Below are 144179 nucleotides of genomic sequence, written 5' to 3'. Positions count from 1 at the left end.
CAACACACATAGGACTGTGTAGAGTGTTTGTGCTAGCATGTGTGTGTGTGTGTATACATGTGTATGTGTGTGTCTTCACAGTCCTCGTTGTTCCATATGGCGTAGTTGTTCTGTTTTTTTTAAATCAGATTTTACTGCTTCCATGAGTTACTTGATGTGGAATGAAGTTCCATGTAGTCATGGGTACTGTGCATTTTCTACAGTCTATACTCGACTATGGGACTGTGAAGAGAGCCCTGGTGGCATGTCTACAGTCTGTACTTGACTATGGGACTGTGAAGAGAGCCCTGGTGGCATGTAGTGATGCAGTCAATCGCTCCTCTACTGTACTTTGAGCCAGATTGAGATTGACTATTATGTAATTGATGTAAACTCCCTGTGTACATTTCAGGGCCAGCCATGCTGCTCTGGGCTAAAAATTTTGTTTCTTTTTTGGCACATATGACTGGGCAGTAGTCCAGGTGAGACAAAACCAGGGCTGGTTGGACTTGTTTTGTTGATAGCAATGTCAAAACAGAAGAGCAGTGCTCGATGACTGACAGACCTCTCCTCATCTTATCTTATCGACCATTGCATCAATACCGTTTGACCAGGACATCTTACACTCCAGCGTTACACCAAGAAGTTTAGTCTCCTCAACTTGCTCAATTTCCACATTATTCATTACATGATTGAGTTGAGGTTTAGGGCATATTACATGTCCCTTGTACAATGCTTTTAGTTTTGGAAAAATATAGGACAAGCTTGAACTGACTCCAGTTCTTTGTCAAGTGTTACATGGAGTTCACTTGCCGTGTTAGTTGACGTGTAAAATGCTAAGTCATAACATTCACAAATTAAATCCAGATCGCATTTATGTCATTCATTTGGAATGAATAATATTTGCTTAGTTCATCATCAACAGTAATTCATATATTTGCCAGCTTTATTCAGAAACATTGGCAGGTCATCAGTAAAGATTGAAATAAGTAAGGGGGCTTATTGTCACGCCCTGATCTGTTTCACCTTTCCTTGTCTCCACCTCCTCCAGGTGTCACCCATCTTCCCCACTTATTGTCTGGGTATTTATACCTGTGTTTTGTCTGTCTATGCCAGTTTGTTTTGTTTGTTCAAGCTTACCAGCATTTGTCCTTTCAGCTCCTGTCTTTTCCCAGCCTCTCTTTTCTAGTTGCCACAGCTTTTGTCGGAATGAGTGGACCAAAGCGCATCATGGTAAGTGTTCATGATAAATGTATTACTCAAAACACTCAAACAAAATAACAAAGTTGGAAAACCGAAACAGTCCTGTCAGGTGCAGACACTAAACAGAAAACAACTACCCACAAAACCCAATCGAAAAAAGACAACTTATATATGATCCCAAATCAGAGACAACGATAGACCGCTGCCTCTGATTGGGAACCACACCAACATAGAAATAAATAAACTAGAATGCCCACCCTGTCACACCCTGGCCTAACCAAAATAGAGAATGAACCCCCCCCAAAGGTTCGGACTCCGGGCGCAAAACCTGACTCTAAAGGGAGGGTCCGGGTGGGCATCCCTTCACGGCAGCGGCTCTGATGCGGGACGTAGACCCCCTCCACCCCGCAGATCCCTCCGCTTTGGTGGCGGCCCTGGTGCATGGACCTTCACTGGAGGGACCGGAGCCTCCGGCGACTGGGGAGCTGGCCCTGTTGCTGCAATAAACATTGTTACTTCGATAGTCTGCATCTGGGTCTTACCTTGGTTCTGATAGTAAAAACACAGGTATAAATACCCAGAGGATGAGTGGGGAAGTAGGGAAACACCTGGAGGGGGTGGACAAGTGAAACAGATTAGGGCGTGACACCTATACAGTTGCCCTGGGGAATGCCCAACTATTCCTGTATTATATTGGAGAGGCTTTCATTAAAGAACACCCCATGTGATCTGTTAGACAGGTAAATCTCGATCCACACTACAGCAGGGGTGTAAAGCCATAACAGCAGCAGATTATGATTGATAATGTCAAAAGATGCACTGAAGTCTAAGAAAACAGCTCTAACAATCTTCTTAATAACAATTTATTTCAGCCAATCATTAGTCATTTGTTTAAGTAACGTACATGTTAGGTGCCCTTCCCTATAAGCGTGCTGGAAGTCAGTTGTTAATTTGTTTACTGTGCAATAGCATTGGTCCTGGTCACACACCATTTTTTACAACACTTTGCTGAGGGCTGGTAACAGGCTGATTGGTAATCTGTTTGGGTCAGTAAAGGGTGCTTTGCTGTTCTTGGGTAGCTGAATTACTTTTGCTTCTCTCCAGGGCTGTAGGCACACTCTTTTCTGTAGCCTTAGACTGAAGAGATGGCAAGTAGGAGATCTAATATTGCCTACTATCATCCTCATTCTTTTTCCATGACTATCAGACACAGATGGCTTGTCATTGTTGTCAGACAACATTATTTTTTCACCTCTTCCACACTCACTTTTCGGAATTCAGAATTACAATGCTAGTCTTTCACAATTTGGTCAGTTATGCATGGATACAGTTGCAGAAGGAGGAGGAGAAGTCCCAGGGTTCTTAGCTTAGTGATGAGCTACGTGGGCACAATGGTGTTGAACACTATGTAGCCTATATAGAAAGTCTTAATGTGTGTTTTTTCCCCCACCTTTATTTAACCAGTTGAGCTAGTTGAGAACAAGTTCTCATTTGCAACTGCGACCTGGCCAAGATAAAGCATAGCAGTGTGAACAGACAACACAGAGTTACACATGGAGTAAACCATTAACAAGTCAATAACACAGTAGAAAAAAAGTCTATATACATTGTGTGCAAAAGGCATGAGGAGGTAGGCGAATAATTACAATTTTGCAGATTAACACTGGAGTGATAAATGATCAGATGGTCATGTACAGGTAGAGATATTGGTGTGCAAAAGAGCAGAAAAGTAAATAAACAAAAACAGTATGGGGATGAGGTAGGTACAAATGGGTGGGCTATTTACCGATAGACTACGTACAGCTGCAGCGATCGGTTAGCTGCTCAGATAGCAGATGTTTGAAGTTGGTGAGGGAGATAAAAGTCTCCAACTTCAGCGATTTTTGCAATTCGTTCCAGTCACAGGCAGCTGAGAACTGGAACGAAAGGCGGCAAATGAGGAGTTGGCTTTAAGTATGATAAGTGAGATACACCTGCTGGAGCGCGTGCTACGGATGGGTGTTGCCATCGTGACCAGTGAACTGAGATAAGGCGGAGCTTTACCTAGCATGGACTTGTAGATGACCTGGAGCCAGTGGGTCTGGCGACGAATATGTAGCGAGGGCCAGCCGACTAGAGCATACAAGTCGCAGTGGTGGGTGGTATAAGGTGCTTTAGTGACAAAACGGATGGCACTGTGATAAACTGCATCCAGTTTGCTGAGTAGAGTGTTGGAAGCAATTTTGTAGATGACATCGCCGAAGTCGAGGATCGGTAGGATAGTCAGTTTTACTAGGGTAAGTTTGGCGGCGTGAGTGAGGGAGGCTTTGTTGCGGAATAGAAAGCCGACTCTTGATTTGATTTTCGATTGGAGATGTTTGATATGAGTCTGGAAGGAGAGTTTACAGTCTAGCCAGACACCTAGTTACTTGTAGATGTCCACATATTCAAGGTCGGAACCATCCAGGGTGGTGATGCTGGTCAGGCGTGCGGGTGCAGGCAGCGAACGGTTGAAAAGCATGCATTTACTATGCGAAACGGACACACACATTTACAATATCTGAAATTTGGCTCGGAGAGTGAAGAGTGTGGACAAATTACCAGTAGAGAAGTGGATAGAACACTAAAACAAAACTAGGGAGCAAAGAATAATACGAATACTGCAGGAAGCTAAAGGAATAACCGGACAACAAATGTTAAAAAAAATGGAAATAGAAATATCAATAGCTACAAGATAGGTACGGGGCAACAGAGAACAACCAGTGGAGGGGCTAATGATCTTGGAGCGGGGGGTAAAGTTCTCAGCTTCAGGGTGTATAGCTGCAGGGCTATAGCGGCGTGCCAGAGCATACGGCTTGACCTTCTTGGATACCGGTCCGTGCTGCGGAAGCGAAGTGGCCTGGGCCTTACCTTTCCCGGAGAGGTCCGGGGCAATTTCCAAGCCCCCTGGAAGTCGTCCCGGAGCAGGCAGAGCTGACTTCAGGCAATGAATGTGGCAGAATGGGCTCCAGCCCCCGATGGCACCAGTAGACCTGTCAATCAAGGGATTGTGTTGCTGGAGCCAAGAGAATCCCAATACCACGGGAACCTGCAGAACCTCAATTAGCAGGAACTGGATCGTCTCGCTGTGGTTCACCGACACTCGAAGGTTGATGGGGGTGGTATGGTGGGTGTCCCCGACTTTAGAGCGTCCGTCCAGTGCTCTAACATCCATGGGAATGGAGAGAGGTTGAGTGGGGTTGCCCAGCTTGGATGCCAGGATAACGTCCATAAGACTCATATCGGCCCCCGAGTCGATGTGTATCTAGAGAGACTTGAACACCTCTTACTTGCCAATGGTGGCTCCTTTGGAGGAGATGGCATTGCAGAGCTGGTCCAAGTCTTCTGTGTCAGTCATAGCCAGTTCGTACTATCACGTTATAAATCAAATCAAATTCATTTATATATCCCTTTATACATCAGCTGATATCTCAAAGTGCTGTACAGAAACCCAGCCTAAAACCCCAAACAGCAAGCAATGCAGGTGTAGAAGCACGGTGGCTAGGAAAAACTCCCTAGAAAGGCCAAAACCTAGGAAGAAACCTAGAGAGGAACCAGGCTATGTGGGGTGGCCAGTCCTCTTCTGGCTGTGACGGGTGGAGATTATAACAGAACATGGCCAAGATGTTCAAATGTTCATAAATGACAAGCATGGTCAAATAATAATAATCACAGGCAGGGCTCAGGTCCTCCGAGAGAGAGAAAGAAAGAGAGAAAGAGAGAATTAGAGAGAGCATACTTAAATTCACACAGGACACCGGATAGAACAGGAGAAGTACTTCAGATATAACAGACTGACCCTAGCCCCCCGACATATAAACTACTGCAGCATAAATACTGGAGGCTGAGACAGGAGGGGTTAGGAGACACTGTGGCCCCATCCGAGGACACCCCCGGACAGGGCCAAACAGGAAGGATATAACCTTATAAGGTATGACCCAGGTGCAGACAGTGTTGAAGAAACAAATGTTTATTTGTTAAACAGGGGTAGGCAAACGACAGGTCCAGGCAGGCAGGGGTCAATAATCCAGGGAGGGTGTAAGACACCAGAACAGCAGGCGGGCTCAGGGTCAGATCAGGCAGAGGTCGGTAATCCAGAGTAGAGGCAAAGGTACAGGACGGCGGGCAGGCTCAGGGCAGGCAGGAAAGGTCAAAACCTGGAAACTAGGAAACAGGGACTATAGCAAAGACAGGAGCAAGGAAAAAAGCTGGTATTAACTGGCCCAGACAGAAAACACAGGTATAAGTTCACAGGGGATAATGGGGAAGATGGGTGACACCTGGGGGGGGATAGAGACAAGCACTATCTCTACGGTGAAGCATGGTGGTGGCAGTATCATGCTGTGGGGATACTTTTCAGCGGCAGGGACTTGGAGACTAGTCAGGATTGAGGGAAAGATGAACGGAGCGTTGTACAGAGAGATCCTTGATGAAAACCTGCTCCAGAGCACTCAGGACCTCAGACTGGGGTGAACTTTCATCCTCCAACAGGACAGCGAACCTAAGCAAACAGCCAAGAAAATGTAGGAGTAGCATCGGGACAAGTCTCTGAATGTCCTTGAGTGGCCCAACCAGAGCCCAGACTTGAACCCGATTTAACATCTCTGGAGAGACCTGAAAATAACTGTGCAGTGACGCTCCCCATCCAACCTGACAGAGCTTGAGAGGATCTGCGGAGAAGAACGGGAGAAACTCCCAAAATACAGGTGGGCCAAGCTTGTATCGTCATACCCAAAAAGACTTGAGGCTGTAATCACTTCCAAAGGTGCTTCAATATTGTACTGAGCAAAGGGTCTGAATACTTATGTAAATGTGATATCAGTTTTTAATTTGTAATAAATAAGCAAAAATGTCTAAATACCTGTTTTTCCTTTTAAAATGGGGTATTGCGTGTAGATTGATCATGGGGAAAAATCTTGGGAAAAATGAAGGGGAATATTTTCCGAATGCATTGTACATGCCCTTATACAAGTTATTAATAAAAAAACAGTGTGTCTTGTTCTGCTTCTATTAACTGCTCCTGCATTCGTCCCTTGTCATCAGCAACAGAGCATTAAAAAAAAATTTTTTTTAAATTCAACTACGCAAGTCAGTTAAGCTCTAATTGATTGGTGTCCCTATACCGGACAGTTGTTGTTAACGTGCGCCAATGTGACTAGATGTTGTTAATGTGCGCTAATGTGACTTGAATGATGTTGTAAGTAACTTTCCAGGGCTTATATGTGCAAAACGCTTAAATTATTGTTAATCCTACTGCATTGTCCAATTTACAATAGCTATTACAGTGAAAAAATACCATGGTGTTGTTTGAGGAGAGCATAACAACAAAAGCATTTTATCGCGGCAACTGGTTTGATACATTCACCTCTGAAGGTAAATCATGTATTTACATTCAGGGGCGGCAAGTGGTTAGAGTGTTGGACTAGTAACTTAAAGAATTAGTTCTTAACTGACTTGTCTAGTTAAATAAAGGAATAAATATTCTTGCTCTGATTTGTCATCCTGGGGGTCCCAGAGATAAAATGTACCACAGTTTTGTTTGATAAAATCCATTTTTATATTCAAATGTAGGAACTGGGTTCTACAGTGTGAACCCCTGCTGTTTCTGGACCCACAGCCACTGCGCCCGGCCATCTAGATGTGTGAAGGTTAGTGTCTTTTCTTGTAGAGAAGCTAATTATCCATCATGTATGTTCTTCCTGGTAGTGTGTAAACTTACATTTTTTATAACCATATAATTTTTGTATTTTCTCTGTAGTTATGTACTTGAAAATGCATCAATTGACCAATTCGGGACATTTGGGCAGACTTGATTTGTCAATTCTGACCTTAGTTCCTTTGTTTTGTAATAAATAGGCCACTATGTCTGAAGCCCATATGAAATCAAATCAAAATCAAATCAAATCAAATATATTTATATAGCCCTTCGTACATCAGCTGATATCTCAAAGTGCTGTACAGAAACCCAGCCTAAAACCCCAAACAGCAAGCAATGCAGGTGTAGAAGCACAAGCATATGATTTGATTATGTAAGGTGAGAGTCAGCCCTGGCAGGTGGATGGGTTAACCTGTGGCTGGGACAAACAGGTGCTGAGTGATATGAGTAATGGTGTTTCCCTTTATGCTCAGCCAAAATGCAAATCCCTGAGCAGGCTGAAATTGCATATTTACATGTGCATGATCGCATGTAAAAGGGTAGAATTTCTAGCCAAATAAAATGACTTCATGTAAACTCAACATAAAATTTGTGCTCAATGCACAAAGATTTGTGTATGTTAACTTAAGCTGCATTACTTGTTCAGCATTATAGGGTATGTAATTTTGTATACAACGTACAGTTGAAGTCGGAAGTTTACTTACACTTAGCTTGGAGTCATTAAAACTTTTTTTTCAACCACTCCACAAAATCTTCTTAACAAACTACAGTTGTGGCAAGTCGGTTAGGACATCTACTTTGTGCACAAGTCATTTGTCCAACAATTGTTTACAGACAGATTATTTCACTTATAATTCACTGTATCACAATTCCAGTGGGTCAGAAGTTTACATACACTAAGCTGACTGTGCCTTTCAAACAGCTTGGAAAATTCCAGAAAATTATGTCATGGCTTTAGAAGCTTCTGATAGGCTAATTGACATAATTTGAGTCAATCGGGGTGTACCTGTGGATGTATTTCAAGGCCTACCTTCAAACTCAGAGCCTCTTTGCTTGACATCATGGGAAAAATCAAAAAGAAATCAGCCAAGACCTCAGAAAAAAATTGTAGACCTCCACAAGTCTGGTTCATCCCTGGGAGCAATTTCCAAATATCTGAAGGTACCACGTTCATCCGTACAAACAATAGTACCCAAGTAGAAACACCATGTGACCACGCAGCCATCATACCACTCAAGAAGGAGATGCGTTCTGTCTCCTAGCGAAGAACATTCTTTGGTGGGAAAAGTGCAAATCAATCCCAGAACAACAGCAAAGCACCTTGTGAAGATGCTGGAGGAAATGGGTACAAAAGTATCTATATCCACTGTAAAACGAGTCCTATATCGACAAAACGTGAAAGGCCCCTCAGCAAGGAAGAAGCCACTGCTCCAAAACTGCCATAAAAAAGCCAGACTATGGTTTGCAACTGCACAAGGGGACAAAGATCATACTTTTTGGAGGAATGTCCTGATGTCTGATGAAACAAAAATAGAATTGTTTGGCCAAAATGACCATTGTTATGTTTGGAGGAAAAGGGGAGGCTTGCAAGCCAAAGAAAATCCTCACAACTGTGAAGCACGGGGTGGCAGCATCATGTTGTGGGGGTGCTTTGCAGCAGGAGGGACTGGTTCACTTCACAAAATAGATGGCATCATGAGGTTGGAAAATTATGTGGATATATTGATGCAACATCTCAAGACATCAGTCAGGAAGTTAAAGCTTGGTCGCAAATGGGTCTTCCAAATGGACAATGACCACAAGCAATCTTCCAAAGTTATGGAAAAATGGCTTTAGGACAGCAATGTCAAGGTATTGGAGTGGTCATCACAAAGCCCTGACCTCAATCCCATAGAAAATGTGTGGGCAGAACTGAAAAAGCATGTGCGAGCAAGGAGGCCTACAAACCTGATTCAGTTACACCAGCTCTGTCAGGAGGAATGGGCCAAAATTCACACAACTTATTGTGGGAAGCTTGTGGAAGGCTACCTGAAACGTTTGACCCAAGTTAAATAATTTAAAAGCAATGCTACAACATACTAATTGTGTGTATGTAAACTTCTGACCCACTGGGAATTTGATGAAATAAATAAAAGCTGATTAAATGACAGGAATTGTGAAAAACTGAGTTTAAATGTATTTGGCTGAGGTGCATGTAAACTTCCAACTTCAACTGTATGTATAATATTAGCACAGGTTGTCTAGATATGGGATTGGACCTATTCATTTTGCATCAGCATAATGGAATGTCTTTTTCTTCATGTTATATTGTACTTTTGAACTTAGATCCTTGTCTGTCACTTAGATTGCACAATGTTGTTCAAATATATGGGGGCTTGACTGTGGACAATCGTCTTAACTTGGCTAATAGTGTCATCTTTATGCAACATTCTGGCCCTGACAGTTCACACAAAAAAAACGTGGACCCACCTGATGTAAACTTTGGCTATTTGAAAGGCAGATTCATGTCAATTCAAAAGTCAATAAGGTTGTCGAATATAGGCTACTCTAGATGAGTGTCATCTTGTTTTGAGCACTCTTCACACCATAATGTTGGAGCCAAATCAGAATCCCTGGACAAAGGCACAGACGCTCATTCCTCCCAGATAACAACAAGCCACAGCAGGTACAATGACAACTCAATATCTTACCTTGTCTTGAAAATCCTCAGTCAATGTTATCATTTTGTAATAATAACATTGTCTATCCATGAGTATCAGCTTGCTTCCTGTGAGGATAAACTTATTTTACACTGTGTTAAACCTCTCTAGAGGTTTCTACTTACCTCTTCTCTTGATTTTCTACTCTCCCCCTCTTTGTCTTAGAACAAATTCTTCAGAGAATAAAGTAACAGAGGATATGCGGCAATGAAGGAACCAAACTCCTATTTTCACGACTCCCAGACTTAAATGAATATGATGGTCCTGGGTGTGTCCCACCTGTCTGCCAGTCTAACTGGGAACAGAGGTGTTCAACTGCCTCCTGGCCTGGTCACCAACAACTGGTACCTGTGGCTAGTGGCTGGCGGCCCTTCGGTCCAGGTGAAACAGGAGCTCTTCAACGTCAACCAGTCTGTCATGAATCTTCTACACACCACTATTGGTCACCAATGTCCTCTTCATCAAAAGTTTGATCATTCATTCGGACAGGGTACACTTTTGTCTTTGCTGAGTTTGGACCTGTTCCAGTGCTGCATCTGTGTGGAGCTCTACCTGGCGGGGATCTACCCTGTGGCCTCCCTCAAGTACAGACCCCTGAGGTACAGGGATGCATGTGTGTGGAGCTCTACCTGGCGGTGATCTACCCTGTGGTCTCTCTCAAGTAGACCCCTGAGGTACAGGGCTGCATCTGTGTGGAGCTCTACCTGGCGGTGATCTACCCTGTGGTCTCCCTCAAGTACAGACCCCTGAGGTACAGGGCAGCATCTGTGTGGAGCTCTACCTGGCGGTGATCTACCCTGTGGTCTCCCTCAAGTACAGACCCCTGAGGTACAGGGCAGCATCTGTGTGGAGCTCTACCTGGCAGTGATCTACCCTGTGGTCTCCCTCAAGTACAGACCCCTGAGGTACAGGGCAGCGTGTGTGATCATGGCATGGTTGATGACACTCGGCCTCTTCGGTTCAATGGGCGCTACCGAAGGCTGCATCGAGTTCAACGCTGGTATCTTCGCTGTGATTCTGTTCACTGATGTGTTCTGCAGTGTCTTCATACTGAGCGTGCGGTAAAAAAATTACTGTCACCTCATGCTCACAATTACGACCTATTCCTGACTGTTTTGCTTGGTTTCACAAGATCTAACCATAAAATATATATAACACAATTTTAACTTTGCAATGTCATCTCTTAACTTGTATTACATGCTGTATAGCCAGCCTGGTCTCATAGACTAGCCATAATGTAGTAAATAGGGCACACTCACATTAGTATGATATTTTACATTTTGTATAGTTACATAAGACAGAAGGTTACTTGATGGGACATTTGAGAAGTGTCTAACTTCATATTCATCATTGCCAGCATCAACATACTGTATGTGAAATTACTTATTTTTTTACATTTAAACCTTATTTAACTAGGCAAGCGCTACCAATGACATCGTCAGTGTGAATCACATGATTTTTTACTTTACTTTAACTAGGCAAGTCAGTTAATTAAGTACAAATTCTTACTTATAATGACAGACCACCCCTGTCAACTGGGACAAAGCTGGGCTAACTGTGTACCACCCTACAAGACTCCCAATCATGGCAGGATGTGATACAGCCTGGACTCGAACCAGGCACTGTAATGATGCCTCTTGCACTGAGATGCAGAGGCGTTGCGCCACTCAGGAGCTGAATCACTTATGATTGGCATTGCCTACTAATTGGATACTAATTGTGTACTAAATACCTGATGATGTCATTGGAAATGCTTTTCTTCCTATATATTTCTTACTACAAAACAGAAACTCACAATTTTCACAATTAGAAATTTGGAGGTACTCTATACACTTCACAGCCTCTCATAATGAACCGTCCGTCCATTATCGAGAACCACATAGCAGATGTTTTAACAGGGTCATGAGCAATTGAGTTTTACAGGTATTTCCTGCACCTATCTAGCTCAAATTCTAGACTTGGGATTAAAACGAGTCTATAGAGTCCATAATGTGACACTGGACATTGTTTGGAGCATTTCCGACAACGCTAACACCTTTGTTGGCCGAAACTCAGATTTCTAACACCAGTTCGGGTTGCTCGGCAACAACACAGCAGCTTGCACCATACCATCAGTCATAATAAGTGTATGGAACAAACCTAGGCTACTGTATATAGCTAGCTATATGGTGGTATTCAAGCTGAGGTTAATCAAGAAAGACAAACTAATAATTGTATTAAATAGGTAGATAACATTACCTTTTAACCTATGGCAGAGGTTAAAAAGCCATAACACACACATTTTCTCAACAACAGGTTATTGTCAATAATATCAAAGGCTGCACTGAAATCTAACAGTACAGCTCCCACAATCTTCCTATTATCAATTTCTTTCAGCCAATCAACAGTCATTTGTGTCAGTGCAGTACATGTTGACTGCATTTTCTCTATAAGTATGCTGAAAGTCTGTTGTTAATTTGTTTACAGAGATATAGCAATGCATTTGGTCAAACACCATTGTTTCCCAAGAGTTTGCGAAGAGCTGGCAGCAAGCTGATAGGTCTGCTGTTACAGCCAATAAAGACTGCTTCCCTCCAGAGCTGAGGACAAACACTTTCCTATAGGCTCAGATTAAAGATATGACAGATAGGAGTGGCTATAGAGTCAGCCACCATCCTCAGTAGGATGGTAACTGACGTCTTTTTCCACCCATCTTTTAACCTATATCCAATGACATAGTTAACCGTTTTTGTTGATTGCACTTTGGATACACGTTAACGGACAACACCCAACTTTAAATCAAAACTAGACTTTGAACTGTGCCCAGTGGGAATGCCTAATTCTGGAGTTGATTCTGATCTTCAATATTTTTGTGTTTTAAAGGAAAACTACACAGAGAAAAAAAAAAGATTTTACTCAACATGTCAGTGGTTCTGGGACCCTTCAAAAAATCAAAAAATCAAAAAGGATGTGGTTGTCAGAATTTCAAACATTATGTCCCTCCATATTATGGCTAATCCTTATACATGTCTATAAACATATGAATATTATTCAATAATCATTACCATGACTGAATGACAAGCTACTCCTTACTAGCCTACATAATATTACTTTATTACTGAATTATAACATACTATTAAAACAAACTACACATTTCACACATCAACTCTCTATATAGTATTATAACGCTAGCATTATTAACACTACAGATATGTAAATATAGTTTAGATCTTGATTAATGCATTTAATAAAAAACATTTCACTCTTTTGAAAAAGGGCGTGTGTGTAACGCTCAATGAGTGAAGAGGTGTGGAGTCAGGCGCAGAGAGCAAAAGGATGCGGGGAAAAACACGCTTTAATGTCCAGGGAAAAATAACATGAACAAAAATGGTAACAAAATAAGAAAATAAAGGACAGCGAGAAACCCGAAATACAAACATAAATCACTAACACAATACAGACGAACAAGCCCGCACAAACAGAAGCGGGCTGAACGAACTTAAATAACCCCACCCAACCAACCAAACAAGAAACAGGTGATACCAATAGACAAAACTAAACGAACACAGAACAAAGGATCGGTGGCAGCTAGTAGACCGGCGACGACGACCGCCGAGCGCCACCCGAACCAGAAGGGGAGCCACCTTCGGTATATTCGTGACAGTGTGTTTAAACATAGAATGTATGTTTTTAAATGAACATATCACATAGAGTTTACATGTATGTGAAAATCTATACTGTATTCACTGTGTGATTAGAGCTCCAGAATCCAAACAACAGACTAATACTATGTATGGCTGAAGTCCATATGATTTCATTATGGAAGGTGAAAGTGTCAGCACTTGCAGGTGGCTGGGTTAACCTGTGGCTGGGTTAGACAGGTGCTGAGGGATGATGCTTATTCAAAATGCAAATCCCTGAGCATGTTGAAATGTAATCTGTGTGTGTGTGTGTGCGTGCGTGTGTGTGTGTAACATATGCATTTAGGTCATCTGCGTTTTGTTCATGACTAGCTTGCTGTAAACGAATCATACAATGGTGCTCAATGTATCAATGCCCACAGATGTGTTTATGTAAAGAATGCAACACGTGACCTGTTAGGAAGATCACAGGACATTGGCTGAAATCACTCATACATGTAGCTGATGTTCCATCAGGTTGGACACAGCCTTCTGAAGGAGAGAGAAACACAAATATTGTGAATCAGGGTCTGACTTACCAAAACAATTAGGGTAGGTAATTTTACATTTTAACATCTCTGAGTATGTTTTCTCAGGCTAAATGTTTTACATCTCCTCTTCATGTTTCCGTTCAAACCTCCTGAGACAATGCACAATGCTTTGGCTGACAAGAGACATCACAGTATGTTTTATGTATCTTTGCAACAGTATATTGCTTCAGTATTTTGCCAACAATATATTAAAACAAGTCATTCTGATCTTCAATATTTCCGTGTTTTACAAATAATCTACACACAGACACAAATAAACTAGATTTTACTCAACATGTTAGTGTTTTGGGGATCATTGGAAGCCTAAAGCATGTGGAAGTCAGAATTTAAAATCTAATGCTTTTCTCTCTATTTACTGGCAACTCCTTATACATGTAAACTGAACAGAAACCATGACTGAATGACAAGTTACTACTTACTGGCAACTCCTTATACATGTAAACTGAACAGAAACCATGACTGAATGACAAGTTACTACTTACTGGCAACTCCTTATACATGTAAACTGAACAGAAACCATGACTGAATGACAAGTTACTACTTACTGGCAACTCCTTATACATGTAAACTGAACAGAAACCATGACTGAATGACAAGTTACTACTTACTGGCAACTCCTTATACATGTAAACTGAACAGAAACCATGACTGAATGACAAGTTACTACTTACTGACAACTCCTTATGCATGTAAACTGAACAGAAACCATGACTGAATGACAAATTACTACTAACTGACAACTCCTTATACATGTAAACTGAACAGAAACCATGACTGAATGACAAGTTACTACTTACTGGCAACTCCTTATGCATGTAAACTGAACAGAAGCCATGACTGAATGACAAGTTACTACTTACTAGCCTACATAATATTACTTTATTACTGAATTGTAACATAGCATCATAGCACATTACTATTAAAACTAACTACACATTTCACACATTAACACTCTATATAGTATTATCACTCTAGTATTAACACTACAGATATGTAAACATAGAATGTATGGTTTTAAATGTATATATCACAAATGGTTTACCAGTAAGTTTAAACCTATACTGTGTTCATTGTGCAATTAGAGAGACATCCAGAATCCAAACAACAGACTACTAATGTGTATGTCTGAGGACGATATGATTTGATTATTTAAAGTGAAAGACTCAGTCCTTGCAGGTGTCTGGATTAACCTGTGGCTGGGACAGACAGGTGCTGAGTGAGATGCTTAGGACAAAATGCACATCTCTGAGCAGGTTGAAGTTCCTTTTGTGTGTGTGTTTGTGTGCATGTATGTGCGTGCGTGCAACATACACATTTTTTTGTTTATTGATACGTTGTAATCTGATTCCTTGCAAAATAATGTCTTGATGTAAACTAATCACACAATTGTGATAATTCATAAATGCACACAGCTCTGTTTATGGGTGTGTGTGTGTGTGTGTGTGTGTGTGTGTGTGTGTGTGTGTGTGTGTGTGTGTGTGTGTGTGTGTGTGTGTGTGTGTGTGTGTGTGTTTATGTAATTAATACAACATATGATATGTTAGGAAGAACAAAGGACTGAGAGTGCTGGCTGAAACATGTAGATGATGTTCTACCAGGTCGGACACAGCCTTCTGCAGGAGGACAACCACGAAAATAATAAGGAAAGGCCTCTATTTTACCGAAACAAGTCAGGTAGGTTATTTTACATTTTAACATGTTATGTTCAGCTAACCATTTTACTTCTCCTCTTCATGTTTTCATTCAGACTTTCTGAGACAATGCACAATACTTTGACTGACATAACAGTAGACATACGTATATCTAAGTGTTTTATGTATGTTTACATCACTATATTGCATCAGTTTTTTCAATATATTAAAACCTAAAGTGATGAGTCTTGTAATCTGCCCTCTCTCATTTCTCAGTGGGCCCAGATATTGTTTCACAAGGATGAATGACTCCTCAGGAAATCACACTGACCTTGACAGATGGGATGTTTGCATAGACCAGGGCTATGTTGTGCCAAAGCTGTCCGGTGCTGCCCAGACCCTGTGCTTCCTCCTGGGGACGCCAGCTCTTGTCTGGTGCCTCTGGCTCTCTCTGAGTGGAAGTCTCTCTGGAGGTCTCAAACCCACCCAGATCTTCTCTATAAACCTCTTCACAGTGGAGCTGGTGTTCTGTGTCGAGGGTCTCCTTGAGGTGATCAGCTACCTATTCATCCCGAAGGCTACAATGTTACGTCAGACTGTGTATGTCCTGTATTACATCTCCTGGATCTGCAGGCCCCTGATCCAGAGCTGCATCTGTGTGGAGAGATACCTGGCGGTGGCACAACCTGTGGCTTTCCTCAAGTACAGACTCCGGAGGTACAGGGTGGTGTGTTCACCATGGTCTTTGTCACTCACTTTTGCATGTTCTCCAATTTCTTTATTTGGTTATGAAGAAACCTCAGGTTATGTGCTCAGTGGTGTCTATTGCCTTGGAGTGGCCGTCATTTCTCTCTGCTGCTTCTTCATCCTGCGTGTGCTGAAGCAGCCTGGTCCAGGAGAGGTAGAGGGAGGAAGAGGGGGAGAGAAGAATCAGGGGACAACAGACCCACATAAGAAGAGAGCTTTTGGGATCATCTTAACCAACCTTGTGGTTATCTTGGCGAGCTCCATCCCAGTTGTCGTTGGTTACGCCACCCTGTCATATAGTCTTGACTACAACTGCAATGTCATCCCCATGTTGCAGATCGTCAACGTCTTCAGTGTCATGGTCTCACCCCTGATTCACCTCTACAGAGAGGGAAGGCTGCCATGTCGAAGAGGGACAGAGACACGTTAGACTTACAGTTGCGGGCACTAAAAGCACAGGTTTTTTTTGACAAACGAATGCTAGGACACGACAGAGCATTGTGTTGAATATGCATTGAATTATGACATTTCTGTCAATGCCACTGCTCAGCATCACTTCTTAGTTCCTGCAGCCGTTGGTGGAAACAAGTACATGTGGCAAAGACGTAGAATAATGTGTCATTTCTTATTTGATCAAGTTCTTGTTAACATTAGAGTTGTTGTTGACTAAAGCTGCATCACTTGTTTAGCATTTATAGTGAATATTGGTTTGTTCTATTAATTATACAAGTAGTATTAGGACAGGGTGGTTTGATAGGGGATTAGACCTCTTCATTTAGCATCAGCATTAAGTCATGACTTGTGTTCTTCTTAATGTTATATTCTACTTTGAACTGAGGGTCCTTGTCTGTCACTAAGATTACATAATGATATTTAAATGTACGGGGACTGACTGTGCATGAGACTTGGCTGATGGTGTCATTGTGACTTAACATTCTAACCCAGACAGTGTACACTCCTAGAAATACATTTGGGCTCCATCTACTCTGGAGATAAAATAAAGTGTGGACCCCCTGATGTAAACATTGGCTTTTTGAATGGCTGATGCATTTCAATTTAAATGTCTATACATTACTCAAATACAGTGTAGTCTAGTCTAGATGAGTTTCATCTTGTTATGAGAACTTAGCATACTGTAGATGCCAGATCATAACGCCTGGACAGAAGTATAGATGTCCATTCTTCCCTGATAAGAACAAGTTGCAGAAGGTACAGTGAAAACTATTGTATTGAAATGCCACAGTAACTTCAGTCAATAATGTAATAATGACATTGGCCAGTTCTATTCATTGACCTGTTTTCATACTGAGGGTACTAAGAAGGTCCACGGGATGGAGAGAAGGAGAGAAAGGTTGAAAAAGAGGAGGGAAGGAACCTGAGGAAGAGAAGAGCCTCCTGTAGCGTCCAGATCATCCTACGGACCTTGATACCATCCTACGATCGTCAGGGAAATCATTCAGGATCATATTTCTTAAAGACCACTCAGGTGTATTCTGACTCCAATTACTTTCTCGTTCAACATGTTGGTTAGCTTTACTCAGCCCCTCCTCTACCTCCACAGGACTGGGAAACTGACCTGCCATCTGGGGTTAAAGAGAAGGATTACTGCACTGTAGGGGAATGTTTGTCTTGCATATATCAGGTTATCATTCTGTTCTATTTCCTTTAATCACATTGTTCCTGCTATCTAGAGGTTTTGACATGTGTAAGAAGTGGTTAATCATTCAAATAAACAGTGTGTGTAGAGAGAGCAGGGCAGAGCGGCTGATTGGTGCGTCTGTGAAATGTTGTATTTGTCGTATAGCTGTTAATTCATGTAAGTGGAAATTAGGGAGCTACATTGTGAGAATTTACTATCACCTCATGCTCACAATTCCAACCGATTCCTAAACTTTTTGCTTGGTTTGACAAATTGTAACCCCAAAAATATATACTACTATTGTTACTGCTATACTATTGAGTGGTGTTCTCTATCAAATTGTATTGCTGTTTGTTTTATAAGAAGTGTGGAATAAAGGAAATCTGATTGATTCAACAGTTCAGGTCCCTGTCTGTCTGTCACATACGATTACAGCATCTCATCAAACATGTATCGCCCGTCAGTGATGAATGCACCTGTATTGGCTCATAGCAGGATTTTAACAAAACATATGCTGAACAAAAATATAAACGCAACATGCAACAACTGCAAAGATTTGAGTGAGTTACAGTTGATAATGGGCTCCCGAGTGGCGCAGCAGTTTAAGGCATTGCATCTCAGTGTTAGAGAAGTCATTACAGACCCTGGATCGATTCCAGGCTGTATCACAACTGGCTGTGATTGGCAGTCCCATAGAGCGGCGCACAATTGGCCCAGCGTCGCCTGGGTTATGTTTTGGCCGGGTGGACAATCCTGCTGGTGGACATTCCTGCTGTCAGCATGCCAATTGCCAAATACTCCCTCAAAACATGAAACATCTGTGGCAATGTGTTGTGTCATGCTGTTTAAATCATCGTCTTGATATGCCACACCTGTCAGGTGGATGAATTATCTTGGCAAATGAGAAATGCTCACAGGGATGTAAACATATTTGTGCACAAAATTTGAGCTAAATAAGTTTTTGTGCATCTGGAACATTTCTGTGATCTTTGATTTCATTTCATGAAACATTGGACCATCACGTTACATGTTGCGTTTATATTTTTGCTCAATGTACAAACCCAGACAGGTGGTTAGTGTTGGACTAGTAACTTAAAGAATTAGTTCTTAACTGACTTGTCTAGTTAAATAAAGGAATAAATATTCTTGCTCTGATTTGTCATCCTGGGGGTCCCAGAGATAAAATGTACCACAGTTTTGTTTGATAAAATCCATTTTTATATTCAAATGTAGGAACTGGGTTCTACAGTGTGAACCCCTGCTGTTTCTGGACCCACAGCCACTGCGCCCGGCCATCTAGATGTGTGAAGGTTAGTGTCTTTTCTTGTAGAGAAGCTAATTATCCATCATGTATGTTCTTCCTGGTAGTGTGTAAACTTACATTTTTTATTACCATATCATTTTGGTATGTTCTCTATAGTTATGTACTTGAAAATGCATCAATTGACCAATTCGGGACATTTGGGCAGACTTGATTTGTCAAGTTCTGACCTTAGTTCCTTTGTTTTGTAATAAATAGGCCACTATGTCTGAAGCCCATATCAAATCAAATCAAAATCAAATCAAATGTATTTATATAGCCTTTTGTACATCAGCTGATATCTCAAAGTGCTGTACAGAAACCCAGCCTAAAACCCCAAACAGCAAGCAATGCAGGTGTAGAAGCACAAGCATATGATTTGATTATGTAAAGTGAGAGTCAGCCCTGGCAGGTGGATGGGTTAACCTGTGGCTGGGACAAACAGGTGCTGAGTGATATGAGTGATGGTGCTTCCCTTTATGCTCAGCCAAAATGCAAATCCCTGAGCAGGCTGAAATTGCATATGTACGTGTGCATGATTGCATGTAAAAGGGTAGAATTTCTAGCCAAATAAAATGACTTAATGTAAACTAATCATAACATTTGTGCTCAATGGACAAAGATTTGTGTATGTTAACTTAAGCTGCTTTACTTGTTCAGCATTATAGGGTATGTAATTTTGTATACAACGTACAGTTGAAGTCGGAAGTTTACTTACACTTAGCTTGGAGTCATTAAAACTTTTTTTTCAACCACTCCACAAATTCTTCTTAACAAACTACAGTTGTGGCAAGTCGGTTAGGACATCTACTTGGTGCATGACACAAGTAAGAATTGTTTACAGACAGATTATTTCACTTATAATTCACTGTATCACAATTCCAGTGGGTCAGAAGTTTACATACACTAGGCTGACTGTTCCTTTAAACAGCTTGGAAAAGTCCATAAAATTATGTCATGGCTTTAGAAGCTTCTGATAGGCTAATTGACATAATTTGAGTCAATCGGAGGTGTACCTGTGGATGTATTTCAAGGCCTACCTTCAAACTCAGTGCCTATTTGCTTGACATCAATGGAAAATCTAAAGAAATCAGCCAAGACCTCAGAAAAAAATTGTAGACCTCCACAAGTCTGGTTCATCCCTGGGAGCAATTTCCAAATGTCTGAAGGTACCACGTTCATCCGTACAAACAATAGTACCCAAGTAGAAACACCATGTGACCACGCAGCCATCATACCACTCAAGAAGGAGATGCGTTCTGTCTCCTAGAGAAGAATGTTCTTTGGTGGAAAAAGTGCAAATCATTCCCAGAACAACAGCAAAGAACCTTGTGAAGATGCTGGAGGAAACAGGTACAAAAGTATCTATATCCACTGTAAAACGAGTCTTATATTGACAAAACGTGAATGGCCCCTCAGCAAGGAGGAAGCCACTGCTCCAAAACTGCCATAAAAAAGCCAGACTACGGTTTGCAACTGCACATGGGGACAAATATCGTACTTTTTGGAGGAATGTCCTCTTGTCTGATGAAACAAAAATAGAATTGTTTGGCCAAAATGACCATTGTTATGTTTGGAGGAAAAGGAAGGAGGCTGGCAAGCCAAAGAAAATCCTCACAACCGTGAAGCACGGGGGTGGCAGCATCATGTTGTGGGGGTGCTTTGCAGCAGGAGGGACTGGTTCACTTCACAAAATAGATGGCATCATGAGGTTGGAAAATTATGTGGATATATATAGCGGCCCTTCTGTCCAGCTGAAACAGGAGCTCTTCAACGTCAACCAGTCTGTCATGAATCTTCTACACACCACTATTGGTCACCAATGTCCTCTTCATCAAAACTCTTCATCTACCTGGTGGTGATCTACCCTGTTTTCCTCTCTCAAGTACAGACCCCTGAGGTACAGGGAGGCATCTGTGTGGAGCTCTACCTGGTGGTGATCTACCCTGTTTTCCTCTCTCAAGTACAGACCCCTGAGGTACAGGGAGGCATCTGTGTGGAGCTCTACCTGGCGGTGATCTACCCTGTGGTCTCTCTCAAGTACAGACCCCTGAGGTACAGGGCAGCATCTGTGTGGAGCTCTACCTGGCGGTGATCTACCCTGTGTTCTCCCTCAAGTACATACCCCTGAGGTACAGGGCAGCGTGTGTGATCATGGCATGGTTGATGACACTCAGCCTCTTCGGTTCAATGGGCGCTACCGAAGGCTGCATAGAGTTCAACGCTGGTATCTTCGCTGTGATTCTGTTCACTGATGTGTTCTGCAGTGTCTTCATACTGAGCGTGCGGTAAAAAAATACTGTCACCTCATGCTCACAATTACGACCTATTCCTGACTGTTTTGCTTGGTTTCACAAGATCTAACCATAAAATATATATAACACACTTTGCAATGTCATCTCTTAACTTGTATTACATGCTGTATAGCCAGCCTGGTCTCATAGACTAGCCATAACATAGTAAATAGGGCACACTCACATTAGTATGATATTTTACATTTTGTATAGTTACATAAGACAGAAGGTTACTTGAAGGGACATTTGAGAAGTGTTTAACTTCATATTCATCATTGCCAGCATCAACATACTGTATGTGAAATTACTTATTTTTTTACATTTAAACTTTATTTAACTAGGCAAGCGCTACCAATGACATCGTCAGTGTGAATCACATGATTTTTTACTTTTATTTAACTAGGCAAGTCAGTTAATTAAGTACAAATTCTTACTTATAATGACAGACCACCCCTGTCAACTGGGACAAAGCTGGGCTAACTGTGTACCACCCTACAAGACTCCCAATCATGGCAGGATGTGATACAGCCTGGACTCGAACCAGGCACTGTAATGATGCCTCTTGCACTGAGATGCAGAGGCGCTGCGCCACTCAGGAGCTGAATCACTTATGATTGGCATTGCTTACTAATTGGATACTAATTGTGCACTAATTACCTGATGATGTCATTGGAAATGCTTATCTTCCTATATATTTCTTACTACAAAACCGAAACTCACAATTTTCACAATTAGAAATTTGGAGGTACTGAACACACTTCACAGCCATCTCCTAATGAACCGTCCGTCCATTATCGAGAACCACATAGCAGATGTTTTAACAGGGTCATTAGCAATTGAGTTTTACAGGTATTTCCTGCACCTACCTAGCTCAAATTCTAGACTTCGGATTAAAACGAGTCTATAGAGTCCATAATGTGACCATTGGACATTTTTTTGGAGCTTTTCCGACAATGCTAACACCTTTGTTGGCCGAAACTCAGATTTCTAACACCAGTTCAAATCAAATCAAATCAAATCAAATTTTATTTGTCACATACACATGGTTAGCAGATGTTAATGCGAGTGTAGCGAAATGCTTGTGCTTCTAGTTCCGACAATGCAGTAATAACGAACAAGTAATCTAACTAACAATTCCAAAAAAACTACTGTCTTATACACAGTGTAAGGGGATAAAGAATATGTACATAAGGATATATGAATGAGTGATGGTACAGAGCAGCATAGGCAAGATACAGTAGATGATATCGAGTACAGTATATACATATGAGATGAGTATGTAAACCAAGTGGCATAGTTAAAGTGGCTAGTGATACATGTATTACATAAGGATGCAGTCGATGATATAGAGTACAGTATCTACGCATGCATATGAGATGAATAATGTAGGGTAAGTAACATTATATTAGGTAGCATTGTTTAAAGTGGCTAGTGATATATTTACATCATTTCCCATCAATTCCCATGATTAAAGTGGCTGGAGTAGAGTCAGTGTCATTGACAGTGTGTTGGCAGTAGCCACTCAATGTTAGTGGTGGCTGTTTAACAGTCTGGCCTTGAGATAGAAGCTGTTTTTCAGTCTCTCGGTCCCAGCTTTGATGCACCTGTACTGACCTCGCCTTCTGGATGATAGCGGTGTGAACAGGCAGTGGCTCGGGTGGTTGATGTCCTTGATGATCTTTATGGCCTTCCTGTGACATCGGGTGGTGTAGGTGTCCTGGAGGGCAGGTAGTTTGCCCCCGGTGATGCGTTGTGCAGACCTCACTACCCTCTGGAGAGCCTTACGGTTGAGGGCGGAGCAGTTGCCGTACCAGGCGGTGATACAGCCCGCCAGGATGCTCTCGATTGTGCATCTGTAGAAGTTTGTGAGTGCTTTTGGTGACAAGCCGAATTTCTTCAGCCTCCTGAGGTTGAAGAGGCGCTGCTGCACCTTCTTCACGATGCTGTCTGTGTGAGTGGACCAATTCAGTTTGTCTGTGATGTGTATGCCGAGGAACTTAAAACTTGCTACCCTCTCCACTACTGTTCCATCGATGTGGATAGGGGGTGTTCCCTCTGCTGTTTCCTGAAGTCCACAATCATCTCCTTAGTTTTGTTGACGTTGAGTGTGAGGTTATTTTCCTGACACCACACTCCGAGGGCCCTCACCTCCTCCCTGTAGGCCGTCTCGTCATTGTTGGTAATCAAGCCTACCACTGTTGTGTCGTCCGCAAACTTGATGATTGAGTTGGAGGCGTGCGTGGCCACGCAGTCGTGGGTGAACAGGGAGTACAGGAGAGGGCTCAGAACGCACCCTTGTGGGGCCCCAGTGTTGAGGATCAGCGGGGAGGAGATGTTGTTGCCTTCCCTCACCACCTGGGGGCGGCCTGTCAGGAAGTCCAGTACCCAGTTGCACAGGGCGGGGCGAGACCCAGGGTCTCGAGCTTGATGACGAGCTTGGAGGGTACTATGGTGTTGAATGCCGAGCTGTAGTCGATGAACAGCATTCTCACATAGGTATTCCTCTTGTCCAGATGGGTTAGGGCAGTGTGCAGTGTGGTTGAGATTGCATCGTCTGTGGACCTATTTGGGCAGTAAGCAAATTGGAGTGGGTCTAGGGTGTCAGGTAGGGTGGAGGTGATATGGTCCTTGACTAGTCTCTCAAAGCACTTCATGATGACGGATGTGAGTGAGGGCGCGGCTGGGGATGCCGTCTGGGCCTGCAGCCTTGCGAGGGTTAACACGTTTAAATGTCTTACTCACCTCGGCTGCAGTGAAGGAGAGACCGCATGTTTTCATTGCAGGCCGTGTCAGTGGCACTGTATTGTCCTCAAAGCGGGCAAAAAAGTTATTTAGTCTGCCTGGGAGCAAGACATCCTGGTCCGTGACTGGGCTGGATTTCTTCCTGTAGTCCGTGATTGACTGTAGACCCTGCCACATGCCTCTTGTGTCTGAGCCGTTAAATTGAGATTCTACTTTGTCTCTGTACTGACGCTTAGCTTGTTTGATAGCCTTGCGGAGGGAATAGCTGCACTGTTTGTATTCAGTCATGTTACCAGACACCTTGCCCTGATTAAAAGCAGTGGTTCGCGCTTTCAGTTTCACACGAATGCTGCCATCAATCCACGGTTTCTGGTTAGGGAATGTTTTAATCGTTGCTATGGGAACGACATCTTCAACGCACGTTCTAATGAACTCGCACACCGAATCAGCGTATTCGTCAATATTGTTATCTGACGCAATACGAAACATCTCCCAGTCCACGTGATGGAAGCAGGCTTGGAGTGTGGAGTCAGCTTGGTCGGACCAGCGTTGGACAGACCTCAGCGTGGGAGCCTCTTGTTTTAGTTTCTGTCTGTAGGCAGGGATCAACAAAATGGAGTCGTGGTCAGCTTTTCCGAAAGGGGGCGGGGCAGGGCCTTATATGCGTTGCGGAAGTTAGAGTAACAATGATCCAAGGTCTTTCCACCCCTGGTTGCGCAATCGATATGCTGATAAAATTTAGGGAGTCTTGTTTTCAGATTAGCCTTGTTAAAATCCCCAGCTACAATGAATGCAGCCTCTGGATAAATCGTTTCCAGTTTGCAGAGAGTTAAGAGCCATCGATGTGTCTGCTTGGGGGATATATACGGCTGTGATTATAATCGAAGAGAATTCTCTTGGTAGATAATGCGGTCTACATTTGATTGTGAGGAATTCTAAATCAGGTGAACAGAAGGATTTGAGTTCCTGTATGTTTCTTTCATCACACCATGTCACGTTAGTCATAAGGCATACGCCCCCCCCCCTCTTCTTACCAGAAATATGTTTGTTTCTGTCGGCGCGATGCGTGGAGAAACCTGCTGGCTGCACCGCCTCGGATAGCGTCTCTCCAGTGAGCCATGTTTCCGTGAAGCAAAGAACGTTACAGTCTCTGATGTCCCTCTGGAATGCTACCCTTGCTCGGATTTCATATAACGCTAGTATTATTAACACTACAGATATGTAAATATATTTTAGATCGTGATTAATACATTTAATAAAAAACATTTCACTCTTATGAAAAAGGGCGTGTGTGTAACGCTCAATGAGTGAAGAGGTGTGGAGTCAGGCGCAGAGAGCAAAAGGATGTGGGGAAAAACACGCTTTAATGTCCAGGGAAAAATAACATGAACAAAAATGGTAACAAAATAAGAAAATAAAGGACAGCGAGAAACCCGAAATACAAACATAAATCACTAACACAATACAGACGAACAAGCCCGCACAAACAGAAGCGGGCTGAACGAACTTAAATAACCCCACCCAACCAACCAAACAAGAAACAGGTGATACCAATAGACAAAACTAAACGAACACAGAACAAAGGATCGGTGGCAGCTAATAGACCGGCGACGACGACCGCCGAGCGCCACCCGAACCAGAAGGGGAGCCACCTTCGGTAATATTCGTGACAGTGTGTTTAAACATAGAATGTATGTTTTTTAAATGAACATATCACATATAGTTTACATGTATGTGAAAATCTATACTGTATTCACTGTGTGATTAGAGCTCCAGAATCCAAACAACAGACTAATACTATGTATGGCTGAAGTCCATATGATTTCATTATGGAAGGTGAAAGTGTCAGCCCTTGCAGGTGGCTGGGTTAAACTGTGGCTGGGTTAGACAGGTGCTGAGGGATGATGCTTATTCAAAATGCAAATCCCTGAGCATGTTGAAATGTAATCTGTGTGTGTGTGTGTGCGTGCGTGTGTGTGTGTAACATATGCATTTAGGTCATCTGCGTTTTGTTCATGACTAGCTTGCTGTAAACGATTCATACAATGGTGCTCAATGTATCAATGCAAACAGATGTGTTTATGTAAAGAATGCAACACGTGACCTGTTAGGAAGATCACAGGACATTGGCTGAAATCACTCATACATGTAGCTGATGTTCGACCGGGTTGGACACAGCCTTCTGAAGGAGAGAGAAACACAAATATTGTGAATCAGGGTCTGACTTACCAAAACAATTAGGGTAGGTAATTTTACATTTTAACATCTCTGAGTATGTTTTCTCAGGCTAATTGTTTTACATCTCCTCTTCATGTTTCCGTTCAAACCTCCTGAGACAATGCACAATGTTTTGACTGACAAGAGACATCACAGTATATTTTATGTATCTTTGCAACAGTATATTGCTTCAGTATTTTGCCAACAATATATTAAAACAAGTCATTCTGATCTTCAATATTTCCGTGTTTTACAAATAATCTACACACAGACACAAATAAACTAGATTTTACTCAACATGTTAGGGTTTTGGGGATCATTGGAAGCCTAAAGCATGTGGAAGTCAGAATTTAAAATCTAATGCTTTTCTCTCTATTTACTGACAACTCCTTATACATGTAAACTGAACAGAAACCATGACTGAATGACAAGTTACTACTTACTGGCAACTCCTTATACATGTAAACTGAACAGAAACCATGACTGAATGACAAGTTACTACTTACTGGCAACTCCTTATACATGTAAACTGAACAGAAACCATGACTGAATGACAAGTTACTACTTACTGGCAACTCCTTATACATGTAAACTGAACAGAAACCATGACTGAATGACAAGTTACTACTTACTGGCAACTCCTTATACATGTAAACTGAACAGAAACCATGACTGAATGACAAGTTACTACTTACTGGCAACTCCTTATACATGTAAACTGAACAGAAACCATGACTGAATGACAAGTTACTACTTACTAGCCTACATAATATTACTTTAATACTGAATTATAATACCATACTGTTAAAACTAACCACACATTTCACACATTAACACTATATAGTATTATCACTCTAGTATTATTAACACTACCGACATGTAGATCTTGATTAATACATTTAATTAAAAAATATTTAACTTGTTTGATTTCTGGTGTTTAAACATAGAATGTATGGTTTTAAATGAATATATCACATATGGTTTACCTGTAAGTACAAGCCTATATTGTATTCACTATGTGATTAGAGAGACATCCAGAATCCAAACGACAGACTAGTACTGTGTATGTCTGAGGCCCATATTATTTGATTATGTAAAGTGACAGTCAGTCCTTTCAGGTGTCTGGATTAACCTGTGGCTGGGACAGACAGGTGCTGAGTGATGATGCTTAGGACAAAATGCACATCTCTGAGCAGGTTGAAGTTCCTTTTGTGTGTGTGTTTGTGTGCATGTATGTGCTTGCGTGCAACATACACGTTTTTGAATCTGTGTTTTGTTTATGATACGTTGTAATCTGATTCCTTGCAAAATAACGACTTGATGTAAACTAATCACACAATTGTGATCAATTCATAAATGCGCACAGCTCTGTTTATGGGTGTGTGTGTGTGTTGTTGTGTGTGTGTGTGTGTGTGTGTGTGTGTGTGTGTGTGTGTGTGTGTGTGTGTTTATGTAAATAATGCAACATATGATATGTTAGGAAGAACAAAGGACTGAGAGTGCTGGCTGAAACATGTAGATGATGTTCTACCAGGTCGGACACAGCCTTCTGCAGGAGGACAACCACGAAAATAATAAGGAAAGGCCTCTATTTTACCGAAACAAGTCAGGTAGGTTATTTTACATTTTAACATGTTATGTTCAGCTAACCATTTTACTTCTCCTCTTTATGTTTTCATTCAGACTTTCTGAGACAATGCACAATACTTTGACTGACATAACAGTAGACATACGTATATCTAAGTGTTTTATGTATGTTTATATCACTATATTGCATCAGTTTTTTCAATATATGAAAACCTAAAGTGATGAGTCTTGTAATCTGCCCTCTCTCATTTCTCAGTGGGCCCAGATATTGTTCCACAAGGATGAATGACTCTTCAGGAAACCACACTGACCTTGAAAAATGGGATGTTTGCATAGACCAGGGCTACGTTGTGCCAAAGCTGTCCGGTGCTGTCCAGGCCCTGTGCTCCTTACTCGGGATACCAGCTCTGGTCTGGTGTCTCTGGCTCTCTCTGAGTGGAAGTCTCTCTGGAGGTCTCAAACCCACCCAGGTCTTCCCTATTAACCTGTTTGCAGTGGAACTGGTGTTCTGTGTCCATGGTCTCCTTGAGGTGATCAGCTACCTATTCATCCCGAAGGCTATAATGTTACGTCAGACTGTGTATGTCCTGTATTACATCTCCTGGATCTGCAGGCCCCTGATCCAGAGCTGCATCTGTGTGGAGAGATACCTGGCGGTGGCACAACCTGTGTCTTTCCTCAAGTACAGACTCCGGAGGTACAGGGTGGCGTGTTCAACCATGGTCTGGCTGCTGTCGCTCGCTTTTGCATGTTCTATCATCTCTTTATTTGGTTATGAAGAAACCTCAGGTTATGTGATCGGTAGTGTCTATTGCCTTGGAGTGGCTGTCATTTCTCTCTGCTGCTTCTTCATCCTGCGTGTGCTGAAGCAGCCTGGTCCAGGAGAGGTAGAGGGGGGCAGAGAGGGAGAGAAGAATCAGGGGACAACAGACCCACATAAGAAGAGAGCTTTTGGGATCATCTTAACCAACCTTGTGGTTATCTTGGCGAGCTCCATCCCAGTTGTCGTTGGTTACGCCACCCTGTCATATAGTCTTGACTACAACTGCAATGTCATCCCCATGTTGCAGATTGTCAACGTCTTCAGTGTCCTGGTCTCACCCCTGATGCACCTCTACAGAGAGGGACGGCTGTCATGCCGTAGAGGGCCAGAGACACATTAGACTTGCAGTTGCGGGCACTAAAAGCATGTTTTATTTTGACCAACTAATGCTAGGACACGACAGAGCATTGTGTTAAATATGCATTGAATTATAACATTTCTGTCAGTTCCGCTGCTCAGTCTAACATCTTAGTTCCTGCAGCCGTTGGTGAAAAAGAAGTAGATGCGGCGAAGACGTAGAATCCATGTCTCTTATCTCTTATTTGATGAAGCTCTTCTTGTTTTAACAGCCCGTTATCATTAGAGTTGTTGTTAACTAAAGCTGCATCACTTGTTTATCTTTTATAGTGAATGTTGGTTTGTTTTATGAATTATTAATTTGTATTAATTATTAATGATACAGTTAGTACGGGGTGGCTTGATAGTGGATTAGACCTATTCATTTAACATCAGCATTAAGTCATGACTTGTGTTCTTCTTAATGTTATGTTCTACTTTCAACTGAGGGTCCTTGTCTCCCACTAAGATGACATAATGATATTTAAATGTACGGGGACTGACTGTGCATGAGACTTGGCTGATGGTGTTATTGTGACTTAACATTCTAACCCAGACAGTGTACACTCCTAGAAATACATTTGGGCTCCATCTACTCTGGAGATAAAATAAAGTGTGGACCCCCCTGATGTAAACATTGGCTTTTTGAATGGCTGATGCATTTCATTTCAATTTAAATGTCTATACATTACTCAAATACAGTCTAGTCTAGATGAGTGTCATCTTGTTATGAGAACTTAGCATACTGTAGATGCCAAATCATAACGCCTGGACAGAAGTATAGATGTCCATTCTTCCCCGATAAGAACAAGTTGCAGAAGGTACAGTGAAAACTAATGTCTTGAAATGCCACAGTAACTTCAGACAATAATGTAATAATGACATTGGCCAGTTCTATTCATTGACCTGTTTTCATACTGAGGGTACTAAGAAGGTCCACGGGATGGCAGGAAGGAGAGAAAGGTTGAAAAAGAGGAGGAAAGGAACCTGAGGAAGAGGAGAGCCTTCTGTAGCGTCCAGATCATCCTACAGACCTTGATACCATCCTACAATCGTCGGGGAAATCCTTCAGGATCATATTTCTTTGAGATCATTCAGGTGTATTCTGACTCCAATTACTTTCTCGTTCAACATGTTGGTTAGCTTTACTCAGCCCCTCCTCTACCTCCACAGGACTGGGAAACTGACCTGCCATCTGGGGTTAAAGAGAAGGATTACTGCACTGTAGGGGAATGTTTGTCTTGCATGTATCAGGTTATCATTCTGTTCTATTTCCTTTAATCACATTTTTCCTGCTATCTAGAGGTTTTGACATGTGTAAGAAGTGGTTAATCATTCAAATAAACAGTGTGTGTAGAGAGAGCAGGGCAGAGCGGCTGATTGGTGCGTCTGTGAAATGTTGTATTTGTCGTATAGCTGTTAATTCATGTAAGTGGAAATTAGGGAGCTACATTGTGAGAATTTACTATCACCTCATGCTCACAATTCCAACCGAATCCTAACTTTTTTGCTTGGTTTGACAAATTGTAACCCCAAAAATACATACTACTATTGTTACTGCTATACTATTGAGTGGTGTTCTCTATTAAATTGTATTGCTGTTTGTTTCATAAGAAGTGTGGAATAAAGGAAATCTGATTGATTCAACAGTTCAGGTCCCTGTCTGTCACATACGATTACAGCATCTCATCAAACATGTATCGCCCGTCAGTGATGAATGCACCTGTATTGGCTCATAGCAGGATTTTAACAAAACATATGCTGAACAAAAATATAAACGCAACATGCAACAACTGCAAAGATTTGAGTGAGTTACAGTTCATAATGGGCTCCCGAGTGGTGCAGCAGTCTACTAAGGCACTGCATGGTGGTCACATACAGCGGCGCACAATTGGCCCAGCGTCGTCCGGGTTATGTTTTGGCCGGGTTAGGCCGTCATTCAACCGCTGGTGGACATTCCTGCTGTCAGCATGCCAATTGCATGGATCTGGAGAAGGTCTCAATGGAGGAGTGGGCCAACATCCCTGCTGCAGTGTGTGCAAACCTGGTCAAGAACTACAGGAAACGTATGATCTCTGTAATTGCAAACAAAGGTTTCTATACCAAATATTAAGTTCTGCTTTTCTGATGTATCAAATACTTATGTTATGCAATAAAATGCAAATGAATTACTTAAAAATCATACAATGTGATTTTCTGGATTTTTGTTTTAGATTCCGTCTCTCACAGTTGAAGTGTACCTATGATAAAAATGACAGACCTCTACATGCTTTGTAAGTAGGAAAACCTGCAAAATTGGCAGTGTATCAAATACTTGTTCTCCCCACTGTATATACCATTTTTTATTTTTTATCCCCTTTTTCTCCCCAATTTCGTGGTATCCAATTGTTAGTAGTTACTGTCTTGTCTCATCGCTACAACTCTGGTACGGACTCGGGAGAGGCGAAGGTCAAGAGCCATGCGTCCTCCGAAACACAACCCAACCAAGCCGCACTGCTTCTTAACAGAGCGCGCATCCAACCCGGAAGCCAGCCGCACCAATGTGTCGGAGGAAAAGAGGAAACACCGTAAACCTAACCCAGAGTTTCTGGTGGCACAGCTAGCACTGTGATGCAGTACCTTAGGCCACTGTGCCACCCGGGAGGCCCATCCCAACCATTTCTATGTTATAAAGCACCTTTAGGTCAGTTTTAAAAAAGTATTATTTGTACAGCATAAGTGTTAAGGTTTGATGTGATGTGTTTTAGAGCTCTAATGTTTTCTGTGTTGTGAGTTAAGTAGCCTACACCATAATGCAAATGTTTCTATCAATCACGAAAGCCCTACTGTAACTTCAGGGATAATAATGTTTGCTGTAATAATGATGTTATTAATCAGTTTAACATTGATATGGTAGCGTATGTAATGCTAGAGCAGCCCCTCCCCCCTGCATGTGTCACATCTATTTCTATGGGTACTGTTCATGACACAAACTGTTCACACACCTCTTGTTGGCTGAGAGAGACAACATTTTGCAGGTTTAAAACATTTCCTGCACTTTTACTCATTTTGCCATGCCTAATGTGTATACATGTGATACTTGAGTGTGTCAAACATTACAACAAACTCTATGGGCTAAATAACATAGCTAAAAACGTTAGCGTGGGGATTGAAAATGATTAAATTAAGTTAGAAAACGTAGGCATTTACATTTTTTGTCTCTTCATTAAACAGTTAGTGATGCTTAAAAGTTTTTTTAAAAAATAATTTCAGTCAGTAGTTTTGAAAGTAACGCTCACAAGTTAAAACGGGTCTCTGAAAACTGTGCAGAATTGTGTGCAACGTCATGTATTTGGTATGATGCTAATCCTATGTCCTTCTGAAATGGTCCTGTCAAGGGGATGGAGAGAGAGGGGAGGAGGAGAGAATTCAAATAAAGGGGTGGTGGAAGAAGAGAGCCTTCATCACCATGTTATAAATACAGAGCTCTGTACTTCAGCCCTTTGGATGGTTAAAGTGGATGGTTAAAGTGCAGACTGTCAGCTTTAATTTTAGGGTAAATTTCCCAATGAACAATGTGTCACTGTTCCAATACTTTTGGAGCTCACTGTATTTCCTGAATACGGTTACTCTCACCAAACATGTGTCTTTTTTCATCGGATTGTCTATGTCGAGGCGGACCCTGTTCTAGTGCTTAATAATGGCCCAATCGGCCATTATTCACATGTCTAAAACGGGATCCTGAACTTATAATGTGGGTGGTTATGTGTTGTTTTGGCATTTTGTTTTTCTTTTGAGTACTTTTGGGAAGTTTTGGGTAATTGCTTATGATATTTTTTTCTGGTTCTTTGAGGTTCTTTTGGGTATCTTTTTGGGGTTGTTTAAGGTACTTCTGGGTTGTTATGGGTACCCATTTGTGTTTGTTTGTGGTTGTTTTGGGAACTTTTAGGTTGTTTGGGCTTGTTTTGGGTGATTAGTAGAACCCAGGGAGGGTTCAAATAACAAAGCAAAAGGAATTCAGAATCATTTTGTCTTTCATGCTGTCTATGGCTGTAAACTACAGTATATCCCATTACTATTAGTTTTCCTCCTGAAAGATCATTTGCCTTCTATGGACTACCTCAGACATCAGTATGTCTGTTAGTTAGCATCAACATAACTATGATCTGTGGGTTGGTGCAGCCCCTCACCTACCTCCACAGAGCTGGAAAACTACCCGGCTGCCTAAGGGGTCAACGAGATGCTAACTGATATAGAACCTCCCCCACCCCCCTCTCTCTCCGTCTCCATTCCAGTTGCTAAAATCACAAATCCACATATCATCACAGAGGGATAAATAAACACCCACACACAGGTGTTGACACACCACACAGGAGGGACAGGCTGTTGATGGATTTGCCTAATAGACATGTGACTCCTCTCCGTCAGAAAGATGTAAAGTAAATGTGACACACCTCACAGGAGGGACAGGTTCCCACAACACAGGTATGACACACCTCACAGGAGGGACAGGTTCCCACAACACAGGGAGGGACAGGTTGACACACACCTCACAGGAGGGACAGGTTCCCACAACACAGGTATGACACACCTCACAGGAGGGACAGGTTCCCACAACACAGGTATGACACACCTCACAGGAGGGACAGGTTCCACCTCACAGGACACAGGTATGACACACCTCACAGGAGGGACAGGTTCCCACAACACAGGTATGACACACCACACAGGAGGGACAGGTTCCCAACACAGGTATGACACACAGGAGGGACAGGTTCCTCAACAGGAGGGACAGGTTCCCACAACACAGGTATGACACACCTCACAGGAGGGACAGGTTCCCACAACACAGGTATGACACACCTCACAGGAGGGACAGGTTCCCACAACACAGGTATGACACACCTCACAGGAGGGACAGGTTCCCACAACACAGGTATGACACACCACACAGGAGGGACAGGTTCCCACACAGGTTGACACACCTCACAGGAGGGACAGGTTCCCACACAGGTATGACACACCTCACAGGAGGGACAGGTTCCCACAACACAGGAGACACACCTCACAGGAGGGACAGGTTCCCACAACACAGGTATGACACACCTCACAGGAGGGACAGGTTCCCACAACACAGGTATGACACACCTCACAGGAGGGACAGGGTATGACACCCACCTCACAAGGGACAGGTTCAGGTATGACACACCTCACAGGAGGGACAGGTTCCCACAACACAGGTATGACACACACACCTCACAGGAGGGACAGGTTCCCACAACACAGGTATGACACACCTCACAGGAGGGACAGGTTCCCACAACACAGGTCACACCTCACAGGAGGGACAGGTTCAGGGTATGACACACCTCACAGGAGGGACAGGTTCCCACAACACAGGTATGACACACCTCACAGGAGGGACAGGTTCCCACAACACAGGTATGACACACCTCACAGGAGGGACAGGTTCCCACAACACAGGTATGACACACCTCACAGGAGGGACAGGTTCACAGGTATGACACACCTCACAGGAGGGACAGGTTCCCACAACACAGGTATGACACACCTCACAGGAGGGACAGGTTCCCACAACACAGGTATGACACACCTCACAGGAGGGACAGGTTCCCACAACACAGGTATGACACACCTCACAGGAGGGACAGGTTCCCACAACACAGGTATGACACACCTCACAGGAGGGACAGGTTCCCACAACACAGGTATGACACACCTCACAGGAGGGACAGGTTCCCAGGTGTGACACACCTCACAGGAGGGACAGGTTCCCACAACACAGGTATGACACACCTCACAGGAGGGACAGGTTCCCACAACACAGGTATGACACACCTCACAGGAGGGACAGGTTCCCACAACACAGGTATGACACACCTCACAGGAGGGACAGGTTCCCACAACACAGGTATGACACACACAGGAGGGACAGGTTCCCATGACAGGTTCCCACAACACAGGTATGACACAGGAGGGACAGGTTCCCACAACACAGGTATGACACACCTCACAGGAGGGGTTCCCACAGGTTCCCACACACCACACCTCACAGGAGGGACAGGTTCCCAACACAGGTATGACACATTTTGGTCTTGTTAATATCATGATATTAAGCTCTATGTTGTAATATGAATAGTTGATTTGTTGTACATGACTTGTGATTTAGTACACCCTGTTGAAGAGAAACTCGTATTGCGTTGTAGACTGTTTTTGGTACAATATCTACTTAAGCTGACTGTATGATGTTACGTTTATAATGTACCATTTTTTGCTGATACATTTAATATTATTACATTACTATTGTTACAAACTGCTAAAGATGACCTATTCTCATGTGTGGATTGGGTCTAGTATACAAAACTGTATGTCTTTGCAACATATATACAGTTTGTTTGTAGTTGAAAAGTTGTAAGAATATTAATTGAAAGGCAATGTTTTTATATTTTGTCATAATGTTGTACATTTCAGTTGAGAAAGATCACAGATCGAGGGGTGCTGTTGGCTCTTAGAAATTTGAAGCAGGGATACATGGGTCATTATCCCGGTGAAAATGTTTCTCAGTAAATCATTTTCTGTATGAGAAGACAGTGTTTACATGTGATTAATGTACATTACCTGGCAGTGGTCCACCCTGTGGTTTTCCTGAAGTACAAACCCCTGAGATACAGAGTGGGGTGTTGTGGTGTAGTCTGGCTCTTAGTTCTGGTGTTCGGTGTAATAAACTACAAAATATTATCTGTATACAATAACTTGGGCATATTCCTGCCCGTACTGTCAATGGACTTGTTCTGCAGCCTCTCCATTCTCAGGGTTCTTAAGAAGCCCGGCCCGGGAGATGGAGGGAAGGAGAAAGAGGGGGGAAACCTGCAGAAGACGAGAGCTTTCAGGATCGTCTCCATCATGCTGGTGATGCTGCTGGTCAACTATGTACCAACGATCATCATGGCACCAATGATGCATCTATTTTCAGAGAAGGAAAACCTGTGTGAAATAGCCCCACCCCTTGTCTCCTTCTCCATTATGGGAAGTTCTGTCCAGGCCCTCCTCTTCCTCCGCAGGGCTGGGAAGGTGCCATGTCTCTGTGCAGGCAGGGGTAGCGGGGAGAACAACTAGGATTGTAATAAAGGTAGACTTAGCATATTTGGCCAAATTCCACAGAATGACCCAATCGAGAGGCTTATCTTCTCAGCCCTTGTTGTCACGCAACTATCACATTGAGTGAAGCGAACGTGCATGCGTTCTGAGTGGGTACAACACAAGTTGTACCCATCGTGCCAACTCTGTAATATCTGTGGTTCCCATCGCTGCTCATATCACTGAGTCTACTTAACGTAAACAGCAGGAAACAGATGTAACTTTAACAGTAGCATGTTTCTGTGGATAACTACAGGGGAATAACATGATTATATGTGACGTTATGTAATTCATTATGAATGTAGAACATTATAATAATCACTTGATTATATGTAGCGACACTGGTGTTTGATAAGATGGCTATACTTTATTAACTGGTTTTGTTATCATTGTTTTATAATTTTACGTTAAATGATTTGACAGTTTAAGTCTATACAATCTAAATGAATCATTTCCTCACTACATGAGGTCTTCTTTATCGTAAGTAGTCTCATTATTCATGTTTGAACTACTCATGTCATGCTGATGTTTGGTGTATGTTTGATAATGATGAAATTAAATTGTGAGCTAGAGAAAGATCTAGAATCTGTCTCTTTTGTATTCCCTTTTTGGAGCCTTTCTTCCTCAAGTTTCTTGTATGTTATTGTGGTAGTAACGTCCAGCACAGTATAATATAATAATACCGTGTTAAATATCACTGCCCTTTAGGCTACACTATATGATTACTAACAATACTGAATGATGACACGTGTATTTCAGGGTTAATATGGCATGAATTATTAACTAATACGCCTATTTACACACTTGTTTAAGTACTTCACTTGAATCTATTGCATGAGGATACTGTATCTTTACAAACACACACAAGTTTTTTTCTAGCAGTGATTTGCTTATTTGGCATCAATCTTTACTCAGTCAGAGAGATGCAAAATCTACACCTCTCACTCAGAAAGTCCTCCTGTGACATCGTTACTATATTTGTCTGGACACAACGATACTGAATGCTGATTGGTTAAAACCGTATACATGTATGCAACATGATGGTTTTATGAATGAATGTGTGAAGACAAAGATCAGCCTCAATATCTGTCTATATCAGTCTGGATGAGCCCCACAACTATTCCTGCTGTTATCCTTCTCTATTCAAAGTATTGTAGTAGTAGTACTAACAATCACAGGTAGATGGCGCCTAACGTCACACACCAAAACAGCAAGTTGTACCTCATCACTCAAAGTAAAAACAACTGAAACTCCTGACTGTTGGCCTATATTGTCTAATTCCATTGGGTTTGGTGATGTCAGCCCTTTAGTCACTGCACATTAGCCTAATAATATCAGCCTGACAGGTTGGCAGAAGGGGAAAATATATATTTGCATGGGATCGATCACACAGTGCTCTCTGCCGACTAGGCCAAAAGGCAGTATGCTTTAGTCCTTTTGATTAATGAGTAGTTCCTCCCTTTGCCTAATGGGTCAGTCCTCCCTTTGCCTAATGGGTCAGTCCTCCCTTTTCCTAATGGGTCGGTCCTCCCTTTTCCTAATGGGTCGGTCCTCCCTTTTCCTAATGAGTAGTTCCTCCCTTTTCCTAATGGGTCGGTCCTCCCTTTGTCTAATGGGTCAGTCCTCCCTTTTCCTAATGGGTAGTTCTCCCTTTGCCTAATGAGTCAGTCCTCCTTTTGTCTAATGAGTCAGTGTTCCTTTTGCCTAATGAGTCAGTCCACCCTTTGCCTAATGGGTCAGTCCTCCCTTTGCCTAATGAGTCAGTCCTCTCTTTGCCTAATGGGTCAGTCCTCCCTTTTCCTAATGGGTCAGTCCTCCCTTTTCCTAATGGGTCAGTCCTCCCTTTTCCTAATGGGTCAGTCCTCCCTTTGCCTAATGGGTCAGTTCTCCCTTTGCCTAATGGGTCAGTCCTCCCTTTGCCTAATGGGTCAGTTCTCCCTTTGCCTAATGGGTCAGTTCTCCCTTTGCCTAATGGGTCAGTTATCCCTTTGCCTAATGAGTCAGTGTGTCTTTTTTGCCTAATGAGTCAGTGTTCCTTTTCCTAATGAGTCTGTGTTCCTTTTTCCTAATGAGTCCCTTTTTTCCTAATGAGTCAGTGTTCCTTTTCCTAATGAGTCAGTGTTCCTTTTGCCTAATGAGTCAGTCCTCCTTTTGCCTAATGAGTCAGTCCTCTCTTTGCCTAATGAGTCAGTCCTCCTTTTGCCTAATGAGTCAGTGTTCCTTTTGGCTAATGAGTCAGTGTTCCTTTGCCTAATGAGTCAGTGTTCCTTTGCCTAATGAGTCAGTCCTCCCTTTTCCTAATGGGTCAGTTCTCCCTTTGCCTAATGGGTCAGTCCTCCCTTTTCCTAATGAGTAGTTCCTCCCTTTTCCTAATGGGTCGGTCCTCCCTTTTCCTAATGGGTCGGTCCTCCCTTTTCCTAATGAGTCAGTGTTCCTTTTGCCTAATGAGTCAGTCCTCCCTTTTCCTAATGAGTAGTTCTCCCTTTGCCTAATGAGTCAGTCCTCCTTTTGTCTAATGAGTCAGTGTTCCATTTGCCTAATGAGTCAGTCCACCCTTTGCCTAATGGGTCAGTCCTCCCTTTGCCTAATGAGTCAGTCCTCTCTTTGCCTAATGGGTCAGTCCTCCCTTTTCCTAATGGGTCAGTCCTCCCTTTGCCTAATGGGTCAGTTCTCCCTTTGCCTAATGGGTCAGTTCTCCCTTTGCCTAATGGGTCAGTTATCCCTTTGCCTAATGAGTCAGTGTTCCTTTTGCCTAATGAGTCAGTCCTCCTTTTGCCTAATGAGTCTGTGTTCCTTTTGCCTAATGAGTCGGTGTTCCTTTTGCCTAATGAGTCAGTCCTCTCTTTTGCCTAATGAGTCAGTCCTCCTTTTGTCTAATGAGTCAGTGTTCCTTTTGGCTAATGAGTCAGTGTTCCTTTTGTCTAATGAGTCAGTGTTCCTTTTGCCTAATGAGTCAGTCCTCTCTTTTCCTAATGGGTCAGTTCTCCCTTTGCCTAATGGGTCAGTTATCCCTTTGCCTAATGAGTCAGTGTTCCTTTTGCCTAATGAGTCTGTGTTCCTTTTGCCTAATGAGTCTGTGTTCCTTTTGCCTAATGAGTCGGTGTTCCTTTTGCCTAATGATTCAGTCCTCCTTTTGTCTAATGAGTCAGTGTTCCTTTTGCCTAATGAGTCAGTCCTCTCTTTTGCCTAATGAGTCAGTCCTCCTTTTGTCTAATGAGTCAGTGTTCCTTTTGGCTAATGAGTCAGTGTTCCTTTTGCCTAATGACTCAGTCCTCTCTTTTGCCTAATGAGTCAGTCCTCTCTTTTGCCTAATGAGTCAGTCCTCTCTTTTGCCTAATGAGTCAGTCCTCTCTTTTGCCTAATGAGTCAGTCCTCTCTTTTGCCTAATGACTCAGTCCTCTCTTTTGCCTAATGAGTCAGTCCTCTCTTTTGCCTAATGACTCAGTCCTCTCTTTTGCCTAATGAGTCAGTCCTCCCAGAAAGCCATGAACAAACACACACCATTCTCTAAATGACTTCACGTTTTGTTATTAAGTTCATGCAGTTTTATGTTCTCAAAAAAATTGAAAGTTGCATGATGTTTCCACTTACCTGTGCTCTTGTCGATCAACCCAAACATTTTTTAAGTGCATATTTGGTTTATTCAGGTCTAGTTAGATGCAGCACCTTCTAGCTATTGTCATAATGTCATAGCAGCTTAAAAACAGGTGACAGTGCAAGAGAACACACCCATGGGACAAGCTGTAGGCCTACTTGCTGGGTCAACCAGGCTTCTTATGTAGACAATGTGTATGAATAAAACCACAAATGTTGCCGTATTCCACATTAAAACAAATCTAGCCTACTTTCAAATAACACACTTGAAATTGTCAGTCAATGTCAGTTGATCTGCTGCACCACATTCACACACAAGGCACGTCACTCACGTCACTCACGTCACTCACGTCACTCACGTCACTCACGTCACTCACGTCACTCACGTCACTCACGTCACTCACGTCACTCACGCCACTCACGTCACTCACGTCACTCACGTCACTCACGTCACGTCACTCACGTCACTCACGTCACTCACGTCACTCACGTCACTCACGTCACTCACAGCTGCTGAGCTAACAATCCTCTCCTTCTAATTGTGTCTGTATGGTGTCTGTGTGGCAACTAGAATTCTTCAAAGACTTACAAATCATTAACTCTTTATTTGCACACTCAAGGAATAGTATACAGTTACAGCACTTAGACTTTATGTTTAACAGCATAACCGTGAGGCGGATCCTGAAGGGGACTTGAATAGGAGAACCAGTAAAACGGGTGGTAAGATCTGTCTACCTACATGTACATATTACCTCAACTACCTTGACTAACCTGTGCCCCCGCACATTGACTCTGAACCGGTACCCCCTGTATAAAGCCCCGCTATTGTTATTTTACTGCTGCTCTTTAATTTTTTGTTATTCTTATCTCTTACTGTTTTGGGGTTATTTTCTTAAAACTGCATTTTTGGTTAAGAGCTCGTAAGTAAGCATTTCACTGTAAGGTCAAATCAAATACCTGTTGTATTGGGCGCATGTGACAATTACAACTTGATTTGATTACATTTTTCAAGCTCTGTGTACTTTTCCTCCAAGACAGGACACCAATTGTAGTTGAATGTGCTCGGAACCACAAAAGCCTTACCTCTCGTGATAACATTTAACAGGTGTAGCCTGTGTCTCGCAAGCCTAATGATATGTTATTAGACCTACACCGCCCGCCACTCTCTCACTCAAGAGTAAACACATGTAATACGGTTGTGTGCGTCAAGGGGCCACCATCTCTGGGAAAATGCTACCTCAGTTATGGGAGTTTAGGCGAGAGAGTAAAGCGAGGTACTGGTAGAACAGTGCCATGAGTTAATCCTTACAAATCCTTTAGAGGATGTCAGACAGGTGTGGAAAAGGAGAGAGAGAGAGAGAGAGAGAGAGAGAGAGAGAGAGAGAGAGAGAGAGAGAGAGAGAGAGAGAGAGAGAGAGAGAGAGAGAGTGAGAGAGAGAGAGAGAGAGAGAGAAAGAGAGAGAAAGAGAGAGAATTAAACGCATACCTGAACCTGGTCGGCACACCTGTCTGGCTGGTTGGATTGGCAGAGGGAGGGAGGAAGGAACCAACTGTAAAGTCTGCAGTTACTCCATCATGATGACAACAACCTCAGTTTAACTCTGGATACCTGTTGTGAGCAGTGAGGAAAAGACAGAAAGTGAGAAAAGGGGAAAAGTGTGTAACAAGGAACAACAAGATAGAGGAGGGGAAGACTGACAGAAGACAGGACACTGGACATTATCCACTTGGAAGTCTCAAGGACCACAGAACAGGTACTAGGTCCATCTCAAAATGATAAAGTCCTAGCTAATAAGCAAACGTTTTGCATATATTTTTATGTGGGCCAGTGCATTGTGTGTGTGTGTTTCTCCAATACTAGCCTATTGTACACCTGTCACATGATGGATCACAAGTGGGTTTGTCAGTGGTGCTTAGTTTGTAGAATTGCTACACTTTATCAGACTTGGTATGATAATATTACATTGGAGCTAGCTCATTTCCATTCTCTAAATATACACCAGGAGGAGCCATGTGAATCTGTGAAGAAAGCCTAAGCATATGTAAATGTGGGGAAAGTCTCAGGTGGAGACCCAAACTTAGTCCTGAAAAATGTAGAAGTACTGAGACCAGGAAGACGTAGCTACTTTGCATGTGTCACCTTCAATATCTAATTACATTAGGCCTCAACATAGATGTCACTTAAATATCTAGCTAACAATAGCTAGCAGTAGAGTAAACTCAAAAACACTGACTATTTCCCTAGTACTATTCCACAGTAGGCCTAGCTCCTTCTAGCCAGCTAGATATTTCTCCCGTAGGTAGCTAAGTACAGTATATAGGCAGGGCTCCGAAATGAAGGGTGTCCTGTTGTCCCGGCGATGATAAAATGTCTGGAATGTCTGGGAAGATTCAAACACTCTGGGACAGTTCTGGGAGGATATATCTAAATTCATACAACTACTGTACATACAAAACACATAACAATAATACGCTGTCAATTAAAGCTAACGCAAGAGATTAGAACGTTCAGCTTAAAATGTTAATGAGCTGTTACTTCTGCACATTTTAAGCACAGCAATGCGCACTCAGCAGTAGGTTATGTGTCAATGTTCCAAAATGCAATTCATGGGAACACACTGTTCTAAAGAGCTACATTCAGGCTACACAGAATAGAAAAAAAGGACTTCCGACTTCAGTGCTTTCAAATGAGTTCCGACATTGAGCGCGGCCTCCTGTGGTCGGATAAAAACAAATAATAATAAATAAAAAAAGAACATCATTTTTATTTAAAAAGATGTGCCTCTTGGGCCCCCTTATAGGCTCGATCCCAGCCCCTGACTCACAATTGATCAGTCACAATAATTTATTATGCAGTTTATTTGAATGTTAATAATCAGTTACCCAATCAAGGCAGGGCCAACCCCCTACCTCTTCTCCTCCCCCATCTGATGATTATCAGAGTGGCAGCAGGCAGCAGCAGGCTGTCTACACTCACTGAGAGCTCCTGAGTCTTCCTGTGGTTGGCGGTTGCAGTAAAAAAGTACTAATTATATACCACATACATACTGTACATATAATATATAACCCTTGAACTCAACTCTGGATCTCAAAGCCAGTTCCACTGCATTTGTTCATTGATCCCCTATAATTTATTGATTGTGGCTGGATCCGGCACCGACAGAGATGGCCGCCTCGCTTCGCGTTCCTAGGAAACTATGCAGTACTTAGTTTTTTAATGTATTATTTCTTACACTGTTACCCCAGGAAATCTTAAGTTTTATTACATACAGCCGGGAGGAACTATTGGATATAAGAGCAACATCAACTTACCAACATTACCACCAGGAATACGACTTTCCCGAAGCGGATCCTCTGTTTGGTCCACCTCCCAGGACAATGGGCCGCAGAAGGGGCAGACGGAGCGGTCTTCTGGTCAGGCTCCGTAGACAGACACATCGCCCACCAATCCCGAGTATACTACTCGCCAATGTCCAGACTCTTGACAACAAGGTAGACGAAATCCGAGCAAGGGTTACCTTCCAGAGAGACATCAGAGATTGTAACATTCTCTGTTTCACGGAAACGTGGCTCACTAAGGATATGTTATCGGAGTCGGTACAGCCACCTGGTTTCTTCACGCAGCGCGCCGACAGAAACAAACATCTCTCTGGTAAGAAGAGAGAAGGGGGTGTATGCCTTCTGATTAACGAGTCGTGGTGTCATCATAACAACATACAGGAACTCAAGTCCTTTTGTTCACCTGACCTAGAATTCCTTACAATTAAATGCCGATCGCATTATCTACCAAGAGAATTCTTTTCAAGTATAATCACAGTCGTGTATATCCCCGCAGACACCTTGACGGCCCTGAAAGAACTTCAATGGACTCTATGTAAACTGGAAACCACATATCCCGAGGCTGCATTTATTATAGCTGGGGATTTTAATAAGGCTAATCTTAAAACAATGAATGAGCGACCCGGGCTGGCACATTTCTGGATCATTGTTACTCTAACTTCCGCGACGCAAGCAAAGCCCTCCTCGCCCTCCTTTCAGAAAATCTGACCACGACTCCATTTTTGTTGCTCCCAGCCAGGTCTGCTCAGGTCTGTTCAACGCTGGTCAGACCAATCTGATTCCACACTTCAAGATTGCTTCGATCACGTGGACTGGGATATGTTCCGGATAGCGTCGGACAATAACATTGATGTAATTGCTGATTCGGTGAGCGAGTTTATTAGCAAGTGCATCGGTGACGTTTTACCCCCATCGACTATTAAAAGCTTCCCCAACCAGAAACTGTGGATTGATGGCAGCATTCGCGCAAAACTGAAAGTGCAAACTACTGCTTTAACTCAGGGCAAGGCGACCGAAAACATGACCAAATACAAACAGTGTAGCTATTCCCTCTGCAAGGCAATCAAACAAGATCAGCGTCAGTATAGAGACAAAGTCCAAAACCCGGCCTGCTTCCAAAACCTGCGGGCTCTCCTTCACAGCAGCCAACGTGAGTAAAACATTTAAATGTGTTAACCCTCACAAGGCTGCCAGACCAGACGGCATTCCCAGCCGCGTCCTCAGAGCATGCGCAGACCAGCTGGCTGGTGTGTTTACTGACATATTCAATCAATCTCTATCCCAGTCTACTGTTCCCACATGGTTCAAGAGGGCCACCATTGTTCCTGTTCGCATGAAAGCTACGGTAACTGAGCTAAACCACTATCGCCCCATAGCACTCACTTCTGTCATCATGAAGTGCTTTGAGAGACTAGTCAAGGATCATATCACCTCCACCCTATCTGACACCCTAGACCCACTCCAATTTGCTTCCCGCCCCAATAGGTCCACAGACAACGCAATCGCAATCACACTGCACACTGCCCTAACTCATTTCAGCCCTCTCCTGTACTCCCTGTTCACCCATGACTGCACGGCTATGCACTCCTCCAACTCAAATATCAAGTTTGCAGACGACACTACAGTGGTAGGCTTGATTACCAACAATGACGAGACGGTCTACAGGGAGGAGGTGAGGCCCGCAGAGGGTGGTGTAAGGAAAATTATCTCACACTTAACGTCAACAAAACAAAGGAGATGATCGTGGACTTCAGGAAACAGCAGAGGGAGCTGCTCACTATCCACATCAACGGGACAGTAGTGGAGAAGGTTGAAAGTTTTAAGTTCCTCGGCGTACACATCACGGACAAACTGAAATGGTCAACCCACATAGACAGTGTGGTGAAGAAGGCGCAACAGCGCCTCGTCAACCGCAGGAGGCTGAAGAAATGTGGCTTGTCACCAAAAACACTCACAAACTTTTACAGAGGCACAATCGAGAGCATCCTGTCTGGCTGTATCACCACCTGGTATGGCAACTGCTCCGCCCACAACCGTAAGGCTCTCCAGAGGGTAGTGAGGTCTGCACAACGCACCACCGGGGGCAAACTACCTCCAGGACACCTACACCACCTCTCACAGGATGGCCAAAAAGATCATCAAGGACAACAACCACCCGAGCCACTGCATGTTCACCCCGCTATCATCCAGAAGGCGAGGTCAGTACAGGTGCATCAAAGCTGGGACTGAGAGACTGAAAAACAGCTTCTATCTCAAGGCCATCAAGACTGTTAAACAGCCATCACTAACAATGAGTGGCTGCTGCCAACATACTGATTCAAATCTCAAACCACTTTAATAATAACAAATTGGATGTAGTAAATGTATCACTAGTCACTTTAAACAATAGCACTTTATATAATGTTTACATATCCTACATTACTCATCTCATATGTATATACTGTACTCTATACCATCTACTGCATCTTGCTTATGCCGTTCGGCCATAGCTCATCCATATATTTATATGTACATATTCTTATTCATTCCTTTACACTTGTGTGTATAAGGTAGTTGTTGTGAAATGGTTAGATTTCTTGTTAGATATTATTGCATGGTTGGAACTAGAAGCACAGGAATTTCACTACACTCGCATTAACATCTGCTAACCATGTGTATGTGACCAATAACATTTGATTTGATTTGATTTAGACCTGGGACACCAGGAAGGTGCAATTAATTATTAGGTCGAACAGAAAACCAGCAGGCTCCGGGCCTCGAAGGGTAAGAGCTAAGTACCCCTGATATGTAATATTAAGATAAATAATAGATACATAATATATTTCCTTTATTATTATATATATATTTTTTTAAAGTATATTAAAAAAAAATCTCTGTCTTGGTCCCACCACAGCCTGGGCCCACCACTGGCCTGGGACCCCCAGGGGCTTCTGCCCTGGTAATCTCCTGCATTAATCTGGCCCTGGTCCCTTGTGTGTTGGCCTATATAGTAGTCTACCACATTTTGAGTTCTATCAACTTTAAGTCCTGTGTGACTGCGAGTCTTGTCCCACAAAATACGTGTCTTTGATAGCCAGCTCTGTACATTTATCTGCATCCAATAGATGATGGAAATGGAAGTATTATGTCATTGATTTCACGTTGACCTGACCTGTCACTTGCGGTCACATTGCGCTTATGAAAATATATATAATATCGTGAGGATGTGGTAGCCTAAACCTACTGGTGATGGTAAACACATGTTCTTCAGTCATGTTTAAGATCTGACATGCCATGCAGCCCAGTGCAGCGCAAGACATGTCATAGGCCAATGGTTAACCAATCATATTTTTCAAATCCTGAAAGGCAAAATTCCAGGTAACCTTGGAGTGGAAAGTTATGCCTGACCAGTTTGCTTCTGAGGAAGAGCTGCAAAAGAAAGTAAGTAGCTGTATTAGGTGGAAATATAGAAGGTCATTTCGTCCAACTTCATTCAAAATATAGATGTTTTTCTTGAGACAATATGTGTGGGTATAGGCAGATGTTGTAATTGGAGGATGCATTTGGGCATATTCTATAATGAGATTCAATAGACTACATCTGTCCGTACAAACGTTGAGAAATTATGACGTAATTTAAATTTGTATTGCTCTCTTCGACCTTAAACCCCATGAGCTCTCTCTCTGTGTGTGTATGTGTGTGTGTGTGTGTGTGTGTGTGTGTGTGTGTGTGTGTGTGTGTGTGTGTGTGTGTGTGTGTGTGTGTGTGTGTGTGTGTGTGTATGAGTGAGTGAGTGAGTGCATATGGATATTTTACATGTGGCACCCTAGTATTGCTACTGACATTAACCATAAACAAATGAAAGATAATAATAAGTACTGAAGAACATGATTTACCCTGGGTGGTCATGACATAGGCTGGGTGGTCATGACTTAGGCTGGGTGGTCATGACATAGGCTGGGTGGTCATGACTTAGGCTGGGTGGTCATGACTTAGGCTGGGTGGCCATGACATAGGCTGGGTTGGTCATGACATAGGCTGGGTGGTCATGACATTGGCTGGGTGGTCATGACTTAGGCTGGGTGGTCATGACTTAGGCTGGGTGGTCATGACTTAGGCTGGGTGGTCATGACTTAGGCTGGGTGGTCATGACATAGGCTGGGTGGTCATGACATAGGCTGGGTGGTCATGACTTAGGCTGGGTGGTCATGACTTAGGCTGGGTGGTCATGACATAGGCTGGGTGGTCATGACATAGGCTGGGTGGTCATGACTTAGGCTGGGTGGTCATGACATAGGCTGGGTGGTCATGACATAGGCTGGGTGGTCATGACATAGGCTGGGTGGTCATGACATAGGCTGGGTGGTCATGACATAGGCTGGGTGGTCATGACATAGGCTGGGTGGTCATGACTTAGGCTGGGTGGTCATGACTTAGGCTGGGTGGTCATGACATAGGCTGGGTGGTCATGACTTAGGCTGGTTGGTCATGACTTAGGCTGGGTGGTCATGACATAGGCTGGGTGGTCATGACTTAGGCTGGGTGGCCATGACATAGGCTGGGTGGTCATGACTTAGGCTGGGTGGTCATGACATAGGCTGGGTGGTCATGACTTAGGCTGGGTGGTCATGACATAGGCTGGGTGGTCATGGCATAGGCTGGGTGGTCATGACTTAGGCTGGGTGGTAATGACATTGTCTAGGTAGTGATTTGGGAAAGTAACATTGTGTGAGCCCCAAATAGCAGTTTAGGTTACAGAGTGCAAACGAGTAAGTGAGGATTACTAGCAGTCTTATTTTGTGTTTTAAACATATTGCCTAATTATAGTGCATGTTTAAAGATGTTTCCTGTCAGGCAGAGGCTGTGGCCTAACAACAGCCTGAAGGCCTATTGATCCTTGTTTTCTCCAACCAGACCAGGTTGTTTTACCATGTTGCCATAGGCGACAGTATCAGCGCTGGTTGAGGTCTCCTCTGTGCTACCGGTCCTACTTCATTCCACCCCCTGTCTGATGTGACAGATACAGGCCTACTGTGTGAGCTAACGAGGGTAAACATCAGTCAGAGTGCACAGACCACATTCTTCTACATTATCTCACAGGCAGCCATGCTTGACTGAGACAAATGTTCCTCTGTGGAGGACACAGTCTGTGTGTGTGTGTGTGTGTGTGTGTGTGTGTGTGTGTGTGTGTGTGTGTGTGTGTGTGTGTTATGTAATACAGTGTTGACAGACATTACCTAAACAAAAGTGACATTTACACATACTCAATCCACCTAATACCTGGGAGCTCCTGTCCCCTAGCTGCAGAGATCCAGATAAGTAGCCCTACCAGCCAGCCTTAGCGTCTCACCGGCCCCAGCCTCCAGCCCCAGCCCCAGCCCCAGCCCCAGCCCCAGCTTCCAGCCCCAGCCTCCAGCCTCCAGCCCCAGCCCCAGCCTCCAGCCCCAGCCCCAGCCTCCAGCCCCAGCCCCAGCCTCCAGCCCCAGCGTGGGTGAGACCCAGCCAGGCTCCCTCTGGGCTGGGCAGATTCCTCTCAACAAACTTTTTAATGACACCTAACACTTGTGTTCTGTTGCCCCCTAGCTGCAGAGCTCCAGACCAGTAGCCCTACCAGCCAGCCCTACCGTCTCCCCTGCAGAGGTCCAGACCAGTAGGTCCCATGCCTTACTGTCTCAGACAGAGGCTCCAGACAAGACATAGCCCTACCCAGCCCTACCTGTACCAGACAGCCCTACCAGCCAGCCCTACCGTCTCCCCTGCAGAGCTCCAGACAAGTAGCCCTACCAGCCAGCCCTACCGTCTCCCCAGCAGAGCTCCAGACAAGTAGCCCTACCAGCCAGCCCTACCGATCTCCCCTGCAGAGCTCCAGACAAGTAGCCCTACCAGCCAGCCCTACCATAGCCCTACCAGCCAGCCATACCGTTTCCCCTGCAGAGGTCCAGACCACTAGCTCTACCATTTTCCCCAGAATGGCTCTCTCCGGGTCGGGTGGCTTCCTCTCTGAGGATCAGTTCATCTGTTCTATCTGCCTGGATGTGTTCACCAACCCAGTCTCCACACCCTGTGGTCACAGCTACTGTCTGGACTGCATCTCCACCTACTGGGATGGTATGTATTGTGGCTTTGTATATACTGTACACTAGCTGAAATATAAGTGTTTACATAGGTCTATATACTGTAGACTACCTGAAATATAAGTGTTTATATAGGTCTATATACTGTACACTACCTGAAATATAAGTGTTTACATAGGCCTATATACTGTACACTACCTGAAATATAAGTGTTTACATAGGCCTATATACTGTACACTAGCTGAAATATAAGAGTTTACATAGGTCTATATACTGTAGACTACCTGAAATATAAGTGTTTACATAGGTCTATATACTGTACACTACCTGAAATATAAGTGTTTACATAGGTCTATATACTGTACACTAATATAAATGTACATAGGTCTATATACTGTAGACTACCTGAAATATAAATAGATCTATATACTGTACACTACCTGAAATATAAATAGGTCTATATACTGTACACTACCTGAAATATAAGTGTTTACATAGGCCTATATACTGTACACTACCTGAAATATAAGTGTTTACATAGGCCTATATACTGTAGACTACCTGAAATATAAGTGTTTACATAGGTCTATATACTGTAGACTACCTGAAATATAAATGTACATAGGTCTATATACTGTAGACTACCTGAAATATACGTGTTTACATAGGTCTATATACTGTACACTACCTGAAATATAAGTGTTTACATAGGTCTATATACTGTACACTACCTGAAATATAAGTGTTTACATAGGTCTATATACTGTACACTACCTGAAATATAAGTGTTTACATAGGTCTATATACTGTACACTACCTGAAATATAAGTGTTTACATAGGCCTATATACTGTACACTACCTGAAATATAAATGTACATAGGTCTATATACTGTAGACTACCTGAAATATAAATGTTTACATAGGTCTATATACTGTACACTACCTGAAATATAAGTGTTTACATAGGCCTATATACTGTACACTACCTGAAATATAAATGTTTACATAGGCCTATATACTGTACACTACCTGAAATATAAGTGTTTACATAGGTCTATATACTGTAGACTACCTGAAATATAAGTGTTTACATAGGCCTATATACTGTACACTACCTGAAATATAAATGTTTACATAGGCCTATATACTGTACACTACCTGAAATATAAGTGTTTACATAGGCCTATATACTGTACACTACCTGAAATATAAGTGTTTACATAGGCCTATATACTGTACACTACCTGAAATATAAATGTTTACATAGGTCTATATACTGTACACTACCTGAAATATAAGTGTTTACATAGGCCTATATATTGTAGACTACCTGAAATATAAGTGTTTACATAGGCCTATATACTGTACACTACCTGAAATATAAGTGTTTACATAGGCCTATATACTGTACACTACCTGAAATATAAATGTACATAGGTCTATATACTGTACACTACCTGAAATATAAATGTACATAGGTCTATATACTGTACACTACCTGAAATATAAATGTACATAGGTCTATACACTACCTGAAATATAAGTGTTTACATAGGCCTATATACTGTACACTACCTGAAATATAAATGTACATAGGTCTACTGTACACTACCTGAAATATAAGTGTTTACATAGGCCTAACTACCTGAAATATAAGTGTTTACATAGGTCTATATACTGTAGACTACCTGAAATATAAGTGTTTACATAGGTCTATATACTGTACACTACCTGAAATATAAATGTACATAGGTCTATATACTGTACACTACCTGAAATATAAATGTACATAGGTCTATATACTGTACACTACCTGAAATATAAATGTACATAGGTCTATATACTGTAGACTACCTGAAATATAAATAGGTCTATATACTGTACACTACCTGAAATATAAATAGGTGTTTATAAATAGGCCTATATATTGTACACTACCTGAAATATAAATGTCATAGGTATACTGTACACTACCTGAAATATAAATGTTTACATAGGTCTATATACTGTAGACTACCTGAAATATAAATAGGTCTATATACTGTACACTACCTGAAATATAAATAGGTCTATATACTGTACACTACCTGAAATATAAGTGTTTACATAGGCCTATATACTGTACACTACCTGAAATATAAGTGTTTACATAGGCCTATATATTGTAGACTACCTGAAATATAAGTGTTTACATAGGCCTATATACTGTACACTACCTGAAATATAAGTGTTTACATAGGCCTATATACTGTACACTACCTGAAATATAAGTGTTTACATAGGCCTATATACTGTACACTACCTGAAATATAAGTGTTTACATAGGTCTATATACTGTACACTACCTGAAATATAAGTGTTTACATAGGCCTATATACTGTACACTACCTGAAATATAAGTGTTTACATAGGCCTATATACTGTACACTACCTGAAATATAAGTGTTTACATAGGCCTATATATTGTAGACTACCTGAAATATAAGTGTTTACATAGGCCTATATACTGTACACTACCTGAAATATAAGTGTTTACATAGGTCTATAAACTGTAGACTACCTGAAATATAAGTGTTTACATAGGTCTATATACTGTACACTACCTGAAATATAAGTGTTTACATAGGTCTATAAACTGTAGACTACCTGAAATATAAGTGTTTACATAGGTCTATATACTGTAGACTACCTGAAATATAAGTGTTTACATAGGTCTATATACTGTACACTACCTGAAATATAAGTGTTTACATAGGTCTATAAACTGTAGACTACCTGAAATATAAGTGTTTACATAGGTCTATATACTGTAGACTACCTGAAATATAAGTGTTTACATAGGTCTATATACTGTACACTACCTGAAATATAAGTGTTTACATAGGTCTATATACTGTAGACTACCTGAAATATAAGTGTTTACATAGGTCTATATACTGTAGACTACCTGAAATATAAGTGTTTACATAGGTCTATATACTGTACACTACCTGAAATATAAGTGTTTACATAGGTCTATATACTGTACACTACCTGAAATATAAGTGTTTACATAGGTCTATATACTGTACACTACCTGAAATATAAGTGTTTACATAGGTCTATAAACTGTAGACTACCTGAAATATAAGTGTTTACATAGGTCTATATACTGTACACTACCTGAAATATAAGTGTTTACATAGGTCTATATACTGTACACTACCTGAAATATAAGTGTTTACATAGGTCTATAAACTGTAGACTACCTGAAATATAAGAGTTTACATAGGTCTATATACTGTACACTACCTGAAATATAAGTGTTTACATAGGTCTATATACTGTACACTACCTGAAATATAAGTGTTTACATAGGTCTATAAACTGTAGACTACCTGAAATATAAGTGTTTACATAGGTCTATATACTGTACACTACCTGAAATATAAGTGTTTACATAGGTCTATAAACTGTAGACTTCCTGAAATATAAGAGTTTACATAGGTCTATATACTGTACACTACCTGAAATATAAGTGTTTACATAGGTCTATAAACTGTAGACTACCTGAAATATAAGTGTTTACATAGGTCTATATACTGTACACTACCTGAAATATAAGTGTTTACATAGGTCTATATACTGTACACTACCTGAAATATAAATGTACATTTGTTTGTATGTACATGAGCCCAATACATGCAACAACTTACATCCATGCAACCTTATTGGTTGTTTCCTATTAGTAGGCCTATTTCATCACATCCCCATTCAGAGATCAAATGTATTCCACCATGTGAATGAATGAAATGAACTGTAACTTGTTGTTGAAGGAGGAGGAGGGAAGACGTGTGTGTGCCCGCTGTGTAAGGAGAGCTTCAGGAAGAGGCCGGAACTTCACATCAACCGCACCCTGAAGGAGATCACCGAGCAGTTTAAGAAGATGGCGGACGGATTGGACCGGGGGGCCATGGTGTTTGAAGGAGGGATTGAGAGTCAAGGTTGGGGTGGCGGTGGAAATGAGGGGGTGTCATACGGGGTTGAGCGTCCTCCGGTCCCTCCAAGACCCCCAGGGATGGGTGTGATGCCTGGGGATTTGTTGTTGGAGATGAAGACCAGGTTCCAACGACCTTCGAACTCCAGAACCCCTCCGCCCGTCCTCCACCCCCACCCGCCCTCACCCTTCTCCTCCAACACCACCGCCCTCTCGTCCCCCGCCCCTCCTGTTGTCCCACGCAGATACACCCTGAGCGGGCCGGCTGATTCCTCCACCGACGCGCCTCTCTGTCCTGAACACCAGAGGGGGCTGGAGTTCTTCTGCCGGACAGACCAGACGTGTGGGTGTGCCGTGTGCATGGAGGGAGAGCACCATGGACACCAGGTTATACCAGCCAAGAGAGAGTGGCTCATTAAGAAGGTAGGGAGAGGGACAGAGGTGGAGGAGCAGAGGTGTGTGAACTAATTCTGATGGAGATGTAGGGTACTCCAATTGCAATGCTACTACTGTAGAAATGAAAACATACTGTATTAACCAAAGCTATATAGTCAGTTTAATCAACTCTACACAAAAGAGACTGGGTGTTTGAAACATATTTAAATTGTGTTAATCACATGCTTCGAGGTAGAGGTAGATATGTACATACTAGGAATACGGAATAAGTACATTGCAGTATGTTGACTCCGGTCTGTTTCTGTATGCAGTCTCAGTTGGAAATCACAGAGGCAGAGCTGAGGGACATGATCACACAGAGAGAAAAGAAGGTGGAGGACATCAGGACATCACTGGAGAATATACAGGTGGGTGTCTGGAACACACACACACACACACACACACAGACACAGACACACACACACACACACACACACACACACACACACACACACACACACACACAGACACAGTACACACACACACACACACACACACACACAGAACACACACACAGACACAGTACACACACAAGGACACAGAACACACACACAGACACAGTACACACAGTACACAGACACAGACACAGTACACACAGAACACACACACAGACACAGTACACACACAAGGACACAGAACACACACACAGATACAGTACACACAGTACACAGACACAGACACAGTACACACAGAACACACACACAGACACAGTACACACACAAGGACACAGAACACACACACAGTCACAGTACACACAAACAGACCACACACGCAGTCACAGTACACACACACACAGTACACACACAGACACAGTACACAATACACAGTAAATCAAAATCAAAAATCAAATGTATTTATATAGCCCTTCATACATCAGCTGATATCTCAAAGTGCTGTACAGAAACCCAGCCTAAAACCCCAAACAGCAAGCAATGCAGGTGTAGAAGCACGGTGGCTAGGAAAAACTCCCTAGAAAGGCCAAAACCTAGGAAGAAACCTAGAGAAGAACCAGGCTATGTGGGGTGGCCAGTCCTCTTCGGGCTGTGCCGGGTGGAGATTATAACAGAACATGGCCAAGATGTTCAAATGTTCATAAATGACCAGCATGGTCGAATAATAATAAGGCAGAACAGTTGAAACTGGAGCAGCAGCACGGCCAGGTGGACTGGGGACAGCAAGGAGTCATCATGTCAGGTAGTCCTGGGGCATGGTCCTAGGGCTCAGGTCCTCCGAGAGAGAGAGAGAGAGAGAGAGAGAGAGAGAGAGAGAAAGAGAGAATTAGAGAACGCACACTTAGATTCACACAGGACACCGAATAGGACAGGAGAGGTACTCCAGATATAACAAACTGACCCTAGCCCCCCGACACATTAACTACTGCAGCATAAATACTGGAGGCTGAGACAGGAGGGGTCAGGAGACACTGTGGCCCCATCCGAGGACACCCCCCAGACAGGGCCAAACAGGAAGGATATAACCCCACCCACTTTGCCAAAGCACAGCCCCCACACCACTAGAGGGATATCTTCAACCACCAACTTACCATCCTGAGACAAGGCTGAGTATAGCCCACAAAGATCTCCGCCATGGCACAACCCTAGGGGGGGGGCGCCAACCCAGACAGGATGACCACAACAGTGAATCAACCCACTCAGGTGACGCACCCCTTCCAGGGACGGCATGAGAGAGCCCCAGTAAGCCAGTGACTCAGCCCCTGTAATAGGGTTAGAGGCAGAGAATCCCAGTGGGAAGAGGGGAACCGGCCAGGCAGAGACAGCAAGGGCGGTTCGTTGCTCCAGAACCTTTCCGTTCACCTTCCCACTCCTGGGCCAGACTACACTCAATCATATGACCCACTGAAGAGATAAGTCTTCAGTAAGGACTGAAAGGTTGAGACCGAGTTTGCGTCTCTGACATGGGTAGGCAGACCGTTCCATAAAAATGGAGCTCTATAGGAGAAAGCCCTGCCTCCAGCTGTTTGCTTAGAAATTCTAGGGACAATTAGGAGGCCTGCGTCTTGTGACCGTAGCGTACGTGTAGGTATGTACGGCAGGACCAAATCAGAGAGATAGGTAGGAGCAAGGCCATGTAATGCATTGTAGGTTAGCAGTAAAACCTTGAAATCAGCCCTTGCTTTGACAGGAAGCCAGTGTAGAGAAGCTAGCACACAGTACACTGAACACAGTACACAGAACACACACACAGACACAGTATACACATACAGAACACACGTACAAACACAGTACACACACGCAGAACACACAGTCACAGTACACACACACACAGTACACACACAGAGACACAGTACACAAACAGAGACACAGTACACACATACATACCACACATACAGACACAGTACACACACACAGACACAGAACAAACACACAGTCACAGTACACACATACAGAACACACATACAGACACAGTACACACACACAGACACAGAACACACACACAGACACAGCACACTGTACACACACATACAGAACACACACACAGACACAGTACACAAACACACAGACACAGTACACATATACAGAACACACACACAGACACAATACACAAACACACAGACACAGTACACAGAACACACACAGACACAGTACACACACAGAGAACACAGAGCGTACTTCGCAATTAATTTTCTCTCTCTCTCTCTCTCTCTCTCTCTCTCTCTCCCTCCCCTCTTTGTCTTTCCATCCTCTCACCCTGCCCCTCATCATCCCTCTCTCTCCCTCTCTCTCTCCCTCCCCTCTTTGTCTTTCCATCCTCTCTCCCTGCCCCTCATCATCCCTCTCTCTCTCCCTGCCCCTCATCATCTCTCTCTCTCTCTCTCTCTCTCTCTCTCTCTCTCCCTCATCATCTCTCTCTCTCTCCCTCTCCCTCTCCCTCTCCCTCTCCCTCTCTCTCTCTCTCTCTCTCTCCCCCAGGTGTGTGCGGAGCATGAGACAGCAGGCAGCATGCATGTGTTCTCTGCCCTGGTGAGCTCTGTGGAGAGGAGCCAGGCAGAGCTGTTGGAGGTGATAGAGATGTCACAGCGGGCTGCACAGCACCAAGGACAGACCCTCATCAGAGACCTAGAGCAGGTCTCTTTTTATTCGTTAATTTTATTTGAGTGAATGGTTTATTTCAGAGAGAATGGTTTATTTCATCAAGAGGACAATAATATCAATAGCAGCGAAGGCAGAGTTGACACAATATTATTAAAACTTAAATCACATGAAATGTGATGCATTGTACTAGATTTGGGTAAACAGCTCATTTACATCTTCAGTAGGTGATCAATAAAATACATTCATGCCGCTATCTTTTTTTGCTACTGATATTGGTGATTGTTGTCTTTGTGACTGTGTTGCTGCAATGGTTGACAAACCAATTCCCTCTGGGATTATTAGTAATAAAGTATTTCTTGTCTTTTCTTTCCTATCATAGGAGATCTCTGAGCTGAGGAAGAGAAGCGCTACCCTCACCCAGCTAGCCCAGTCTGACGACTACGTACTTTTCTTCAAGGTTAGAGACTCTTTCTGTTCATCACATCTTTTGTCTTTATTCATCCTTTTCAACAATTTCTACCTTTTTGAAACCGTTTTTTCCTTTAGTTACCTTAGTTACAAGGTAAGAGGTACTTTTCCTTTCCATTCTCTTCATTTAAAATGATCTTGCTACTTGTTTTTCTAATGAATTTATTCCTCCATTCTCTTTATTCCTCTTCTCAGACATTCTCCACCCCGCCTCAGACCAGGGATTGGTCGGATGCTGTTGTGACCTCTGACCTCACCTCAGGGGCGGTGCTTCTGACTGTCAATCAAATGGTGGAGCGGTTTCAGGAGGAGCTCAAGAGACTGCCGGAGATCTGTGAGTTATGGCTGACCGTTGTAGAACTCCTATACATTCTATCTATGAGTACTATCAGTTTCAAAGTGGGCAAAACTGGTTGAAATTACGTCAAGATTTTACCACTTTTGCTCGCTGGGTTGTTGCAAGTGACAAATAAAGAATATCACCAATACTGTAGTGTTGAGACGGTCTAATTTTACTTTATGAGCACTACTAGGCTACAATACTGTAGTGTTGTGACTGTCTAACTTACCTTCATGAACACTAATAGGCTACAATACTGTAGTGTTGAGACGGTCTAACTTTACTTTATGAACATGACTAGACTACAATACAGTAGTGTTGAGATGGTCTAACTTTACTTTATGAACACTACTACAATACTGTATTGTTGTGACTGTCTAACTTTACTTCATGAACACTACTAGGCTACAATACTGTAATGTCGAGACGGTCTAACTTTACTTTATGAACACTACTACAATACTGTAGTGTTGAGATGGTCTAACTTTACTTCATGAACACTACTAGGCTACAATACTGTAGTGTTGAGATGGTCTAACTTTACTTCATGAACACTACTAGGCTACAATACTGTAATGTCGAGACGGTCTAACTTTACTTTATGAACACTACTACAATACTGTAGTGTTGAGATGGTCTAACTTTCCTTCATGAACACGACTAGGCTACAATACTGTAGTGTTGAGACGGTCTAACTTTACTTTATGAACACGAAAAGGCTACAATACAATATGTAGAGGATGATGTAGACCATCGAATCTCAACTGGTGGGTCGTGACCCAAATTTAGGTCGCAAGCGGTTTTGAATGGGTTGTGTGTGTGTCAGTAAAATAAATAAAAAATGTAATAAAAAAATACTCCAGTCTGAACTTAAACAATTTAAACCAGGTAGAGAGTGTGAATAAATGATAATGAACTTACATTTTTTTTTAAATAATTTAATCTCTGAACAGTTTGTCTTCAATCACAGTATTTTCAATATAAAGCTATTAGCAGCACTATTTTGGTTGATTTTGTTGTCTCAAACCAGTGAGTTTATTAACAATCTTCATCAAGAACATGGGCAAAATGTATTTATTGACAATGAAAGAGGTGGGAATGTTGTTCCCTTGTCATATAATTGCTATATTTAAAATCAATACAGAATTCAAAATAGTTTTTCAGATTATATTTTGCAGATTATTTTTCCCAATGCAAATATTGTGTCGTGACAGACAACCTGGTTAATTTGGGGTCCCAAGGCAAAACCAGTTGAGAACCTATAGACCCATACACTGCATTGTCTTTTGTTGGCCAGGTCTGCGTCCTCAACCTCAAACAGACCAATCCGTGGGGAGATATAGTCCAAGTAAGGTTTACACGCTCAAAGTACCATCCCATCTGTATCTTTTAGTGTTAATTATGATCTAAGATGTGTCTGATATTGATTAATGCATTCTCTTATGTTTGGCCAGGGTTGCGTCCTCAACCTCAACCAGACCAATCTGTGGGAAGATGTAGTCCAAGTATGATTTTCATTCATGTCTGTGTCACACTCAAAGTCCCAGCTCCTCCCATTCTGTGTGTCTAATAATCTACACGGTATTGATTTGATTGATTCTCTTTTGTTTGGCCAGGTTTGCTTTCTCAACCAAACCATGCTGTCGGAAGAAATAGTCCAAGTAAGTCCAAGATAACATTCATGTCTCTGTCACACTCACAGACCCAACAGATGTATAATAATTCATACAATAATTGATTTCCTGTATTCTATTTTGTTTGGCCAGATTTACCTTCTCAACCAGACCAGTCCCTGGGAAGAAGTAGTCCAAGTAAGATTTAATTCACGGCTGCTTCTGTCACACTCATCCCTTTCCATTTGTTTCTAATAATAACACTGTATTTGATTACATGATACTGTTTTGCCAGGTTTGCGTTCTCCACCTCCACCAGAACACTCTGTAGGAAGTCCAGGTTTGGATTCATTCCTGTTTCTTTCACACGCTCAGGCCCATTCCATATGTGTCAGTTACCAATGATACATAAAGTGTCTAATTAAGGTATAATGACCGAGAAGGCGGTGTTTGGAGGATAAATTGGCACAGGTGTTGTTAGGCCCGAGACAAATATATCCTCCAAACACCGGCTTCGAGGGCATTGTCACTTTTATACAACAGGTTACTAACATATTCAAATAACGATTGACATATTTTCATTAAAAGCATTAACTTGATTAATTTATTCAAACTATTTCATCCTTCCACAAGATATAAGCCGACACAGATCTAGGGTTGCTACCCAAGCCGGCTGGTCGTTCATTCTATCAGTTCGGTTGTCAGAGACGCGACCCAGTCGTTCAGTTCTGTATCTATGAATGCGATCCAGTCGTTCATTCTAAATGTTTCATTGCCATACTGGCTGGAAACTTCGTATCCCTTGCTTGCTAGCTTGCCAACTATGGCTATCTTACAGTCACGTCAAACACTGCATCCAGAATATCAACAGTAGCTGCATTAGCATTAGTTTAAGCTGTTTTCTAGTGACATTTATTTGGATACATCCACCACAATGAGCTAATGAGGCGCGATTTCGCCTGGCATCAGGACGCTGTTGTTCAGAGGAGCTAGCCAACAACACAATAACTTCAAATTGAAGCTGGAACAACTGCAAACTAGCTACACTTCGTCTCGTTTGACCTTTTTTCAATTGACATTTCTTGCTATACTGTATACCTAATGCCAGCTGATTCATGATTTAGACTGGCTGAGAAACGCTGCCTGTCTGTCTCATCCCGAATCCCAACACCTTCATTACCATGGGACAGCTGGAGATCCAATTTGAATATTGAAACAATGTTGAAAATGTCAGAGAGACCAACAGCAAGGTTTATACAAATCTCCGCTGTTGAAAACGAAATGTTAGTCTAAAAGAATGTCTAGATGCATTTTATAGTGGAGATAAAGTTCATAAAGTGCCTGGCTGGGCTGATGAGACAGTGGACTGCGCAGTCAGATGGAACAGAGTAAATAGGCATTTTAACGTGACAGATTTAGCCGGTGGTAACTTGTGGAATAGACACCGGCTGGAATGCGATTTTAACCAATCAGCATTTAGGATTAGACCCACCCATTGTTTTATTACACGTATTCTCTTTTGTTTGGCCAGATTGGCTTTCTCAACCTCAACCAGACCAGTCAGTGGGAAGAAATCCAAAACCAAGTAAGGCTTTGATTAATTTATTAACTCAAAGTCCCAGTCATGTGATAATACATACAGTATTTGATCAGGGGTTAGATGGTTTAACACCTCTCTCTCTCTCTCTCTCTCTCTCTCTCTCTCTCTCTCTCTCTCTCTCCAGAGGTGAGGAGAGTGCAGGAATATGCAGGTATGTACTTCCTTCTTCCTGTATCATGTTGTCTGTGTTCATGTGTCAAGCACATTCCTGCTAGTTATAGACACAAAACTGCTGATTGAACTCTTGATTGGTGATTGATGACTTTTTCTCCCTCTTTCTCTCTGCCTCTGTTCTCTCTTTCTCTCCCCCACTTATTCTCTCCCTCTGTATGTCTCTCTCTCTGCCCCCCCCTCCCCTTCTACCTCTTCCCTCCTCTCCCTCTGTATGTCTCTCTCTCTGCCCCCCTCCCCTTCTACCTCTCCCCTCCTCTCCCTCTGTATGTCTCTCTCTCTGCCCCCCTCCCCTCTACCTCTGTATGTCTCTCTCTCTGCCCCCCCTCCCCTCCCTCCTCTCCCTCTGTATGTCTCTCTCTCTGCCCCCTCCCCTTCTACCTCTTCCCTCCTCTCCCCTCTGTATGTCTCTCTCTCTGCCCCCCCTCCCTCTCTACTCTTCCCTCCTCTCCCTCTGTATGTCTCTCTCTCTGCCCCCCCTCCCCTTCTACCTCTCCCTCCTCTCCCTCTGTATGTCTCTCTCTCTGCCCCCCCCCTTCTACCTCTTCCCTCCTCTCCCTCTGTATGTCTCTCTCTGCCCCCCCTCCCCTTCTACCTCTTCCCCTCTCCTCTGTATGTCTCTCTCTCTGCCCCCTCCCCTTCTACCTCTTCCCTCCTCTCCCTCTGTATGTCTCTCTCTCTGCCCCCCTCCCCTTCTACCTCTCCCCTCCTCTCCCTCTGTATGTCTCTCTCTCTGCCCCCCTCCCCTTCTACCTCTTCCCTCCTCTCCCTCTGTATGTCTCTCTCTCTGCCCCCCTCTTCTACCTCTTCCCTCCTCCCTCTGTATGTCTCTCTCTCTGCTCCCCTCCCCTTCCCTCTACCTCTCCCCCCCCTCCTCTCCCTCTGTATGTCTCTCTCTCTGCCCCCCCCTCCCCTTCTACCTCTCCCCTCCTCTCCCTCTGTATGTCTCTCTCTCTGCCCCCTCCCCTTCTACCTCTCCCCTCCTCTCCCTCTGTATGTCTCTCTCTCTGCCCCCCTCCCCTTCTACCTCTCCCCTCCTCTCCCTCTGTATGTCTCTCTCTCTGCCCCCCCCTTCTACCTCTCCCTCCTCTCCCTCTGTATGTCTCTCTCTGCCCCCTCCCCTTCTACCTCTCCCCTCCTCTCCCTCTGTATGTCTCTCTCTCTGCCCCCCTCCTTCTACCTCTCCCTCCTCTCCCTCTGTATGTCTCTCTCTCTGCCCCCCCCCCTTCTACCTCTCCCCTCCTCTCCCTCTGTATGTCTCTCTCTCTGCCCCCTCCCCTTCTACCTCTCCCCTCCTCCTCTCCTCTGTATGTCTCTCTCTCTGCCCCCTCCCCTTCTACCTCTCCCCTCCTCTCCCTCTGTATGTCTCTCTCTCTGCCCCCCCTCCCTTCTACCTCTCCCCTCCTCCCCTCTGTATGTCTCTCTCTCTGCCCCCCCTCCCCTTCTACCTCTCCCCTCCTCTCCCTCTGTATGTCTCTCTCTCTGCCCCCTCCCCTTCTACCTCTCCCCCCTCCCCTCTGTATGTCTCTCTCTCTGCCCCCCTCCCCTTCTACCTCTCCCCCTCTCCCTCTGTATGTCTCTCTCTCTGCCCCCCTCCTTCTACCTCTCCCCTCCTCTCCCTCTGTATGTCTCTCTCTCTGCCCCCCTCCCCTTCTACCTCTCCCCTCCTCTCCCTCTGTATGTCTCTCTCTCTGCCCCCCTCCCCTTCTACCTCTTCCCTCCTCTCCCTCTGTATGTCTCTCTCTCTGCCCCCCTCCCCCTTCTACCTCTCCCCTCCCTCCTCTGTATCCTCTCCCTCTGTATGTCCTCTCTCTCTGCCCCCCCCCCCTCCCCTTCTACCTCTCCCCTCCTCTCCCTCTGTATGTCTCTCTCTCTGCCCCCCCCTCCCCTTCTACCTCTCCCTCCTCTCCCTCTGTATGTCTCTCTCTCTGCCCCCCTCCCCTTCTACCTCTCTCCCCTCCTCTCCTCTGTATGTCTCTCTCTCTGCCCCCCCTCCCCTTCTACCTCTTCCCTCCTCTCCCTCTGTATGTCTCTCTCTCTGCCCCCTCCCCCCCTTCTACCTCTCCCTCCTCTCCCTCTGTATGTCTCTCTCTGCCCCCTCCCCTTCTACCTCTCCCTCCTCTCCCTCTGTATGTCTCTCTCTCTGCCCCCCCTCCCCTTCTACCTCTCCCCTCCTCTCCCTCTGTATGTCTCTCTCTGCCCCCTCCCCCTCTTCCCTCCTCTCCTCTGTATGTCTCTCTCTCTGCCCCCCTCCCCTTCTACCTCTCCCTCCTCTCTCCTCTGTATGTCTCTCTCTGCTGCCCCCTCCTTCTACCTCTCCCTCCTCTCCCTCTGTATGTCTCTCTCTCTGCCCCCCCTCCCCTTCTACCTCTCCCCTCCTCTCCCTCTGTATGTCTCTCTCTCTGCCCCCTCCCCTTCTACCTCTCCCTCCTCCTCTCCCTCTGTATGTCTCTCCTCTCTCCCCCCCTGCCCCTCCCCTTCTACCTCTCCCCTCCTCTCCCTCTGTATGTCTCTCTCTCTGCCCCCCCCCCTTCTACCTCTCCCTCCCTCCCCTCTGTCTCTCTCCTGCCCCCCCCTCTTCTATCTCCCTCCTCCTCTCTGTATGTCTCTCTCTCTGCCCCCTCCCCTTCTACCTCTCCCCTCCTCTCCCTCTGTATGTCTCTCTCTCTGCCCCCCCCCTTCTACCTCTCCCTCCTCTCCCTCTGTATGTCTCTCTCTCTGCCCCCTCCCCTCCCCTTCTACCTCTTCCCCCTCCTCTCCCTCTGTATGTCTCTCTCTCTGCCCCCCCTTCTACCTCCCCCTCCTCTCCCTCTGTATGTCTCTCTCTCTGCCCCCTCCCCTTCTACCTCTCCCTCCTCTCCCTCTGTATGTCTCTCTCTCTGCCCCCCTCCCCTTCTACCTCTCCCCTCCTCTCCCTCTGTATGTCTCTCTCTGCCCCCCTCCTTCTACCTCTCCCCTCCTCTCCCCTCTGTATGTCTCTCTCTCTGCCCCCTCCCCTTCTACCTCTCCCCTCCTCTCCCTCTGTATGTCTCTCTCTGCCCCCCTCCCCTTCTACCTCTCCCTCCTCTCCTCTGTATGTCTCTCTCTCTGCCCCCCCCTTCTACCTCTCCCTCCTCTCTCCCTCTGTATGTCTCTCTCTCTGCCCCCTCCCCTTCTACCTCTCCCTCCTCTCCCTCTGTATGTCTCTCTCTCTGCCCCCCCCCTCCCCTTCTACCTCTCCCCTCCTCTCCCTCTGTATGTCTCTCTCTGCCCCCCCCTTCTGCCCCCTCCCCTCTGTATGTCTCTCTCTGCTCCTTCCCTCTCCCTCCTCTCCCTCTGTATGTCTCTCTCTCTGCCCCCTCCCCCTTCTACCTCTCCCTCCTCTCCCTCTGTATGTCTCTCTCTCTGCCCCCCTCCTTCTACCTCTCTCCCCCTCTCCCTCTGTATGTCTCTCTCTCTCCCCCTTCTACCTCTCCCTCCTCTCCTCTGTATGTCTCTCTCTCTGCCCCCCCCCTTCTACCTCTCCCTCCTCTCCTCTGTATGTCTCTCTCTCTGCCCCCCTCCCCTTCTACCTCTCCCCTCCTCTCCCTCTGTATGTCTCTCTCTCTGTCCCCTCCTTCTTCTACCTCCCCCTCCTCTCCCTCTGTATGTCTCTCTCTCTGCCCCCTCCTCTCTACCTCTCCTCTCCTCTCCTCTGTATGTCTCTCTCTCTGCCCCCTCCCCTTCTACCTCTCCCCTCCTCTCCCTCTGTATGTCTCTCTCTCTGCCCCCCTCCCCTTCTACCCTCTCCCTCTGTATGTCTCTCTCTCTGCCCCCCCCTTCTACCTCTCTACCTCTCTGCCCCCTCCTTCTACCTCTCCCTCCTCCTCTGTATGTCTCTCTCTCTGCCCCCTCCCCTTCTACCTCTCCCTCCTCTCCCTCTGTATGTCTCTCTCTCTGCCCCCTCCCCTTCTACCTCTCCTCCTCCCTCTGTATGTCTCTCTCTCTGCCCCCTCCCTTCTACCTCTCCCTCCTCTCCCTCTGTATGTCTCTCTCTCTGCCCCCTCCTTCTACCTCTCCCCTCCTCTCCCTCTGTATGTCTCTCTCTCTGCCCCCCTCCCCTTCTACCTCTCCCCCTCTCCTCTCCCTCTGTGTCTCCCTGCCCCCTCCTTCTACCTCTCCCTCCTCTCCCTCTGTATGTCTCTCTCTCTGCCCCCTCCCCTTCTACCTCTCCCCTCCTCCCCTCTGTATGTCTCTCTCTCTGCCCCCCCCCCCTTCTACCTCTCCCCTCCTCTCCCTCTGTATGTCTCTCTCTCTGCCCCCCCTCCCTTCTACCTCTCCCTCCTCTCCCTCTGTATGTCTCTCTCTCTGCCCCCCCCCTTCTACCTCTCCCTCCTCTCCTCTGTATGTCTCTCTCTCTGCCCCCCTCCCCTTCTACCTCTCCCCTCCTCTCCCTCTCTGTATGTCTCTCTCTCTGCCCCCCCTCCCCTTCCCCTCCTCTCCCTCTGTATGTCTCTCTCTCCCCCTCCCCTTCTCCTCTCCCCTCCTCTCCCTCTGTATGTCTCTCTCTCTGCCCCCCTCTGCCTCTCCCTCCTCTCCTCTGTATGTCTCTCTCTCTGCCCCCTCCCCCTTCTACCTCTCCCCTCCTCTCCCTCTGTATGTCTCTCTCTCTCCCCCCCCTCCCTTCTACCTCTCCCCTCCTCTCCCTCTGTATGTCTCTCTCTCTGCCCCCCCCCTCCCTTCTACCTCTCCCTCCTCTCCCTCTGTATGTCTCTCTCTGCCCCTGCCCCCCTCCCCTTCTACCTCTCCCCTCCTCTCCCTCTGTATGTCTCTCTCTCTGCCCCCCCCCCTTCTACCTCTCCCCTCCTCTCCCTCTGTATGTCTCTCTCTCTGCCCCCCTCCCCTTCTACCTCTCCCCTCCTCTCCCTCTGTATGTCTCTCTCTGCCCCCTCCCCTTCTACCTCTCCCCTCCTCTCCTCTGTATGTCTCTCTCTCTGCCCCCCCCTCCCCTTCCCCCCTCCCCTCTCCCTCTGTATGTCCTCTCCCCCCCTCCTCTGTATGTCTCTCTCTCTGCCCCCCCTCCCCTTCTACCTCTCCCCTCCTCTCCCTCTGTATGTCTCTCTCTCTGCCCCCCTCCCCTTCTACCTCTCCCCTCCTCTCCCTCTGTATGTCTCTCTCTCTGCCCCCCCTCCCCTTCTACCTCTCCCTCCTCTCCCTCTGTATGTCTCTCTCTCTGCCCCCTCCCCCTCTTCTACCTCTCCCCTCCTCTCCCTCTGTATGTCTCTCTCTCTGCCCTCCCTCCTCTCCTCTGTATGTCTCCTCTCTGCCCCCTCCCCCTTCTACCTCTCCCCCCTCTCCCTCTGTATGTCTCTCTCTCTGCCCCCCCCTCCCCTTCTACCTCTTCCCTCCTCTCCCTCTCAGTGGACATCACCCTGGACCCCCTCACCGCCCACCCACGCCTGCTCATCTCCGACGACGGCAAGCAGGTGCGCTGCTGGGACCGCTACCAGCCCGTGGCGGACGGCCCCCGAGCGCTTTGACCGTGTGGTCTGCGTCCTCGGGCGCCAGGCCTTCTCTTCGGGACGCCATTACTGGGAGGTGAGAACAGAAGCAGGGCTAGTTTCATTCCAACAGCCATCAGGCTGAAGAACAGTGGCTCATAATGGGGCCTGATAGATGGAGGGACTGTATGCCAGGGATGATGTGAATATACATGTGCTCACCTTCCAGTGTTGTTGTATTGCATGATGTTGTATTGTAGTGTATTGATTATGATTTTGGGTGATTTGTATTCGTAGGTGGAGGTGGGTGGGAAGACGGACTGGGACCTGGGCGTGGCTAGCCACTCCATCAACAGGAAAGGGAAGATCATAGTAAGCCCCGCCCACGGCTACTGGTTCCTGAGTCTCCGGGATAAGAAGGACTACGCATTCCGAACGGAACCGTCGACAGCGCTGGGCCTCAACCACAAACCCAACCGTATAGGGGTCTACATAGACTGTGATAAGGGACAGGTGTCCTTCTATAACGTGGAAGCTAAGATGCTCATCTATACATTCACCGACAGCTTCTCGGATGTCATTCATCCCTTCTTCAGCCCTTGCACCAATAAGTCTGGCAGGAACGAGGCGCCGCTCATCATTTGTCCTGTCTCGATGCCTCTGGTGGACTGAGATGGGTTTTAGTTTTTTTTGTTCATTCCTAAAGGTAGTTTCCTTCCGTCTGTCCTTGTTCAATGTTCTCCACTGAGCCAATTGGACGGGACTGGATAGGTCAAAGCAATATGGTGGAAGCTATAGCTGATGCGCCCAATATACCCAGATGTCTCATGTCAACATAGGGAAGGGAACAAGGCCAGAAGAGAGGGAACAATTTTCTGGAATGAAATACAGTCCCTTAGAACCATTCATAATGACCTCCTGTGTTCTATGGAGCTGACCAATGGATAATCTGGATACTGAGTCTGGATTGGAATGATCATTTTGACCAATACAACTCACTACAGTCCATCAGTCTGAGAATTAATGATTTCACCATCTGTCCTTATCACACGATGGATGAATCTGTCTATATAGGGTCATATGTGTCTCACATGGCTCCCTATTCACATATAGTCTGCTTCTTTGACCAGAGCCCCATGGGCCCTATGTATTGCATTACTATAGGGAATAGTGTGCTATTTGTGACATAACCACAGTCATTACAAATAAAACATATTACTTGTACATTACAATCCAGTTTTTGAAAAATGTCCACAATAAACCAAATGTAAACTATGTGGACTGGGAGCCACTGAGTAAGACCAAGAGACAAACAAAAAGACAAAGAATCCTTTATGAGCCAGTCATTTTATTCATCGTATTCTACAGAGTGGACAAAACTTTAAGAACACCTGCTCTTTCCATGACACAGACTGACCAGGTGAATCCAGGTGAAAGCTATGAGCCCTTACTGATGTCACTTGTTAAATCCACTTACATCAGTGTAGATGAAGGGGAGGAGACAGGATAAATATGGATTTTTAAGCCTTGTGACAACTGAGACATGGATTGCGTATGTGTGCCATTCAGAGGGTGAATGGGCAAGACTAAAGATTTAAGTGCCTTTGAAAGGGGTATGGTAGGAGGTACCGGTTTGTCTCAAGAACTGCAACGCTGCTGGGTTTTTCACGCTCAACATATTGGATAGCCTGGGGTGAATGAGACTGAATACTTTTTGGAAAACTATATTAGTGACAGAATATATTTGAATCATGTTGTAATAGGAGTTCAATTGGAGGCTAATCTAATAAATCATTGCATGAATTTTTCTAAAATAACCCTGACCTTGAGTTGTCCATCTTCTTGAACTTTCTAGTACAGTATTGTATAGGCTATTATATTATACCATGTTAGAGCCTATTAAATTAGCATGTTCAATAAGGCTACAAATAAAATATTTATCCAATTGTTAGCCTGCATTTCATTAAATCTGAAAGCAGGTATAGTGTCAATACCACAACTATCTAATAGGCAGAATAATTACAGTGTAAACGGGATGTTTACATGAGGAGTGTTGAAAAACCTCCCTCCCCGCGATGCCTGCATCCGCCAATGACTGCAGCAAAGGTCACCGAGAAAGCGACGTGCCAGGTATGGCTGTTGTAGACTGCGTCGGTCCGGAGGAGGAGAGCTGGAGAGGAGACTGAGTAGAGCCTCGGAAATAAGAGATCAGACAAACACAGCAAGCAGCATGCCGTTTGGGATGGTAACGCTTCCCACTGTCCGATACCATCATCACTAAGCACTGAACAAATCTCCAAAGCGGTAAGTGCTTCGATAGGTTTTTTAATTACGTTAGACATTTTCATAAACGCTTTCTTGCAGCTGGGGGGAATCCAGTTCGGAGGTTCATATCGTATTGACATCTAACTGGGCGTAGGCTAGGCTATCTGCCGATCTGTCTGTCTGTCTCTCTCTCAGGCTGAATATATTCGATTTGATTTATGTCACAATGACAATATAACGAATATGTTGTTGTTGTCCAAATATATTCGTTGCAGTTTTGCCCATCCGTTGAAACGACAGCAAATGCAACTCTGCCTATGTTCCAGTTTTGATGCGCACTCCATCCAATGGGCATGCAGTGTGTGTGATCATCAACATGGAAATTGTAACATTAGAATAAAAACACTGGTGGGCTATGTGATTGAAAGGAACAGCATTGAATTGGCTATATATTCAATAAACAACCCAAGCAGCCTAAGGAACACCTGTTCGCAAGTATTTTGTAATTAGGCTAAAACCGGTCAAAAATGTCCCGGGCGGCGCACGTATCGATGTCCCTCCCTGTTGATGCGGTGGTGGCGGTTCGGGGCTGGGTCGTTCCCAACAGTGCCGCATTTGCATGTAGAACAGTGACAGTGTCAAATAAGGTAGAAGCCTACCAACCGCGATGCCTTTGCACAATGCGTCCAGGTCCCATTGATAACTGCAGTGGTGTAAAGTAACAAAGTAAAATCTACTTTGAAGTAGACTACTACTTCATTATTTTGGGGGATATCTGTACGTTACTTGAAGCCTACAACAGTGCATTTTGAAAGTTTTCAGACCCCTTGACACTTTCCACATTTTGTTAGGTTACAGCCTTTGATGAGTAAAAATATATATATATATTTTTTAATCTACGCATAATACTCCATATAATAAAGAAAAAACACGTTTGCAAAAAAATTAAATCACATTTACATAAGTATTCAGACCCTTTGCTCGGTACTTTGTTGAAGTACCTTTGGCAATGATTACAGCCTTGAGTCTTCTTAGGTATGATGCTGCAAGCTTGGCACATCTGTACTTGCGGAGTTTCTCCCATTCTTCTCTGCTGATCCTCTCAAGCTCTGTCAGGTTGGATGGGGAGTGTCGCTGCACAGCTATTTTCAGGTCTCTCCAGAGATGTTCGATTGGGTTCAAATCCGGACTCTGGCTGGGCCTCTCAAGAGACTGGTCCCGAAGCCACTCCTGCGTTGTCTTGGCTGTGTGCTTAGGGTTGTTGTCCTGTTGGAAGGTCTGGTGCAGGTTTCCGTCAAGGATCTCTCTGTACTTTGCACAGTTCATCTTTCCCTTGATCCTGACATCCCCACAGCATGATGCTGCCACCACAATGCTTCACCGTAGGAATGGTATTGGCCAGGTGATGAGCGGTGCCGAGTTTCCTCCAGACGTGACACTTGGCATTCAGGCCAAAGAGTTCAATATTTGTTTCATCAGACCAGAGAATCTTGTTTCTCATGGTCTGAGAGTCCTTTAGATGCCTTTTGGAAAACTACAAGCGGGCTATGTGCCTTTTACTGAGGATTGGCTTCCGTCTGGCCAATCTACTATACATGCCTGAGTGGTGGAGTGCTGCAGAGATGGTTGTCCTTCTGGAAGGTTCTCCTATCTCCACAGAGGATCTCTGGAGCTTTGTCATAGTGTCCATTAGAGGTCGACCGATTATGATTTTTCAACTCCGATACCGATTATTGGAGGACCAAAAAAAGCCGATACTGATTAATCAGCCAATTTAAATACATTTTTTTATTTATAATAATGACAATTACAACAATACTGAATGCACACTTATTTTTACTGAATATAATACATCAATAAAATCAATTTAACTTCAAATAAATAATGAAACATGTTCAATTTGGTTTAAATAATGCAAAAACAATGTGTTGGAGAAGTAAAAGTGCAATATGTGCCATGTAAAAAAGCTAACGTTTGAGTTCCTTGCTCAGAACATGAGAACATATGAAAGCTGGTGGTTCCTTTTTGGTTCCTCCAAGGTAAGAGGTTTTAGGTTGTAGTTAATATAGTATTTATAGGACTATTTCTCTCTATACTATTCTATTTCATATACCTTTGACTATTGGATGTTCTTATAGGCACTATAGTATTGCCAGTGTAACAGTATACCTTCCGTCCCTCTCCTCGCCCCTACCTGGGCTCGAACCAGGAACACATCGACAACAGCCACACTCGAAGCAGCATTACCCATCGCTCCACAAAAGCCGCGGGGGGAATAACTACTCCAAGTCTCAGAGCGGGTGATGTTTGAAACGCTATTAGCATTTCAAACCCCGCTAACTAGCTAGCCATTTCACATCGGTTACACCAGCCATTAGGCTGATAGGCTTGAAGTCATAAACAGCGCTGTGCTTGCGAAGAGCTGCTGGCAAAACGCACGAAAGTGCTGTTTGAATGAATACTTACGAGCCTGCTGCTGCCTACCATAGCTCAGTCAGACTGCTCTATCAAGTCATAGACTTAACTATAACAGAACACACAGAAATACGAGCCTTTGGTCATTAATATGGTCGAATCCAGAAACTATAATTTCGAAAACAAAACATTTATTATTTCAGTGAAATACGGAACCTTTCGGTATTTTATCAAACGGGTGGCATCCCTAAGTCTAAATATTCTTGTTACATTGCACAACCTTCAATGTTATGTCATAATTACGTAAAATTCTGGCAAATTAGTTCGCAATGAGCAAGGCTAACCAAACTCTTGCATATACCCTGACTCTGTGTGCAATGAACATAAGAGAAGTGACACAATTTCACCTGGTTAATATTGCCTGCTAACCTGGATTTCTTTTAGCTAAATATGCAGGTTTAAAAATATATACTTCTGTGTATTGATTTTAAGAAAGGCACCGCATCGATTATATGCAACGCAGGACACGCTAGATAAACTAGTAATATCATCACCATCAGGTTTTCTTCCAGAATGGTCCTGTATTTGGCTCCATCCATCTTCCCATCAATTTGAACCATCTTCCCTGTCCCTGCTGAAGAAAAGCAGGCCCAAACCATGATGCTGCCACCACCATGTTTGACAGTGGGGATGGTGTGTTCAGGGTGATGAGCTGTGTTGCTTTTACGCCAAACATAACGTTTTGCATTGTTGCCAAAAGTTCAATTTTGGTTTCATCTGACCAGAGCACCTTCTTCCACATGTTTGGTGTGTCTCCCAGGTGACTTGTGGCAAACTTTAAACAACACTTTTTATGGATATCTTTAAGAAATGGCTTTCTTCTTGCCACTCTTCCATAAAGGCCAGATTTGTGCAATATACGACTGATTGTTGTCCTATGGACAGAGTCTCCCACCTCAGCTGTAGATCTCTGCAGTTCATCCAGAGTGATCATGGGCCTCTTGGCTGCATCTCTGATCAGTCTTCTCCTTGTATGAGCTGAAAGTTTAGAGGGACGGCCAGGTCTTGGTAGATTTGCAGTGGTCTGATACTCCTTCCATTTCAATATTATCGCTTGCACAGTGCTCCTTGGGATGTTTAAAGCTTGGGAAATCTTTTTGTATCCAAATCCGGCTTTAAACTTCTTCACAACAGTATCTCGGACCTTCCTGGTGTGTTCCTTGTTCTTCATGATGCTCTCTGCGCTTTTAACGGACCTCTGAGACTATCACAGTGCAGGTGCATTTATACGGAGACTTGATTACACACAGGTGGATTGTATTTATCATCATTAGTCATTTAGGTCAACATTGGATCATTCAGAGATCCTCACTGAACTTCTGGAGAGAGTTTGCTGCACTGAAAGTAAAGGGGTTGAATAAAAAAGTTTTAAATATCCAATAAATGTCGTTCCACTTCATGATTGTGTCCCACTTGTTGTTGATTCTTCACAAAAAAAACAGTTTTATATCTTTATGTTTGAAGCCTGAAATGTGGCAAAAGGTCGCAAAGTTCAAGGGGGCCGAATACTTTCGCAAGGCACTGTAAGAATGATGGAAGCAACTGTTTTCTTAGGTACCTTTCAATGCTGCAGAATCTTTTGGGTACCTTTCCCCAGATCTGTGCCTTAACACAATCCTGTCTCGGAGCTCTACAGACAATTCCTTCGACCTCATGGCTTGGTTTTTGCTCTGACGTGCACTGTCAACTGTGGGACCTTAAATAGACAGGTGTGTGCCTTTCCAAATCATGTCCAATCAATTGAATTTATCACAGGTGGACTCCAGTCAAGTTGTATAAACATCTTAAGGATGATGAATGAAAACAGGATGCACCTGAGCTAAATTTCGAGTCTCATAGCAAAGTGTCTGAATACTTATGTAAATAAGGTATTTATGCTTTTCATTTTTAATACATTTGCAAACATTTCTAAAAACCTGTTTTCGCTTTGTCATTATCGGGTATTCTGTGTAGATTGATAAAAATGAAAATAAATAATATAGAATAATGCAGTAACGTAACAAAATGTGGAAAAAGTGAAGGGGTCTGAATACTTTCCGAATGCACTGTACTTTTTATTAGGCCTTATTGTCCCTGACACCAACAGTAGGCTAGGCTACTCGATAATCAAATGCTTAGCAGGACAAGGAAGAATGGTCCAATTCATACAGTTATCAAGAGAACATCCTTGGTCATCCATACTGCCTCTGATCTGGCGAACTCACTTAACACAGATGCGTTGTTTGTAAATGATGTCTGAGTGTTTGTAAATGGTCTGTTGGTCAGTGTTGGAGTGTGCCCTGGCTATCCATTAAAAAAGCTAATTGTGCCGTCTGGTTTGCTTTATATAAGGAATTTGGATGGATTTATAGCTTCTACTTTTGATACTTAAAGCTACAATATATAACTTTTTGGGTGACCCCAACCAAATGCACATAGAAATGTGAGTGATAGATATGTCATTCTCATTGAAAGAAAGTATAAGAAGTGGTGTATCTATTCTATGTGCTCCATTTCTATGGTTCCCATTCTTAAGTTTTGTTTTTGCGTCTTTTACTTTCCGTTTTTGCACCAGCTTCAAACAGCTGAAAATAAAATATTTTTGGTTATGGAAAATATATTTCACAGCAGTTTTCATGGTACAATGATTCTCTACTTGCTTGATTTGCCACATAAACTGAAATTAGGCAAACTATTACAATTTTAGCAACCAGGAAATTATGGAGTTATTTCTGCATAGTGCATCTTTAAGTGTATTTAAAACCAGATAGTTTTAGATTTTTACTCAAGTAGTATTCTGCTGGGTGACTTTCACTTCCACTTCAGTCATTTTCTATTAGGGTCTTTACTTTAACTCAAGGATGACAATTGGGTACTTTTTCCACAACTGGATAACTGTCGATGGTACATTAAGGCCGTTATAAATAGAATGGAATGAGCTTCTCTCTGTTCTGTGTTCTATTTCCTCCCCATTCTAGTTTAGGTTACATAACACTCAAGGCTATTCCCCCTCCAGTGTTTCCGTATTAGGGAGGATTGTGTGAATTAGGCTCGGTACCCAACTCCCAATGGTAAAACTGTAAGAAATGACTCTTTCTAATTTCTTCCTCTAATCCCACCTGGTAAGCTTTGAGAGATAAGCTTCTTTAGTGAGCAGGTCAGGAAGTCGTTTAGCCGCGCCTTTGTCTGCAACACTGGACTGGACTCACAGCTGGGCGCTTCTAATGATATTGATAAAGCCGCAGTAGGATTAAATTTAAGGTCAAAGGTTATTGTTGACGTGCGGAACAGATGGCACCCTATTCCACTATTGGACCTTGTTAAAAGAAATGCACTAGGGTACCGGAACTCAGTCTAGGGCTCTATCCAGCGGATTGATACGCTACAGTACCAGAGTACTTTTGGGCAGAAGTTGCTACCTGGCACAGAGCTAAAGAAAATAAACCACTTTACCATTATGACTTTGCCAGTGACACTTTAGTTTATTTGACTTTTACTTTAAGAATATCATAGAATTATTGCCAAACACCATGCGACAAGTAACCTCAGATGTGAGTGCTTTTCCTATTTTGATTCACAGGTCTAGGATCAGCCATCGCTTATACCCAAATCATGACGGTAATTAGAGGGGAAAGTGTTTAACTGACCTAGGGGCTACTTTGTCCTACTTCTAGTTCTAAGAGGTGGTTTAGTCTGAGGGAACTTTTTGGCAGAAAATGACAGAAGCCAGAAGAAACTTTTGTTGAGGAGCTGTCACATTTACAAAGAAATTGTGAATTGGTCTCTCTTTCTCTCCCTCTTTCACCTCACTCTTCCCCTCTTTCATTCCTCATCTGCTCCCCCCTTTTCTCTCTCCATCTCTCTTGTTCTCCCTCTCTCTCTATCTCCTTACATTGTTCCTTGTCATGTTCTCTGAAGGAGGGTAATGATGACATCAAAAATTCAGACTGATACAGTGTGATCCATCATTCCTGGCCTGACGTTGACATGGCAACAGGCAGGAAGGGTGAGTCCTTGACTTCTATGTGTGTGTGTCTGTCTGTCTTGTCTTGTCTTGTCTTGGCCTGGCCTGTCCTGGCCTGGCCTGGCCTGGCCTGCCTGCCTGCCTGCAACTGATATCGCCCAAACATTAATTAATTTATCTGCCAGCGATTGTCTCTAAGTGAATAGATTTATTCCCTTCCCGCTGTTTGTAAAGCCCTAATGCCATGTCAGACCTAAGTTCTACTGATGGACCAAAACACTAACTCTCTCGCTCTCTCTCCTGCTCTCTGTCTCACTCTCTCTCTCATAAAAGCGCAATGAAAACTTGCAGTCCTATACAGCTGCTTAGCCATGCATGAATGATATGTGTGTGCGTGTGTTCAGTATGTGTGTGTATTTCTGTCCCTGACCGAGTCACGCCCTTACTGCCTCTTCCCCAGGGTCGACCTCAAAGGGAGGAAGCGTGCGTTTCCCAGACGACGAGGATGCCATGGGCTCCCCTGTTCACCGTGAGGACAAAGCCAAGGATTCTTCCATCCCTGCTCTCCCAGAGCCTGATGGGAACTTCCTGGTTAAGGTGGGCGGGGTTTGGAATACGAATGCTCGAATTGCTTGTGCCAAGTTCAGTAGACAAACATTGTTGAACATTGCAGATTGAAATGTTATGAATAGAGCAGACATGATTCCTTATTCTACAGGCCATAGAGCCATGTTTGTTCTCCATAACATATTTCTACAACATTATGCCCTGCTGAATGCACCCCTGATAGGTACCTACATAAGAACTACTTAACACATTTCATAAGAAGTGTGTGAGTATTTAATAAGTGTTTATATAATTTATACTGTGTTTCTCCTCTCTCTCTCTTTCTCTCTCACACACTCTCACACACTCTCTCTCTCTGTTCAGGTAGGGTTCCTGAGGAGTCTGCATCGTTATGAGATCGTCTTCACCCTCCCAGAGGTGCCTGTGCTGGGGAAAGATGTGTGCTCCCTCCCTTCCTCCTCATCACCGACTCCCAGACCCCTCCTCAAAGTCAACCGTGTCACACCCACATCAGAGGGTACGTTGGAGACCAGGGCCGTATGCATTAGGGCATGTCAAAGAAAACGTTAAACCGTTTTGCAATGGAAAATGAAAATGAGTGTTTGTTATTTGAGTCCAGCTATTCCCTTCCTGTTTCAATCAGTTTTTATACTGTTCGAAGCCTATTGAATGCGACCCAGGATAGAAACTGAGATGATTGCTTCTGTGTTCCTTGTACAGGATCCAAATCGTCCAAATGGATATGAATTGAGTAAATGGATATATTGGTAAAGATGGGTGCAGTGTAGACCTGAAAGTGGCAGAAAACCACTAACAAGGCATATCTAATCTCCCATGTGCCCCTCTGCCAACAAACATATTTGTACCATAACAAGACACTGTTTCTGTCATTACTGTAACCTACTATTACAGTAACTGGTATGTTATCAAACCTGTGAAACTTGAATGTCTGTCTGGATCACTGGCGAAGGTCTCCTTCCTTCTTCTACCTTTTCTCCCCCTCCATCCCCTGTCCCCAATTAATACTTGTCTGTCTGGATCACTGGCGAAGGTCTCCTTCCTTCTTCTACCTTTTCTCCCCCTCCATCCCTGTCCCCAATTAATACTTGTCTGTCTGGATCACTGGCGAAGGTCTCCTTCCTTCTTCTACCTTTTCTCCCCCTCCATCCCCTGTCCCCAATGAATACTTGTCTGTCTGGATCACTGGCAAAATTTCCTTCCTTCTTCCCTTTTCTCACCTATTCTACATTCTTTAGATCAATCCATCCCTGTTCCCTCCCAATGCCATCCCCTGTCCACAATGAATACTTGTCTGGCGCAAAGGCAACAATTTCCCTACCTCTTCCCCTTTTATCACCTATTCTACATTCTTTAGATCCGAATCTCCATCCACCAGACCCCAGAGGAATCCCAATGCCATCCGACCCATGGAGGGTGAGGCTCTGATCGGAATTACCAGAGGAATATAACCACCACCAGACAGTCATTACCAGAGGAATATAACCACCACCAGACAGTCGTTACCAGAGGAATATAACCACCACCAGACAGTCATTACCAGAGGAATATAACCACCACCAGACAGTCATTACCAGAGGAATATAACCACCACCAGACAGTCATTACCAGAGGAATATAACCACCACCAGACAGTCATTACCAGAGGAATATAACCACCACCAGACAGTCATTACCAGAGGAATATAACCACCACCAGACAGTCATTACCAGAGGAATATAACCACCACCAGACAGTCATATAACCAGAGACAGTCATTACCAATATAACCACCACCAGACAGTCATTACCAGAGGAATATAACCACCACCAGACAGTCATTACCAGAGGAATATAACCACCACCAGACAGTCATTACCAGAGGAATATAACCACCACCAGACAGTCATTACCAGAGGAATATAACCACCACCAGACAGTCATTACCAGAGGAATATAACCACCACCAGACAGTCATTACCAGAGGAATATAACCACCACCAGACAGTCATTACCAGAGGAATATAACCACCACCAGACAGTCATTACCAGAGGAATATAACCACCACCAGACAGTCATTACCAGAGGAATATAACCACCACCAGACAGTCATTACCAGAGGAATATAACCACCACCAGACAGTCATTACCAGAGGAATATAACCACCACCAGACAGTCATTACCAGAGGAATATAACCACCACCAGACAGTCATTACCAGAGGAATATAACCACCACCAGACAGTCATTACCAGAGGAATATAACCACCACCAGACAGTCATTACCAGAGGAATATAACCACCACCAGACAGTCATTACCAGAGGAATATAACCACCACCAGACAGTCATTACCAGAGGAATATAACCACCAGACAGACAGTCATTACCAGAGGAATATAACCACTACCAGACAGTCACCAGACAGTCATTACCAGAGGAATATAACCACCACCAGACAGTCATTACCAGAGGAATATAACCACCACCAGACAGTCATTACCAGAGGAATATAACCACCACCAGACAGTCATTACCACCAGACAGTCATTACCAGAGGAATATAACCACCACCAGACAGTCATTACCAGAGGAATATAACCACCACCAGACAGTCATTACCAGAGGAATATAACCACCACCAGACAGTCATTACCAGAGGAATATAACCACCACCAGACAGTCATTACCAGAGGAATATAACCACTACCAGACAGTCATTACCAGAGGAATATAACCAGAGGAATATAACCACCACCAGACAGTCATTACCAGAGGAATATAACCACCACCAGACAGTCATAACCACCACCAGACAGTCATTACCAGACCACCACCAGTCATTACCAGAGGAATATAACCACCACCAGACAGTCATTACCAGAGGAATATAACCACCACCAGACAGTCATTACCAGAGGAATATAACCACCACCAGACAGTCATTACCAGAGGAATATAACAGACAGTCATTACCAGAGGAATATAACCACCACCAGACAGTCATTACCAGAGGAATATAACCACCACCAGACAGTCATTACCAGAGGAATATAACCACCACCAGACAGTCATTACCAGAGGAATATAACCACCACCAGACAGTCATTAAGAGGAATATAACCACCACCAGACAGTCATTACCAGAGGAATATAACCACCACCAGACAGTCATTACCAGAGGAATATAACCACTACCAGACAGTCATTACCAGAGGAATATAACCACCACCAGACAGTCATTACCAGAGGAATATAACCACCACCAGACAGTCATTACCAGAGGAATATAACCACCACCAGACAGTCATTACCAGAGGAATATAACCACCACCAGACAGTCATTACAGAGGAATATAACCAGAGGAATATAACCACCACCAGACAGTCATTACCAGAGGAATATAACCACCACCAGACAGTCATTACCAGAGGAATATAACCACCACCAGACAGTCATTACCAGAGGAATATAACCACCACCAGACCAGAGAGGAATATAACCACCACCAGACAGTCATTACCAGAGGAATATAACCACCACCAGACAGTCATTACCAGAGGAATATAACCACCACCAGACAGTCATTACCAGAGGAATATAACCACCACCAGACAGTCATTACCAGAGGAATATAACCACCACCAGACAGTCATTACCAGAGGAATATAACCACCACCAGACAGTCATTACCAGAGGAATATAACCACCACCAGACAGTCATTACCAGAGGAATATAACCACCACCAGACAGTCATTACCAGAGGAATATAACCACTACCAGACAGTCATTACCAGAGGAATATAACCACCACCAGACAGTCATTACCAGAGGAATATAACCACCACCAGACAGTCATTACCAGAGGAATATAACCACCACCAGACAGTCGTTACCAGAGGAATATAACCACCACCAGACAGTCATTACCAGAGGAATATAACCACCACCAGACAGTCATTACCAGAGGAATATAACCACCACCAGACAGTCATTACCAGAGGAATATAACCACCACCAGACAGTCATTACCAGAGGAATATAACCACCACCAGACAGTCATTACCAGAGGAATATAACCACCACCAGACAGTCATTACCAGAGGAATATAACCACCACCAGACAGTCATTACCAGAGGAATATAACCACCACCAGACAGTCATTACCAGAGGAATATAACCACCACCAGACAGTCATTACCAGGGGCAAACAAAGACCAAAGAGATCAATCCATCAGCTCCCATTTCAGCCATGAATCGATTCAGAGAGAGGAGACCAGAAGAAGAGATTATTTTGCATTGCTCCCCACCCCTCTCTTTTACACCTCTGCTACTCTCTGTTGTTATCAACTATGCATAGTCACTTTAATAACTCTACCTACATGTATATATGTGTATATATATGTCTCGCTATTGTTATTTTACTGCTGCTCTTTAGTTACTTGTTACTTTTATTTATTTTTCTTATTCCATCTGCATTGTTGGTTATGGGCTCATAAGTAAGCATTTCACTGTAAGGTCTACACCTGCACATGTGACCAATACAATTTGATTTGTTTCCCTGGCTTCATCCCAAATGTCCCCTTGTCACCCCATTCCCTATACAGTGCAATGCTTTCGACCAGCGCCCATACGGCAGGCCCATAGTCCTTTGGACAAAGGTAGTACACAATATAGGGAATAGGGCACCATTTGAATTTTAGGGGGAATGAATCTGAGCTCCCCTCTGGGCTTTCAGAGTGGCTTCCTGTAAGAGAACCCTGGGTTGTGTCACGGAGAGCAGCCTATTCTATTAACTTGAAACATTGAATGTTCCCTATAGGCCCTGATCAAATTAGTGTACTATATAGGGAATATGGTGGCATTTCAGACACAGATTTTATGGAATGTGGGGAAGCTATGGCGAATTACATTGAAGTAAATACTGGTTATAAATACTCAATAGACTACTGTCTCTCAGTCTAACGTTACTTCTGTCTGTCGGACGCCTTTTTGTCTCTGTTTCATGTCACTCTTTCCCCCGACCATTCCTGTCCTTTTATTATTAACTGTCTCCATCTTTCTCTCCTTCTTTCTGTCTTTCTTTTTTCTCTCCCTTTCTTTTTCTACCTCTGTCTGTCTCCCTCCCTCTCTCCATCCATTCCCTGTTTCCCTCCCTCTCTCCATCCATTCCCTGTTTCCCTCCCTCTCTCCATCCATTCCCTGTCTCCCTCTCTGTTCATTCCCTGTCTCCCTCCCTCTCTCCATCCATTCCCTGTCTCCCTCTCTCCATCCATTCCCTGTCTCCCTCTCTGTTCATTCCCTGTCTCCCTCCCTCTCTCCATCCCTTCCCTGTCTCCCTCCCTCTCTCCATCCATTCCCTGTCTCCCTCCCTCTCTCCGTCCATTCCCTGTCTCCCTCCCTCTCTCCATCCATTCCCTGTCTCCCTCTCTGTTCATTCCCTGTCTCCCTCCCTCTCTCCGTCCATTCCCTGTCTCCCTCCCTCTCTCCATCCATTCCCTGTCTCCCTCCCTCTCTCCATCCATTCCCTGTCTCCCTCCCTCTCTCCATCCATTCCCTGTCTCCCTCCCTCTCTCCGTCCATTCCCTGTCTCCCTCCCTCTCTCCATCCATTCCCTGTCTCCCTCTCTGTTCATTCCCTGTCTCCTCCCTCTCTCCATCCATTCCCTGTCTCCCTCCCTCTCTCCATCCATTCCCTGTCTCCCTCCCTCTCTCCGTCCATTCCCTGTTCCCTCCCTCTCTCCGTCCATTCCCTGTCTCCTCCCTCTCTCCATCCATTCCCTGTTTCCCTCCCTCTCTCCATCCATTCCCTGTTTCCCTCCCTCTCTCCATCCATTCCCTGTTTCTCCCTCTCTCCATCCATTCCCTGTTCCCTCCCTCTCTCCATCCATTCCCTGTTTCCCTCCCTCTCTCCATCCATTCCCTGTTCCCTCCCTCTCTCCGTCCATTCCCTCCCTCCCTCTCTCCGTCCATTCCCTGTCTCCCTCCCTCTCTCCGTCCATTCCCTGTCTCCCTCCCTCTCTCCGTCCATTCCCTGTCTCCCTCCCTCTCTCCGTCCATTCCCTGTCTCCCTCCTCTCTCCGTCCATTCCCTGTCTCCCTCTCTCTCCATCCATTCCCTGTCTCCCTCCCTCTCTCCATCCATTCCCTGTCTCCCTCCCTCTCTCCGTCCATTCCCTGTCTCCCTCCCTCTCTCCGTCCATTCCCTGTCTCCCTCCCTCTCTCCATCCATTCCCTGTTTCCCTCCCTCTCTCCGTCCATTCCCTGTCTCCCTCCCTCTCTCCGTCCATTCCCTGTCTCCCTCCCTCTCTCCGTCCATTCCCTGTCTCCCTCCCTCTCTCCGTCCATTCCCTGTCTCCCTCCCTCTCTCCGTCCATTCCCTGTCTCCTCCCTCTCCCGTCCATTCCCTGTCTCCCTCCCTCTCTCCGTCCATTCCCTGTCTCCCTCCCTCTCTCCGTCCATTCCCTGTCTCCCTCCCTCTCTCCGTCCATTCCCTGTCTCCCTCCCTCTCTCCGTCCATTCCCTGTCTCCCTCCCTCTCTCCGTCCATTCCCTGTCTCCCTCCCTCTCTCCGTCCATTCCCTGTCTCCCTCCCTCTCTCCGTCCATTCCCTGTCTCCCTCCCTCTCTCCGTCCATTCCCTGTCTCCCTCCCTCTCTCCGTCCATTCCCTGTCTCCCTCCCTCTCTCCGTCCATTCCCTGTCTCCCTCCCTCTCTCCGTCCATTCCCTGTCTCCCTCCCTCTCTCCGTCCATTCCCTGTCTCCCTCCCTCTCTCCGTCCATTCCCTGTCTCCCTCCCTCTCTCCGTCCATTCCCTGTCTCCCTCCCTCTCTCCGTCCATTCCTGACTCCCTCCCTCTCTCCGTCCATTCCCTGTCTCCCTCCCTCTCTCCGTCCATTCCCTGTCTCCCTCCTCTCTCCGTCCATTCCCTGTCTCCCTCCCTCTCTCCGTCCATTCCCTGTCTCCCTCCCTCTCTCCGTCCATTCCTGTCTCCCTCCCACTCTCCGTCCATTCCCTGTCTCCCTCCCTCTCTCCGTCCATTCCCTGTCTCCCTCCCTCTCTCCGTCCATTCCCTGTCTCCCTCCCTCTCTCCGTCCATTCCCTGACTCTCTCCCTCTCTCCGTCCCTTCCCTGACTCCCTCCCTCTCTCCGTCCCTTCCCTGACTCCCTCCCTCTCTCCGTCCCTTCCCTGACTCCCTCCCTCTCTCCGTCCCTTCCTGACTCTCTCCTCTCTGTCCCTTCCCTGACTCCTCCCTCTCTCCTCCCTTCCCTGACTCTCTCCGTCCCTTCCCTGACTCCCTCCCTCTCTCCTTCCCTTCCCTGACTCCCTCCCTCTCTCCGTCCCTTCCCTGACTCCCTCCCTCCCTCTCTCCGTCCCTTCCCTGACTCCCTCCCTCTCTCCGTCCATTCCCTGTCTCCGTCCATTCCCTGTCTCTCTCCATCCATTCCTTGTTTCTCTTGGTCCATCTGCCATCTCCTGCTATCTCCCTCCCTCCCTCCCTCTAGGTGGGGTGAAGGTGACGTGTGAGTACACCACCCACCAGGAGGGGGTGCTACAGGAGGAGCTGACCCTGGTCAGCCGGGGTAAGAAAGACCAACGTCTGCGGGTCAGACTACAGGCCCGGGTCATGGGTGAGTTACTCCTGTGTGCCTGGTCATGTGTGGACACAGTCATACACACAGAAACACACACAGTGACACACATACTGATCATCTGGGCAGTAACCCTGTGTTAATAGGGGAAATATCTGCAGTTAGTTACCACTTACTTATGGTATTTACAGTAAGGCATACTGCTGAGTTAAATGCTATTATGCAACAGCTATTATGCAACATGTACTATGTATGGCCTGTCAGTGTTAAAGGGTGGACAGCACCCCCTGGGGGACTAAGAGGTCTCTGCAACTTCCTCTACATCACACACTCACTATGATCCTTTACTCAGCAAAATAACAGTGACTCTTCCGCTCTCTTTCTCAATCTCCCTCCCTCTCTCTTTCTCTCTCGCCCTATCCTATCTCTTACCCACCAACCCAATCTACCCCACCCTCTCCCTCCTTCCCTCTCTCTTTTCCCTATCTCTCCCTCCATCCCCTTCTCCTCTCTCTGTACCCACCAACCCAATCTACCCCACCCTCTCCCTCCTTCCCTCTCTCTTTTCCCTATCTCTCCCTCCATCCCCTTCTCCCTCTCTCTGTAGATCGTCACCATGGTACTCCTCTGCTGCTGGAGGGGGTGCGGTGTCTGGGGGCGGAGAAAGAAAAAAGGAAATGAGCCGTCCGTCCCTTTATATCTTCCCCCTCCTGTAGAGACCAGCCATCGTCCGTCACTTTATATCTTCCCCCTCCTGTAGAGACCAGCCATCGTCCATCCTTTTATATCTTCCCCTTCCTGTAGAGACCAGCCATCATCCATCCCTTTATATCTTCCCCCTCCTGTAGAGACCAGCCATCGTCCGTCCCTTTATATCTTCCCCCCTGTAGAGACCAGCCACCATCCTTTATATCTTCCCCCTCCTGTAGAGACCAGCCATCCCCTTTATATCTTCCCCCTCCTGTAGAGACCAGCCATCGTCCATCCTTTATATCTTCCCCCTCCTGTAGAGACCAGCCATCGTCCATCCCTTTATATCTTCCCCTCCTGTTAGCCATCTCCCTTTATCCCCCTCCTGTAGAGACCAGCCATCGTCCATCCCTTTATATCTTCCCCTCCTGTAGAGACCAGCCATCGTCCATCCCTTTATATCTTCCCCCTCCTGTAGAGACCAGCCATCGTCCATCCCTTTATATCTTCCCCTCCTGTAGAGACCAGCCATCACCATCCCTTTATATCTTCCCCTCCTGTAGAGACCAGCCATCGTCCATCCCTTTATATCTTCCCCCCCTTTATATCTTCCTGTAGAGACCAGCCATCCCTTTATCCGTCCTTTATATCTTCCCCCCCCTCCTGTAGAGACCAGCCATTGTCCGTCACTTTACCAGCTGTCGTCGTAGTGGAACAAAACCAGCACTTACCTGCACTTAGCCACACACATGCATGCACCCGTAGTGGCACACGCACACCTGAGGAGGCTGATGGGAGGTGCTATAGGGACGGCTTAGTGTAAAGACTGGAATGGAACATGTGGAACGGTATCAAACATATAGAAACCACGTTTGACTCCGTTCCATGAATTCCATTCCAGCCATTACAATGAGCCCATCCTCATATAGCTCCTCCCACCAGCCTCCTCTGACACACAAGCACACACACAAACTGCTTTTTTGTGATTAGCCCTGTAATGAAGACCAAGGTGTCCATGATCACTTATAGTTCCCCAAATGTAAAATGACACATTCCTCAGTGAGGGAGCCAATGTGTTTCCAACATCCACTGTAGGTCCATTATATAACCAGGCACTGCAGCTCATTTGCTTCTCGTCCCTTCTGTCGTTCTGCAACAAGAGCCAAGCGTCAACCAGCCTTAAACGATCAGAAATATAATTTAACATTTTAATTGTGCACGTCAATATAACCTGTCATTGTATTATGATTTACACTGAGTGGACAAAACAGTAAGAACACCTTCCTAATATTGAGTTGCACCCCCCCATTCACCCTCTGAATGTCACACATACATAATCCATGTCTCAATTCTCTCAAGGCTTAAAAATCCCTCTTTAGCCTGTCTACTCCCCTTCATGTACACTGATTTGAAGTGTATTTAACAGGTGACATCAATAAGGGATCATAGATTTCACTTGGATTCACCTGGTCAGTCTGTCATTGAAAGAGAAGGTGTTCTTAATGTTTTGTCCCCTCGTTGTACAGTATGTGTTCTGTGTGAGCGCCACCTTTGACCAACTATGTAAGAGTATGCCTTTTAGTCTGTGTCCTGCAAAACTGTCTCTGTATTGTACTAGATTCTCCTATATCTCTGTCAGTAAATAAAATATAATCTCAACTGTTAACCTGTAGATGTACACTATTGTTTTCCAGTGTTCTGCAATTCATTGTGTCCTACAGGATCCATATCATTTTCTTTGACTCATGATAAGGTATATTATATATATATATACATTGTGGTTGTTGAAGACTAGTGGTGGTGTATAGACGACAGCCACCATATAATGTAATGGAGATGGTGTCGGAGAGGGCAGAAACACTGGCATCGAGCCAGCACAGAACTGGTCCACTGGCTCAATTCCCAGACTCTTTGCCTTCATAAAACAACGAGACAGTCGAGCTGAGAGTTGAAGACGGGTAGAAAACACAAACCACACTTCATAGAAGAAGCTCCTCTAACTGTTTTTTTCTTTATTATTTTATCTTACCGGAGTCAATAGGTTTTGCTTTCTACTTCCTAATATATTTTAGTCCAAGATACAAGTATCTGAAATATATATCCAAAGCTACCTCCCACAAACCCTGACTCTGCCCTTTGGTTTCCTTATATGGAGATCATGGGTAGGTCTAAAGTATGATCGGATATCAGCCTCCTCTTCAGACGCAGGCTCAGGATCTACTAGCTGTGAGCTACTAAATAGACCATATTTCTCCTGTATTAGTAGCTTCTGGGGTTAAATTCTACACCTCCTAGGTGCGGCCCAGAATACGTGACGAGTTTAGTGGTTCATTGTGAAGAATACAGCGGGGAAACGGTTACGGATATTTCTGTGGCTGCACAGGATCTAAGAGCACACCTTTCAAACTGTGCAGATATGAGTGAAGTTAGGACTCTGAGTGGTAAGGTTCTGTTTAAAGTCTTGGATATATTCTGTTATTGTCTACACAAATGCTTTCTAAACTAAAAATACTGCTGTAATTAGTCAATTTATTACAAATGAATGCAGCCTAATTACGTTGAGCTCGTTATAATAATAATAATCGTACAGATTACTTCTCATGCAATAACTGAGATTCTGAATGTATAAATCAGACATACTCCGTGAGTGACGAAGGTCCAAGTTTACTCAATAGCGTACTGAAATCAAATGGCTCCTGAGGGAAAATCTTATTTGACGTAGCAAGTCTACAGTACAGAGTTACAGTACACTCCCTGGTATATTATGTGCCTCTGGAATGCAGAAACACAAGTTTTCATTCAGTCTAATCCATGTTCGATGAGGAGATAGGCAATGAATAGGTTTGTTTGCTTTTCATGGTAATGTTTGGGAAGTAAGCCATTGTCAAATAACCATGACACTATTCAAATCACAAGTTCATATGAGAAGCTGAAGTTCCGGGTAAGTATGACTCTCAAATGAAATGTACTGCATGTGCAACCACTGCTGAGTCATCGAGGGGAGGTGTCTGATCTTGTATCCCTGGACCATAGGAGAGAGTAACCAGATTACCGTTATCCTCTTTGGCTATTGTAGAAACTGTAGCTTTCTACTGCATGGGAATGCACATGTGTCACCCAGTCTGCCTATTGAAGGTGACACAATATGATACGCCTTTTCTACAAACAACATAACTACCACGTTTGGGAAACAATACATTTCCTACGAGTATCCCAAGTGGTTTCTATACAGAGGAGAGGTATTAGTCTGTTGTGGTCATATAGGAATGTGTGTTTACTAGACCTGGTTCTCTATGATTTGGACAAGAAGTCTGGTACATTGCTTCCGCTTGTTTCAATGCTGAGAGTTTCAGAAAGGGAATGAAGTTAGCGGGAGATTTTGATACATGGTTAAAGAGCATTTGACATTTGAGTCATTTATCAGATGCTCTTATCCAGAGCGACTTACAGTTAGTTAGTGCACTCATCTTATTAAGACAGCAAGGTGAGACAACCACATATCACAGTCACAGTAAGTACACTTATCCTCAATAAAGAAGTTACTGCTAAAGAGCGGTTTTTCGGATCTTTCCTCTCACCCCTCTCGCTTCGTTTTCTTTGTCAGGAACCTGAATGCTGGTGTGGAGACAGGATGAGTGACACCACTGTATCGCCTGAGGGTGCAGAGAGTGGGAAGAGTGAACATGTCCGCCAATGGCTGCATAGTAGTCCCACCGCCCCACAGGAGTATAATGAGGACGTTGCAGGGTCAAGTCTTCTCTGCCCTGGTAAACAGGGCTTGGTGGCCCAGGAGGAGAGAGCAGAGTCACCTAGCTGTCTGTCAATGAAGAGTGATCACTCAATGGGTCAGCCAATCAACTTCCACAGAGGACATGGCACAAGAGACAAAAGGTTTGGGCCTGTATTCACAGTCTCAGAGTAGGAGTGTTGCTATAGGATCAGCTTTGCCTTTTAGATCATAATGAATAATATTATATGGACAGAGGGGAACTGATCCTCAATCAACACTACTACTGTGAGACACTTTAGGCCTTTTCGCACTGCAATGTTCTTAGCCCTGGGCTAAGACTGACCCTGGGCTAACTTATCCTGTGTTCACACTAACATTTGTTAATCCTGGGCTAAAATATCCTGGGGACAGTGGGGAGCAGACGTTAGCATGCCTACATAGGAACTGTTTTTGTTAGCCATAGCAACCAATGTTTTCACACCGATGAAAGTATGTTTTTTTGTCAGGTTTTTGTCCTCAGATGGAAGGATGAAATAGTATAAATGTACTTATTAAAATAGCGTGCAGAACTCATCACAAGCATATGAAAATGAAGTGAAAATGCAGCTATTGTGATTGGACAGTGAAATATTCTATGCGTTTTTCTTGACCCCCGTTTCACACGGGCTATTTTGGCACCGGGTTTCTGGGTCTAGTCCTACAAAGTTGGACCTAACCCTGCTCCGGAGCAAGGCCAGGTAGCCCTGGGCTAAGGTTGGTGCTAGAATGTGCAAGTGTGAAGACTTGCATAGCCCTAGGCTAAAATCTCAATAAACCCAGGGATAAGGAGACTCGTGCAGTGTGAACACTGCATGTGGATGAATATGGGTCCCGATTTCCAACTGTCTTTACAAGCTATGTTATAGGGTTAGGGTACTGACTGTATATTTCACAGGGAGGGTGCAGAGTCACCTACATCCAGCTGTGTGTCAATGAGGAGTGACCGCTCAATGGATCCACCGATAAACTACAAGAGAGAGTTTATTCCCAATCGCAGGTCATTTATGATTTTCATAATGAGGACGTTGCAATGTGTCAATACGTCCAACAATCGACAAAAGACAAAAGGTCTGGGCCCGTTTTCACAGTCTCAGAGTAGGAGTTTTGATTAGTATCAGTTTTGATTAGCATCAGTTTTGGTCAGCATCAGTACTGATTAGCTTCAGTTTTGATTAGCATCAGTTATGATTAGCATCAGTACTGATGAGCTTGAGTTTTGATTGGCATCAGTTATGATTAGCATCAGTACTGATTAGCTTCAGTTTTGATTAGCATCAGTTATGATTAGCATCAGTACTGATTAGCATCAGTTTTGATTAGCATCAGTTTTGATTAGCTTCAGTTATGGTTAGCATCAGTACTGATTAGCATCAGTTTTGATTAGCATCAGTACTGATTAGCATCAGTTTTGATTAGCATCAGTTTTGAATATTATTTTGCATATGGTTTGATGACGGTTGACTGACCGAAAGCTCAGCCACAATTAAATAAATAGATTTTCATCTGTCTGGAAAAGTGCAGCGACTTTTTCCTGTTTCTCCAGTTTAGCATTTTGACTCTAGCACCCTCACTAAATTGGTTTGGGTGTGTGGTAGATTCTGCCTATTATCTATTAGATCATAATGATGTAGGGGGACTTGATCCTAGATCAGCACTCCTACTCGGAGACACTTTTGAATATGTGATTTCTAATAGACATCTTGCAGATCGGTAAAAGCGACTGTACATAAGCATAGGATTGATTAAAAACACACCTCAATTATTTTGTTTGCAGGGAGGGAGCAGACTCACCTACACCCAGCTATCTGTCAATGAAGAGTGACCAGTCAATGGGTCCATCTTCAAGGTCATTTATGATTTTAATTAATAGATGATTTTTTAAATAATTTAAAGTATCTAAAGTGGGTCATGTGGGAATTTTTACTATAAAAAAATCAACAAAATTAAAATGCACAATACCTTGCATGTATGTATAAAAAAAACACATTTGAGGTGATCCAAAACATCAATTTGTTTAATTTCAAATGAATGTATTTGCACCTAATGTATTTCCACCACTTGTAGGATGATGACATCAGACACAACACAACTGTCCATTGGTGGAGTGCATGCAACAATGGTATGTTTGCAAGTTTTAAGCTGAAACTCTATGTATGCATAGTAAATGTATATTCAGTGGATTGTTCTTAGTTTCAATAATAATAAGCAATTGGCATTGGTGATTTGGCAAATAAAAATATCAACTATATGTGCAGGTACAGTAACTGTTAATTGGTTTAAAAAGAAATACAACTGCCTATGGTGATGATCGTTTTTATTTCTTGGGTTCTCAGCATACTGAACATCATGGCATGAACAGAGTCAGCAACCTCAGAGAATTCCCACAGAGAATCGAAGACTGGACGAAGGAGCATGTGAAAGAGTGGCTAATTAGTAGCCTCAAACTCCCTGAGGTCGCAACAAAACTTTATGAACAGGACGTGTCAGGAGCTAGCCTGGTTTGCATTGAGAAACAGGACTTGACTGATTTCGGTGTTAAGTTTGGGCCTGCGATTCAAATCATAAAAAATGTAGAGATACTGAGAAACGACTTGGAGAGTGTAGGGAGAAGCATGAGATCCCCTGAGAGTGATCCCTTCAGAAGACAGGAGAGATTTAGATTTAAAGCCATACCAGAAGCTAGGATGGGGTCACATGAGGAAACTCTGGATTCTGACAGTGTGAAATCGGAGTCGGTGGCTCCAAGTCTAAGCTCATCATGGACATCAGTGGAAGAACTGAGACATTCTGGTTCAGATGTTGCATCCCCCATTCTACTGCCAATGGTAGAGTCGGAATCCATTCCAGCTTATGGAAATATGGAGGACAATACGAGACAAAGTGAGACGTCCATCTCATCATTTGACCACTTAAGAGAAACTGCTCCAAATCTGGAGAAGAGAATATGTCCCCCACGTCCCTTTGACCAAAACGACCTATCGTTCACATACATACAAAATGATACCCTCCCCCCTGAATCCGGTCCAAGCAATCTCATTGACCCGGTACATGAGTACAAGCTCCTGCCAAGCACAGAGGAAGCCAGTGAGATAGATATTCTGGAAAAGTTCAGCAATGAAGTGTTTCGTTTTTCCGCAGCCTGCATGAACTCTCGCACCAATGGGACCATTCATTTTGGGGTGACAGGCGGGCACGGACACATGCATGGACAGGTGATTGGGCAAAACCTGCCATCATTCAACATGTATACAGACAGGTTTGACATGCATCTCAAGGAACACTTTGTAGAAGAAACAAATATCGCAAGAGCATGCATCAGACCTCCAAAATTCTTTCAGGTTCAACGTCTAGATGGCGCGACTTCAGACAAGTGGGTGATAGAAGTTGATGTTGTCCCAAGTTATTCACAGACTCAAGAGAAGCTTTTCTATACCTCAATAATATCTGAACAAAATGGAGAAGAATACAAAACTGAATGTCTATTTATTCGACAAGGTCCAAAGAGCATCAACATTCTTGCAAACAATAATCCCAGAAGTCTACAGGAGAAGATGAGAGGTTTGACAGAGGAAGTCAAATGTTGGTCATCAGCACGTAAGTCAAAAGAGGAGAGCAACTGTCAGCAGATAACCCAAAACCAAAACCACCAAGGTCAGAGGCTAAAACAATTGATAACTCATGGGAGAGACACACTTGAAAGCTCATTGCAAGTTATAGTTGTCACAAACAAGTGCCACCCCAGTCTTCATGAACATTTGGGGTTTTTGAAGGAGATGAAGTTGTTTGCAGTGCTGGAGTTTGACCCAGAATCTGACATGAACGGGACATGCAGTTTCTACAGAACAGATCGCATAGCGAATCTTCATTACCCTCGAATGTACAATACTAATGACAATGTCTCCACTGTTATCGGAAAGCTGAACTTGTTTAAGCAGACAAGCTGGGTCTTTTGTAATGGTCGAGCAAATGAGGTCAGTGAAGCAGACAGACCTTTCAGTACCAGTGAATGGCTGAAGAAACGTGCTGGAGAAATCAGCGATATGGTTTCATTTCTCTGCAATCCAGACGTCTTGTCGAAAGACAGATTACTTGTGGTGTTCATGCTTCACTCAGGAGTCACTGACATCTCAAGCCCTATACTTGAGGCCTTTTGTGCCATCTATCGCACTCTTGAGGGTGAGGATAATATGCTCTGCATATGCAAAGATTCAAATGTATTCAGTCAATGGAGAGACATGATAAACACTCGCTGCAAAGTGGATATTACTAGTAAATGTATCTACGAATTGAGCCTGACTGAAATCGACTGCACCATCAGGAAAATCAAAGAACCCCAGACACGGTCCTCTAGGAGATATCTGCCATCTTCTGGCTCCAGTTCAGTCCTCCTGACACAAAAAGACGAAGAGCTGATGACCGTACTTGATATACTGAGTGAAAATGAATGTGAGAACACTGAAATTGAAACCAAAGACACTTTTGAGGAATTCAAGACCAACACGGAGGAGGACTTTTACAGAGGCGGACAAGTGACTTGGTGGAACTTCTACTTGTCCGAGAGGCCAGGTTGTCTGCCATTCATCAAACGTGACAAGTATGAGGATCTTCACAACCTGATCACACCTACAGAGGGGTACACATCACCATGCATAATAATAAACCTCTTCCATCATCCAGGATGTGGTGGAACAACACTGGCCATGCACGTTTTGTGGAACTTGAGATGTAAATTCAGATGTGCTGTTCTGAAAAACACCACAGCACAGAACAGTGAGATCGCAGTCCAAGTCACACACCTGCTGACCTGTGGCAAAGAGAAGCAGTTGAGTTATTCTCCTGTTCTACTCTTGGTGGACAACTGGGAGGACGTTGAAGACCTACAGAGATGCATACTAAGTGCAGCCAACGAGAAGAAGAAACCTGACACTCTGATGGTCATCATACTGAACTGTGAGAGATCCCAGATTCCAGCAGAGAGCTCCAGAAACAGCCGACTTGACAATGTGTTCATGATCAACAAGCTCTCCACCAAAGCAGAGCTTCTTTGAGGTGAAACTGAAAGAGCTCAAAGGTCACCATCAAAAACCTGAAACGTTCTACGCCTTCATGATCATGACAAACAATTTCAGTGAGAAGTACATCAAGAATCTGGTGTGCAACACCCTGAAAGACCTTGACACCTCCAGAAAAGAAGGACAGCTATTTTCACTCTTAGCTTTGCTAAATACATATGTGAACGGCTCCTACATGGCCCTGTCCCTATGTGAGGATTTTGTGGGGATTAGGAATGCTCTGTGGGGAAAAGAGACACTTGAGGACAAAATGAACCCATACTCCACGCTACTGATGCGCTTCGACATTGAAGAGCACGGCACTTATCAGGCAGTTCGGTTTCTACACCAAATGATTGCAAGTAATTGCCTCAAAGTCCTCACCGGAAAGCACAAGCTTCAACTGGGGGAAATAACAACCAGTCTGTTACACTGTGACTTGCTGTACAAATCTGGCATGGGTAAGGACATCCTGGTTCAAAACATCCAAAGTATGCTGATCACGCGGCAACGAAAGGAACTTGGACATGACAAAGATACACTCTTCTCTCCTTTGATTGAAGACATACAGACGGATGAGGGAATCAGCCAAATCAAAGAAGTTCTTGTAAGAGCAACAATGAGATTTGACAAAAATGCAACTCTGCCACAAGCTTTGGCAAGGCATTTCTATCTGAAAGAGAAGGATTATATATCTGCTCTGCAATGGGCCAAGGATGCACAGCAGAAAATGTACAATTCTTACATTGCAGACACATTGGGACAGGTGTACAAAAGCCACCTGAAATATGAAATTGAACGTGCTGAGGAGCTCACTCCAGAAGGGTTAGACAAATGCCTAAAATTAGCATTTCAAGCCACCAAAGCATTCAGAGATTCACAGGAACTCGCAAAGAAGGATGAGACAATGGATTCCCTTGATCTGCCCAACAGAAAGAGGCAACGAACCTACAACACATCTGGGTATGTCGGTGAAATGGAAGTTTCAATTATTGTTTTTGATATCATCAAAGATATTCCTTTCTTCAACAAAAGTGACGCACTCCAGCGAGACAAAATGCTGCAGTTCCTCAAAAACCACTTGCCAGTGAGTGATTTTCATGAAACAACAAACAGTACAAATGATCAATTCATTGCTGTTCTGTCAGACCACGAGAAATTCTTGGTCTCTTTGAAGCCACGGCTGAAGGAGATGTTCCGTTTTTTTGAGAACTACTTCACATACCTGAAGCCAAGGTCAATTGAGAAGGAGACAGCAGAGGACAGAAACAAACGGAAAGTATCAGAGCTCTTCAAGAAGTACATTCACATCTTCTGTTCCTCCGGAGAAGAGAGAGCCTCTGAAAGGGCCAGTAAACCAAAACTGAGTCTCCGGCAGGAGATAGAGGAGCAGCGGAACTATTTGGAGCAAAAGCGAGCAGATTCATTTGCTGGTCTTCTCCAGTATCTGAATGAGAAGAATGGGAATCAAATTGAATTAATTCTGAAGAAATGGCAGTTCATTGTTCAAAATTCTACACGGAAACTCATGGCTGACCGGATCAATTTCATCCTTGCAAACATTGTTCTTCACTGCATTAAGCAAAGCTCAACATTGCTGAAGAGGTACGAGGAGCTGGTCTCCCTTCTCAATGAGGCACTGCAAGACGAGGGAACCCATTCAAACTGCACAGAGCTGTACTACCTCTCAATGTTGCTGATGTGGCCAAGAAAGGACAACCTGCTTGAGAGCACCACAACGTTCAAAAACATTGGCACGTATGTCACTTCATCGAAGAAATCTTTCCATCGTCGCTTCTCCCACATATTTCCGGCGAAGAGTTGCATCGCACATTTCTACCTCGGGAAATCAAGAGGACTGAGGAGAATAATTCACAAAGGCAGGCTTGATCAGTTGCTGTACAAAGAGGGACCCAAAACATCACACAAGAAGGCCTCATCCAAAGATAGACCCCCAAACCCGCATCAACTGTGGCAAAGTGGAGCAATATGGAGGGATCCTGAGATACAAAACCTGTTACAACGGGTCAAAGGGAAAACGGAAAACGGTGACATTTATGTTTACTACGGGGGCAATCTGAAAATCTCAGTGCGTCCAGTATACCTTGGTGGAGTCCGGAGTGGATGCAGTACGGAGGAGGTCTCCTTTTACCTTGGATTCACCATGGAGGGACCCGTGGCTTATGACATAAAGTATGAAAATGACCAGTAAACAGCTTACCATCAGGCAGACTGAGGAAGGGATGCAAGCGTTTGCACTTAGGGAAAGGAAAGGCTTCCATTGAAGTTATATAGGCCTAGAGGGTTTGACTGGGGTGAATGTCTGTGAACCAGGACAGAATCACATTAAGTAAGATACCAGTGTGCTCTTGTCACTGTGTGAGGAAACCCAACCTCAACCACCTGGAAATAATCAAAGCAGAGAGAACAGGTGTCGGGTGACATTCAACAATGAATCATTCATGCTTTTAGAGGTGAAACAATGACAATCAATCTTGCATCAGAATGGATTGTAATGTCTCTAAGTCCCTGTCATTGTATCTCTAAGTCCCTCTAATTTGGTCTCTAAGTCCCTGTCATTTTATCTCTAAGTCCCTGTAATTTTATCTCTAAGTCCCTGTAATTTTATCTCTAAGTCCCTGTAATTTTATCTCTAAGTCCCTGTAATTTGGTCTCTAAGTCCCTGTAATTTTATCTCTAAGTCCCTGTAATTTTATTTCTAAGTCCCTGTAATTTTGTTTCTAAGTCCCTGTAATTTGGTTTCTAAATCCTTGTAATTTTGTCCCTAAGTCCCTGTAATTTGGTCTCTAAGTCCCTCTAATTTGGTTTCTAAATCCTTGTAATTTTGTCCCTAAGTCCCTCTAATTTGGTCTCTAAGTCCCTCTAATTTGGTCTCTAAGTCCTTGTAATTTTGTCCCTAAGTCCCTGTCATTTTTCTCTAAGTCCCTGTAATTCTGTCTCTAAGTCCCTCTAATTGTAACATACAGTACTATACAGTAGCAGACCAATGAACAAGGATTGTAGACCTATAAACCATTTGCAACTATTCAATGCTTTAAACATGTTTTATGGTTTTGCATTGTGTTTATTGAAACTACGGAATGATTATTGTGTTACAATGCATATTGACTTTCTGCAAGTTATGTATCTTCTTCAGATGTTTGTCTAAATACATTCAATTGCGTGGTTATTTGAAATTATATGCTACATTATTTACAAGAGAAAAGAGATGAGGAGAAAACCTATTGTCAATGTTTGTTAATGGAATAAAGAGAATTGCATACTATATATATATATATATACAGTATATACCTGTATATATTTGAGGATATTTTTTCCCCTGAATGTTATGTAAAACAATTATGATTCTATAAAAAAATGTTACCTGCATGTCTTGCACCCTACTGAAAATATTTTAATATGTGACACTTTTCAAATCAAATCGTATTGGTCACATACACATGTTTAGCAGATGTTATTGCGGGTGTAGCGAAATGCTTGTGCTTCTAGCTCCGACAGTGCAGTAACATCTAACAACATATACCCAAAACACACAAATCTTAAGTAAGGAATGGAATTAAGAATATATGCAGATATGGACGACCAATGTCAGAGTGGCATGGACGTAGATACAGTAGAAAAATATAGAATTAAGCAATAAGGCACGAGGGGGTGTGGTATATGACCAATATACCTCGGCCAATATACAATTTTGAACCTGGTAGTGTGCCAAATGAATATTCATAACCTACAGTAAAGCACTGTTTGATTATGTTGTTGTTGTGTTTAATTTACCAGAACCTTTTTCATGTGCCACTGGCTTTTCTATATCTTACCATCTGCCAATGTTCAGCTGGAAAACTATACAAAATGGCCATCCCTGGAATATACTTTTCCTGATCAGTAGGAATGTTATTTTCAAATAGAAACACAGCAGGCAGATAGAGACTATCTGTCATGATTTTATTAATTTGCTACAAAAAAAAAGGATTTTGCTGTTTTAGTCACTGAAATACAGTTTGTCAGAATAACTGGTCTGACACCACCCTCTACTGGACCAACACAAATCACACACTGTCAGTGTGGGGCCGATTACGTGTTAACTAGGTATTCTTGTGATTATTTTTTTTATACAATAGGGTCGCCCAAAGAAGTGTGTGAGATGCTGATTGTGAGAATGTAGACTTTCTCTCAGTCAAGCTGTCCAATACAATAACGGTTGTTGTAGACAACATGTAGTGTCCATATGCTTGTGTAATTACTGTATCTGTCTGTCTGCCATTTTCTCACATTACAACGTAATTAACTTCCAAAACCAATGTAAAGTAAAGGGTTCCCAAAAGTTTCCAAAACTATAGCCCAACAGACTTAGCTAGCTACTGCTACTCCTTTATAGCCGCACGACAGCAAGCAAGATATAGTAATAAACAATTATTCTAAAGGGAGCTAGATAGCTAAGAAAGTAGGCTATTTACCGGATATCTAAATGAACGCAAACCAACGCAAGGTTCGCTATTATGAAGGCATTTCTTTATAAAACATAACGAATAGCAAACGTTTGGCGTGGCTTTATGCAATGGTTGCGTAAACCGCGGATAATGTTCTTCATTTTTCCAATTTATTATAATTGTAGTATTCCCCACAATACTCATGGTTAAACAACCTACAGTAAACTGTCACGTTCATGTACTGGTAATTTGAGCTAAGTCCTGTATGTCAGGATGGCCGAGCGGTCTAAGGCGCTGCGTTCAGGTCGCAGTCTCCCCTGGAGGCGTGGGTTCGAATCCCACTTCTGACATTGATTTTTGTAATGTAGATGCAATATGCCTTTCTTTGTAACATATTTATATTCAACAGGAAATGAATGTCAGAAAATGTTGTTCAGTCTTATAACACTTTCACCCAAAAATTAAAGGTACAGATGAACCATTTAACTTCTTTAAGGTTTTTGTTTCCTTACATTGAAAGCAGTCTATGACTCAAATCAAATCAAATCAAATTTTATTTGTCACATACACATGGTTAGCAGATGTTAATGCGAGTGTAGCGAAATGCTTGTGCTTCTAGTTCCGACAATGCAGTAATAACGAGCAAGTAATCTAACTAACAATTCCAAAAAAAACTACTGTCATACACAGTGTAAGGGGATAAAGAATATGTACATAAGGATATATGAATGAGTGATGGTACAGAGCAGCATAGGCAAGATACAGTAGATGATATCGAGTACAGTATATACATATGAGATAAGTATGTAAACCAAGTGGCATAGTTAAAGTGGCTAGTGATACATGTATTACATAAGGATGCAGTCGATGATATAGAGTATAGTATCAACGTATGCATATGAGATGAACAATGTAGGGTAAGTAACATTATATAAGGTAGCATTGTTTAAAGTGGCTAGTGATATATTTACATCATTTCCCATCAATTCCCATGATTAAAGTGGCTGGAGTAGAGTCAGTGTCATTGACAGTGTGTTGGCAGTAGCCACTCAATGTTAGTGGTGGCTGTTTAACAGTCTGATGGCCTTGAGATAGAAGCTGTTTTTCAGTCTCTCGGTCCCAGCTTTGATGCACCTGTACTGACCTCGCCTTCTGGATGGCAGCGGGGTGAACAGGCAGTGGCTCGGGTGGTTGATGTCCTTGATGATCTTTATGGCCTTCCTGTAGCATCGGGTGGTGTAGGTGTCCTGGAGGGCAGGTAGTTTGCCCCGGTGATGCGTTGTGCAGACCTCACTACCCTCTGGAGAGCCTTACGGTTGAGGGCGGTGCAGTTGCCATACCAGGCGGTGATACAGCCCGCCAGGATGCTCTCGATTGTGCATCTGTAGAAGTTTGTGAGTGCTTTTGGTGACAAGCCAAATTTCTTCAGCCTCCTGAGGTTGAAGAGGCGCTGCTGCGCCTTCCTCACGATGCTGTCTGTGTGAGTGGACCAATTCAGTTTGTCTGTGATGTGTATGCCGAGGAACTTAAAACTTGCTACCCTCTCCACTACTGTTCCATCGATGTGGATGGGGGTGTTCCCTCTGCTGTTTCCTGAAGTCCACAATCATCTCCTTAGTTTTGTTGACGTTGAGTGTGAGGTTATTTTCCTGACACCACACTCCGAGGGCCCTCACCTCCTCCCTGTAGGCCGTCTCGTCGTTGTTGGTAATCAAGCCTACCACTGTTGTGTCGTCCGCAAACTTGATGATTGAGTTGGAGCCGTGCATGGCCACGCAGTCGTGGGTGAACAGGGAGTACAGGAGAGGGCTCAGAACGCTCAGAACTGTGAATGAGTCACTGCAATACACACTATGATTTGGTAAACTAACCTCTGCACTGATTTTGCAACATGTATAAATGCAAAGAGAATAGTTAAGCATAGTGTTGTGCCAATAAATTATATATATACTAGATGACTTATAGGGGGCGCTGTGTTGAAGCCAACATGCCTCCATCTTGGCACTCCCCTTGTTTGTAATTCATATTTTGGAAGCTATAGAAATGCATTTATTAATGTCTACATTTGTTTTTGCCACATGTATTATATTACAGACACCTAAATGCATACTTTACAATTATATTATGTGAGGTAAACATACATATAAAAAATCTATATATAAAAACATTTTTCAAAAAAAAAATATTTATTATATTACTAATGTTACTATGCCCAGTACAACAAAAAAATACTTAAAAACATGTCATTTTGTCCTGAAACATTTAAAGCTGCAAAAGGTCACTTTTTTGGGTGACCCTACAAAATTCAGACAGAAATTTGAGTTATAGATCTGTCATATCATTGAAATCAATCCTAAGAAGCTTAGATCTATGCTATGTGCACAATTTCTATTCTTCCCATTCTTAACTTTCATTTCTGCATGTTTTACTTTTGATTTTGTTCACCAGCTTCAAACAACTGAAAATACAATATTTTTGGTTATTGAAAACATATTTCACAGCTGTTTCGATGGTACAATGACTCTCTACGCTATACTTGCTTGTTTGATCACAAACTTATATTAGGCAAACTATTAGAATTATTGCAACCAGGAAATGGCAGAGAAATTTCTGCATAATGTACCTTTAAAATGATCTAGGCTATTATGATGTTTTGAAGCCATTCATGCACTTTTCACATTGCATGTACACACATACATAGCTAATTCAATTAATAAATTAAATAAAAAGTCACAGTAACTTAGCCCAGAGTTTAAATTCTACAATCAGTGTTTATTCATGGATGCAAAGGGAAGCCAGGCTTCCCCCGCAATAAACACACAATTATTTATCCTTGTCTCTCTGTTTTCATACTTTTCCTTCAATTTGCAGGAGGCTGAATGTATCTCACCAGAGAAAGCATCAGAGTGAGCGAAACAAAGGCCATCTTGCTCTGTATGTGTAGCCCGATTATCGGATGCTGTCTTGACAAAAAGAGTATGACATTGTTGCCGCCCGTAGCATTGGATGCAAGGGAAGCCAGCAAGCATTTGGCCTCCCTGATTAAAAAAAATAAATAAAAATGATAACCAATCAGCGTTGAGCTAAACTGAGTGAGCTCAACTGTGAATAGCTCTAGCACACAAAAAAGGAAGCCAGTTAAGGATTTATTTATTTTCAAAGACACAACTAGGTATATCAGACTTACGGTTGTTGCACCGACAAAACTGGGAAGTGGAGAAATATTAAACGTATGGAGATTAACAGTAGTGTTCTGACAAGCACACAAATGACACTGTAATTTAGCCCATTCCTTGTCTGGAATGATAATTGTGGTAACCCGTAACAAAAATCTAATAAATAAGGTAGAACAGCCCAAATCAGTTTCCATCACCGTATTGTACAGTGAATTGAAGACTAAGTACTCAGCAGTCATGTTTGGGTTTTGGAATGCTGTCAAGCTCTTACCAGGTCTAGTGTTCCCAACCAGAGCAATCCGGGTCTCTTTTGGATCAGAAGGAAATGTTGCTACTGTAGAGAGAAGTGTGATGTTGATGTTCTTTCTGTTTGGGCATCTTATAGAACATATTTTCAGTCTCACATTGCTTCATAGACTTACATTATTGGTCTATAAAATACAAACTCTAAGCAAATTAACAATGTCATTATCTACAGGTAACTTCCTAAATAAGCCTAAAGACTAAGTTTCCACATTAGGCAAATAGGGCAGCAGTGTCTTGCTGCCTTGGGTAGAGCACCAGTTGAAAAAGTGTAATGTAATCGATATTGTGTGGGACACATAGAGAGACGATGTCTAAAAAAAAAAATCTACGAGAGAGAAGCAAGGAAAAGGCATCTGAAAGAATGTTGGGGAGAGAACCAACTTCCATGTAAGTTCTCTGACTTTTTCAGAAACTGGATACAGACATCATTGTCCTCCTTGCTTGTCTGCTCTTCTATTTTACCAAGGATAATCCAACCATAAAGCCATGGGTTCACTTTTAGTATGGGGAAAAACAACCAGATTTGAATCAACACCATCTACGAGAAGCTTGGAATGCGCTAGAATTTGGCTTGGTCAGGCTTATATTCATTTACAGGTTAGGATACAACCTCACAGTTTCATGCAAAGAAAAGTCATTTCCAGAGGGCAATTCAACGGAAACAGAACTACGCTTTGACTCTTAGAAAAAAACTGTTTTTTTCACTTAGAAAATGTATGCCAAACAAAAACAATTGAAATCAAAGTTGAACAAACCACATAACCCGCTGAACAAGGGCTACTTTAAACAATGTCTACTGAAAAATGTACAAAAACGAATTTAGTGGAAGAACTATCATTTCAAGATCTTTCTTTCTTTTTACTATTTGCTACATTGTAGATAAATAAGAAAGACATCAAATCTATGAAATAACACACATGGAATCATGTAGTAACCAAAAAGTGTTATACAAATCAAAATATATTTTAGATTTTAGATTCTTCAAAGTAGCCACCCTTTGCCTTGATGACTGCTTTGCACACTCTTGGCATTCTCACAACCAGCTTCATCTGGAATGCTTTTCCAACAGTATAGAAGGAGTTCCCACATATGCTGAGCACTTGTTGGCTGCTTTTCCTTCACTCTGCGGTTCAACTCATCCCAAACCATCTCACAAGTGGGTTGAGGTCAAATAGCCCTTACACAGCCTGGAGGTGTGTTGGGTCATTGTCTGTTGAAAAACAAATGCTTGTTAAGTGTGCCTTGGATTCTTAAATAATCACTGACAGTGTCACCAGAAAGCACCACCACATTTTTAAAATTTAACCAGGTAGGCCAGTTGAGAACAATATCTCATTTACCTCATTTACATTTATCTCATTTACTACTGCGACCTGGCCAAGATAAAGCAAAGAGTGCGACAAAACAACAACACAAAGTTACACATGGGATAAACAAGCATACAGTCAATTACACAATATAAAATATGTATAAAGTGTGTGCAAATGAAGTAAGGAGGTAAGGAAATAAATAGGCCATAGTGGAGAAGTAATTACAATTTAGCAATTAACACTGGAGTGATAGATGTGCAGATGAGGATGTGCAAGTAGAAAAACTGGTGTGCAAAGAGCAGAAAAACAAAAACAAATACGGGGATGAGGTAGGTATATGGTTGGATGGGTTATTTACAGATGGGCTGTGTACAGCTGCAGCGATCGGTAAGCTCCTCTGACAGACGATGCCTAAAGTTAGTGAGGGAGATTTAAGTCTTCAACTTAAGTGATTTTTGCAATTTGTTCCAGTCACTGGCAGCAGAAAACTGGAAGGAAAGGCGGCCAAAGTAGGTGTTGGAAATGCGGCCAAAGTATGTGTAATGATTCTAAAAAGGAACACATGGATTAGACATTTATTTTTTGTACTGTGGCCTTTATTTTATAAAAGTAACATGTAGAGTTTTGTTGGTATTTGATGGTAGTCAATTTAGCAACAAAATAATTATGACAGAAAAACAGACTCGCACAAATTTCAGACTTGAGTTTCCATAATGTAAAATGTATCAACCCCTTCAAAAATGTCCATTAATTAAAATCCACATTATATTTCACATTTCCTGTTGCTGTAGGAATATTTTCCTGTTGTAGCAAACTTGCTCAAATTAAGATCTGTACAGGCAATGCTCACAGATTATTTTGTGCATTCCATAAAGTACAGCTTTGTGTCAAGAAGTGTGAAACTTAAAAATGTAGCCGTTCCTCAAAATGTGACAATGTGTGGTACATGAAGACTTAGACCTATTTTAAAAAGGTAACAGCCGTGTCCATTTAATCCAACAGAACTCCAACCACAGACACAAAAGGAGGTCTGCATTGTTCTGGTCGGGAAGACTGAAGCTGGGAAAAGTGCATCAGCTTTAGAATCAAGGGTTTCCTCTAATTCTCTGACAAAAAACTGTGAAAAGGAAAAGGGAAGGTGGATAGGCAAAATGTAGCTGTTATTGACACCCCAGGGTTGTTACATACTACATTATCCAATGAAGAGGCACTGAACAAGATCACTCTGTGCATCTCTCTCTCTCTGCTCCTGCTCCCCATATGTTCCTGGTTGTGATCAAGCTGGGAAGATTCACTGAAGAGGGGCAGAAAAACGTGGAGATGATTCAGAGATTCTTCGGTGATGAAGCATCGAAATACACCATGGTTGTCTTCACACATGGAGACCTTCTTGATGGTGATGGTGTAACAATTGACAACTTCCTGGGTGAAAATCCAAGTTTAGGAAGTTTAGTTTTCAAATGCAATGGGGATATCATGTCTTCAACAACAAAGATAGAACTCACTCCCGGGTCACTGAGCTCCTTGAGAAGATAAACAATGTGGTGAAGGTGAATGGAGGAAGCCACTACACCACTGAGATTTTCCAGGAGGCTGAGAGAGTGATTGAAGAGGAGAAGAACAGGATCCTGAGAGAGAATGAAGAGAAGATACACAGAGAGGAGGAGAAACTGAAGAAAGACAAAATGAAACAAGAGGCTCACGAGAAAGAGCTTAAAGAGGAGAATGAGAGGATCCTGTATTGCATAAACCTGTCCAATCCTCTCAGATCTCCACCTGGCTTACAGGAAGGGGCTAGTTAGGGGTTGTTTCTGGACAGGGGCTCTGTTGTTTCTACTAGAACCCTTCCTCTACATGCAAGGCTCTTCTGATTAGTGTTGTTACTGTAAGTATCATCATTGGGAATTACCAACTTTAATAAACTGTCATGAAGATTATTTGTGTTATTTAAAGAACATGCCCTGAATCATCTGACACGTCCTCCACCATCCCTCCCTTCTCCTTCCTCCTTTCATCCTCCACCATCCCTCCCTTCTCCTTCCTCCTTTCATCCTCCACCATCCCTCCCTTCTCCTTCCTCCTTTCATCCTCCACCATCCCTCCCTTCTCCTTCCTCTTTTCATCCTCCACCATCCCTCCCTTCTCCTTCCTCCTTTCATCCTCCACCATCCCTCCCTTCTCCTTCCTCCTTTCATCCTCCACCATCCCTCCCTTCTCCTTCCTCATTTCATCCTCCACCATCCCTCCCTTTTTCTGGTTGTGTCTAGTGGGTCTAGCTAATATGTATGTTTCTAGGAAATTACCAGACTCTTTTAAGGTGTAATATTGTGAGTATTTCAAGTGAGATGTTATTGACACACACACACACACACACACACACACACACACACACACACACACACACACACAGTTAACCAATGTATTTCCTTTTTACATTACCCTAAATCAAGGCTTTCGTACTATCACACAAAAACCCTTAACTCAACCCTTTCACCATCACTGCACAACCAGAGTCAAATATAACCATATTTTTCTTCTTCTTCAGTAAACTATTTGTTTTCCACTTTGACCCAGAAAAGAAGTGCCCTCCTTTCCCTTATTGAACAATATCACATGGAACTACAGTGTAACTGCATCCTCGTGTAATGTTTAATGAGTAGAACCAAATATACTCTATCACAGTGTATATCTCTATCTAGTGGAAACTATGGAGAACTACAACATGTATGTATTTTAAACATAGTCAGTGGGCGTGTGTGTGTGATTGGGGAGTTTGTGGTGTATACAATACAACACTGGTGGTTGTATTGAGAGTAACAAGGGAGAATCTAGAAGCGGGTTATTTTTATTTGAACCATTATTTAACTAGGCAAGTCAGTTAAGAACAAATTATTATTTACAATGACGGCCTACCAAAAGGCAAAAGGCCTCCTGCGGGGACGGGGCCTGGGATTAAAAATATATACAAATAAAAACAATATAAATATAGGACAAAACACACATCACAACAAGAGAGACACAACACCACATAAAGAGAGACCTAAGACAACAACATAACAAGGCCGCAACACATGACCACACAGCATGGTATCAACACAACATGACATCAAAATGGTAGCAACACAACATGGTATCAGCGCAAAAACATGGTACAACCATTTTGGGGCAAAGTCAACAGCACAAAGGTCAAGAAGGTGGAGACAACAATACATCATACAAAGCAGCCACAACTGTCAGCAAGACTGTCCATTATTTTATTAATTTGAGATCTTATATATTGGTTGTTGACCTAGAGCCATTTGATTTTTGCAAGTGCTGCTGGTTTATTCACTCACTTTCTAAACTATGAATCCTTCTATTTGATTCCTACTAATGATTTTTTCCCATGAGTCCTGATCAAAAGTAGTGTACAAAAGGGAGTTGTTGGTCGTCCCCAGAGTTTAATGTGTGTTTGTCTCCATCTGCTGACCCGGAGGACCCAGACAGACCAGGCCACTGTGACTCACATGCCTCTCCATACTCTTAAATGGCTTCCTTTCCTCATACCCGTTCCTTCTAAGAGAATCTATACATGACCAGACTAGGAAAAACTCCAGGCCTTAGTTAAAGAACTGGAGATTTTCCTAGTCAGGTCACATGGTCAGGAAAAGGTCCCGGCCATATTCATATCAACTGGGGACTTAAAAAGGTTTACGACTATTTATTACATTTTTTATTTCACCTTTATTTAACCAGACAGGCTAGTTGGGAAGAAGTTCTCATTTACAACTGCGACCTGGCCAAGATAAAGCAAAGCAGTTCGACTCATACAACAACACAGATACACATGGAGTAAAACAAACATACAGTCAATAATACAGTAGAAAAAAGAAAAGAAAAAGTCTATATACAGTGAGTGTAAATGAGGTAAGTTAAGGCAATGAATAGGCCATGGTGGCGAAGTAATTACAATATAGCAATTAAACACTGGAATGGTAGATGTGCAGAAGATGAAAGTATTTCACCTTTATTTATCAGTAGACATGCAAAGGAGCAAGATAAATAAATAAATACAGTATGGGGTTGAGGTATTTACAGACGGGCTATGTACAGGTGCAGTGATCTATATGGCTATAGCTATTAACATTTATAACCAGTTCATCTAGCTAGTGATCTGTAGGAAAGGAGGAGGAGGAAAGATAAACCAAAGTATTGGGGTGTAGCCAGTCTCACTCAATTGTGCTGGCCAGAGAATATCTTTATTACTAAACTGATTAAACACCATGATTTACAGAGTCTGGACAACAGTATGACCATGGAACGGCCGAGACAGGGAGTGACATGCATGAAGAGTCTTTTCTTTTTTGGAGGGTGCTGAGAATGTTGTTGATCAATTTCACCATAGTGCTTAAACCTGTCCACTCCTCTCAGATATGCCAATTGCGCGCCTCCCTATGGGACAACCAATCACTGCCGGTTGTGATACAGTCTGGAATCGAACCAGGGTCTGTAGTGACACCTCTAGCACTGATGCAGTGCCTTAGACTGCTGCGCCACTCAGGAGCCCAAAGGGGAACAATATATGTGTCACCGGCCTCTAGGAGTGATTGAACTGCCTCATTACGCACATCTGGTTCCCATTCCTCCCTGATTAGTATTGTTATATATGTGCCCGCTGTTACCCATTGTCCTTGTTGATTATTGTTCCAATGGCCGTTGGTCATGTGAGTACCTGCGCGTTGTTGTTTTGGCTTTTGCTGCTTGAATTGTGCATGTATGATTACAGGTCTCGTTCCATGTTGTATCATTGTGCACTTGTGTTTTCGGGTCTTGTCCCGTTAGTCATTATCCGGCGCCGACAGAGATGGCCGCCTCGCTTTGCGTTCTTAGGAAACTATGCAGTATTTTGTTTTTATTAATGTATTATTTCTTACACTCTTACCCCAGGAAATCAGAAACAAACATCTCTCTGGTAAGAAGAAGAGCGGGGGGGTATGCCTTATGATTAACGAGTCGTTGTGTGATCATAACAACATACAGGAACTCAAGTCCTTTTGTTCACCTGACCTAGAATTCCTTACATTCAAATGCCGACTGCGTTATCTACCAACAGAATTGTCTTCAATTATAATCACAGCCGTGTATATTCCCCCCAAGCAGACACCTCGACGGCCCTGAAAGAACTTCATTGGACTCTATGTAAACTGAAACCTGAGGCTGCATTTATTGTAGCTGGGGAATTTAACAAGGCTAATCTGAAAACAAGACTCCCTAAATTTTATCAGCATATCGAATGCGTGACCTGGGCTGGAAAAATTCTGAATCATTGCTACTCTAACTTCCGCGACGCATACAAAGCCCTCCCTCGCCCTCCTTTTAGCAAATCTGACCACGAATCTATTTTGTTGCTCCCAGCCTACAGACAGAAACAAAAACAGGAAATGCCCATGCTCAGGCCTGTTCAATGCTGGTCCGACCAATCTGATTCCATGCTTCAAGATTGCTTCGATCACGTGGACTGGGATATGTTCTGGATGGCGTCGGACGACAACATTGATGTATATAATAATTCAGTGAGCGAGTTTATTAGCAAGTGCATCGGTAACGTGGTACCCACGGTGACTATTAAAACCTTCCTCAACCAGAAACCGTGGATTGATGGCAGCATTCGTGCAAAACTGAAAGCGGGAACCACTGCTTTTAATCAGGGCAATGCGACCAGAAACATGACCGAATACAAACAGTGTAGGTATTCCCTCCGCAAGGCAATCAAACAAGCTAGCGTCAGTATAGAAACAAAGTGGAGTCGCAATTCAACGGCTCAGACACGAGACGTATGTGGCAGGGTCTACAGTCAATCACGGACTACAAAAAGAAAACCAGCCCCGTCGCGGACCCCGATGTCATGCTCCCAGACAAACTAAACATCTTCTTTGCTCGCTTTGAGGACAATACAGTGCCACTGACACGGCCCGCTACCAAAACCTGTGGGCTCTCCTTCACCGCAGCCAACATGAGTAAAACATTTAAACATGTTACCCCTCATATTCAATCAATCCCTATCCCAGTCTGCTGTTCCCACATGCTTCAAGAGGGCCACCATTGTTCCTGTTCCCAAGAAAGCTAAGGTAACTGAGTTAAACGACTATTGCCTCGTAGCACTCACTTCCGTCATCATGAAGTGCTTTGAGAGACTAGTCAAGGATCATTTAATCTCCACCCTACCTGACACCCTAGACCCACTCCAATTTGCTTACCGCACCAATAGGTCCACAGACATCGCAATCACACTGCACACTGCCCTAACCCATCTGGACAAGAGGAATACCTATGTAAGAATGCTGTTCATCGATTACAGCTCAGCATTTAACACCATAGTACAATTTGGCTTGTCACCAAAAACACTCACAAACTTTTACAGATGCACAATCGAGAGCATCCTGTCGGGCTGTATCACCACCTGGTATGGCAACTGCTCCGCCCACAATCAGTTTGCCCTCTGGAGTGCCTTATAACTGCCCACCGGGGCAAACTCCAGGACACCTACACCACCCGATATCACAGGATGGCCAAAAAAAAGATCATCAAGGACAACAACCACCCTAGCCACTGCCTGTTCACCCCGCAATCATCCAGAAGGCAAGGTCAGTACAGGTGCATCAAAGCTGGGACCGAGAGACTGAAAAACAGCCTCTATCTCAAGGCCATCAGACTGTCAACTTCTCTGGGATATGTGGGACGGTAGCGGTATGTGGGACGGTAGCGACCTCACCAAGAGCCAGTGAAATTGCAGGGCGCCAAATTCAAAACAACAGAAATCTCATAATTAGAATTCCTCAAGCATACAAATATTATACACCATATTAAAGATAAACTTCTCGTTAATCCAGCCACAGTGTCTGATTTCAAAAAGGCTTTACGGTGAAAGCACACCTTGCGATTATGTTAGGTCAGCGCCTAGCCACAGAAAAACATAAAGCCATTTTCCAAAGAAGGAGAGGTGTCACAAAATACAGAAATAGCGTTAAGATTAATCACTAACATTTGATGATCTTCACCGGATGGCACTCACAGGACTCCATGTAGACAATAAATGTGTGTATTGTTCGATAAAGTTTATCTTTATGTCCAAACACCTCATTTGAAATTGGTGCGTTATGTTCAGAAATGCATTGTCTCAAACAAACATCCGGTGAAAGTGCAGAGAGCCATATCAAATTACAGAAATACTCATCATAAACATTAATAAAAGATGCAAGTGTTAAACACACAATTAAAGATACATTTCTCCTTAACTTCTCTGCGCACAGATCCCGTTAGTGGGATTAAATTAGACAACATACAGCCACAGTGCTACATAAATAGTCATATTAAACATTCCTGATAATAGAAGTGGCTCACGTGGTTCAAAAGTCTAGAATCTTGATAATCCAACTGCGTTGTCAGATTTAAAAAAGGATTTACTGCGAAAGAATACGATGCGATTATCTGAGGACAGAGCCCCATACCAAAATACTATTTCAACCAGCACAGGCTTAACAAAATCACAAATTGCAATAAAATGAATCGTTCACCTTTGACAATCTTCCTCTGGTTGCAATCCCAAGGCTCATTGTTACACAATGAATGGTCATTTGTTTGATAAAATCCATTTTTATAGCCTTAAAACATACAAATTATTCTATCACTATGTAAGGCTACTATTTAAATGATTTCACTGACAACCTGAATGATTAACAATATTAGGTTGTTGACACATTTGTTTCTTTACATACATAAATGGACACAAAAAAAGGCAGTGTATAACAACATTTCCCATCATACATTGCTTCTGAAATGCTGCCCAAGGCTGTAGCAGAGAAACAGTGGTTATACAAGAAATCCCGTGACTGACTAGAAAGGGACTCAGTGATCTATGATTTATCATGCAGTGGAGAGCATGGTCTTTTGTCCGAGTAGATGTGCAAGCATTGCATTGCATCAACTAATGGTTGCGTGCAAGTCATCCAGATGGCACTATTATGATGTGGTAAACTGAAATATGAAATACCTATCCGGGTGTTGTAAGATTATGGCTGCGGTCCAAACACTTAAAAAGACACACCGTCGTCCACTTACCCTCGCCTTATGCCCTTGGGGTATCGCAGTCGCCATTTTGGAAGGTGGTCCAAATTATTAGCCAAGCAAGGGAAGTTTACAACGTAAGACCCTCAGCCCGCGTTTAGTCAGCTTTGTGAGTGTACAATTATGTTCACTCCCGGGCCTGAAACTCCCCATAATTCAATTCGCAAAGATTGTACATCCGCTATGAAAAGACGGCGAAAACTTAAAAACATCAATAGAGAAGTCAACATACAAGTGTAAGTCAAAACGAATGCAAATAAGTATAAATCACCCGCAGCCCATGTGTGAGTCAGCAATGTTGTGCAGGAACTCAAACCAGGGTTGACAAGAAATCACCTGACTAAAAACAGAAACCTTCCAAGATCACGTCATGAAGTACAACTTGGCATGTTATAAAACGGCAGCTGCATCGCCCTTGTATATGTATGATACCCAACTCAGCAGGCATTCAAAGGTAAGGACATCTATAAAGTTACTATTACAAGATACAAGCCTGAACCACATTCTTGTTGCATGTTTTCATATAAAAAAAATGGGTGTTCTTTACATTTTGACATTCAAAAATCGAGTATGACAAAGTTTAATATCTGTGACACTTTTGGAAAGACTGCATATGCAGTTTATTTTAGACAAAGCTATATGTAATATGTTTAATGTAACAAGAGTAACTAATGAATACATGTCATGTGTAAATATAGTGATGCTGACATTATGATGAAGGTGTTATGATGTAGGCATTATGCACATTCCTAAAACAGAACTAATATGGACTTAAATATCTAATACACATTCTGTACTTATAAAAGCTGCACTATAAAAGCTCTCTAACCCTTTTAAAACTAAAATCCTTTATTGAAACCATAACAAAGTGTCTTCCCTGCCCCGTTTCCCTAAAGACTAAGGGATGGGACTGGAGAAATATAACCACTCTCAAATTCATAGACAGGGCTATGGATGGACTGATATCAAATGTATAGTTGTAACCATGTTTTGAGGCTATACAGTGTTTGTTTACATTGTTTACAAACATTTGTGTGAAACAAGCTTTGATTTAATCAGATCAAGCCCTAACCAGTGATGCCCTGCATAGATGATGATTTGGCGGTGTAACTGTTAGAGCTGTCAAATGGTGAGGAGCTGCTCTTGTGAGCATTGTCAGGAAGCCACACCCATCCAGCTCGTGTTACACCTCGATCACACCGACAGGTCTTGTATTTTGGTACACCAGAAGTGCATTCATTTCCAATGGAATTTTTTATTTGACCTTTATTTAACTAGGCAGTGTCAGTTACGAACAAATTCTTATTTTTAATGACGACCTAGGAACAGTGGGTTAACTGCCTGTTCAGGGGCAGAACGACAGATTTGTACCTTGTCAGCTCGGGGATATGAATGCTGCGTTTTGCCTTGCATGTGGTGCATTGTTTTGCAAAATGTATGGGCAGTTACAGTGCGTTCTATGTGGTGCATATGTTGGGGTAATTACCGGGTAATGTATGCGTCAAGAAACTGTATGGGTAGACGGCTTGATAGAAACTGTGGAAACTGTATGGGTAGACGGCTTGATAGAAACTGTATGGGTAGACGCTATAGAAGCTGTATGGGTAGGCGGTGGCAGAAGGTGAATGTTGAACTTTTGTTTGCACACATATCCAGATGATGATGCTTGTGTCACTTTGGAACTACTGTCGGTGTGATCAAGCCGTTAGAGTTCAGAACGAGAAAGTGTGAGCTATATACAAATAATGACAGTCAAATTGAAAATCATTAAGCGAAATAATTAGAATTTCTATCAGCCTAATTGAGATGGAAGTACATCTCACATTTCAGTGTTTAGAACATGTAAGCCTGGCTGCATGGGATTGCTCTTAATGCGACTCTGTGCAGCTAATGGTAGGTCCCTTTTAATATAATGTGGGGTTATGATACTGGTGGTTTTGTCGACACCCTCTTGAGGATAAGCGTAAACAAAAAACTTTCTCATTTTGTCTGTCATAGTTGAAGTGTACCTATGATGAAATTACAGGCCTCTCATCTTTTTAAGTGGGAGAACTTGCACAGTGGGGGGCTGACTAAATACTTTTTTCCCCACTGTACACTATATATACAAAAGTATGTGGACACCCCTTCAAATGAGTGGATTCAGCTATTTCAGTCACACACGTTGCTGACAGGTGTATAAAATCGAGCAGAAATGAATACATACTGTATATAAACATTGGCAGTAGAATGGCCTTACTGAAGCGCCCAGTGACTTTCAATGTGGCACAGTCATAGGATGCCACCTTTCCAATAAATCAGTTTGTAAAATTTCTGCCCTGCTAAACCTGCCACGGTCAACTGTAAGTGCTGTTATTGAAGTGGAAATGTCTAGGAGCAACAATGGCTCGGCCACAAAGTGTTAGGCCACAAAAGCTCACAGAACGGGATTGCCAAGTGCTGAAGTGTGTCGCATGTAAAAAAATATATATATATAATTCAAAAGGTCTGTCCTCGGTTGCAACACTCACTACTGCGTTCCAAACTGCCTCTGGAAACAACATCCACAAAATAACTATTCGTTGGGAGCTTCATGAAATGGGTTTCCATGGCCGAGCAGCCGCACACAAGCCTAAAATCACAATGCGCAATGCCAAGTGTCGGCTGAAGTGGTGTATGTTTTGTTTTTGTTTGGCATAAACTGAAACAAAAAGCGGATTCGAACTATTTCTGTTACCGTGGAATTGACCCTCTGGAAATGACTTCTGCACTCCAAGCTGTCTTTTTGTCCTTTCCATGAAACTGTGAGGTTGTATCATAACCTGTAAATGCGTGGAAACCTGATTAAGCCAAACTCTTGTGCATTTCCAAGCTTCTCGTAGATGGTGTTGATGAAAATCTCCTAGTAGTTTTTTCCCATACCAATAGCAACACACCACTTTATGGTTGGATCATTCTTGGTAAGATAGTAGAACAGACCAGCAAGGAGGACAAAGATGCCTGTATCAGTTGTTGCATTTATAATGGTCTGTGTACCCTTTTGAAGTGCATTTTTAAGATGAAGGCATACTATTGTCTGCCTCTTCCTAGTCCCATTCCAGCATTCAGACCACAGACTCATCAGTTGTAGCATAGATTCATTGGCATACACCTTCTGTGTTGACATTTTGAAAAACTCCTGTTTGTTATTAGGGTTTCTGAGAAATTCAGAACTTACATGGAAGCTTGGTTGTCTCCCCAACTTTCTTTCAGATGTAATTTCCCTTGCTTCTCTCTTGTTCAGTCTTTTAGACTCTTTGTATGTGTCCCACACATTATGGATTCTATTGAAACTTTTCAACTGGTGTTCTACCCAAGACAGTAAGACACTGAGATATTTACCAAATGTATAAACTTGGTGGGTAGGCAAGGAATGGACAATAACAGCTCTGTCAATAGTGTTTCCTTTATTTTGGAGGTTATCTGTAGATAACAGCTATTTTTAATTTTTTGTAGACAAAATGTAAGACTGAAAATGTAGCTTCAGTTCTGTAAGACCACACTTATTTCTACAGATCAACATCAGACTTCTCTCTACAGATCAACATCAGACTTCTCTCTACAGATCAACATCAGACTTCTCTACAGATCAACATCAGACTTCTCTCTACAGATCAACATCAGACTTCTCTCTACAGATCAACATCAGACTTCTCTCTACAGATCAACATCAGACTTCTCTCTACAGATCAACATCAGACTTCTCTCTACAGATCAACATCACACTTCTCTCCTCTACAGATCAACATCACACTTCTCTCTACAGATCAACATCAGACTTCTCTCTACAGTTCAACATCACACTTCTCTCTCTACAGATCAACATCACACTTCTCTCTACAGATCAACATCACACTTCTCTCTACAGTTCAACATCACACTTCTCTCCTCTACAGATCAACATCACACTTCTCTCTACAGATCAACATCACACTTCTCTCTACAGTAACATTTCATGTTTATCCAACAGAGACGCTGATTGTTCCGGTTGGGAACACTAGACCTGGGAAAGAACTTGACAGCGCTCCAAAACCCAAACATGACCGGTGAGAACTTACTCTACATTTCTCTGTATGTAGGCTACAAGAAGACAGAGATGGAAACTTATGAATACATTTACAAAAATGTGTTTAGTTTTTATGGGTTTGCACCAAATAATTATGCTTTGTTAAATTATTAATATATTTTTAATTAAATTAATGCATGATTGTAGCTTCATTTATGGATAATGTCATCGTTAATTTGGTTACAGTTAATATTCTATAGATCATCAATGTAGGTCTAAGTTATGTGAGACTGAACATGTTTAGTAGCTGTTCTGTAAGGTGACCAAACAGAAAGAACATCAACACCAGACTTCTTTCTACAGTAACAACATTTCCTTCTTATCCAACAGAACAAAATAAAAAGGTCCGGATTGTTCTGGTTGGGAAGACTGGAGCTGGGAAGAGCGCAACAGGAAACACCATCCTGGGGACAAAAGCTTTTAAATCCAAAATGGCCTTTATTTCTGTGACATCAACATTGGATAAGAAAAAAGGAGAGATGAGAGGGCAAAGTGCAGCTGTTATCGACACACCAGGCTTGTTTGAAACAAAGTTAACACGAGATAAGGCACTGAAAGAGATATCACAGTGCCTGCTTTTCTCCGCTCCTGGTCCCCATGTGTTCCTGGTTGTTCTCAAGCTGGGAAGATTCACTGAAGAGGAACAGAAAACTGTGGAGATGATTCAGACATTATTTGGTGATGAAGCATCCAAATACACCATGGTTCTCTTCACACATGGAGACCTTCTTGATGGTGTAACAATAGAAGACTTCCTGCATGGAAATCCAGATCTGGAACGTTTAATTGCCAAATGTAATGGGGGATATCATGTCTACAAAAACAAAGATCAGAATCCCTCCCGGGTCACTGAGCTGCTTGAGAAGATTAACATGATGGTGAAGATGAACGGAGGAAGATACTACACCACTGAGATGTTCCAAGAGGCAGAGAGAGAGACTGAACAAGAGAAAGAGAGGATCCTGAAAGAGAATGAAGAGCTGAGATGCAGAGAGATGGAGGAACTCAAGGCAAAGTTTGAAGGAGAAAAGCTGACGAGGAACCAAGAAGGTGAAGCTAGAGAGCAAGCTGAAAATGTAGTTTTAGTTCTGTAAGATCATACTTATTTATACAGATCAACATCACACTTCTCCTCTACAGATCAACATCACACTTCTCTCCTCTACAGATCAACATCACACTTCTCTCCTCTACAGATCAACATCACACTTCTCTCCTCTACAGATCAACATCACACTTCTCTCCTCTACAGATCAACATCACACTTCTCTCCTCTACAGATCAACATCACACTTCTCTCTCTACAGATCAACATCACACTTCTCTCCTCAACAGATCAACATCACACTTCTCTCCTCTACAGATCAACATCACACTTCTCTCCTCAACAGATCAACATCACACTTCTCTCTACAGATCATTATCACACTTCTTTCCTCTACAGACCATTATCACACTTCTCTCCTCAACAGATCAACATCACACTTCTCTCTACAGATCAACATCTGTTACTGTAATTTAATTATGCCAATGTGCTTTCATTAATTGAAAGCCCTTAATCTATTTTATGGGAATTTGTAAGATTTCTTGTTTGCATAAAATAGACGCAGACCAGTCTTTCAATAATAGGTAATAGAATTTATTATCGGAGCGCGCTCCCACTTAATAACGTGCAGCAGTTTATATACAGATAATGACGTCATTTCATTGCTTTAACAGAATCCCCTCCTCTCGACCGGGACAAAGGTGAAAAGTTCATTCTAACTTACTAACATACCCTCAGATAACTTTTGACCCCTCAACATTATCGACCACCACTGATTTGACAGTTTTAATTAACAGAAAACCTAGGAATGCACTCACTGCCTTATCTAAAAACCCCAGAGCCATGTTTCTGTAGGTTCAACCATAGGCTAACGACCTTATGTGTTTTCACAGTCCACAACCCATTCGTTTCTTCCTAGTTGGAATGGTGTTCATTAACTTTTTATTACTCCTTGTCCGTGTCACACAATCCCTTCTTATGAACTCATATTGTTAATCACTTATAAAACAGAGTATAAGTTTACTTAGTTACAATTCTATTTAAAATGGGGATATTGTTTATTCATTTATCCATAATAAATTCAACATCACACTTCTTTCCTCTACAGATCAACATCACACTTCTCTCCTCTACAGATCAACATCACACTTCTCTCCTCTACAGATCAACATCACACTTCTCTCCTCTACAGATCAACATCACACTTCTTTCCTCTACAGATCAACATCACACTTCTTTCCTCTACAGATCAACATCACACTTCTTTCCTCTACAGATCAACATCACACTTCTCTCCTCTACAGATCAATATCACACTCCTTTCCTCTACAGATCAACATCACACTTCAATCCTCTACAGATCAACATCACACTTCTTTCCTCTACAGATCAACATCACACTTCTTTCCTCTACAGATCAACATCACACTTCTCTCCTCTACAGATCAACATCACACTTCTTTCCTCTACAGATCAACATCACACTTCTCTCCTCTACAGATCAACATCACACTTCTTTCCTCTACAGATCAACATCACACTTCTTTCCTCTACAGATCAACATCACACTTCTCTCCTCTACAGATCAACATCACACTTCTTTCCTCTACAGATCAACATCACACTTCTCTCCTCTACAGATCAACATCACACTTCTCTCCTCTACAGATCAACATCACACTTCTCTCCTCTACAGATCAACATCACACTTCTCTCCTCTACAGATCAATATCACACTCCTTTCCTCTACAGATCAACATCACACTTCTCTCCTCTACAGATCAACATCACACTTCTCTCCTCTACAGATCAACATCACACTTCTTTCCTCTACAGATCAACATCACACTTCTCTCCTCTACAGATCAACATCACACTTCAATCCTCTACAGATCAACATCACACTTCAATCCTCTACAGATCAACATCACACTTCTCTCCTCTACAGATCAATATCACACTCCTTTCCTCTACAGATCAACATCACACTTCTCTCCTCTACAGATCAACATCAATCTTCACTCTACAGATCAACATCACACTTCTATCTACAGATCAACATCACACTTCTCTCCTCTACAGATCAACATCACATTTCTCTCCTCTACAGATCAACATCACACTTCTCTCCTCTACAGATCAACATCAATCTTCACTCTACAGATCAACATCACACTTCTATCTACAGATCAACATCAAACTTCTATCTACAGATCAACATCACATTTCTCTCCTCTACAGATCAACATCACACTTCTCTCCTCTACAGATCAACATCAAACTTCTCTCTACAGATCAACATCACACTTCTATCTACAGATCAACATCACACTTCTCTCCTCTACAGATCAACATCAATCTTCACTCTACAGATCAACATCACACTTCTATCTACAGATCAACATCACACTTCTCTCTACAGATCAACATCACATTTCTCTCCTCTACAGATCAACATCACACTTCTATCTACAGATCAACATCACACTTCTCTCTACAGATCAACATCACACTTCTCTCTACAGATCAACATCACACTTCTCTCTACAGATCAACATCACACTTCTCTCTACAGATCAACGTCACACTTCTACAGTAACATTTCATGTTTATCCAACAGAGACGCTGATTGTTCCGGTTGGGAACACTAGACCTGGGAAGAACTTGACAGCGCTCCAAAACCCAAACATGACCGGTGAGAACTTACTCTACACTTCACTGTATGTAGGCTACAAGAAGACAGAGATGGAAACTTATAAATATAAAAAACAAAACTAATTTACAAAAATAAGTTTAGTTTTTTTATGGGTTTGCACCAACTAAAATGTTTTTTTAAATTATTGATAAAATTTCATAAACTGAATCTATGATGGTCGCTTAATTTATGGATAATGTCATTGCTAATTTGGTTACAGTTTATATTATATAAACCATCAATATCTAAGAAGCAATGTGAGACTGAACATGTTTAGTAGCTGTTCTGTAAGGTGACCAAACAGAAAGAACATCAACACCAGACTTCTTTCTACAGTAACAACATTTCCTTCTTATCCAACAGAACAAAATAAAAAGGTCCGGATTGTTCTGGTTGGGAAGACTGGAGCTGGGAAGAGCGCAACAGGAAACACCATCCTGGGGACAAAAGCTTTTAAATCAAAAATGTCCTCTACTTCTGTGACATCAACATGTGAAAAGAAAAGAGGAGAGGTGGGAGGGCAACATGTAGCTGTCATCGACACACCAGGCTTGTTTGACACCAAGTTAACACAGGAGGCGGCACTGAAAGAGATCTCACAGTGCCTGTTTTACTCCGCTCCTGGTCCCCATGTGTTCCTGGTTGTTCTCAAGCTGGGAAGATTCACTGAAGAGGAACAGAAAACTGTGGAGATGATTCAGACATTATTTGGTGATGAAGCATCCAAATACACCATGGTTCTCTTCACACATGGAGACCTTCTTGATGATGTAACAATTGAAGACTTCCTGCATGGAAATCCAGATCTAGAAAGTTTAATTGCCAAATGTAATGGGGGATATCATGTCTTCAAAAACAAAGATCACAATCCCTCCCAGGTCCCTGAGCTCCTTGAGAAGATAAACAAGATGGTTGAGATGACTGGAGGAAGTCATTTCACCACTGAGATGTTCCAGGAGGCTGAGAGAGTGATTGAAGAGGAGAAGAACAGGATCCTGAAAGATAACGAAGAGCAGAGACGCAGAGATGGAAGGAAGAACTGAAGGCAAGGTTTGAAGGAGAACGTCTAAAAGAAGAAGTAGAGAAGCTGAAGAGAAAACAGGAAGGTGAAGCTAGAAAGAACGCTGAGAATACAAACCGCTTAAGGACAGGTGCCGGAATCGGAGCGATTGTGGGAGTAGTTGGAGGCCCAATCGGTATGGCAGTTGGTGCAGCATTGGGAGCTTCAGTGGGAGCTGTAGTAAATGCATGTAAATTTCAATGAGAGTCCATAGCTAACAGTGCTGTACCTTCTACAAGTTGTTTGACTTTATTACTTGATATTTAAAGCTTCCTCTATATACACCAAGTATACCAAACATATACCAACCAAGCTCTTCAGCCAAGCTAGAGAACACCAGACATGAATTCACAATTTACAGGATAGGACGCTTGCACATGTATACTAGTCGTAACTACTTACAGCATGAACATAAAGATAGATCTGGGTATTATACTAGTCGTAACTACTTACAGCATGAACATAAAGATAGATCTGGGTATTATACTAGTCGTAACTACTTACAGCATGAACATAAAGATAGATCTGGGTATTATACTAGTCGTAACTACTTACAGCATGAACATAAAGATAGATCTGGGTATTATACTAGTCGTAACTACTTAGAGCATGAACATAAAGATAGATCTGGGTATTATACTAGTCGTAACTACTTACAGCATGAACATAAAGATAGATCTGGGTATTATACTAGTCGTAACTACTTACAGCATGAACATAAAGATAGATCTGGGTATTATACTAGTCGTAACTACTTACAGCATGAACATAAAGATAGATCTGGGTATTATACTAGTCGTAACTACTTACAGCATGAACATAAAGATAGATCTGGGTATTATACTAGTCGTAACTACTTACAGCATGAACATAAAGATAGATCTGGGTATTGCACATTTGAGAGCACAGAATTGAATAGTTCCCTCAGTAAAGGTGAAAGTTAAGTGTATTTCTGCCTGTCAAGCTAAAAAGCTATATGCTACTGTAAGATTAATTTACAGTCACAGCTCACATTGCTGTCTCAGAAGCATGATGAATGGAGATGAACTATTTAACTATTGTTATTCATGTCATAGTTATTTCATCACACAATAAAATGAAGGTCCACTGAAAATTCCTCCCTATCTCCTTAACTGCTTCCTTTCCTTGCTATAATCTAACTAGTACAGGGCATAGGGAGATGGAGATACAAGGTATGCAAAGGGAACATTGGACAATATAATGTATTTAGCTGGATAGAACCCCACTGGACTATTTACACTGAACACTTGGAGAAAGACATCTATATGGTCTTCTTACTGTAGAAACAAGTCATGAGAGATGGAAAGAATTGTGTTACACCACAAGGCACATTCAAAGGAAGACTGCAGATGTAAATTAGATGTTAGCTAAATCATTGAAACGCATCACCACTTCTCACTTCGGAGACTTGTGTTTTGTCGTGCATTGTACCTGTTCAACTACATTTAATAGATATATTTTACTGTCATTGTAGCCTACATTTAAGAATGATACTTGTATGTGAATATTTAGCTGTTTTGTGATCACTGGAAAAGGGGTTGTAATTGAGTTACATTTTTTAGGAGTAACAGACTCTGATAAAGATGTGAGGCACTCACAAATCAAGTGTTACCTATACATATAGGTAACACTCACAATGGACACATTTCAGCCATCAAGCAGTTGTCATAATGTAATTGTTTACTTAATCCATGTGTTAATTCTGTTTAGTCTTAGTCTTAGGACCTCACAGAACCATGGTTCTTCATAATTGAAAAAAAGCCTCATTATCCTCTATGCACCACAATCTATGTATTCCCTCATGTTGCATAAACTTAGAAACTTGATGCATTACGGATGCATTAAGTCAACAGGGAGGGAAATTAGTTCCAATGCAAAGACATTTTCTATAAAATCATGTGACTTAGGCTGCTAAATCACACTCGAAGAGATGGCAGCATAACAGGAAGGAGAGACCTAAAGGAGAGGTAACATTTCTGAGGAAGAGGTGAGAAATATATATGGTTGTCACGAGAATTTTTATCCCAATGTTGTGAACTCAACCATCACTTAAGCTTTGAATAATTCCCAGGGGTTGTAAATACCTGGTTAATGAAGAATTAGACAAAGTCCCAGTCTGCAATAGGTCAGAAATTTATTCAGAGAACGTTCTGAAAATCATACAATGCACATTTGGTAATATACCTCACATTTGGTCATCAATGCCCCTCCTCTTCTCCTAACCCTATCAATACCTTTTACAAGTATTCTCCTACACATCCATTGCTTATCATATCCTGCCACATGTTACACAATCTACTGCGAACCTAACGGCTTCTCCCCCCGGGTAGGGAGACCTCTTTCCCTGTTATCAGTTTCACAGTGGTCACAAGTTGTCTGCCACAGTTCCTTATCTGTTAACAGTTCCTATTTTCCTATGCACACACTGTCTCTCCTATACTGCTAAATGGAAAAGTCTTAACTTGTCCTATGCACACACTGTCTCGCCTATACTGCTAAATGGAAAAGTCTTAACTTGTCCTATGCACACACTGTCTCGTCTATACTGCTAAATGGAAAAGTCTTAACTTGTCCTACACACTGTCTCGCCTATACTGCTAAATGGAAAAGTCTTAACTATACTGCTAAATGGAAAAGTCTTAACTTGTCCTATGCACACACTGTCTCGCCTATACTGCTAAATGGAAAAGTCTTAACTTGTCCTATGCACACACTGTCTCGCCTATACTGCTAAATGGAAAAGTCTTAACTTGTCCTATGCACACACTGTCTCGCCTATACTGCTAAATGGAAAAGTCTTAACTTGTCCTATGCACACACTGTCTCGACTATACTGCTAAATGGAAAAGTCTTAACTTGTCCTATGCACACACTGTCTCGCCTATACTGCTAAATGGAAAAGTCTTAACTTGTCCTATGCACACACTGTCTCGACTATACTGCTAAATGGAAAAGTCTTAACTTGTCCTATGCACACACTGTGTCTCGACTATACTGCTAAATGGAAAAGTCTTAACTTGTCCTATGCACACACTGTCTCGCCTATACTGCTAAATGGAAAAGTCTTAACTTGTCCTATGCACACACTGTCTCGCCTATACTGCTAAATGGAAAAGTCTTAACTTGTCCTATGCACACACTGTCTCGACTATACTGCTAAATGGAAAAGTCTTAACTTGTCCTATGCACACACTGTCTCGCCTATACTGCTAAATGGAAAAGTCTTAACTTGTCCTATGCACACACTGTCTCGCCTATACTGCTAAATGGAAAAGTCTTAACTTGTCCTATGCACACACTGTAAATGGAAAAGTCTTAACTTGTCCTACTGTCTCGATATACTGCTAAATGGAAAAGTCTTAACTTGTCCTATGCACACACTGTCTATACTGCTAAATGGAAAAGTCTTAACTTGTCCTATGCACTGTCTCGCCTATACTGCTAAATGGAAAAGTCTTAACTTGTCCTATGCACACACTGTCTCGACTATACTGCTAAATGGAAAAGTCTTAACTTGTCCTATGCACACACTGTCTCGCCTATACTGCTAAATGGAAAAGTCTTAACTTGTCCTATGCACACACTGTCTCGACTATACTGCTAAATGGAAAAGTCTTAACTTGTCCTATGCACACACTGTCTCTCCTATACTGCTAAATGGAAAAGTCTTAACTTGTCCTATGCACACACTGTCTCGACTATACTGCTAAATGGAAAAGTCTTAACTTGTCCTATGCACACACTGTAAATGGAAAAGTCTTAACTTGTCCTATACTGCTAAAATGGAAAAGTCTTAACTTGTCCTATGCACACACTGTCTCTCCTATACTGCTAAATGGAAAAGTCTTAACTTGTCCTATGCACACACTGTCTCTCCTATACTGCTAAATGGAAAAGTCTTAACTTGTCCTATGCACACACTGTCTCGACTATACTGCTAAATGGAAAAGTCTTAACTTGTCCTATGCACACACTGTCTCTCTTGTCCTATGCACACACTATACTGCTAAATGGAAAAGTCTTAACTTGTCCTATGCACACACTGTCTCTCTATACTGCTAAATGGAAAAGTCTTAACTTGTCCTATGCACACACTGTCTCGACTATACTGCTAAATGGAAAAGTCTTAACTTGTCCTATGCACACACTGTCTCGACTATACTGCTAAATGGAAAAGTCTTAACTTGTCCTATGCACACACTGTCTCGACTATACTGCTAAATGGAAAGTCTTAACTTGTCCTAAATGGAAACTGCTAAATGGAAAAGTCTTAACTTGTCCTATGCACACACTGTCTCTCCTATACTGCTAAATGGAAAAGTCTTAACTTGTCCTATGCACACACTGTCTCGACTATACTGCTAAATGGAAAAGTCTTAACTTGTCCTATGCACACACTGTCTCGACTATACTGCTAAATGGAAAAGTCTTAACTTGTCCTATGCACACACTGTCTCGCCTATACTGCTAAATGGAAAAGTCTTAACTTGTCCTATGCACACACTGTCTCTTGTCCTATGCACTATACTGCTAAATGGAAAAGTCTTAACTTGTCCTATGCACACACTGTCTCGCCTATACTGCTAAATGGAAAAGTCTTAACTTGTCCTATGCACACACTGTCTCGACTATACTGCTAAATGGAAAAGTCTTAACTTGTCCTATGCACACACTGTCTCGACTATACTGCTAAATGGAAAAGTCTTAACTTGTCCTATGCACACACTGTCTCGCCTATACTGCTAAATGGAAAAGTCTTAACTTGTCCTATGCACACACTGTCTCGACTATACTGCTAAATGGAAAAGTCTTAACTTGTCCTATGCACACACTGTCTCGACTATACTGCTAAATGGAAAAGTCTTAACTTGTCCTATGCACACACTGTCTCTCCTATACTGCTAAATGGAAAAGTCTTAACTTGTCCTATGCACACACTGTCTCGACCTATACTGCTAAATGGAAAAGTCTTAACTTGTCCTATGCACACACTGTCTCGACTATACTGCTAAATGGAAAAGTCTTAACTTGTCCTATGCACACACTGTCTCGACTATACTGCTAAATGGAAAAGTCTTAACTTGTCCTATGCACACACTGTCTCTCCTATACTGCTAAATGGAAAAGTCTTAACTTGTCCTATGCACTGTCTCGACTATACTGCTAAATGGAAAAGTCTTAACTTGTCCTATGCACACACTGTCTCGACTATACTGCTAAATGGAAAAGTCTTAACTTGTCCTATGCACACACTGTCTCGACTATACTGCTAAATGGAAAAGTCTTAACTTGTCCTATGCACACACTGTCTCGACTATACTGCTAAATGGAAAAGTCTTAACTTGTCCTAAATGGAAATGGAAAAGTCTTAACTTGTCCTATGCACACACTGTCTCTCCTATACTGCTAAATGGAAAAGTCTTAACTTGTCCTATGCACACACTGTCTCTCTATACTGCTAAATGGAAAAGTCTTAACTTGTCCTATGCACACACTGTCTCGACTATACTGCTAAATGGAAAAGTCTTAACTTGTCCTATGCACACACTGTCTCGACTATACTGCTAAATGGAAAAGTCTTAACTTGTCCTATGCACACACTGTCTCGACTATACTGCTAAATGGAAAAGTCTTAACTTGTCCTATGCACACACTGTCTCGACTATACTGCTAAATGGAAAAGTCTTAACTTGTCCTATGCACACACTGTCTCGACTATACTGCTAAATGGAAAAGTCTTAACTGTCCTAAATGGAAAAAAGTCTTAACTTGTCCTATGCACACACTGTCTCTATACTGCTAAATGGAAAAGTCTTAACTTGTCCTATGCACTGCTAAATGGAAAAGTCTTAACTTGTCCTATGCACACACTGTCTCGACTATACTGCTAAATGGAAAAGTCTTAACTTGTCCTATGCACACACTGTCTCTCCTATACTGCTAAATGGAAAAGTCTTAACTTGTCCTATGCACACACTGTCTCTCCTATACTGCTAAATGGAAAAGTCTTAACTTGTCCTATGCACACACTGTCTCGCCTATACTGCTAAATGGAAAAGTCTTAACTTGTCCTATGCACACACTGTCTCGCCTATACTGCTAAATGGAAAAGTCTTAACTTGTCCTATGCACACACTGTCTCGCCTATACTGCTAAATGGAAAAGTCTTAACTTGTCCTATGCACACACTGTCTCGCCTATACTGCTAAATGGAAAAGTCTTAACTTGTCCTATGCACACACTGTCTCGCCTATACTGCTAAATGGAAAAGTCTTAACTTGTCCTATGCACACACTGTCTCGCCTATACTGCTAAATGGAAAGTCTTAACTTGTCCTATGCACACACTCTCTCTCCTATACTGCTAAATGGAAAAGTCTTAACTTGTCCTATGCACACACTGTCTCGCCTATACTGCTAAATGGAAAGTCTTAACTTGTCCTATGCACACACTCTCTCTCCTATACTGCTAAATGGAAAAGTCTTAACTTGTCCTATGCACACACTGTCTCGCCTATACTGCTACATGGAAAGTCTTAACTAGTCCTATGCACACACTGTCTCGCCTATACTGCTAAATGGAAAAGTCTTAACTTGTCCTATGCACACACTGTCTCGCCTATACTGCTAAATGGAAAAGTCTTAACTTGTCCTATGCACACATTAAAGAATTCTCGTCTTATGTTCCAATTTCAGAACATTTCCTACCTGCAGCAACACTGGCGTATATTGCTGGAAATACCAGTAAAAACACTGTACCTCCATTGCATCTCCAAACAGCAGGGACCTTCCCATTTGGCTCTGTTCAAAAGTAGAGCAAAATATAGGGAATAGAGTGTCATTTCAGACACAACCAGTCAGTCAGTCTCAACAGGAACAATCAGCCTTATAAAACCAAGAGTGCAGCATACAGTAATGGTGTGTCACAAAAAGGTATCTATTGTTGGGTTAGCTGTCACTCAAACTTTAACTGATTAACATTCTGACATGTCTTAAATAGTATGTTGTTCAGCCAGAGTCCACCGAGTGTCTTCTCACTGTCACTAGAGTCCTCCTGTCCTGCTTATATTCACATTACTGAATGTTAAGAGTAGTACTGAAGTTACACATATATACACTGTGTAATATACTGCATTGTGTGGGGAGATATAGGTAACAAGTTACAATACTTCCGGCGCCGACAGAGATGGCCGCCTCGCTTCGCGTTCCTAGGAAACTATGCAGTTTTTTGTTTTTTACGTGTTATTTCTTACACTTGTACCCCAGGTCATCTTAGGTTTCTTTACATACAGCCGAGAAGAACTACTGAATATAAGATCAGCGTCAACTCACCATCAGTACGACCAAGAATATGTTTTTCGCGATGCGGATCCTGTGTTCTGCCTTACAACCAGTGTAACCGAGTGGATCACATGCAGCGACCAACAAAAAAAACGACTCAGAAAAAGAGGGAAACGAAGCGGTCTTCTGGTCAGACTCCGGAGACGGGCACATCGTGCACCACTCCCTAGCATTCTTCTTGCCAATGTCCAGTCTCTTGACAACAAGGTTGATGAAATCCGAGCAAGGGTAGCATTCCAGAGGGACATCAGAGACTGTAACGTTCTTTGCTTCACGGAAACATGGCTAACTGGAGAGACGCAATCCGAAGCGGTGCAGCCAGCGGGTTTCTCCATGCATCGCACCGACAGAAACAAACATCTTTCTGGTAAGAAGACGGGCGGGGGCGTATGTCTTATGGCCAACGTGACATGGTGTGATGAAAGAAACATACAGGAACTCAAATCCTTCTGTTCACCTGATTTAGAATTCCTCACAATCAAATGTAGACCGCATTATCTACCAAGAGAATTCTCTTCGATTATAATCACAGCCGTATATATCCCCCAAGCAGACACATCGATGGCTCTGAACGAACTTTATCTAACTCTCTGCAAACTGGAAACGATTTATCCGGAGGCTGCATTCCTTGTAGCTGGGGATTTTAACAAGGCTAATCTGAAAACAAGACTCCCTAAATTTTATCAACATATCGATTGCGCAACCAGGGGTGGAAAGACCCTGGATCATTGTTACTCTAACTTCCGCGACGCATATAAGGCCCTGCCCCGCCCCCTTTCGGAAAAGCTGACCACGACTCCATTTTGTTGATCCCTGCCTACAGACAGAAACTAAAACAAGAAGCTCCCACGCTGAGGTCTGTCCAACGCTGGTCCGACCAAGCTGACTCCACACTCCAAGACTGCTTCCATCACGTAGACTGGGAGATGTTTCGTATTGCGTCAGACAACAACATTGACGAATACGCTGATACGGTGTGCGAGTTCATTAGAACGTGCGTTGAAGATGTCGTTCCCATAGCAACGATTAAAACATTCCCTAACCAGAAACCGTGGATTGATGGCAGCATTCGTGTGAAACTGAAGGCACGAACCACTGCTTTTAATCAGGGCAAGGTGTCTGGTAACATGACTGAATACAAACAGTGCAGCTATTCCCTCCGCAAGGCTATCAAACAAGCTAAGCGCCAGTACAGAGACAAAGTAGAATCTCAATTCAACGGCTCAGACACAAGAGGTATGTGGCAGGGTCTACAGTTAATCACGGACTACAGGAAGAAACCCAGCCCAGTCACGGACCAGGATGTCTTGCTCCCAGGCAGACTAAATAACTTTTTGCCCGCTTTGAGGACAATACAGTGCCACTGACACGGCCTGCAACGGAAACATGCGGTCTCTCCTTCACTGCAGCCGAAGTGAGTAAGACATTTAAACGTGTTAACCCTCGCAAGGCTGCAGGCCCAGACGGCATCCCCAGCCGCGCCCTCAGAGCATGCGCAGACCAGCTGGCCGGTGTGTTTACGGACATATTCAATCAATCCCTATACCAGTCTGCTGTTCCCACATGCTTCAAGAGGGCCACCATTGTTCCTGTTCCCAAGAAAGCTAAGGTAACTGAGCTAAACGACTACCGCCCCGTAGCACTCACATCCGTCATCATGAAGTGCTTTGAGAGACTAGTCAAGGACCATATCACCTCCACCCTACCTGACACCCTTGACCCACTCCAATTTGCTTACCGCCCAAATAGGTCCACAGACGATGCAATCTCAACCACACTGCACACTGCCCTAACCCATCTGGACAAGAGGAATACCTATGTGAGAATGCTGTTCATCGACTACAGCTCGGCATTCAACACCATAGTACCCTCCAAGCTCGTCATCAAGCTCGAGACCCTGGGTCTCGACCCCGCCCTGTGCAACTGGGTACTGGACTTCCTGACGGGCCGCCCCCAGGTGGTGAGGGTAGGCAACAACATCTCCTCCTCGCTGATCCTCAACACTGGGGCCCCACAAGGGTGCGTTCTGAGCCCTCTCCTGTACTCCCTGTTCACCCACGACTGCGTGGCCACGCACGCCTCCAACTCAATCATCAAGTTTGCGGACGACACAACAGTGGTAGGCTTGATTACCAACAACGACGAGACGGCCTACAGGGAGGAGGTGAGGGCCCTCGGAGTGTGGTGTCAGGAAAATAACCTCACACTCAACGTCAACAAAACTAAGGAGATGATTGTGGACTTCAGGAAACAGCAGAGGGAACACCCCCCCATCCACATCGATGGAACAGTAGTGGAGAGGGTAGCAAGTTTTAAGTTCCTCGGCATACACATCACAGACAAACTGAATTGGTCCACTCACACAGACAGCATCGTGTGGAAGGCGCAGCAGCGCCTCTTCAACCTCAGGAGGCTGAAGAAATTCGGCTTGTCACCAAAAGCACTCACAAACTTCTACAGATGCACAATCGAGAGCATCCTGGCGGGCTGTATCACCGCCTGGTATGGCAACTGCACCGCCCTCAACCGTAAGGCTCTCAGAGGGTAGTGAGGTCTGCACAACGCATCACCGGGGGCAAACTACCTGCCCTCCAGGACACCTACACCACCCGATGCTACAGGAAGGCCATAAAGATCATCAAGGACATCAACCACCCGAGCCACTGCCTGTTCACCCCGCTGCCATCCAGAAGGCGAGGTCAGTACAGGTGCATCAAAGCTGGGACCGAGAGACTGAAAAACAGCTTCTATCTCAAGGCCATCAGACTGTTAAACAGCCACCACTAACATTGAGTGGCTACTGCCAACACACTGTCAATGACATTGACTCTACTCCAGCCACTTTAATCATGGGAATTGATGGGAAATGATGTAAATGTATCGCTAGCCACTTTAAACAATGCTACCTTATATAATGTTACTTACCCTACATTGTTCATCTCATATGCATACGTTGATACTGTACTCTATATCATCGACTGCATCCTTATGTAATACATGTATCACTAGCCACTTTAACTATGCCACTTGGTTTACATACTTATCTCATATGTATATACTGTACTCGATATCATCTACTGTATCTTGCCTATGCTGCTCTGTACCATCACTCATTCATATATCCTTATGTACATATTCTTTATCCCCTTACACTGTGTATGACAGTAGTTTTTTTTGGAATTGTTAGTTAGATTACTTGCTCGTTATTACTGCATTGTCGGAACTAGAAGCACAAGCATTTCGCTACACTCGCATTAACATCTGCTAACCATGTGTATGTGACAAATAAAATTTGATTTGATTTGATTTGAGTATTGGGTTGTGGGTATAATCATCCAAGGAACTCTGAACAAATTCCTCAGATAATTGTTATACTAACATGTTTTCAATACCAATTATTAGTAGACATATTGGTTATTAGTCAACTTGCTTTTGTCTTGATTCGTTTTCTACTGATCAATAACAGGATCTAACAAATGCGGTTTGAAATGACCAAATGATTTAAACGGAACACAATGTACTATGAGTATTGTGCAAGTTGGCATATGTTCTTATTCAATTCAAAATAAACATAGATCTTTTTCTACTCCAAGTATTGTTGCGTTGTGTTATTCTGAATTGTGTCCATACTTTTTTATTAGTCATCTCAGGGATCATACTCATTCATGTACAGTACCAGTCAAAAGGTTGCACACACCTACTCATTCAAGGGTACTTCTTTATTTGTACTATTTCTACAATGTGGAATAATAGTGAAGACATTAAAACAATGAAATAACACATACAGTTGAAGTCGGAAGTTAAAATACACTTAGGTTGGAGTCATTAAAACTCGTTTTTCAACCACTCCACAAATTTCTTGTTAACAAACTATAGTTTTGGCAAGTACAAGGACATCTACTTACTTTTCATATTTGTTTACAGACAGATTATTCCACTGTATCACAATTCCAGTAGGTCAGAAGTTTACATACACTAAGTTAACTGTGCCTTTAAACAGCTTGGAAAATTCCAGAAAATTATGTAATGGCTTTAGAAACTTCTGATAGGCTAATTGACATAATTTGAGTCAATTGGAGGTGTACCTGTGGATGTATTTCAAGGCCTACCTTCAAACTCAGTGCGTCTGGAAAACAAGTTTTAATGACTCCAACCTAAGTGTATGTAAACTTCTGACTTAAAATGTACATCTAAAGCACATACACACTGAAAACAGACTTCCATCTCCAAACAGGACTGAATTATGAATGTACTCTGTAGCTAACCACTCCTGGTATGTCTTCATATAACGAATAGTTTTAAAGGTTTCATTGTTGCCTTTCTGGAACAATCTGACACTGGTGAATAAAATGTAGGCTACTTGATGCCTTTAAAACATTGCTTTTCCATTTTCCCACTTTTTTTGACCAAATATGAACATCTTTTTTATTCACATTTTGTACACTTGATTTGAGTTTTGCCACTTTTTACGCCATACTTTTGATCATTTCAGTGCAAAGTGTCTTTTTGTGCAAAACCCAATACACAGTAAGTCAAGTATTTAACTCACAATCAATTAAAAAATAACAGGAAGGCATCTTGTAAAAAAATATTCTAGTCTATACAAAATGAAGTACTTTCATAGTACTGATTGTTATTTATTTTAACTGAGAACACATTCTCATTTACAGCAACAACCAGGGGAATAGTTACAGGGGAGAGGAGGGGGGTGAATGAGACCGTTGTAAGCTGGGGATGATTAGGTGACCATGATGGTATGAGGGACAGCTTGGGAATTTAGCCAGGAGACCAGGGTTAACACCCCTACTCTTAGGATAAGTGCCATGGGATCTTTAATGACCTCAGACAGTCAGGACAACTGTTTAACGTCCCAGCCGAAAGATGGCACCCTACACAGAGCAGTGTCCCCAATCGCTGCCCTGGGGAATTGGGATATTTTTTAGACCAGAGGAAAGAGTGCTTCCTACTGGCCCTCCAACACCACTTCCAGCAGCATCTGGTCTCCCATCCAGGGACCAACCAGGACCAACCCTGCTTAGCTTCAGAAGCAAGCCAGCAGTGGGAGGCAGGGTAGTATGCTGCAACCAGGACCAACCCTGCTTAGCTTCAGAAGCAAGCCAGCAGTGGGAGGCAGGGTGGTATGCTGCAACCAGGACCAACCATGCTTAGCTTCAGAAGCAAGCCAGCAGTGGGAGGCAGGGTGGTATGCTGCAACCAGGACCAACCATGCTTAGCTTCAGAAGCAAGCCAGCAGTGGGAGGCAGGGTGGTATGCTGCAACCAGGACCAACCCTGCTTAGCTTCAGAAGCAAGCCAGCAGTGGGAGGCAGGGTGGTATGCTGCAACCAGGACCAACCCTGCTTAGCTTCAGAAGCAAGCCAGCAGTGGGAGGCAGGGTGGTATGCTGCAACCAGGACCAACCCTGCTTAGCTTCAGAAGCAAGCCAGCAGTGGGAGGCAGGGTGGTATGCTGTAACCAGGACCAACCCTGCTTAGCTTCAGAAGCAAGCCAGCAGTGGGAGGCAGGGTGGTATGCTGCAACCAGGACCAACCCTGCTTAGCTTCAGAAGCAAGCCAGCAGTGGGAGGCAGGGTGGTATGCTGCAACCAGGACCAACCCTGCTTAGCTTCAGAAGCAAGCCAGCAGTGGGAGGCAGGGTGGTATGCTGCTGGCAATAACAACAACTATAAGGAAGAAAATATGACTGTAAAATAGTGTACATATTATTAACAAATGTGTATATTTCATTATTTGTACGTGTTTGTAAGCACTATAAGCATTACAATTTTAAACAATTGACATGAAAGAAGTAAAGTAACATTTATACACATTTACAATGTTTTTTTCATCAAAGTTTAGTCAACATAAATATTTAAGCAAACAAGTTGTTTTCTGTAGGCTTTGTAAGACAGACATTTGCAATATGCAAACATATTTTTTAAAAAAAGAAGATTTTTTTCCCAGCAATAGTGGGTGTAGTAGTAAGAGCCACCGTGATATGACTATCAAGGTTGTTCAAGTAGTTAGCAGAATAGAATAATTGAGAAATTTAACAAGGTCGTTCCCTCTGAAGACTGATTTTACATGGTGCATGATGTTTGAAAGGTTCAGTCATCTGTAAATGTTCTTATGTGTACAATAACAATTTCATGGACTGTGTCATTACTGAGGGACTGACATAGTATAGGCAGTTCATAATCCATTTAATGCATTCTAATGATGTTGTCATGGTTCCACCTGTCAGCAGAGGGCGGCAGAGACCGTCCTGGTGACAACCACACTCTAGTGTGTCCTATTTACTCATAATGATTTCCCTGTTAAGGTAGCTGTGTTTTCTGTTGGTGTTTGCAGAAGCTGGAAGAGTTTTTTCCCAGTGTTACTGTGATCCTTTGTTTACTGTTTCTCAGTGAAGTATTATGTTGATTCTTAATCACTGATTCCTCGTATGGTCTCTTCTCTGCGCCTGGGTCCAAGCTCACCATGACACAGAAGTCAAATAGAGTCTTACGTCTTTGTTATTTTACCACAGAAAAAAATGCCTGTGACAAAGAGAAATGGCAACATTTTTCAACTTCATATTCCTCTCCAGCACCAACCCAACATCAACATCTGTGAAAATGGTTCTGTTTTGTCATAAAAATAGAGGAAGAAATTGTTTCCAAAGACATTGATAAAATCACAGGATGCACACTGATGATGTCACTCTTTCTAAACAGTCCATAGGCTTATATCTGCAATAGCCAACTCTCTCTTAAATAACAACTGTACTTACAATGAGAGACAGAACCGTACAGCTGATACTCAACTAATGTTTTATATGGTCTCTAACAGCTGACTATGACTGCCGCTCTCCACTGACTTCTACATATATTTGAAGTTTTCTATATTGTAGACTGTAGAATGCAAGTGTCATTAAAACTGACCATGGCCATTTACCGTGGCAAATTAAGGGGATGAATCATATTATTCCAGCCACTAGACGGCACTTGAAATTAAACCATGAAAAAACTTTAAAGTTATTCTTGAAGCACAGACAAGAGGGTGAAAGTTGGCCTTGATGGAAAAAGACATTGAGAGACATACTACCTGGTAACACTGGAGGGCAGTCAAAGAACAGTAGACATTAACTCTTATCTCCTCTCACAATTTACAGGACAGGATGTTCAGAAATGTCCTTTAGCATTACTACTAACAGCATGAACATAGGTTTTGCTTGTGACTCTCAGTGACGACCATAAAGGTCGACCTGGGTATGGCTCACTTTGGGGTCCAGAATGTTAAACCTCTTATCGGGAGCATTATGAATGACGAAACACAAATAGTTCATATTAATTTCATAATTACAGGTAACAAAAATACAAATGCAACATGTAAAGTGCTGGTCCCATGTTTAATGAGCTGAAATAAAAGATCCCAAAAATGTACATTAAATTCTCTGGCAACAGCTCTGGTGGACATTCCTGCAGTCAGCATGCCAATTGCACCCTCCTCAAAACTTGAGACATCTGTGGCATTGTGTTGTTTGACAAAATTCCATATTTTAGTGGCCTTTTATTGTCCCCAGCACAAGGTGCACCTGTGATATGCCACACCTGTTCAGTGGATGGATTATATTGGCAAAAGAGAAATGCTCACTAACAGGGATGTAAACAAATGTGTGCACTACATTTGAGAAAAATACAATTTTTGTGCTTATGGAAAATGTCTGGGATGTTTTATTTCAGCTCATGGGACCAACACTGAACATGTTGCATTCATCATTTTGTTCAGTATATACACATCTACTGTATAAGAATTTATTATGGGTTATTTCTGAGAAAAAAAATTCTGTAGTAAAATATGTTCATCATACAGTATTCAAAGGACTGTATATACTTATTCAAACCAGTTGTTTTCATATTTGTAATCAAGTATTATGCATTTAGTCTTTCATGTCTTTGAACTGTGAAAGGTTAATGTGCAACAGTAACATGCTCAAATGTTGTCTGTTGTTGGGGTCACCTGTCACATCTACTCCCGCTGACCCGTTCCGGCACTCAACATCGCACTCAACACCACTGGTCCTGGCAACCCATCTTTACGCACACCTGGCAACCCATCTTTACGCACACCTGTGTCTCATCATCAGTCACACCTGGACCAGTGATGACAACTTAGCAATTTTGTTGCTAGATTTAGCAACTTTTCAGACTACCCTGGCAACTTCTTTTCAAACAGCACCTAGCAACAAATGTAGCTACTTTTAAAAATGTATTTTGAACTTTTGGCAAATTTTGAAAAGTGACTGAAATGATAAAATGCATGCACTTTGCCTCTAAATGACATACAACGATTTTCTCGGTCACACACTCAGTCACAACATACGTGCCTGGCTGAAAAAATGCATTGTGAGTGACGTCAGCAGCAGGCGCTCAGCTCGTGCACCGGCAGCAGCCGGCCAGCAGCAATTTCCGCAAATTACAAGTCATTGTTGGCTGACAACAGCAGCAATAGTACGGGTTCGACGAGCCAAACCCAATGAATATAGTTGGTCATGAATGTTTGATCTTGAACAGAACTTACAACATCAATCAACATGTCTCAATCAAAATTGTACAGCCAGAAGTACAGAAAAGAGTGGGAGTCCGTACCTGAACAAATGTCAAATCATATTTTTTCAGAGATGGCCAGTCAATTTGAGTAACTTTATTATGTATTCCACATAATGACGCAGTTTTACGTTATCACGCAATGACATCACAATGTCATTAAGCAACTTTTAGCAACAAATCAACCTGCCTCTAGCAACTTACCCTGAAAAGTAGTTGGCAACACTGACCTGGACTTCATTACTCCATTGATTACTTACCGTTTATTTTCTTTTGTCATAAGGGAGTATTGTTTGTGTTTCCATGTCAGACGCTTCTCTAGATTTGTATTGTTCCATGTTTTGCATTTGGCACCCAGCTCTTTGTCTCAAGAGTCCAGTCTGCCTTTCACAGCCCTTATTGTAAAGACAACATTGTAAAGACAAGTCCTTTTTCCAAAATTGATTTAGGTACATTTTTGTGAAGGGGTATGAGAGTTGTGATATGGGTCATTTAATAGTACAATCATTTAAGGGATCAATACATTTCTATGTTGCTTCCCCAGTATCTGCATGAACCACCAGGCCAAGTGTTTTTGGTTGACCCTGCTGGACAGAAAGAGGAGGAGGAATCGGAACATGCTGTATTCAGGTCTTAGTTATTCCATTGTACTGGATCTAATACATATTAACATTTTACATTCATACATTCATAAGTGTAATAATTTTTTATGACATACTGTGAAAATTCTCTTGGCTGCTGGCTCTGTCACATTCAGACATGTGCAGAGCAGGCTGAAAGGGGAAGAGTAGCTCTTGACTTGAACCACAGCGGCTTTCTGTAAAGAGAGTCATCCAAAAGGCAAAGACACACCCCTTGACTTTCAGTTGGCATTGTTGACCTGTATGTATTCTCTCCTGATTGGCTCTGTGGTGCACAGTCTGGCAGTCTGACTAAAGTGCCAGAGGTATGAGGAGAGACATCCTCCTTTGTATTTATGGGAATTTATATTTCCTAACACTTTGGATCCTATTCTTGGACAGTTAGAAGACACAATGCATCAATGCAAAATGACTAATTACTGTACATGAGTAACCTCAACCTTGTGGGTCTGTGGGTGTTTGGGCCAATACAGTGCCAACTTAATTCTACCACTGACTACTGATTATTTCCTCCCCCTCCTTATGTGTTTATTGAGTGCACCTGTTTTGAGTTAGGTAATATAGTAGTGAGGCTTTATTAGTCAGCCGGCCCGCCTGGTTCCTTGTGCGGGATTAATTATTGTGAGCGTCTGTTTGGTGTACTTGTGTGCACGTCTATGGGTTTCGTGTTTTCCCATTTTTGTGGGTTTTCCTGGACAGTTTAAGTCCCCCTGTTTGGGGGGTTTGTTTGTTCATTACGCCCTGTGTTTACGTGAGGGTTGGCTTATGTTCGCCGTTTCTCAGTGCATTAAAATAGCTCTCCCCTGAACTCTCTGCTTCCTGCGCCTGACTCCTCACCCACTACACTCAGATCGTTACCACCATGCAGCAGGACACCTTCAGCTGTGGGGTCCTTCTAATGGAGGTTTGATGGTTATATTTTCAATAATGAATGGTTAGCTGTTTATGTGACAATTAGGTCAAAAACCATATTTTATTGCAGAGAACTTCCCAACATCCCCTCCCAAATTATATAGAACCTTCACAAAAACACATGGAGCAACTGCGAAAAGAAATGGCTGAGGATATACTAAAAACGTATGGTATGTAATGACATTTCATTGAAAGTAAATGTACATTTGTATTTTTATGTAGTTGTGTGGGACAGCCATATGTTCAGTTCATGCCTATGATTTCAGAGTTCAACAAAGCCAACAACTGCTTCATGTGTGCCACTGATAAAGAACCTGGATGTGGCCCAAAGACTGACTAGGTTAGTCACTTTATTTAACAGGTTTATAATCTTTTGACAACAATGACGGCATGTAAGACAATTTATGATATAACACAATGGATGGCTGGCTAATTCGTCATTCTGCATTGATATTATTTATGTGTTACACTTTGTTTTGTTTTGATTGAAGGTTTTGCATGCCAACGGTGGTTCCATGTGCTGTGCCGAGGAATGAAGACAAAAGACTTCAACAGAGTAAAGAACACAAACTGGAAGTGCAGTCTTTGTTGTTGAAAATGTATGCTCTACCCCATCCACACTGAAGAGGCTCTGACATGTACATCAACCAGGGTTAATGTATGCTCTACCCCATCCACACTGAAGAGGCTCTGACATGTACATCAACCAGGGTTAATGTATGCTCTACCCCATCCACACTGAAGAGGCTCTGAAATGTACATCAACCAGGGTTAATGTATGCTCTACCCCATCCACACTGAAGAGGCTCTGATATGTACATCAACCAGGGTTAATGTATGCTATACCCCATCCACACTGAAGAGGCTCTGACATGTACATCAACCAGGGTTAATGTATGCTCTACCCCATCCACACTGAAGAGGCTCTGATATGTACATCAACCAGGGTTAATGTATGCTATACCCCATCCACACTGAAGAGGCTCTGACATGTACATCAACCAGGGTTAATGTATGCTATTCCCCATCCACACTGAAGAGGCTCTGACATGTACATCAACCAGGGATAATGTATGCTCTACCCCATCCACACTGAAGAGGCTCTGACATGTACATCAACCAGGGTTAATGTATGCTGTACCCCATCCACACTGAAGAGGCTCTGATATGTACATCAACCAGGGTTAATGTATGCTCTACCCCATCCACACTGAAGAGGCTCTGACATGTACATCAACCAGGGTTAATGTATGCTCTACCCCATCCACACTGAAGAGGCTCTGACATGTACATCAACCAGGGTTAATGTATGCTCTACCCCATCCACAATGAAGAGGCTCTGATATGTACATCAACCAGGGTTAATGTATGCTATTCCCCATCCACACTGAAGAGGCTCTGATATGTACATCAACCAGGGTTAATGTCTGCTATACCCCATCCACACTGAAGAGGCTCTGACATGTACATCAACCAGGGTTAATGTATGCTATACCCCATCCACACTGAAGAGGCTCTGACATGTACATCAACCAGGGTTAATGTATGCTATACCCCATCCACACTGAAGAGGCTCTGAAATGTACATCAACCAGGGATAATGTATACTATTCCCCATCCACACTGAAGAGGCTCTGACATGTACATCAACCAGGGTTAATGTATGCTATTCCCCATCCACACTGAAGAGGCTCTGACATGTACATCAACCAGGGTTAATGTATGCTCTACCCCATCCACACTGAAGAGGCTCTGACATGTACATCAACCAGGGTTAATGTATGCTATACCCCATCCACACTGAAGAGGCTCTGACATGTACATCAACCAGGGTTAATGTATGCTCTACCCCATCCACACTGAAGAGGCTCTGACATGTACATCAACCAGGGTTAATGTATGCTCTACCCCATCCACACTGAAGAGGCTCTGACATGTACATCAACCAGGGTTAATGTATGCTATACCCCATCCACACTGAAGAGGCTCTGACATGTACATCAACCAGGGTTAATGTATGCTCTACCCCATCCACACTGAAGAGGCTCTGACATGTACATCAACCAGGGTTAATGTATGCTCTACCCCATCCACACTGAAGAGGCTCTGACATGTACATCAACCAGGGTTAATGTATACTATACCCCATCCACACTGAAGAGGCTCTGACATGTACATCAACCAGGGTTAATGTATGCTCTACCCCATCCACACTGAAGAGGCTCTGACATGTACATCAACCAGGGTTAATGTATGCTCTACCCCATCCACACTGAAGAGGCTCTGACATGTACATCAACCAGGGTTAATGTATGCTATACCCCATCCACACTGAAGAGGCTCTGACATGTACATCAACCAGGGTTAATGTATACTATACCCCATCCACACTGAAGAGGCTCTGACATGTACATCAACCAGGGTTAATGTATGCTATTCCCCATCCACACTGAAGAGGCTCTGACATGTACATCAACCAGGGTTAATGTATGCTATACCCCATCCACACTGAAGAGGCTCTGACATGTATATCAACCAGGGTTAATGTATGCTATTCCCCATCCACACTGAAGAGGCTCTGACATGTATATCAACCAGGGTTAATGTATGCTGTACCCCATCCACACTGAAGAGGCTCTGACATGTACATCAACCAGGGTTAATGTCTGCTATACCCCATCCACACTGAAGAGGCTCTGACATGTACATCAACCAGGGTTAATGTATGCTGTACCCCATCCACACTGAAGAGGCTCTGACATGTACATCAACCAGGGTTAATGTATGCTGTACCCCATCCACACTGAAGAGGCTCTGATATGTACATCAACCAGGGTTAATGTATGCTCTACCCCATCCACACTGAAGAGGCTCTGATATGTACATCAACCAGGGTTAATGTATGCTCTACCCCATCCACACTGAAGAGGCTCTGATATGTACATCAACCAGGGTTAATGTATGCTCTACCCCATCCACACTGAAGAGGCTCTGATATGTACATCAACCAGGGTTAATGTATGCTCTACCCCATCCACACTGAAGAGGCTCTGACATGTACATCAACCAGGGTTAATGTATGCTCTACCCCATCCACACTGAAGAGGCTCTGATATGTACATCAACCAGGGTTAATGTCTGCTCTACCCCATCCACACTGAAGAGGCTCTGACATGTACATCAACCAGGGTTAATGTATGCTCTACCCCATCCACACTGAAGAGGCTCTGATATGTACATCAACCAGGGTTAATGTATGCTCTACCCCATCCACACTGAAGAGGCTCTGATATGTACATCAACCAGGGTTAATGTATGCTATTCCCCATCCACAATGAAGAGGCTCTGATATGTACATCAACCAGGGTTAATGTATGCTCTACCCCATCCACAATGAAGAGGCTCTGATATGTACATCAACCAGGGTTAATGTATGCTATTCCCCATCCACAATGAAGAGGCTCTGATATGTACATCAACCAGGGTTAATGTATGCTATACCCCATCCACACTGAAGAGGCTCTGACATGTACATCAACCAGGGTTAATGTATGCTATTCCCCATCCACACTGAAGAGGCTCTGATATGTACATCAACCAGGGTTAATGTATGCTATTCCCCATCCACACTGAAGAGGCTCTGACATGTACATCAACCAGGGTTAATGTATGTTCTACCCCATCCACACTGAAGAGGCTCTGACATGTACATCAACCAGGGTTAATGTATACTATACCCCATCCACAATGAAGAGGCTCTGACATGTACATCAACCAGGGTTAATGTATGCTCTACCCCATCCACAATGAAGAGGCTCTGATATGTACATCAACCAGGGTTAATGTATGCTATTCCCCATCCACAATGAAGAGGCTCTGATATGTACATCAACCAGGGTTAATGTATACTATTCCCCATCCACACTGAAGAGGCTCTGACATGTACATCAACCAGGGTTAATGTATGCTATACCCCATCCACACTGAAGAGGCTCTGATATGTACATCAACCAGGGTTAAAGAGAAAGTTAACACTGTGAAATGTTTTGTACTTATTTGAAGTAAAGTGTCTGTTGGCGGAGATCTTGGGTTGTGCCATGGCGGAGATCTTTGTGGGCTATACTCAGCCTTGTCTCAGGATGGTAAGTTGGTGGTTGAAGATATCCCTCTAGTGGAGTGGGGGCTGTGCTTTGGCAAAGTGGGTGGGGTTATATCCTTCCTGTTTGGCCCTGTCCGGGGTGTCCTCGGACGGGGCCACAGTGTCTCCTGACCCCTCCTGTCTCAGCCTCCAGTATTTATGCTGCAGTAGTTTGTGTCGGGAGGCTAGGGTCAGTTTGTTATATCTGGAGTACTTCTCCTGTCCTATTCGGTGTCCTGTGTGAATCTAAGTGTGCGTTCTCTAATTCTCTCCTTCTCTCTTTCTTTCTCTCTCTCGGAGGACCTGAGCCCTAGGACCATGCCCCAGGACTACCTGACATGATGACTCCTTACTGTCCCCAGTCCATCTGACCGTGCTGCTGCTCCAGTTTCAACTGTTCTGCCTTATTATTACAACGACCATGCTGGTCATTTATGAACATTTGAACATCTTGGCCATGTTCTGTTATAATCTCCACCCGGCACAGCCAGAAGAGGACTGGCCACCCCACATAGCCTGGTTCCTCTCTAGGTTTCTTCCTAGGTTTTGGCCTTTCTAGGGAGTTTTTCCTAGCCACCGTGATTCTACACCTGCATTGCTTGCTGTTTGGGGTTTTAGGCTGGGTTTCTGTACAGCACTTTGAGATATCAGCTGATGTACGAAGGGCTATATAAATACATTTGATTTGATTTGATTTGTGAGGCACAGCCTGTAAAAAAAATCATATTTTTCTTGTGAAATTATTTTTTTGCCTTCTCTCTGACTCGCTCACAAAATATAGTACATTCATTGCAGAAATATTATTTAATACTCGTTTGCTGTATTACTTTGTTTTTGAATTAGTGTTGTTGCTTGTACCAGGGCGCATTTATGCATTTGTTGACATGCATCCAAGGATACCTTGACTTGCATTGCATACTCTCACTGCAGAAACATTTTCTCATGAAAACGTGTGACTTATAGTTAGAGAAAATGATTTGTGCAACCGTGCCCTTCTACAAGCAGGAAACCAGTTGTGGAAGAACCAGAAATGTAGCATGTCTGTTTGTTATTAAGCCTAGAAAATTACTCTGTCAATTATCTTGTCATCTTTTTGGCTAACCACATTGGAACACTAATCTTTAAAGACATGAACTGGCAGAACAGGTTTAAGCTAAGTATTGTGTCATTGTTTTCAGGAAGGTCTACCAATGGCAAGGACGGGAGAGGTGACAGGAGAGACAGGATGAGGGACGGGAGAGGTGACAGGAGAGACAGGATGAGGGACAGGAGGGGTGATGGGAGAGACAGGAGAGGTGATAGGAGAGACAGGTTGAGAGACAGGAGGGGTAATGGGAGAGACAGGAGAGGTGATAGGAGAGACAGGTTGAGAGACAGGAGGGGTAATGGGAGAGACAGGAGAGGTGATAGGAGAGACAGGATGAGGGACAGGAGGGGTGATGGGAGAGACAGGAGAGGTGATAGGAGAGACAGGTTGAGAGACAGGAGGGGTAATGGGAGAGACAGGAGAGGTGATAGGAGAGACAGGATGAGGGACAGGAGGGGTGATGGGAGAGACAGGAGAGGTGATAGGAGAGACGGGATGGGGGACAGGAGGGGTAATGGGAGAGACAGGAGAGGTGACAGGAGAGACAGGATGGGGGACAGGAGGGGTAATGGGAGAGACAGGAGAGGTGATAGGAGAGACGGGATGGGGGACAGGAGGGGTGATAAAAGAGACAGGAGAGGTGATAAGAGAGACAGGATGGGGGACAGGAGGGGTGATGGGAGAGACAGGAGAGGTGATAAGAGAGACAGGATGGGGGACAGGAGGGGTGATGGGAGAGACAGGATGTGGGACAGGAGGGGTGATGGGAGAGACAGGAGAGGTGATAGGAGAGACAGCAGGGGTGAGAGGAGAGACAGGAGGGGTGAGAGGAGAGACAGGAGAGGTGATAGGAGAGACAGCAGGGGTGAGAGGAGAGACAGGGGGTGAGAGGAGCGAAAGGGGGGTGATATATGGGACAGGAGGGGTGATAGGAGAGACAGAAGGGGTGATAGGAGGGACAGGAGGGGTGGTAGGAGAGACAGAAGGGGTGATAGGAGAGACAGGAGGGGTGATAGGAGAGACAGGAGGGGTGATAGGAGAGACAAGAGGGGTGATAGGAGAGACAGGAGGGGTGAGAAGAGAGACAGGGGGTGAGAGGAGACACAGAAGGGGTGAGAGGAGAGACAGGGGGTGTGAGAGGAGAGACAGAAGGGGTGAGAAGAGAGACAGGGGTGAGAGGAGAGACAGGGGGTGAGAGGAGAGACACGGGGGTGATAGGAGAGACAGGAGGGGTGATAGGAGAGACAGGAGGGGTGAGAAGAGAGACAGGGGGTGAGAGGAGAGACTGGAGGGGTGAGAGGAGAGACAGAAGGGGTGATAGGAGGGACAGGAGGGGTGGTAGGAGAGACAGAAGGGGTGATAGGAGAGACAGGAGGGGTAGTAGGAGAGACCGGAGGGGTAGTAGGAGAGACCGGAGGGGTGAGAAGAGAGACAGGAGGGGTGAGAGGAGAGACAGGGGGTGAGAGGAGAGACAGGAGGGGTGAGAAGAGAGACAGGGGGTGAGAGGAGAGACAGGGGGTGAGAGGAGAGACACGGGGGTGAGAGGAGAAACACGGGGGTGAGACGAGAGACAGGAGGGGTGATAGGTAAGACTGGAGGGGTGATAGGTAAGACTGGACGGGTGATAGGAGAGACAGGATGGGTGATAGGATTGACAGGAGGGGTGATAGGATAGACAGGAGGGGTGATAGGTAAGACAGGAGGGGTGATAGGATAGACAGGAGCGGTGATAGGTAAGACTGGACGGGTGATAGGAGAGACAGGAGGGGTGATAGGATAGACAGGAGGGGTGATAGGTAAGACTGGACGGGTGATAGGTAAGACTGGACGGGTGATAGGAGAGACAGGATGGGTGATAGGATTGACAGGAGGGGTGATAGGGAGGGCCAGAGGGAGGGACAGGATGGATAATGGCAGGGACAGGAGATGTGAAATCACATGATTTCATGAGAAATATTTCTACAGTGAGGGTGTGTAATGCAAGTCGAGGTGTCCTTGGATGAATGTCAACAAGATGCCTACACCAACATTGTTAAAAACCCACACAAAGGTTCCATCTAACTGAAGTGTGGGATAACATTAAATAAATGCTCCCCACTGCTGTACATCGTTATACATAGAATTTAAAGGAAAAAGCGCATTAGAAAAAACATCACCTATACCTTTCTATTTCAAATCATTTAGTTCAGTTCCCATCTTTGTACACCAAAGGCTGCTCACCAGACAGATACACTTTGCTGTTCATGTTTGGAGTGAAGATCTGTCAGTCTCAAGCCCTGTGTGAGAGTACTAGTAGTAGTAGCAATAATAGTAATAGTAGTAGTAGTAGTAGTCATTTCTATACTCATGTAAGGATACTAAAGAGACAGTTTGAGAGTGGGTCTTCCCATGCTATGCTAGGCTATCGATAAACTTACACAAATGCTTGTCTAGCTTTGGCTGTAAAGCATAATTTCAAAATCTGAGATGAGAGTGTGATTAACAAAAGGCTAAGCTGTGTTTCACTATATTTCATGAATATTAATATTTTCGAGTAAGATTTTTTGTCCGTTGCGTT

The 144179-nt window shown here is 43.3% G+C and overlaps 5 protein-coding genes, 1 long non-coding RNA gene, 1 other non-coding gene and 2 pseudogenes across 10 annotated transcripts; 8 read left to right on the top strand and 1 right to left on the bottom strand.

Moving 5' to 3' along the window:
• Positions 1–26039: 26039 nt before the first annotated feature.
• On the top strand, positions 26040–30853 carry LOC121844942 (G-protein coupled receptor 20-like). 3 transcript variants are annotated; one of them, XR_006082229.1, is made up of 3 exons: positions 26040–26360; positions 27816–27945; positions 28179–30853. XR_006082229.1 is itself a non-coding variant. In XM_042315470.1 (2 exons), exon 2 carries the CDS (start codon positions 28144–28146, stop codon positions 29083–29085), a length of 942 nt encoding a protein of 313 aa, XP_042171404.1. In that variant the 5' UTR covers positions 26040–26360; positions 27870–28143; the 3' UTR covers positions 29086–30852. The 3 variants fall into 3 exon arrangements, 2 of the variants coding, with proteins under 2 accessions (XP_042171404.1, XP_042171403.1); XM_042315470.1 differs by having other exon boundaries at positions 27870–30852; XM_042315469.1 differs by having other exon boundaries at positions 27816–30852.
• Positions 30854–41268: 10415 nt separating this feature from the next.
• Positions 41269–67825, top strand: LOC112241587 (E3 ubiquitin-protein ligase TRIM21). The gene is given in 18 exon segments (XM_042315466.1): positions 41269–41566; positions 48714–48770; positions 49067–49238; positions 53021–53604; positions 53889–53984; positions 56547–56702; positions 57049–57126; positions 57333–57471; positions 58775–58825; positions 58932–58982; positions 59094–59138; positions 59244–59288; positions 59386–59430; positions 60622–60675; positions 60815–60841; positions 66241–66344; positions 66346–66417; positions 66618–67825. Coding segments are annotated over 16 exon segments (2061 nt in total). The 5' UTR covers positions 41269–41566; positions 48714–48770; positions 49067–49099; the 3' UTR covers positions 66993–67825.
• Positions 67826–67887: 62 nt separating this feature from the next.
• Positions 67888–84060, top strand: LOC121844940 (UPF0687 protein C20orf27 homolog). 2 transcript variants are annotated; one of them, XM_042315467.1, is made up of 6 exons: positions 67890–68624; positions 74958–75045; positions 75464–75600; positions 75934–76087; positions 83074–83199; positions 83768–84060. In XM_042315467.1, the coding sequence occupies exons 2-6, from the start codon at positions 75027–75029 to the stop codon at positions 83839–83841; spliced, it is 510 nt and encodes a 169-aa protein (XP_042171401.1). In that variant the 5' UTR covers positions 67890–68624; positions 74958–75026; the 3' UTR covers positions 83842–84060. The 2 variants fall into 2 exon arrangements, with proteins under 2 accessions (XP_042171402.1, XP_042171401.1); XM_042315468.1 differs by lacking the exon at positions 74958–75045 and having other exon boundaries at positions 67888–68624.
• A 1975-nt stretch (positions 84061–86035) lies between these two features.
• LOC112234788 (sterile alpha motif domain-containing protein 9-like) lies at positions 86036–92667 on the top strand. The gene is made up of 6 exons (XM_042315464.1): positions 86036–86291; positions 87455–87741; positions 88515–88616; positions 89394–89465; positions 89684–89738; positions 89953–92667. The coding sequence occupies exons 2-6, from the start codon at positions 87482–87484 to the stop codon at positions 92665–92667; spliced, it is 3204 nt and encodes a 1067-aa protein (XP_042171398.1). The 5' UTR covers positions 86036–86291; positions 87455–87481.
• Positions 92668–92725: 58 nt separating this feature from the next.
• LOC121844938 (sterile alpha motif domain-containing protein 9-like) lies at positions 92726–95956 on the top strand. The gene has a single exon (XM_042315465.1). It carries the CDS (start codon positions 92726–92728, stop codon positions 94880–94882), a length of 2157 nt encoding a protein of 718 aa, XP_042171399.1. The 3' UTR covers positions 94883–95956.
• A 1429-nt stretch (positions 95957–97385) lies between these two features.
• Positions 97386–97468, top strand: trnal-cag. The gene has a single exon. It is a non-coding gene; the product is annotated as a tRNA-Leu (tRNA).
• Positions 97392–103996, top strand: LOC121844939 (annotated as a pseudogene).
• Positions 103997–114046: 10050 nt separating this feature from the next.
• Positions 114047–120315, top strand: LOC112234794 (annotated as a pseudogene).
• On the bottom strand, positions 118716–121223 carry LOC121844941. Its single transcript, XR_006082228.1, has 3 exons — positions 121003–121223; positions 118976–119072; positions 118716–118832 (listed from the first exon to the last, which is right to left on the bottom strand). It is a non-coding gene; the product is annotated as an uncharacterized LOC121844941 (long non-coding RNA).
• Positions 121224–144179: the final 22956 nt, after the last annotated feature.

Source organism: Oncorhynchus tshawytscha, unplaced genomic scaffold (assembly GCF_018296145.1).
Source record: "Oncorhynchus tshawytscha isolate Ot180627B unplaced genomic scaffold, Otsh_v2.0 Un_contig_6231_pilon_pilon, whole genome shotgun sequence".
Taxonomy (NCBI): Eukaryota; Metazoa; Chordata; class Actinopteri; order Salmoniformes; family Salmonidae; genus Oncorhynchus; species Oncorhynchus tshawytscha.
The sequence above is the reverse complement of the archived record's forward strand: the minus strand, read 5'-3'. Positions and strand labels throughout refer to the sequence as shown.

Coding starts and splice junctions, on each gene's coding strand:
- LOC121844942 (XM_042315470.1), top strand. CDS start 28,144: ATGAGTCTTGTAATCTGCCCTCTCTCATTTCTCAGTGGGCCCAGATAT.
- LOC121844940 (XM_042315467.1), top strand. Junction 76,088..83,073: donor TGTCACACCCACATCAGAGG/GTACGTTGGAGA, acceptor CCCTCCCTCTAG/GTGGGGTGAAGGTGACGTGT. Junction 83,200..83,767: donor ACTACAGGCCCGGGTCATGG/GTGAGTTACTCC, acceptor CTCTCTCTGTAG/ATCGTCACCATGGTACTCCT.
- LOC112234788 (XM_042315464.1), top strand. CDS start 87,482: ATGAGTGACACCACTGTATCGCCTGAGGGTGCAGAGAGTGGGAAGAGT. Junction 87,742..88,514: donor CATGGCACAAGAGACAAAAG/GTTTGGGCCTGT, acceptor TATATTTCACAG/GGAGGGTGCAGAGTCACCTA. Junction 89,739..89,952: donor GTGGAGTGCATGCAACAATG/GTATGTTTGCAA, acceptor TTGGGTTCTCAG/CATACTGAACATCATGGCAT.
- LOC121844938 (XM_042315465.1), top strand. CDS start 92,726: ATGATCATGACAAACAATTTCAGTGAGAAGTACATCAAGAATCTGGTG.